The 143,791-nt window shown below is 48.1% G+C and overlaps 2 protein-coding genes and 1 pseudogene across 3 annotated transcripts; 1 reads left to right on the top strand and 2 right to left on the bottom strand.

Annotated features, from left to right (window-relative positions):
• Positions 1 to 7,360: 7,360 nt before the first annotated feature.
• Positions 7,361 to 25,855, top strand: LOC107547785 (C-type lectin domain family 6 member A-like). 2 transcript variants are annotated; one of them, XM_029057532.2, is made up of 7 exons: positions 7,361 to 7,464; positions 9,159 to 9,250; positions 11,404 to 11,490; positions 12,798 to 13,015; positions 13,522 to 13,628; positions 14,471 to 14,675; positions 25,691 to 25,855. In XM_029057532.2, exons 2-6 carry the CDS (start codon positions 9,172 to 9,174, stop codon positions 14,631 to 14,633), a joined length of 654 nt encoding a protein of 217 aa, XP_028913365.1. In that variant the 5' UTR covers positions 7,361 to 7,464; positions 9,159 to 9,171; the 3' UTR covers positions 14,634 to 14,675; positions 25,691 to 25,855. The 2 variants fall into 2 exon arrangements, with proteins under 2 accessions (XP_028913365.1, XP_039771010.1); XM_039915076.1 differs by lacking the exon at positions 25,691 to 25,855 and adding an exon at positions 22,582 to 22,665.
• On the bottom strand, positions 21,434 to 22,979 carry LOC100091578 (annotated as a pseudogene).
• Positions 25,856 to 40,368: 14,513 nt separating the features above from the next.
• On the bottom strand, positions 40,369 to 123,688 carry LOC107546901 (maltase-glucoamylase, intestinal-like). Its single transcript, XM_039914777.1, has 45 exons — positions 123,596 to 123,688; positions 118,118 to 118,232; positions 117,899 to 118,008; positions 116,555 to 116,718; positions 113,259 to 113,430; positions 111,254 to 111,353; positions 108,431 to 108,543; positions 107,331 to 107,456; positions 101,029 to 101,160; positions 100,830 to 100,934; positions 99,947 to 100,060; positions 99,407 to 99,491; positions 97,127 to 97,244; positions 95,592 to 95,763; positions 93,530 to 93,646; positions 91,605 to 91,759; positions 90,935 to 91,019; positions 90,107 to 90,172; positions 87,165 to 87,289; positions 86,462 to 86,570; positions 84,610 to 84,771; positions 78,506 to 78,658; positions 76,584 to 76,781; positions 76,139 to 76,293; positions 69,301 to 69,469; positions 67,583 to 67,679; positions 67,383 to 67,495; positions 67,150 to 67,275; positions 66,260 to 66,388; positions 66,057 to 66,167; positions 65,604 to 65,666; positions 64,961 to 65,095; positions 64,196 to 64,280; positions 60,610 to 60,748; positions 60,195 to 60,328; positions 59,847 to 59,881; positions 59,624 to 59,740; positions 59,168 to 59,316; positions 57,402 to 57,486; positions 57,251 to 57,307; positions 56,293 to 56,417; positions 49,457 to 49,545; positions 47,967 to 48,016; positions 41,452 to 41,625; positions 40,369 to 40,410 (listed from the first exon to the last, which is right to left on the bottom strand). Exons 1-45 carry the CDS (start codon positions 123,686 to 123,688, stop codon positions 40,369 to 40,371), a joined length of 5,268 nt encoding a protein of 1,755 aa, XP_039770711.1.
• Between the last annotated feature and the right edge of the window lie 20,103 nt (positions 123,689 to 143,791).

The raw sequence follows: 143,791 nt of genomic DNA, 5'->3' as shown, positions 1-143,791 counted from the left end.
ACTGTCTGTCATTTACTATGCAGGCCACTGTAGTGAGATTGGTTTCACATTAAGGGCAATAATTGTCTGTTCAACTCCAGGGAGGATTCAGCAATCATTTTTCAGGACTTGGGAAACTACATGTTGGAAGACATGTTCCCTGGCCCCAATGAGCAGAGACAAGACACCCCCTCACTGCTCTTCAAGAGTTTATAATGAGATGTAGGGCAGTGCTCTGCACACAGGAAGCACTCAATGAGTACCACTGATAGATTTGGATGGAGATAAGTGATAAAATTCCTTAGGACTAGCTGGAAGAGGAAGGAGTAAGAACAGAGACAGACCAGGAAGCAGGTTCTTGAGAAATAATAATAATAATAATTATGCACTTACTATGTGCCAGGCACTAAACTAAGCACTGGGGTGAACACAAGCAAATCTGGTTGGATGCCATCCGTGTCCCTCATGGGGCTCATAGTCTCAATCCCCAGTGTACAGATGAGGGAACTGAGGCCCAGAGAAGTGAAGTGACTTGCACAAAATCACACAGCAGACAAGTGGCAGAGCTGGGATTAGAACCCATGAACTTCTGACTCCCAGGTCTGTGCTATAGCCTCTATGGCATGCTGCTTCATGGTCTCTGCCGACACACACTGGATCCTTGCCCACAACCCTGCAGGGATAAGTAGGAGCAGTGAGCTGAGCAGCAGGTGCAGCAGCAGGGGCACAGAGCACTGCACTGAGCTATGTGGAGTGAAGGAGAAGGGAATGACCCAGTCCTCAAACAAGTGGGAGCAAGGACAGTCATACAGACACACAGACACTTGCAGACAAGTGAGCATGCACCAACTCATATACATCCTACGTGTCCCTTGCATCATCTGTAAGGTGTTATCTGTCCCTGCCTCTCAGGACCCTCAACCCCAGGTCCAGTAGTCACCCCCAGACCAAGCCTGGCTTCCCCCTAATCCAAGGCCAGCTGACCCCAAAGTCTTCCCCAACTACTTCTCAACCTGCATATTCCCTCCAGCCTGAGCCAGAACAAGCAAGAGCAGCTCTCAGCCTCCAGCGCCCCCCTCCTCTAGACCCTCCCTCCCCTTCACCAGCTCCAAACCAGCAGCAATATTAGAAAAATGATAACCCTGATTCCCCCTCCCTCATCATCACCAATACAATAAGAATCAACAATCCCAACAACTCCAGAACCATTGTAAAACAAAAGTGGGGTGGAATAGCTGAAGCAATAATAATGTTGATATTTGTTAAGCACTTACTATGTGCCGAGCACTGTTCTAAGCGCTGGGGTAGACATAGGGGAATCAGGTTGTCCCACGTGGGGCTCACAGTCTTAATCCCCATTTTACAGATGAGGGAACTGAGGTGCAGAGAAGTGAAGTGACTTGCCCACAGTCACACAGCCGACAAGTGGCAGAGCTGGGATTCGAACTCATGAGACCTGACTCCAAAGCCCGTGCTCTTTCCACTTAGCCACAATCAGCATCCCCTTCTCACCAAAGCATAGGTGGACCTTACTGCATCTTCTTTCCATGTGTAAAGTGGAGCAAACCCAGCTCAGGAGCCTTATATAGGGCAGAGAAGGGCTCAGGCACCTCTAGGGTCTTAAAGGGGCAGTGCTTCCTTGGCTTCACATAGAGGTACCTGGTTTCACATTAAGGGCAATAATTGTCTGTTCAACTCCAGGGAGGATTCAGCAATCATTTTTCAGGACTTGGGAAACTACATGTTGGAAGACATGTTCCCTGGCCCCAATGAGCAGAGACAAGACACCCCCTCACTGCTCTTCAAGAGTTTATAATGAGATGTAGGGCAGTGCTCTGCACACAGGAAGCACTCAATGAGTACCACTGATAGATTTGGATGGAGATAAGTGATAATCAGTGACTCCCAGGAAGACAAGATTATTGTCAGGTTGGCCTGGGCTATGCTGCCTTGCAACCATGGAAACACCTGATTGCTGCTCTATACACTAGGCAACACTGCTTCCCAAGATGATGGTCATGGTCATGATCATGGTGGTGGTGATAATAATAATAATGTTGGTATTTGTTAAGTGCTTACTATGTGCAGAGCACTGTTCTAAGCGCTGGGGTAGATGGCATTGGTGAGGATGACAGTGGTGATGAGGGTGAGTATGGTGATGGTGGTGTTAAGGGGATTCCAGGTTTCCCCAGCCCCCCTCACTGTGATTACCCAGATCGGTGGGGGCTCAACCTACTGCCCCGATGACTGTAATTCTAGTGTGCTCTCCCAAGCCCTTAGTGCAGTGCTCTGCACACAGCTGGTGCTCAATAAATACCATTAACTGATTGACTGGAGACTGGGAATCTAGAAACCATGTGGGCCTCCATGTCCGGGCCCATGGATGTCCACAAACAGCCAGCAGTCTGTGTGCTTTCTCCCTACGGGGCTGCCTGGGTGGGCTGCTCCCTCCTGAGCCTTAGGGCTCTGGGCCCGGCTGGGTCAGGCCCCATCCTGTTGCCAGCAGTCAGTCCTTCCAACTCTGCTCTCTCCCTGGCCCACCCCAACCCTGGGCAGCCTGCTCTCTCTCAACCCTCAGAATTCCAGGCCCAGGTGGGTCAGGCCCCGCCATGGCCAGCCGTCAGTTTCTCATTCATTCATTCATTCATTCATTCATTCATTCAATAGTATTTATTGAGCGCTTACTATGTGCAGAGCTCTGTACTAAGCACTTGGAAAGTACAATTCAGCAACAGATAGAGATAATCCCTGCCCAATGATGGGCTCACGGTCTAAATGGGGGAGACAGACAGCAAAGCAAAACAGAACAGAACAAAAACAAGACAATATCATCAAGATAAATAGAATGAAGGGGCTGTACACCTCGTTTAGAAAATAAATAGGGTAATAGATATTATGTACAAATGAGCACAGTGCTGAGGGGAGGGGAAGGGAGAAGAGCAGAGGGTGGGGGAGAGAAGAGGGGAGGGGGAGCAGAGGGAAAGGGGGGGCTCAGTCTGGGAAGGCCTCTTGGAGGAGGTGAGCTCTCAGTAGGGCTTTGAAAAGTGGAAGAGTTAGTTTGGCAGACGTGAGGAGGGAGGGCATTCCAGGACAACGGTAGGACATGGGGCAGGGGTCGAAGGCAGGACAGGCGTGAATGGGGGACCGGGAGGAGGTGAGCGGCAGAGGAGCGGAGTGTACAGGGTGGGCAGTAGAAAGAGAGAAGGGAGGAGAGGTAGGAGGGGACAAGATGATGGAGAGCTTTGAAGCCAAGAGTGAGGAGTTTTTGTTTCGTGCGAAGGTTGATAGGCAACCACTGGAGGTTTTTGAGAAGGAGAGTGACGTGCCCAGAGCGTTTCTGTAGAAAGATGATCCGGGCGGCAGAATGAAGAATAGACTGGAATGGGGAGAGACAGGAGGAAGGGAGATCAGAGAGGAGGCTGACATGGTAATCCAGTCGGAATATTATGAGAGCTTATACCAGCATGATAGCAGTATGGGTGGAGAGGAGAGGGCGGATCTTGGCAATATTGTGCAGGTGAGACTGGCAGGTGTTGGTGACAGATAGGATGTGGGGGGTGAATGAAAGAGCTGAGTCAAGGACGACACCAAGGTTGCGGGCCTGTGAGACAGGAAAGATGGTAGTGCAGTCCACAGTGACAGGGAAGTCAGGGAGAGGACAGAGTTTGGGAGGGAAGATAAGGAGGCCAGTTTTAGACATGTTGAGTTTTAGGTGGCGGGCTGACACCCAGGTGGAGGCAGGAGGAGATATGAGCCTGGAGGGAGGAAGAGAGAACAGGGGAGGAGATGTAGATTTGGGTGTCATCTGCGAAGAGATGATAGTTGAAGCAGTGGGAGCGAATGAGTTCAATAAGGGTGTGAATGTAGATGGACAACAGAAGAGGGCCAAGAACTGACCCTTGAGGAACACCTACAGATGGGAGGGGGAGGAGGATCCTGCAAAGGAGACCAAGAATGAACAGCCAAAGAGATAAGAGGAGAACCAGGAGAGGACTGTGTCCTTGAAGCCAAGGTGAGATAAAGTGTGGAGGAGAAGGCGATAGTGGACAGTGTCAAAGGCAGATGAGACATCGAGGAGGATTAGGATAAAGTAGGAGCCGTTGGATTTGGCAAGAAGGAGGTCATGGGTGACTTTTGAGAGAGCAGTCTCGGTGGAGTGGAGGGGACAGAAGCCAGATTGGAGGGGCTCCAGGAGAGAGTTGGAGTTGAGGAATTCAAGGCAGTGAGTGTAGATGACTCATTCTAGAAGTTTGGAAAGGAAGGGTAGGAGGGAGATAGGACGATATTGGGATCTCTTACCAGGGACCTGGTCACATCAATCTGTACTTTTCCCCTGGGGTCATTCACCTGGGACCTGGTAAACCTCAATCTTCACTTTGCCCCTGGGATCACTTATCAGGAACCTGTTAACATTCATTTTCACTTTCCCCTTGGGGCCACTCACCGGTGCATTATGTGAAGCAATGTGACTTGGTGAAAAGAGCCTGAGCTTGTGAGTCAGAGGTCATGGGTTCTAATTCCGGCTCCGCCACTTGTCAGCTGTGTGACCTTGGGCAAATCACTTAATTTCTCTGGGCCTCAGTTACCTCATTTGTTAAATGGGTATGAAGACTGTGTGCCCCTCGTGGGACAACCTAATTCCCTTGTATCTACCCCAGCGCTTAGAACAGTGCTTGCACATAGTAAGCATTTAACATATGCCAACATTATCATTATTATTAGTGTCTCCATTTCCCTGGTACCTCAGTTGTACTTTCCACTGAGAGCCACAGCCTGAGGATAAAAGTGAAAGAGGAAGACTTAGAGGGAGGAAATGGTAAGGGGGAGCTGTGAGGGAGGGCCTGTGGGGGAAAGGAGAGGGATAAAAAGTGGGGGAACTGAAGGGGCTCTGCAGAGCCCTGACAAGCACCCTCATTCTCCTACCTTCACCCCCTCTTTCCTCGCAGGGTGGGGGTGGAGGGTGTTGAGGAGAGCACCTGGCAGGGGATGGGGGGAAGAACTGGAAGTGGGGAAACTGGAGGGTCTTGCTGAGCACTGTCAAACATCTTATTCCACCCTCCCTTCCTCCTTCCTTCCTTTTGATAATCACCCCAGCCCCACAGCTCTTATGTCAATATCTTTATGATGCACTATTTCCCGTATCTGCAATTTGTTTTAGTGTCTATCCCCTCCTGTGGACTGCAAGCTCCTTCTGGGCAGGAATCTTGTCTACCAGCTCTATATTGTGCATTTCCAAGGGCTTAGTCTTGTGTTCTGCACATAGAAATCACTCAAAAAAATCATCGATTGAATGATCAGTTGATTAATTGACAGGGCTTTCTGGGAATGAGCAGTGGTGTCTGATGGGGATGGAGGAAGAGAGGGCTCAGAGTTGGGCATCCCCAGACTCCTTTGTCCTCAATCAGGGATTCCCTGTCCAAAGTCCTCCTTTCCCCTTCTCTCTCTCTCCCTTCTGCATCACCCTGACTTCCTCCCTTCATTCATCCTCCCTCCCAGCCCCACGGTACTTAGGTAAATATCTGTAATTTATTTATTTATGTTAATAAATACCTCTACCCCTTTAGACCGTAAGCTCATTGTAGGCAGGGAATGCATCTGTTTATTCTTATATTGTACTCTCCCAAGTACAGTGCTCTGCACACAGTAAGCACTCAAAAAATACGATTGACTGACACACTGTCCTCTCTTGCCTCTGTCAATACCCAAATCCATCAGCTGGGGCTTCGGGCCCTCGGGGACTGGGGTAGAGATGGGGCAGCCGCCAGCCCCAGTTAGGGGGAGTGTGTGTGTGTGTTTGTGTATCTGTGTCTGTGTGTGTCTGTGTGTTACTACGCTGGAGTTGGAAGGGGGTCAGAGACTCCGGTTCCCCCAGGTGATTAAACAATCATTGGCATTTTTTGAGTACCTACTCTATGCAGAACACTGTACTAACTATTTAGGAGAGTACAATAGAATTAGTAATAATAATGATAATTATCGTATTTCTTAAGTGCTTACTATGTGCCAAGCACTGTTCTAAACATTGGTGTAGATACAAAGTAATCAGGTTGGACACAGACCTTGCCCCATATTGGGCTCACATCTTAATTCCCATTTTACAGATGAGGTAACTGAGGCATAGAGAAGTTAAGTGACTTGCCCAAGGTCTCACAGCAAACAAGTGGTAGAGTGGGGATTAAAACTCACAACCTCTGACTCCCAAGCCCATGCTCTTGCCACTAGGCCATGCTGCTTATGGCCTTCAAGGGGAGAGAATATTAACATAAATTACAGCTAGGGAAACACTAGAGTATAAGGCTATAGACATGTTTAATCACCTATAAAGCATCAATCACCTTGCCCCCTCCTACCTTACCACACTGCTCTCTCACTACAACCCAACCCACCCAGTCAACTCCTCTAATGCCATACTATTCACTGTACCTCGATTTTGCCTATCTCACCGTCGACACTCACCCATATCCTGCCACTGTCCTGGAACGTCCTTCCTGCTCATATCCACCAGACAATTACTCTCCCCACTTTCAAAGCCTTACTGAAGGCACAGCACCTCCAAGAGGGTTGACTAAGTCCTCCTTTCCTCTCCTTCCACTATCTGGACAAGAAGTCGGCTCTGAGATAGATAAGATTGAGGTACAGTGAGTAAGCACTTAACAAATACCACAATTACTATTATTAGGTCATCATTAGAGGAGCAAAGTGAATGTGTTGGGTTGTAATAGGAAATCACCAAGTTATAAATTATTTTATACTAATGTCTGTTTCCCTCACTAGAGTGTAAGCTTGCTGTGGACAGGGAATGTTTCTACCACCTCTGTTATGTTGTATTTTCCCAAGTGCTTAGTACCAAGTTCTGCACACAGTAAAGACTTAATAAATAAGAATGATGGATTGAATGATTGAAGCACTATACTATGCACTGGGGTAGATACCAAATCATTAGATTGGACATAGTCCCTGTCCCACATAGGGACAATCTAAGCCTAAGTAGGATGGAGTTTGATTTAATCCCCATCTACTGTATTCTCTCAAGCACTTAATATAGTGCTTCTCAAACAGTAGGCACTCAATAAATAGTATTAATTGATTGATTGATTCATTCATTAAATGATTCTTTCCTCTGGGATCCCCACCTGTCAGAGCCGTCAATCTCAGACTTCTCACCATTGCACAACAGTGTCCACTCCAAAACCAGCTCAGTGGGAACCCCTGGGGGACCGGAATCCTCCACCCACAGAACAGGAAGTCTCCAAAGTCAGGAGGTCACTTCCTCATGAGAGAAGATGTGACTGGAGTCAGATTTCAGAGCAGGAAGTGTGGAAACTCTAGGTCACAATTGGTCTCATGCACTGCAGAGTAAAGTCACAGGCCCCCAGCCACTGGAAAGGAAAACAAATCACCCCCAGGCTCACTGCTGATTCTACCCCATCCTGCTGGCTGGCCGGGACTGGACACTGTCACGGGCAGCTGGAGGGACCCAGCCAGGTGAGTCCAGCATGAGCGGAAGAGCGGTTAGAGAGGAGTTGGGCTGTGGGGCTGGGGGTTGAGGGTTGGGGAGACAGGATGATGTGAGAGAATAAGAGGTTTGGGAATGTGAGGGATGAAGAGTCAGGTCTGAGCCCCAAAGCTGAGTAATCTGAGAGAGGTCAGAGCAGGGAGTGGCCCAGGGACTCGGGGTGGTTCACTGGTCTGAGGGGCTTGGGTTTGCAAGGTTAATAATAATAATAATAATGATGATTATGGTATTAGTTAAGGGCTTACTATGTACCAAGCACTGTTCTAAGCACTGGGGTAGATACAAGGTAATCAGGTTGCCCTATGTAGGGCTCACAGTCTTAATCCCCATTTTAGATATGAGGTCACCAAGGCGAAGAGAAGTTTAGTGACTTGCCCAAAGTCACACAGCAGACAAGTGGTGGAGCCGGGTTTAGAACCCTCAACCTCTGACTCCCAAGCCTGTGCTCTTTCTGCTAAGCCATGCTGCTTCTCAATAATGGTATTAAGCTCTTACTTTGTTCCAGGCACTGTATTAAATGTTGGGGTGGATACAAGCAAATCTAGTTGGACAGTTCCTGTCCCATATGAGGTTCAAAGTCGCAATCATCATTTTACAGATGAGGTAACTGAGGCACAGAGAAGTGAAGTGACTTGCCCAAGGTCACAGCAGACAAGTGTCAGAGCCAGGATTAGAACCCAAGACCTTCTGACTCCCAGTCCTGTGATCTAGCCACTATGCCAGGGTTCTGAAAGAGTCAGGGACTAAGCACCCAGTCCGGGGGTTGGAGGTTAAGTGCCCATTCTGAGGGTCAGGGCCATGAGTGCCCATTTTGGGGGTTAGGGTCATAACTGCCTTGGTCCAGGGGCTGGGCCACTGACTAGGGCAGGAGGAGTGGCGAGAGCAGGAACAGGGGCAGCTCAGAGATGTCATCAATCAATCAATGAATGATATTTATTGAGCACTATTGTGTGCAGTGTACTCTACTAAGCGCTTAGGAGAGTACAATTTATCAGAGTTGGAAGGCACTTTCCCTGCCCACAAGGAGTTTGCAGCCTAGAGGGGGAGACAGACATTTAAATCAATTATGGATATGTACATGAGGGCTGTGGGGCTGAGGGTGGGGTGAATTAAGGTGCCCCCTCTCTTCTTCCCTCCCTATCAGCCATCTTCAACCATTCACTCCCCAATGGCTTCTTCCCCACTGCTTGCAAGCATGCCTATGTCTTTCCCATCCTAAAAAAAACCCTCCCTTGACCCCATGACTCCTTCTTACCATTCCTCTCCAAACTCCTAAAGTGAGTCATCTATATCTGCTGTCTCAAATTCCTCTCCTCCATTTCTCTCCTGGACCCCCTTCAATCCTGCTTCCATCCCCTGCACTACACTAAAACCGCCCTCCCAAAGGTCATTAATTGATTGATTGATTGAGAGGAGGGAGAAGATGCTGAAGGGGAGGAGCTGGGAGAGGCTGGAGAGGAGGAGTGGGAGAGGAGAGTGTTAGAGAGGAACACTGAGGAGGAGAAGAGCGGGGAGAGGAATGGGGAGAGGACTGGTGGGGAGCCTGGAGGGGAGGAGCAGGGAGAGACTGAAGGGGAGGCATGGGAGAAGGGTAAGCCCTGGGTGGAGAGGAGCTGGGCTTCGTGGATGCAGATCACCATGGTAATCCCCCAAGTTTTCCCAGATCTCTTGGAACCATGAACTTGCTCCTGGTGGGTCACGTTGTGTTGACACTGACCATTAAGCTGCTGGTGTCATCCCTGCTGTTCTCTCACTGTGAGTATGGCCCCTGCCTCGCCTGATCTGCCCTTGGGATGCCGGTCACTGACTCAGGACATTGAGGGCTTGGGGCGGCTCCTCTCCTAAGGCCGCTGGAGCCCAGGATCGGGCCCATGGACCATGGCCTGGGACTGTGACCTCTGACCCCGGAGCTGGGCCCTCACATATGCAGCAATAATTCTGTCTCAGGGTCTTGTCTCCTCCCCCGTTACTTTGGGATCCCAGGGAGAGATTTTTCCCTGAGTTTCAGCTCCTTACTGAAACACTCAGGGTTTGCTACACTTTGGGGTAAATCTCTGGAGCACACTTTCCCCTTTCCAACCCAAACTTCTCCACTACTGGGGGACCTGGACCCCACAGAGACACCACATCTGGCTCCTCGACCAGTTCCCCTGGTGTCGCTGATGGCCCAGGCTCAATGTCAAAAAGCAAGATGAGGTCATGAACGAGGAAGTTCATGAAGATTGTCAGTCACCTAACATCAAAGCTATGATCACCTTAACAGGGCTATGTTGGGCGGGACTCTACTAAGAATGAGGAGAGTGAGAAGCAGCATGATCTAGTGGAATGAGCAAGGGCCTGCGAGTCAGAAGGACCTGGGTTCTAGTCCCGACTCCACCACTTGTCTGCGGTGGGGCCTTAGACAAGTCATTTCACTTCTCTGTGCCTTTGTTCCCTCATCTGTAAAATGAAGATTAAGATTGTGAACCCTACATGGGACAGGGACTATGTCCAACCTAATTAGTTTGTATATATTCCAGTGCTTAGAACAGTGCCTGGAACATAGTAACAACACCATAATAATAATAACTATTATCATTATTATTAACAAGAATTTATTATATTAACTCAATTATTATTATTGTTAATAATAATAATGAGTGATGGCAGGAGACCCAGCAGCTGCAGTCCTATCGCTGCTGAACTGAGCCTGCTGAAATCTCCTGAAGATACTCAATGTCCCTGAAATGGGAATGGGAGGAGCCCTGGACTGATCCTGGACCAGAGCGCATTCCAGCTCCCATTGTCTTCCAAAGAAGATGACTTTCAAACATTCATTCATTCATTCATTCAATAGTATTTATTGAGCGCTTACTATGTGCAGAGCACTGTACTAAGCGCTTGGAATGAACAAGTCGGCAACAGATAGAGACAGTCCCTGCCGTGTGACAGGCTTACAGTCTAACTGGGGGAGACGGACAGACAAGAACAATGGCAATAAATAGGGTCAAGGGGAAGAACATCTCGTAAAAACAATGGCAACTAAATAGAATCAAGACGATGTACATTTCATTCCCAAAATAAATAGGGTGATGAAAATATATACAGTTGAGCTGACGAGTACAGTGCTGAGGGGATGGGAAGGGAGAGAGGGAGGAGCTGAGGAAAATGGGGGAAAAGAGGGTTAAGCTGCGGAGAGGTGAAGGGGGGCGGTAGAGAGAGTAGAGGGAGGAGGGGAGCTCAGTCTGGGAAGGCCTCTTGGAGGAGGTGAGTTTTAAGTAGGGTTTTGAAGAGGGGAAGAGAATCAGTTTGGCGGAGGTGAGGAGGGAGGGCATTCCAGGACCGCGGGAGGACATGGCCCAGGGGTCGACGGCGGGACGGGCGAGACCGAGGGACGGTGAGGAGGTGGGCGGCAGAGGAGCGGAGCGTGCGGGGTGGGCGGTAGAAAGAGAGCAGGGAGGAGAGGTAGGAAGGGGCAAGGTGACGGAGAGCCTTGAAGCCTAGAGTGAGGAGTTTTTGTTTGGAGCAGAGATTGATAGGCAACCACTGGAGGTATTTAAGAAGGGGAGTGACATGCCCAGATCGTTTCTGCAGGAAGATGAGCCGGGCAGCGGAGTGAAGAATAGACCGGAGCGGGGCGAGAGAGGAGGAAGGGAGGTCAGAGAGAAGGCTGACACAGTAGTCTAGCCAGGATATAACGAGAGCCCGTAGCAGTAAGGTAGCCGTTTGGGTGGAGAGGAAAGGGCGGATCTTGGCGATATTGTAAAGGTGAAACCAGCAGGTCTTGGGAACGGATAGGATGTGTGGGGTGAACGAGAGACGAGTCCCTGACTCTCCCCACCAGAGCCTCCCTTTCTCTTGACAGAACTTAAAATTCCCTGAACATCCCAATCCCATAGTGACTTTCTCCTCTCTGTTTTTCCTTGCAGTTCTCTGGAACTCCCAGCCCCCAGCAGATGCCGCGACCCCCACCTTGGCCACCTCTACCCCCTGGACCACACCCCCTACCCCACGAGGTAACTGGGGGATTCTCTAGGGAATTCTCCCTTGGGATCTGGCTTCAGCTGAGAACCCACGAAGTTAAATACTTAAATTAATTAATTATTTATAACTATGTTTTTGTTAAGCACTTATTATGCATGAAGCACTTTTCCAAGGACTGGGTAGATACAAGCTAACCAGATCTCAATCAGTGCCTCGGTTCCTCATGGGGCTCACAGTCTAAATAGCAGGACTGACTACTAGAAAGAGCACGGGTTTTAAAGTCAGAGGATGTGTTCTAATCCCGGCTCTGCCACATGTTTGCTCTGCGACCTTGGGCAGGTTAGTTAACTTCTCTGAACCTCAGTTACCTCATCTGTAAAATGGGGATGAAGACTTTGAGCACCACGTGGGACAAACTGATTACCTTGTATATGCCCCAGAGCTTAGAACAGTGCTTGGCACATAGTAAGCACTTAACAAATACCATTATTATTATTATTAAAATGGGGATTAAGACTGTGAGCCATATGTGGGACAGGGACTGTGTGCAACCGGATTACCTTGTATCTATCTCAGTGCTTAGAACAGTGCCTGGCAGGTAGTAAGCACTTAACAAAGCCCACAGTTATTAAATAGGAGGGATTCTTGCCAACCTGGAAATCTAAGGACCACATATTTTCTCCCTTGGCTTCTTCACCTTCATCCTCTTCTCCCCCATTTCCATGTATCTCCTCCACTCTCCACTGGGTACCCCAAGAAGACAGGGTTGACCAGGACCCCGATTTTGATTTTGGGCAGTATAATTGTGCCTCTGACCCAGTCTCCATCCCCTCCTCCCATGTGAACCTCGATACAGGACAGAGTCCATCCCCATCCCTTTACCTGACCTGGTACCCATCCCCTCCTCTCCTCTAAACTCTGATTTCCCAGGACATAGAGGTCCCAGGGTGGACAGGGTCTGCTCCCACCCCTGACCCACCCCCAACTCCACCCCCATCCTTCCCCGTGAATCCTGATCCCCCAGGACATAGGGGTCCTGGAGTGGACAGAGTCTGCCTCCAGCTCAGCCCATGCCTACCCCACCCTCCCCAAGAGCTGAGGGCCCCAGGATCAAGCTCTCTGCCCAGCAGTCAGTAGGGGCAGTTAACTATCACCATGCAAGCTTTTGTGGGGTGTTTGCATCCCCAAGAATCTCAGCCAGGAACTGGGGCCATCACCTCAGATGGGAAGATGGGAAGGAGTGGTTCTAGGATCACTACTTCCAATGATGGAGCAGAGGCAAAGGGTCCAATGGGTTTATCCCCTTGTTGGGCTTCATTCCTGGTATTCTCTGCCCCAGCCAGGCCCTCATCCTGCGGTGTAGGAAGCTGGGAGGCCTTTGAGGGAAGCTGTTACCTCATCCCAGAGACCTCACAGCGCTGTGTTGGCAAACAACCTGGATGTGAAGAACACTTCAAATGTGACCCGAGGAAATGTTGGACCTGGAACTGCAGCCGATGGGAATGTTCCCACCACCATGGGGCCCACCTTGTGACCATCGACAGCAGATGGGAGCTTGTGAGGCCACGACGGGGGGTCCACGGGACCCCACCCCCAAACCGGGAGCGGGAGAGGGACTGGGACACTCCCTGCCTGCAAGACTCATTGTGATCCCATCTCCATTCCTCTGCCCGGTGTCCAGAGAAATGGGAGCTGGTACTCCATTCTATTCCTGCCCCTTAGAGGGGTTCTGAATCCCAACAGGGATTGCCATGATCTCTCAGCCCCCTGGCAGCCCCTGTACCTGCAGGGAGGGTCCAGGAGTACAGCCCCACCCTGTGATTCTAAGTTACCCAAATCTCTCTGGCTCCTTTCCTGCTCCCTTCCTGATCCCTGGTCCCTCCCTTCTCACACTCCATCCTGTGTCCCAACTCTTTCCCCAGGATTGGATTTTCTAGGAAAGGCAGTGTTTCCTTCCCCATTTCCCCAGTACTAGATCATGTCTGGGGGTGGAGGGGAAAGGAGAGGGGAAGACCCCCCATTGACCTGCTCTCTTCCCTCCCACTGCCCCCTACCCCCCTCAGGAGTTTCTCCAGAAAAGAACCCAATTGGGACCTTATTATTTCATCGGTCTCAGCAGAACTCATGAGCGATGGTCGTGGATCAGTGACAAGCCACTGGATCAGAGCATGTAAGTTCCAAGCGGAATTGAACGGAGCTGAGCCCATGGTCTCCCAGGTGCCGGTCCGGTCCAGGATGGTGGACAAAGGACTGAGTCTCTGGATACGGCCTCTGGTGGGCCTGGATGGGCTTGGGGAGTGGGTGCAATTCTGGCACTTGTCTGAATCCAGCCCCTAGGAACCAATCTAGGTCCTGGTTTTCCTGATTAGTCACCATGCTGCCAGTGGTCTAGGTCAGGGGTCTTAATTAAGTGCTCTGAAGAGAGAATATGCTTAATATATACTATTGATTGAAACCTCGGTGGTATATATTAAGTGCTTTGTCTGTATTAGTCATTCATTTAATCATATTTATTGAGCACTTACTATGTGTGAAGTATTAATCTCCTTCCTCTAAGTCCAGGGCAGGGAGCTTCAGACAGCTCCCAGTTCTCCCCGCCATCTTACTTACCACCCTAGACCTACCTGGGGTCCATGATACAGCAGCATAGCTCTGTGCAGACTGAGAGTCCCAGCTCACATCTGATCAGCTGAAGTTCCCATCTTTACTGCGAGTGGCCACCTAGAGACTTCTATTCCGGTCCAGACTGGTCGGGGGGTGGCGGTTTGGGGGGAATGGATGAACCACCTTGCCCATACTGAATCTCTGTTCTCTGGCCCTGTACTGCATCTCTGGTCTCTGGCACAGCCTAGATCTCTGAAGTCTGTCCCAGCCTGTTTCTCTGATCTCTGGCCCTGTCCTGGATCACTGATCTCTGGCCCAGGCCTGGATCTCTGCTGCAGTCCAACCCAATTTTCCAGCAGGGGCAGGATGAGGTTTGATGTAAAGATGGCCGGTCTTCTGCCTCCACAGAGTGCCGCTGCTCGATAGCGATAGCCTCCAGACTAGCAACAATCACTGTGCCACAATTGGCTACGGCAACGTGTCGACTGCTCCGTGTTGTGGCTTACATTCCTGGATCTGTGAGAAGGGAGCCAGTGGCCCGAGACGCCTGAAGACACAGACTGGACCATAGAGAGCTTGAGCCTGAGGAGCGGGGAAGGAACCAGACACCAAGGTCAGTGGGGTGGTTCCCAGGAGGGAGAAAACTGTGGGGCACTGAAAGATGAGATAAGGGTAGGTGTGAGTGGGTGTATGTAAGTAGGTGCATGAGTAAGGGTGGATATGAGTGTGTATGTGGCCGGTGTCACTCTATGTGAATCGTTCCCTTCCTCATGCTGCTCTCAGAAGACACAGATATGAAAATAAATTACAGCTGGGGGAATCAAATGAGTATAAGGATAAGTACATAAGTGCTAGTACATAAGTTCTGTGGGCATGGGGATGGGTGGAATACCTATTTGACTAAGTGGAGGACCTAAGTGCTCGGGAGAGGCAGTAGGTAGGGAAAATAAGGTGGGGAGGGGATGAGAGCTTACTCCAGGAAGGCTTCCTGGAGGAGACATGATTTCAAAATAGAGTTGAAGATGGGGAGAGTGATGGTCTAACAATGAATAATTGTTGTATTTGTTAAGTGCTTACTATGTGCCAGGCACTGTACTAAGCCCTGGTGGGGAATACAAGCAGGTCGGTTTGGATACAATCCCTGCCCCACATAGGGCTCAAAGTCTTAATCCCCATTTACAGAAGAGGTAACTGAGGCACAGAGGAGTGAAGTGACTTGCCCAGTGTCACACAACAGACAAGTGGCAGAACCGGGATTAGAACCTTCTTACTCCCAGGACTGTGTTCTATCCACTTGACCATGCAGCTCTTCTGGACTATGTAGGCAGAGGGAGTCCCAGGCAAAGGGGAGGGCAACAGCAAGAGGTCAACAGCAGGTGAGGTGAGAAGAACAAGGTAGAGTGCAAAGAGCCAAGGGTATGGGCTTGGTGTAATGGGGGGGGGGGAGATCTGACTGAGTGACTTGAGGAGTTTCTGTTTGATATGGAGATTTATTCATTCAATAGTATTTATTGAGTACTTACTATGTGCAGAGCACTGTACTAAGCGCTTGGAATGTACAAATCGGCAACAGATAGAGACAATCCCTGCCCATTGACGGGCTTACAGTCTAATTGGGGGAGACAGACAGACAAAAACAATAGCAATAAATAGAATCAAAGGGATGAACATCTCATTAAAACAATAGCAATAAACAGAATCAAGGTGATGTACATCTCATTAACAAAATAAATAAGGTAATGAAAATATATGCAATTGAGTGCACCAGCATAGTGCTGAGGGGAGGGGAAAGGAGAGGGGGAGGAGCAGAGGGAAAGCGGGGGAAAGAGGGCTTAGCTGAGGGGAGGTGAAGGCGGGGTTAGAAAGGGAGCAGAGGGAGCAGAGGGAAAAGGGGAAGCTCAGTCTGGGAAGGCCTCTTGGAGAAGGTAAGCTCTAAGTAGGGTTTTGAAGAGGGGAAGAGAATTAGTTTGGCGGAGGTGAGGAGGAAGGAGATGGATGGGGAACTTCACCCAAGTACTTAGTACAGTGCTCTGCACACACTAAGTGCTTAATAAGTACCACTGATTGACTGATCTTGAATATGACGGACAACTAGATATGTTGGGAATTAGTGCTGAGAGAGACAGGTGCTCTGACCTTCTCTGTGACGGAACACTGCAGAGCAGTGGCTTAGATCATTGGCCTTCTCTCTAGACTGAAAGCTCCTTATGGGCAGGAAACATCCTTACCAACTCTGTTGTACTGTACTCCCCCAAGCTCTTAGTACTATGTTCTACACACAGTAAGCACTCCATAAATACCATTGATTGACTGATTGATTAGCTCTTTTCAGGTGGGTTCAATTAGAATTGTTTTGGCAACGCTGAGGGCCAGCAAACAGGTGATAAAAGCAAGGAGGCCACTGTTCAAGACGATGTTGCTGGTGGTAAAATTGACCCATGGATGTGTGAATCGCTGGAAAGGCCAATGCGGGAATCACAGACCAGGCCCCATTATGCTGACAAAAAGGCCATCTTTGTTACGTGTCATGTTTGCTGTTTGCAGCATCACCTGGGCCTGGTTTCTCATTGGTCTCCTTTTCTCTTCTTCTTTATGAAGCTTCGGTTTGAAGAGAGTGGCTCCTTTCTTCATTCAGTCGTATTTGAGTGCTTACAGTATGCAGAGGCGGTGTGTCATACTGGTCTGTCCCCAGCCATTTTGATTCCCAGTGTTCAGGGAGGATGCAACATTGTTTGAGGCAACATTCTTTGTGTAACCATGTCCTTAAAGTGCTTCCTCTGCCATCCTTACTTTCCCAATTTTATCTCCACACAACAGTTGTTTGGGTCTCCTGTTGTCACTCATTCTCCTCAGTGTGCCACCCAGCATAGGGGTTTCAAAGTGAGCACAGCTTCAGTAATCATAATGATAACTGCGGTATTTGTTAAGTGCTCGCTATGTTCCAAGCACTACTAAACTCTGGGGTGGATATAAAATCACTGGGTTCACAATCTAAGTAGGAGGGCTAACAGATATTTAATCCCCACTTTCCAGAGGAGGGTATTGAGTCCCAGAGAAGTTAAGTGACTAGCTTGAGGTCCCACAAGAGGTATATGGCAGAGGGGAATTAGAACCCAGGTCCTCCGAGTCCCAGGACCGGGCTCCTTCCACTAGGCTGAACTGTCTGGCCCTTGAGTGACACTAATAAAACTGCTTAAGAGCCAGTTGTGACATCTGTGGGAAGCTCAGATCAATGGAACTAAAACAGCCAGAAGAGCTATGCTCTAATCATTGTGGTATTTGTGAAAACTTACTATGGGTCACGCACTGTATTAAGCACTGGAGTAGATATAATCAAGGTGGGCACAGCCCCATCCTATATGGGGCTTACAGTCTAAGTAGAAAGGAGAAAAGGATTTCAATCCCCATTTTACAGATGAGAAAACTGAGGCCCACAAAAGTTAAGTGATTTCCCCAAGGTCCCACGGCAGAAATGTGGTAGAACTAGGATCAGAACACAGGTCCAGGCTCTTTCCATTAGGTCACACTGCTGAACAGAAAAGTTCTCCAATTTCCCATTCCTGCTCCTCACTCCCCACCTCCTCGTACCCATTGCCTCCTCCCACCCTCAAGCCCTCTGCCTTGGCTGCCCTGGGGGAAGGGTCGAGGAATCTGTTTCTCCCCTCAGTATTTTTGCTAAGACTCGGTATGAATCTCAGGCCCGACAACACTGATTTTCTCCTGAGCCTCCTGAGACACGGATTGAGAAGGGTATAAGATATTTTCCAACCCTCTCTCTTTTCAGTGACTCCTCTCTGTGAGGCCACACACCCATCCCAGTTGCCCTCCCTTCCCTCAGCAGTCATCTCCAGTGCCACCCCCATGCAATGTCAGATGAGCACTGATCTCAGTGTCCTCCCCTCCTCCTGGGAACATCACTGGCTCCTGTCTGTCCTCTGTCCATCACACTGTCCTTCTAGCCTAGAGCTGACTGCGAGTTCTTTCATGTTGCTCCTGGTTACCCTGAATGGAGCTCCAAATAGCTGTGTTATAGGGCAGAAGGCATTGGGAAGGACCCGTGTGTCCAGTCCTTCAGCTCCTCAGACCCCCACTCCCAGTTGCCTCTTCTGGACTCTAGTCCCATCTCCTTGTCCCTGTGTGCCCCTCCAGTTCTGGATCTGAGCCTGGATCTGGGAGTACAAAAAGGAAGCAGACCAGGCAGAGCAGAGGGGAAGGGACAGCTCGGCTTTCTGGTCGCTCCCCACCCCGACCGCCGGCTCACCAGTGACAGTAGCTGCTTTTGGTCTCCTGGGACATGAGTCCCTGCAGCCAGAGCTGAGCCTTGCAGGTCCCTCCCCACTTGGGATCAGTGAAGCTTGGCTGGCACCTTTGTCTGCAGAAGAATTGTACAGTGTCCATGCTGACCAAGCAGTTTCCTCAGGTTATGGAGGAGGACCTTCTCTGTCTGCTCAAGAAACAAGAAGGTAAAATCAAGCAGAGGAGGGAAACAAGCCAGGGAGGATGAGAGTGAACTGAAGATGGGAAAGAGAGGGGTCCTGAGCTCCACAACAGAGGGGGAAAGGAGCAGCAGTAGTAGTAAGAGTAATAGTAGTAGTAAAAATAATAATAATAATAATGATAATGTTGGTATCTGTCTGATAAGTGCTTACTATGTGCCAAGCACTTTTCTAAGAGCTGGGGTAGATACAAGGTCGTCAGGTGGTCCCACGTAGGGCTCACAGTCTTCATCCCCATTTTACAGATGAGGTAACTGAGGCCCAGAGAGGTGAGGTGACTTGTCCAAGGTCACACAGCTGACAAGCGGCGGAGCTGGAATTAGAACCCATGACTTCTGACTCCCAGGCCCGGGCTCTTTCCACTGAGCAAAGCTGCTTCTTTGTAGTAATAGTAGTAGTGTGGCAGAGAAGCAACATGTTCTAGTGGATAGAACACGGGCCTGGGTGTCAGAGGGACCTGGATTCTATTCCTGGCTCCACTGCTTGTCTGCTGTGTGACCTTGGGCGAGTCACTTAAATTCTCTGATTCTCAGTTCCCTCATCTGTAAAATGGGGATTAAGACCATGAGTCCCATGCAGGACAGGAACTGTGTCCAACCCAATTACCTTGAATGTACCCCAGCGCTTAGTATAGTGCCTGGCACAGAGTAAGCACTTAACAAACACCTCCATCATCATTATAATACTAGTAACAGTAGTTATAGTAGTAATAGTGGTCATGGAAGTAGGAGTAGTAATAACATTAGCGAAAAGAGTAGTAAAAAAGCAGTAATAAGAGTAATAACCATAGTAAAAGTAGTTGTCTCAGTAGTAGAGGTCATCGTAGAACTGATAGTATTAGCAACAGCAGTTGTAGTAGTTGTCAAAGTAGTTATGGTCTTTACTGGTCACCCACTAGGTGCAATGCACTGTACTAAGTGCTTAGAAAATACAAATTAATTTTTGTAGTAACACATTTCCTGCCCCAAATAGCTTGCACTCTGATAGGGGAGACAGATAAAAAATGCTCACACATAAAGTATTCACTGGAAGTCACTGAATGTGCAGTTGAATTTTATATATATATATATATATATATATATATATATATATATATATATAATATTCCCTTTTAGACTGTGAACCCATTGTTGGGCAGGGATTGTCTCTATCTGTTGCTGAATTGAGCATTCCTACCATTTAATACAGTGCTCTGCACATAGTAAGCCCTCAATAAATGTCTCCTCCTCAGTGCATATTATATATATTTTTATTACCCTATTTATTTTGCTAATGAGGTGTACATCCCCTTGATTCTATTTATCGTGATTGTGTTGTCTTGTTTTTGTCCATCTGTCTCCCCTGATTAGACTGTGAACCCGTCACTGGGCAGGGATTGTCTCTATCTGTTGCCAAACTGTACATTCCAAGTGCTTAGTAGTGTCTGCACACAGTAAGCACATAATAAATATTATTGAATGAATGAATGAATGAATGAAAAACCTCCAGTGGTTGCCTATCAACCTTGGCACGAAACAAAAACTCCTCACTCTTGGCTTCAAAGCTCTCCATCACCTTGCTCCCTCCTACCTCACCTCCTTTCTCTCTTTCTACTGCCCACCCCGTGTGCTCCGTTCCTCTGTCGCTCACCTTCTCACTGTCCCCCGTTCACACCTATCCCGCCATCTACCTCCGGCCCACATCCTATTGCTGTCCTAGAATGCCCTCCCTCCTCACGTCCACCAAACTAGCTCTCTTCCCCTCTTCAAAGCCCTACTGAGAGCTCACCTTCTCCAAGACGCCTCCCAGACTGAGCCCCCCTTTCCCTCGGCTCCCCCTTCCCTCCCCCCCACCCTCTGCTCTTCCCTCTTCCCCCTTCCCCTCCCCTCAGCAATGTGCTCATTTGTATATATTATTTATTACCCTATTTATTTTGTTAATGAAGTGTACAGCCCCTTGATTGTATTTATCTTGATGATGTTGCCTTGTTTTTGTTTTGTTCTGTTTTGCTTTGCTGTTGCCCCTGTTTAGACTGTGAGCCCATCATTGGTCAGGGATTGTCTCTATCTGTTGCCAAACTGTACATTCCAAACGCTTAGTACAGTGCTCTGCACATAGTAAGTGCTCAATAAATACTATTGAATGAATGAATATGATTGAATGAATGAATGAATATACATTATTCGATGGTGCTGAGGGTGGGTAGTATAAATAAGTCATAAGTTTCAAAACTGTGGGAGATGGGTGGTGGGTTGGTACAGCCTGAGGTGCTGGGAATGATTGAAGAAGGCTTGCTGAAGTAGGAGGGCTTTTAGGAAAGCTTCCAATTATGGGAAGGAGGGGTCCCAGATTGGGGGAACAACATGAGTGAGGGGTTGGAGGAAGGAGAGACTAGAGCAAGGTATAGCTAGAAGCCTGGCTTGAGAGCAACAAAGATAGTGAACTGGAAAGTAGGGAAGCAGAGAGCAGATATATGTAAGATAGGAAGAATCAGTGAAGAGAACCATTGTGGCATAAGGGAAAGAACACGGGCCTGGGAGTCAAAGGACCTAGGTTCTAATCCTGGCTTGGCCACTGGTCTGTTGTTCATTCATTCATTCAGTAGTATTTATTGAGCACTTACTATGTGCAGAACACTGTACTACGCGCTTGGAATGTACAAATTAGCAACAGAGACAGTCCCTGCCCATTGACGGGCTTACAGTCTAATCCCAACTCTTGTGGGAAGAGTTGGCCTTTTTGAATGCAAAGCCAGAAAGAACCCAGGAAGTGTCCACTTTGAGGTTCCTGGCTGGTTTGACTTTTCTTTAATTTTCCATACTACACGTGTCCAGTGCTTTTAACAAAAGACAGAGGTGAACCAATAATGCCTGCCCAAAGGCCTGCTCAAGTTTTATTAGTCCCTCTCATACCAGCGTCCATACAGAGCTGCTGTCACCAAACAGGAAGACAATCCATTTTTCTTTTATAAAAGAATAATTGTTGTCCCAGCCCAGATGGTCAGGGAATTCCAGGGTCATACCCGAAGGCAGCAATAAAGGAAATACGTAGGAAGAACTGAAATTGCCCCACAGGTGAACATCTATCACATCAGTAGCCTCGGGAATCTCTTGTCCACATGTGTCAAAACTAGGGCCACCACATTTTACCAGTGTACATGCCTGGACATAGTAAGTGTCATGTACTGTGTGCAGACCATCAAAGACCCCTAGAGCATTTGAGTCACCGGAAGACACAGGTCTCTGGTATTTAAATAACAACAGAGGGAGTTGGTACAGACCTGGAGATTGCCTTCATTTCCCCAGAGGGGAACAAAAGTGAAATTGTCATACATCATTTCAGAGATAAATGTGGGTGTATCCTTCCTCCATCTTGGGGCCTCGCTAAAGTGGGCTGTTTATTCCTCCCTCTCACACCATTCACTTTGGGATCTTTCAAAGTTCCCATCAAATTGACCCACTCCTTCCGTCGTATTCGTGTTATTTGCCGTCAGGTCCCGACCTGGGCAATTTGCAGGGATCCAAGCTATCACGAGTTTGCCTTCGGGACTTTCCATATCATGGTACCAGAAAGACTTTAAAGGGGTATAGATGCCGCTACCAGTTATGCCCAGGGAAGGAAGGTGGATATTAGCAGCCAAAACATTGACTTTAAAAGCAATCGCAACAGCTTGTTGAATCTCTATCGCAGTCAAAAGTGGGAGTTGGTTCATCCACGCAGTAGGATACGCAACATGTTTCACATTGTACTCTGTGAGAAGACTCACCATAGGCTCAAAGAAGAGAATATCAAAATAGGTGACAATGCCAAATCTGCCCGCAAAGGGTGTGTCAAATGTAGCATGATCAACTTCAAGAGGGGGGTCAAAACCATACTCATAGTAAAGGTTTTGTTTGCGATAGCTGGCCACCAGCATGCCCTTTTCATCAAACACGACATTGGTATTGAAGTGGTATCTCCCGTCAGGTGGGCATCTATGATCACTTTGCTCACAGGGCTGCTTATTGCCAAGATTAGCCACCAGGAACATCTTGCCCTTTATAGCCATGCAGCTGAGGCGCTGGAGAATCTCTGCATCACTGAACAGATGACGTTCTCGGCATGGATTCCACTGGCCAGACTGAAGAGATGGAATAAAATCCAAGAATTGGATAAATGGACTTCCTGGTGAAGTTGAATCCGTGAATGCCATCTTCAGGGAAAACTATAATCTGCACATCCTCTCTTGCTGTCGTTACCACTTGTTCTTCATATATGTCGAGGTTCTGGTTCATCAGCCGCAGTGCAGACTGCCGATCAGTAAGGGCTTTAGGGTTAAGACTCAGGATAGGTCGCTGCTCGTAGACAGCAGCAACATAATGTCCTTCTTCGGTGTCTGCTGCCAGGGAGACCGTATAATAACAGAAGAGAAGGAGAGCAGGCTTGCATCTGGCTCCAAACATACCGTGGGCCACAAATCTCTCTTAGGTACTTCAGATCTGTTTCCCAACTAGGTTATAGATTATTAGCTTCTTGTGGGGAGGGCGGAGAGGAGTAGAGAAGATGTTGCAGCAAGAGTGTCGGTCCAGTAATGAATAACCAAGTCCCAGAGTTCGTTGTCATCCAGTCAGGGAGTTTAACGATGTTTGGTGCTAAACAAAAATCCTTTCAGGAGCCGATCATGCATTTGTGTGCAGAACACTGTACTAAGCACTTGGAATGTAAAATTCAGCAACAGATAAGGACCCTCCCTGCCCCACAATAGGCTCACTGTACCCTCGGCGATGGAGTTGTGTGACTTTAGGCAAGTTACTTAACTTCTTTAACCGCCACCTAAAACTCAACATGAGCAAGACTGAGCTTCTCATCTTCCCTCCCAAGCCTGGTCCGCTCCCAGACTTCCCTATCACCGTGGATGGCACAACCATCCTTCCTGTCTCTCAGGCCCACAATCTCGGTGTCATCCTTGATTCGTCTCTCTCGTTCACCCCACACATTCTATCCATTACCAAGACCTGCCGGTTTCACCTTTACAATATGGCCAAGATCCGCCCTTTCCTCTCCACCCAAAAGGCTACCTTACTGCTACAGGTTCTCTTTATATCCCGGCTAGACTAATGTGTCAGCCTTCTCTCTTATCTCCCTTCCTCCTCTCTCGCCCCACTCCAGTCTATTCTTCACTCCGCTGCCCGGCTCATCTTCCTGCAGAAACGATCTGGGCATGTCACTCCCCTTCTTAAACACCTCCAGTGGTTGCCTATCAACCTCCGCTCCAAACAAAAGCTCCTCACTCTAGGCTTCAAGGCTCTCCGTCACCTTGCCCCTTCCTACCTCTCCTCCCTTCTCTCTTTCTACCACCCACCCCGCACGCTCCGCTCCTCTGCCGCCCACCTCCTCACCGTCCCTCGGTCTCGCCTATCCCACCGTCGACCCCTGGGCCACGTCCTCCCGCGGTCCTGGAATGCCCTCCCTCCTCACCTCCGCCAAACTGATTCTCTTCCCCTCTTCAAAACCCTACTTAAAACTCACCTCCTCCAAGAGGCCTTCCCAGACTGAGCTCCCCTTCTCCCTCTACTCCCTCTACCACCCCTCCTTCACCTCTCCACAGCTGAACCTTCTTTTCCTCCTATTTCCCTCTGCTCCTCCCCCTCTCCCTTCCCATCCCCTCAGCACTGTACTCGTCTGCTCAACTGTATATATTTTCATTACCCTATTTATTTTGTTAATGAAATGTACATTGCCTTGATTCTATTTAGTTGCCATTGTTTTTATGAGATGTTCTTCCCCTTGACTCTATTTATTGCCATTGTTCTTGTCTGTCTGTCTTCCCCGATTAGACCATAAGCCCGTCAAAGGGCAGGGACTGTCTCTATCTGTTGCCGACTTTTTCATGCCAAGCGCTTAGTACAGTGCTCTGCACATTATAAGCGCTCAATAAATACTATTGAATGAATGAAATTCTCTCTGCCTCAGTTTCCTCATCTGTAAAATGAGGATTAAGACTGTGAGTTCTATGTGAGAAAGAGATTGGGCCCACCCTGAATATCTTATATCTACCCCAGCATTTAGTGCAGTGCTTGGCACATAGTAAACACTTACTGAAAACCATTAAAAAAAAAGAAAGAGGCATAAAGCTAATCATTAGATCAAGGGAGGTTTTTGGGTTTTTTTTTAAGAATAGGGGTTACATGAGTATGTTTGAAAGCAGTGTGGAAAAACCCACTGGAGAATGAACAGTTGAAGATGGCTGTCAGGATGGAGGGTAGGGAAGGGGTAAGAGGTTTGATAATGTGTAAAAGGTTGGGGCCAGAGGCGCAGGTGGAAGATATGGATTTTGAGAGGAGGCAGATCTCCTCTTGTGATACTGCTGGGAAAGATGGCAAAGTCGAAGAAGGGGCAGGAAGAGGGAGGGCTGGAGAAAAGCAGGGAGGTTTTAGGGAGGTCACTTCTGATGATATCAATTTTCTCAATAAAGTTCTTGGCCAGATCATTAGGGGCAAGGGATGGGGGAGACAGGGGGAGGGAAGAGGGTTTGAGAAGGTAGTTAAATGTCTGAAACAAGTGGTGAGGACAGTGGGGATGGGAGTCAATCAGAATGGAGATAATGTTACTGGGTGGAGGAGAGGGCAGAGTTAAAGTAGGCAAAAATGAAGTTAAGATGTGCAAGGTTAGTCTGATATCTGGATTTCCGCTAGCAACTCTCGACAAGTCATGCACAGGAGCGAAGGAAGTGGACTGTGGAGTTGATCCACGGTTAAGGGATAGTGGTACAAGATCAGCAAAGGAATAGGGGACCGAGTGAGCTGAGTTCAGTAGAGAAGGTGGTGGAGAGGGCATCAATTTGTGCATCAAGGAAGGTATGTAGAGGAACTCCCTCACCCTTCAAATGTGCCACACCACACCTCCCCATCCCATCTTCAAAGCCTCCTGAGCATTCCACCTCTTCCAGGAATTCTTCTTGCCACCATCCCAGTAGTGTTAACCCAATGGCCACTCCTAGAACTAAGCAGCACAGCCTAGGAAGAGAGCATGGGCCTGGTAGACAGAGGTCCTGGGTTCTAATGCCGAGTCTGCCAGGTGACGACTGTGTGACTTTGGGCAAGTCATCTAACTTTGTGCCTCAGTGTCCTCATCTGTAAATAGGAATTTAATGCTTATTCTCCCTCCGCTTTAGATTGTGAGATTCAAATGGACAGCAACTGGCTCCAACCGGATTAACTTGTATCTCACCCGGCACTTAGAACAGTTCTTCACACAAAGCAAGTGTTTAACAAGTAATAATAATAATAATCCTTAGCCTCTGTGCATATACTGACTCAGGTGACTCTTTTCTCTTATTCATTCGCCTACATATCTTTCTGTGGTGCAGCCACTATGGAGAAGAAGCGTGGCTTAGTGGCAAGAACAAGGGCTTGGGAGTCAGAGGGTGGGGGTTCTAATCCTGGCTTTGCCACTTGTCTGCTGTGTGACCATAGGCAAGCTGCTTCACTTCTCTGGGCTTCAGTTACCTCATCTGTAAAAATGGGATTACGACTGTGAGCCCCACATGGGACAACTCCATTGCCTTGTATCTATCCCAGCGTTTAGAACAGTGTTTGGCACATAGTAATAACATGGTAATAACAAATACCATTATTATTATTGCAGTTTGTTGCCATATTCTTTCTCCTGGGCTTCTGAATCACAGGACACTTGTGTTCTGCCTCAGATGCCACAGGCCTGGGAGTGTCTGGGAACTGGTGTGATTCCCCTGAACTGGTTATTTGTATCTCCCAGCAGTGCAAACAGAAGTGACCAATTCTTCTTCCCCTACTCTGCATTTTCCATCTTGACCTGTGATTGGCGAAGTTGCTCACCATGGGCTGGGAGTGGGTGGTTGGGTTTCCCTTTTCCCACTCCTGCTGCTGAAGTTTCACCCTGGGCTTGGGACACAGCCTGGAGGGCAGAGTAAAGGGGAAACAGTGAGCCAATGACCCACCAAGCCAGTGACCCACCAAGCCAGAGGCCCACCAAGCCAAGGGTTCACTAGGCCAATGACTCACCAAGCCAGCAATTAGACAAACCAAGAGCTTACCAAACAAAAGTTTCACCAAGCCAACAACTCACCAAGTCAGTGGTTTACCCAACCAACAGTTCACTAAGCCACTGATTCACACAAACCCAGTGGCTCACCAAGCCAACAACTCACCAAGTCAGTAGTCCACCCAACCAATGGCACACCAAGGTAGTGGCTCACCAAGTCAGTAATTTATCCCACCAATGACTCACCAAGCCAGTGGTTCACTCAATCTCTGACTTATCAGGGTGTCCACTGCTGGGGAAGTCTGTTTCCAGCTGGTCTTTGGGGTGGAGGGGGGCTGGAGAAGAGGGGGTTGCCCACACCACACCATGCAGGCCCTGGGTCACCATGGGCAGAGCCTGTGCCCGGTGCCATCCCTGCATTTCCCATTACTCAGATAGCAGAGGCAGGTGGTTGCTGGGGAGGAGATGGCCTGGGGCTGGATTGGGGAGTTGTAGGGATCCCCAACAGGGAAACTGGTTCATTCGTTCAATCATATTTATTGAGCATTTACTAATAATAATAATAATGTTGGTATTTGTTAAGTGCTTACTATGTGCCGAGCACTGTTCTAAGGGCTGGGGTAGACACAGGGGAATCAGGTTGTCCCACGTGGGGCTCACAGTCTTAATCCCCATTTTACAGATGAGGCAACTGAGGCACAGAGAAGGGAAGTGACTTGCCCAAAGTCACATAGCTGACAAGTGGCCGAGCTGGGATTCGAACCCATGACCTCTAACTCCAAAGCCCGGGCTCTTTCCACTGAGCCACGCTGCTTCTCCAGAGCACTGTACTAAGCTCTTAGAATGAACAATTTGACAACAGATAGAGACAATCCCTGCCCAACAACGGGCTCACAGTCCAAAAGATGGAGACAGACAGTAAAACAAAACAAGTAGACAGGCAACCTGTGGCAAGTTCACAGTGACAGAGAAGTAATGCCAGGCACATAGTAGAAACTTAACAAATACCATAAAAAAACAAAGAGTTGGGGAAACATGGTGGGATCATTAGAGCTCTGGACAGCAGCCTGAAGTGGGTGCAAAATTCCCTGACAGAGTTCTGCCCTGCACTGTCCTGCCCCCTGCCCTGACCCCGCCCGTCATCTGGCATCGCTCCTAAGGAGACTTCCTAGGGGAGCTGAGCATGGTGGTTGAGGTCAGAGGTGTGGAAGGGGAGCTGGGGAGGCCATGAGGTCAGAGGGGTGGATGGGGACCTGAAAGGCGGCCTCTGATGCGGGGGGTTGGGGCATATTAAACAATCCCAATTATGCAGATAAGAAAGGGTCCTGAGAGAACACCAGCAGCAACAACAATAACAACAACAATAACAACCAAAACAGCTGGCTTCCTGTGATGTCTTACTCTGGATGACCTTGGTTTAGTGTCTGTGGTAGTGGATTTGATCCTGGATATCATCAAATGTACCTGGAACTTCAGAAAGTTAATCTCGCAATTATACGATGCAAACTAGGCAGCAAGTTCACGATAACAGAGAAGAAATGTTTTATTATCATCAATCATTATATACATTCTCTCCACCTCTTAGTTCAGGTTCTGATTTGAATGCTGTGTGCCAAGCTTTGTGCGAAGTGCAGTGTGCTCCCCATATGGACGGATAGGGGTGACAGTCAATGGAACATAAATCCTGCATACATGCTGCACACAGCATGAGACAACTTCCAGGAAGTGAGGTTCCTGCTTTCTGCATCAGCAGAAACTTCCAAAACAAGAGCGTGGTGGCATGGAATCACAATGCCCAGTGCAGGTCCAGAGCTGGCTTCCTGGGAGACCACTTGCAGAGGGCAATGCAGTGCCCAAGTGTGGGTCAAAGGGCGGGCCAGCTGAGTGGCCAAGGTGATAATGAGGGCGGCTCATGGGGTGGCTCAGGGGCTAGGACCTGCTGCTCGGTGGGGTTAGAACCTGGCCCAGACTCTTTGTTTTGGGAGTGGGCAGTGGCCAGTGTTCTTGGAGTGGCAGGGATGTGGGGTCCAGAGGGGTTGTGGTCTCAGCACCTGCAGGACAAGGGGAAATGCTGATCACAGGCTGGGACAGCTGCAGTGGTGTCCCAAGGTTTGCCACGGAAAAATCACCAAAGTGGTGTTGGGCAGTTCTGGCCCCTGCCTTCAGGAGCCTAGAGGCCTGATGGTGTTGATGGAGGGAGGACCCGGAGAAGACCTGTGAAGGACTCAAGCTAGCAGTGTCCAAAGACACACCAAGCAGACCTTCTCCGCCACTGGTTGCATGGGGGATGGCTACTGGGAAAGGATGGGGGACTGGCCAGAGACTGTTCCAGAGTGAATTGTGGAATAACTCCGGGAATAGGAGGAACGCTGCTTAGACCTTGGGTCTCAATAGTGACTGGAGGCACAAACTCCATCACAAGCAGGGCTGGTTGCAGAGCTATAGGACACCCTGGGATGGAGCGTGAAACACTATGTGGGATTGTGACAGGCAGAAAAGACTCAGCAGGCTCTGCAGGGGCAAAGGTCATCAATCGATTGTATTTGTTCATTGAGCACTTACTAAAAGCAGAGCATTGTAGGTTGACACCTGGGATGTGCCTGGTGCAGTGTTGTGGTAATGAGAGTTCAGGGCAGAGCATTATGGGTAGAGGCGTGTGGCGCCGTCAGCCCCATGAGGTTATGAGGCCCAGGGAAATCAGCTGTGATGAATGCAGCCACTTTGGAAGAACCAATTCTAATGGGGATGCAGGAGGTCAAGCGGGGCCTGGAGTTGTTTCTGGAATGCTGCCAGTGGTCAGAGTACTAGGAGTGTCCACTGAAGTCGTTAGGAAAGTGATTGAGCCTGTTGAAGTGTCCGCTGAAGGTGTAGGTAGAGTAGTTGTATTCATATCCCTGGTAATGGCACCGGCAAGAGGGGCTGTGCTTGTAGTCCTCATGGTAGAAAGGTCTGGAGTACTATCCATTGAAGCTTTGAAAGAATTAGTTGTGCTTTTAGCTATGATAACTGACAGTGTTGTAGTGTTCACTGGAGCATCTAAAAACTTACCTAGGCTTGCAACTTTGGTGGTTAGAGGAAGATCCACTGAATTCATTAGGAAAGCAGTTTTGCTTTTAATCATGGTGGGAGATGTGTCCAATGAAGCTGTTGAAAAAGAGGTTGTGCTTTTGATCTTGGTTGTGGGAAGTGTAGCACTGTTCAATGAAGTTGTGACAAAAGTGGCTGGGTTTGAAGCCTTATCTGTCGAAGGCGTTAAATTGTCCCAGGAAGATGCTGGAAAGACAGTTGTGCATGTAATCATTGTGGTTAAGGGAGTGTCTGTTGAAGCTGTTGAAAAAGAGATCTTGCTTGTGGTCTTGGTAGTTGGAAGTGAGGCAGTGTTCAACAAAGTAGTTAGAAAAGCATCTGTGCTCGTGACCTTATTGGTCGAAAGAGCTGTAGTTTCCCCAGAGGCCGTCAGAGAGACAGCTGTACTTGTATTCATGGTGCTAGAGGGAGTGTCCAGTGAAGCAGTTGAAAATGTGGTCGTGCCTGTGGTCTCGGTGGTAGGAAGTGTGACAGGGTTCAATGAAGTAGTTGTAACAGTTTCTGTCCTTGTAACCTTATTGGTTGAAATTGTGATTTCTCCAGAAGTCATTGGAAAGGCAGTTGTGCGTGGAATCGTTGTGGTAAGGGAAGTGTCCGAGGAAACAGTTGAAAATGTGCTTGGGCTTCTGGTCTTAGTAGTAGAAAGTGTGGCTGTGTTCACTGAAGCTGTTAGAACAGTGTCTGTGCTCGTAGCTTTATTGGTCGAAGGTGTTGTAATTGCCCCTGAAACTGTTGGAGAGGCAGTTGTGCTTGGAATCCTGGTGGTAGAGGGACTGTCCAATGAAGCAGTGGAAAAAGTCGTCATGCTTGTGGTCTTGTAAGGAGGTGTGGTAGTATTCACTGAAGTTGTTCGAAAACTGTCTGTGCTTGTGGCCTTATTGGTTGAAGGTGTGGTAATTGCCACTGATGCTGTTGGAGAGGCAGTTGTAGTAGGTGGAGTGTCCAGTGAAGCAGTTGAAAATGTGGTCATGCTTGCGGTCCTGATAGTAGGAAGTGTGATAGTGTTCACTGACGCTGTTTGAAAAGTGTCCGTGCTGGTAGCTTTGGTGGTCGAAGGTGTTGTAATTTCCCCAGAAGTTGTTGGAAAACCAGTTGTGAGTGTAATTATGCTGGTTGAGAGAGTCAGCGATGAAGCCGTTGAGAAAGAGTCCTTGACTGTGGTCATGCTAGTAGATAGAGCATCAGTGTTCATAGAAGCTGTTAGAAAAGTGTCTGTGCTCGTAGCCTTATTGGTCAAAGGCGTAATTTTTCCAGAAGCCGTTGGAGAGGCGACTGTGCTTGTCATGGTTGTAGAGGGAAAGTCCAATGAAGCAGTCGAAAAAGTGATCGTACTTGTGGTTTTGGTAATAGGAGGTGTGCTGGCATTCACTGAATTTGTTTGAAAACTGTCTGTATTTGTGGTCTCATTGGTTGAAGGTGTAGTAATTGCCCCTGGAGCCGTTGGAGAGACAGTTGTGCTTGTATTCATGGTGGTAGATGGAGTGTCCAATGAAGTAGTTGAAAAAGTGGTCGTGTTTGTGGTCTTGGTAGTGGAAAGTGTGGCAGTGTTCACCGAAGCTGTCAGAAGAGTGTCTGTGCTCATAGCCTCGTTGGTTGAAGGTGTTATAATTTCTCCAGAAGTGGTTGGAAAACCAGTTGTGCTTGTAATCATGCTGGTTGAGAGAGTTTCTGATGAAACAGTAGAGGAAAATGTCTTGCTTGTGGTCATGACAGTAGGAAGTGTGGTAGTGTTCACTGAAGGGGTTTGAAAAGTGTCTGTGCTCGTAGCTTTGTTGGTTGAAGGTGTTGTAATTTCCCCAGAAGTTGTTGGAAAGCCAGCTGTGCGTGTAATCATGCTGGTTGAGGGAGTCACTGATGAAGCTGTTGAGAAAGAGGCCTTGGTTGTGGTCATGCTAGTAGACAGAGCGTCAGTGTTCACAGAAGCTGTTAGAAAAGTGTCTGTGCTTGTAGCCTTATTGGTCAAAGGCGTTGTAATTTCTCCAGAAGCTGTTGGAGAGGCGGTTGTACTTGTCATGGTTGTAGAGGGAGAGTCCAATGAAGCAGTCGAAAAAGTGATCGTAGTTGTGGTCTTGGTAATAGGAAGTGTGGTGGTATTCACTGAATTTGTTTGAAAACTGTTTGTGCTCGTGGTCTCATTGGTTGAAGGTGTGGTAATTGCCCCTGGAGCTGTTGGAGAGGCAGCTGTGCTTGTATTCATGGTGGTAGATAGAGTGTCCAATGAAGTAGTTAAAAAAGTGGGCATGCTTGTGCTCTTGGTAGTGGAAAGTGTGGCAGTGTTCACCGAAGCTGTTAGATCTGTGTCTGTGCTCGTAGCCTTAATGGTCAAAGGTGTTGTAATTGCCCCTGAAGCTGTTGGAGAGGTAGATGTGCTTGTCATGGTGGTAGAGGGAGTGCCCAATGAAGCAGTTATAAAAGTGGTCATGCTTGTGGTCTTGGGAGTAGGAACTGTGGCACTGTTCACCAAAGTCGTTAGAAAAGTGTCCGTGCTTGTGGCCTTATTGGTCAAAGGTGTTGTAGCTTCCCCAGAAGTTGTTGGAAAGGCAGTTGTGCTTGGAATCATGGTGGTAGAGGGAGTGTCCAATGAAACAGTTGAAAAAGTGGCCGCGTTTGTAGTTTTGGTGGTAAGAAGTGTGGCAGTGTTCACCGAAGTTGTTGTAAAAGTTTCGGTGCTTGTAGCCTTAGTGGTTGAAAGTGTAATTTCTTCAGAAGCTGTTGGAGAGGAAGCTGTGCTTGTCACGGTGGTAGAAGGAGTGTCCAGTGAAGAAGTTGAAAAAGTAGTCATGCCTGTGGTCTTGGAAGTAGGAAGTGTGGCAGTGCTCACCATAGTCGTTGGAAAAGTGTCCTTGCTTGTAGCCTCATTGGAAGAAGATGTAATTTCCCGTGAAGCTGTTGGAAATCCAACTGTGCTTGTAATCACTGTGGTGGTGGGAGTGTCCAATGAAGCAGTTGATAAAGTGGTTGTACTTGCGGTCTTGGAAGTAGAAAGCGTGGCAGTGTTCACTGAAGATGTTAGAAAAGTTTCTGTACTTGTAGCCTTACTGGTAGAAGGCTTTGTAATTTCCCCTGAAGTTGGCGGGAAGACAGTTGTGCATATAATCATGGTGGTGGAGGGAGTGTCTAATGAAGAAGTTGGAAAAATAGTTTTACTTGTAATTGTGTTGGTGGAAGGTGTTCTAGTATCTACTGAAGTTGTTAAAGATTTCGTGGAAGTAATTGTGTCAGTGGACATGGTGATAGTGGAGGGCACAGAAATGTCTTCAGGAGTTGTTGTTGGTGGTTCCATGGTACTTGGAGGAGAAGTCACTGTCATATTTTTCCAAGTTATTTCTATTTGTTTTTCGAGGATAGACAAGTTAGTCAGTGGAATTATCAATGTCTGCCAGGAAACAGAGGAAAGAATTCCAGTCAGCTTGTTTCCTGTCAGGAAATTAGAAACTTCCAATCCCCAAAAGGGAGAGCTTTCTAGATCCAGGCTGGAAGAAACCAGATATGTATGTCAACTTTATGTCATACAGATATATATGTCACAGATAGGTATGTAGAGAAGCAGCGTGGCTTAGTGGAAAGAGCACTGCCTTGGGAGTCAGAGGTCGTGGGTTCTAATCCTAGATCTGCCACTTTTCTGCTGTGTGACCTTGGGCAAGCCACTTCATTTATCTGGGCCTCAGTTGCCTCATCTGCAAAATGGGGATTAAGCCTGTGAGCCTCCTGCTTACCTTATATCTACCCCAGTACTTCATTCATTCATTCATTCATTCATTCGTTCATTTGTATTTATTGAGTGCTTACTGTGTGCCGAGCACTGTACTAAGAGCTTGGAAAGTACAATTAGGCAACAGATAGAGACAATCTGTACCCAACAACAGGCTCACAGTCTAGAAGGGGGTGGCAGACAAACAAAACAAAACAAGTAGACAGGCAATAATAGAACTTGGCACATAGTACTTAACAAAACTATAATTACTATTATTATTATTACCCTTTAAAAGTGAGCAGAGTTTTACCTAACACCTCCCATCCTGTTAGACTCTGGGAACTTAATCAGAAAACTGATGATCTGTTCCGACAAAATTTCTGCATTGAAAAATCTGAAAATCGAGAAATGTTAATGAAATCTATTCTTCTGCTTCACAAATTCAGATGTTCTCTTCCATTTCAGCTGAGCAAAATGTATGCCCTGCACACCCTCAACACTCAACACTTCACACCCTAGTAGAGGAACTGTCAATCAACCAATCAAATAGGGATTAAGATTGGGCAGAGAGGAGTTTTATCTACAGTGAAAGGAAAGACTAGTGAGGACAGGGTTTGGGTGGGAAGACGAAGAGTTCAACTTGGGACATGTTTAGTTTAAGGTGTCGGCAGGATATCCAAATAGAGATGTCTTGAAGGCAGGAGGAAATGTAAGATTGCAGGGAAGGAGAGAGGTCCGTTCTGGAGATGTAGTTTGGGAAAACATAATAATAATAATAATAATAATGTTGGTATTTGTTAAGCGCTTACTATGTGCCGAGCACTGTTCTAAGCGCTGGGGTAGACCAGGTTGTCCCACGTGGGGCTCACGGTCTTAATCTCCATTTTACAGATGAGGTGACTGAGGCACAGAGAAGTTAAGTGACTTGCCCAAAGTCACACAGCTGACAAGCAGCTGAGCTGGGATTTGAACCCATGAACTCTGACTCCAAAGCCCGTGCTCATTCCACTGAGCCACGCTGCTTCATCTGCCTAGAGGTGCTAATTGAAGTCCTGGGAGCGATTGAGATCTCCAAAGTAGTGGGTGTAGATGGAGAATAGCAGAGGACCTAGAACTGAGCCTTGAGGGACCCCACTCTCAGAGGGTGGGAGGAAGAGGAGGAACCAGCAAAGGAGAAGGAGCAGTGAGAAAGACAGGAAAAGAACCAAGAGATGACAGTGTCAAGGTAAGGTAAAGTTTCAATAAATAAATAAGTATTTATTATACTTATAGCATAACAAATATTTATAGTATTTGTTAAGAACTTACTGCATGTCCAACAAATCAGGTTGGAACCAGTCCCTGACCCACACTGGGCTCACATTCTCTATCCCCATTTTACAGATGAGGTAACTGAGGCCCAAAGAAGTGAAGTGACTTGCCCAAGGTCACACAGCAGACAAGTGGTAGTTGCAAGTAGAAGGGGGTGGTCTACAGGGTTAAAGGAAGCTGAGAGATCTAGGACACTTCAGACAGAATAGAAGCCATCAGATTTTATTATTATCATTACTATAATATTGGTATTTGTTAAGCACTTACTATGTGCCAATCACTGTTCTTAGTGCTGGGGTAGATACAAAATAATCAGGTTGGCACAGTCCCTGTCCCACAGAGGGCTCACAGTCTTAATCCCCATTTTACAGATGAAGGAAATGAGGCACGAAGAAATTAAGTGACTTGTCCCATGTCACGTAGCAGACAAGTGCCAGAACCGGGATTAGAACCCATGACCTTTTGACTCCCAATCCCAAGCTCTAACCACTAGAGAGGGCTGTTTTGGTGTAGTGAAGAGGGTGGAACCAGATTGGAGGGGATCGATGAGAGAATTGGACGAGAGGAAATGGAGACAGGGTAGACAACTCACTCAAGGAGTTTGGAGAGAAATGGTAGGAGGAAGATGGGCGGATAACTGGAGGGAGCCGTGGGGTCAAGGGAGGATTTTGGGGGGCTAGAGGAAACAAGACGATGTTTGAAAGCAGTGGGAAAGAAGTAATTAGAGAGTAAACAGTTGAAGATGGTGATTATGGAGGGAAGAAGGGAAAGGGCAAGTGCTTTGATAAGGTGCGAAAAGGTGGAGGGGGTGGAGGCTCAGGGGGACCCGTGGATTTTGGGAGAAGGCAGGAGATCTCCTCTCGAGATACTGCTGGGAAAGATGGGAAAATCAAAGAAGGGACAGGAGGAGGGAGAGACTGGAGAGGAGCAGGGGAGATTTTCGGGAGATCATGCTTGATAGATTTAATTTTCTTAATACAGTAGGTGGCCAGATCATTACGGGCAAGGGATGGGGAAGGTAGAGGGATAGGGTCTGAGGAGGGAGCTAAAAGTCTGAAACAACTGGAGAGGGCAATAGGCACAAGAGTGAAGAAAGATGGAGAAATAATGTTGCCGGGTAGAGGAGAGGGCAGAACTAAAGCAGGGAAGGATGGATTTTGAGAGGACAAGGTCAGCCTGGTATGTGGATTTCTGTCAGCAGCTCTCTGAGGCCTGAACACAGGGGTGAAGGAAGCAGACTGGAAATGCAACAAGGATTGTCACCAGGGAGAGAAATTGTCTGTTGGATACAAGGAGGGAGGGTATTCCAGGCCGGACCCAGGATGTGGGCAAGATGTCGGTGGCAAGATAGATGAGATTGAGGAGCAATGAGGTTAGCACCAGAGGGGTAAAGCATGAGGGCTGGGTTGTAGTAGAGAGTAGTGAGGTAGACTGTTACTATTATTATGGTATTTGTTAATTTGTACATTGACTAGAACCCAGGTCCACCGACTAATAATAATAAATAATTGTGGTATTAGTTAAGTACATACTGGGTGCCAGGCACTGTTCTAGTGCTGGGATAGATGCAAGACTGGATACAGTACCTTTCCCACATAGGGCTCACAGTCTCAAACTCTCAATCCCCATTTTACAAGTGAGGTAACTGAGGCACAGTTAAGAGATTTGCCCAAGGTCACAGAGCAGACAAATGGTAGAGATTAGAATAACAATAATATCAATAATAAAAATGATAATAATGGTATTTGTTAAGAGCTTACTAAGTGCCAAGGCTCTGTACTGAGCGCTAGATACAAATCATCATCATACAAGCAAATCGAGTTAGACACAGTCCCTGCGCCACATGGGGCTCACAGTCTCGATCTCCCTTTTACATATAAGGTAATTGAGGCACAGAGAAGTGAAGTGACTTGTTCAAGGCCACACAGCAAAGTGGAAGAGTCAGAATTAGAACCCAGATCTTTATGACTCCCAGACCCGTGCTCTATTCATTAGGCCACACTGCTTCTCACCTCCTTACCTCACTGCTCTTCTATTAACTGCCTGTTGCAACTGCATGTTTCAGAACCTGAAACATGGAACCTTCCCCCATGGATCCTTTCCCCTGGATCCTGCTCCCTGGGCCCTGCCCTCTGGAACCTAGAACCTGGGGCCTGGAACATGGAAACTGCCCCCAGCAACCTGCCCCCGAGATCCTGCTCCCAGCAACCTGCCCCCCGGGTCCTGTCCTCAGCCACCTGCCCCCCCCACAAACTGTCCACTGCAACCTATCCCCCGGAACATGGAACCTGGAGCCTGAACACTCAAGAGCGCTTACTGTGTGCAAAACACTGTACTAAGCGCTTGGTAGACAGCATGGAACTTGCCTGCTTGAATCTGCCCCTTGGATTCTACCCCTAGAAACCTGTCCTTTGCAACCTGCCCCCTGGAGCCTAACTTCTGGAGCCAGGGACCCGGACCCTTGGGCCTGGAGCCTGGGGGCCGGAGCCTGGTCCACACCTTCAAGAAGCCGGAAGCTGGGGGTCCTCGGGCTGCAGAACTACCAGGTCTCCCCTCTTATACAGTGGCACCAGGTCTGTTGGCTAAGACACCGGTGGCTCCAGACCCTGTGGAACTCCCCATCCCCCACTCCTGGGTCTGAGTTGGACTTTGAGCGCCCCGGGACCCTCTGGGAAGTCCTAGAATGACATTTCGTCCCCATAGCATAGCATGGTGGAGACCTGGCCTGGTCTTAGACCCCGGTTCCCACCCCTACCATCAAGCCTGAGAGTGGTGGCAGGAGGGTGAGAGGCCTGGAGAGAGGAAAGGTGGGAGGGGTGGAGAGGGGGAGGGGAGAATGGGAGTCTTCCAAACTCTAGATCACTGACATTCACAGTCAGTCAATCAGTGGTATTTATATTGAGTGCTTAATGTGTGCAGTGCACTGTACTAAGCACTTGGAAAGCAGCGTAACCTAGAGGAAAGAGCACAGGGCTCGGAATAGAAGGACCAGGATTCTAAAGCAGCTACAGAATGCCTTGGCGTCGCCCGCACTGAACAGCCAGCCTGGCTGCTTCCCTGGGAACCTGCCCGGGCTCTCTCCCGCCACACCCTAAGAAGACCAGCCCATCCTGCCTCCCACCGCCCCGGCGGGAAAGGGAAAAGCAGCCACATCCTGAGACCTCCACAAACCAAACCCCTGGAACGCTGGGGCTGTTAGAGCAGCTGCTGCGGCTGCGTGGGTGTCCTGAAGTCTGAGCCCTAAGGAGATGGAAATTCTGCTCCTTTAGCCACAGCTCTCTGCTCATTTTATTTTTCTTGGGTATATTTATCCATGTCAAGCTTTCTTGATCCATAATTCCTGATAAATCTGTCTCCAATCTCTTCTCCCCCTTATACTCTCAGACTGTGGACTGCTGGAGGGACAGGGGAAGCAGCTTGGTCTAGTGGAAAAAGCGCGGGCCTAGGAGTCAGAAGAAATGGGTTCTAATTTCCCATTTGGAACCGGGACTTTTTCCAACTACTTGCTTATAAGCAGTGTAGCCTAGTGGACAAAGCATGGGCTGGGAGTCAGAAAGACCTGGGTTCTAATCCCTGCTCTGCCACTGCAGAGAAGCAGTGTGGTTTAGTGGAAAAAGGCCTGGCTTGGGAGTCAGGGGTCATGGGTTCTAATCCTAGCTCTGCCACTTAGCTGTGTGACTTTGGGCAAGTCACTTAACTTCACTGTGCCTCAGTTACCTCATCTGTAAAATGGAGATTAAGACCGTAATAATAATAATAATGGACTGTTCTAAGCCCTGGGGGGATACAAAGTGATCAGGTTGTCCCACGTGGGGCTCACAGTTTTAATCCCCATTTTACAGATGAGGTAACTGAGGCACAGAGAAGTGAAGTGACTTGCCCAAAGTCACACATCTGGCAAGCGGCTGAGTAGGGATTAGAAGCCATGACCTCTGACTCCCAAGCCCAGGCTCTTTCCACTGAGCCATGCTGCTTCTTTGGGATATGAACTGAGTCCAACCTGACTAGTTTATAGGTTAGTACAGTGCCTGGCACATGGTAAGCACTTGAAAAAAATCAACCACAGCACTTAGTATAGTGCTTGGCAAAGAGTAAACACATAATAAGCAGAGAAGCCACGTGGCTTAGTGGAAAAAGCCCGGGCTTGGGAGTCAGAGGTCACGGGTTCTAATCCCAGCTCCGCCACTTGTCAGATGGGTGACTTTGGGCAAGTCACTTCACTTCTCTGTACCTCAGTTTCCTCATTTGTAAAAAGGGGATGAAGACTGTGAGCCCCAAATAGGGCAACCTAATTACTTTGTGACTACCCCAGTGCTTAGAACAGTGCTTGGCACATAGTAAGGGCTTAACAAATACCAACATTATTATTACTATAAATATCACAATTATTATTAGAGTGCAGTAGATTTAGTAAATGTTCCCTGCTATCAAGGAATCCAGGAGGGGATACAGACACTACAATAAATTATGGGTAAGGTAAGCAAAAGAGTGTAAGGCTACATAAATAAATGCTATGAGAATGGGGCGTGGCATGAGTATCAGTGTTTAGTGAGTCCAGACTCAAGTGTATAGGCAACACAGAAGGGAGGGTGAATAGGATGAGGAAATGGCAGTTTCTTGGAGGAGCTAAGATCTTAGTAGGCTTTTGAAGATGGGTAGAGTGCTGGCCTGTCAGAGATGAAGGGGGAGGGAATTTCAGGCCAGAGGATGTGGGTAGGGGGCTCACAGCAGGAAAGATGTAATAGATGCACAGGGAGCAGGTTGGCATTAGAGGAGCCAAATGGCAAGCTGGGGTGTAGTGGGAGCAGAGCAAAAATAGGCAGGAGGAGGGGAGCTGATTGAGTGCCTTAGACCTGGAGGTGAGGAGCTTCTGTGAGCCCCATGTGGGAATATGGACTGTGTCCAGCTTGATTATTTTGAGAAGCAGAGTGGCTTATTGGAAAGAGCATGGGTCTGGGAGTCAGAGGACGTGGGTTCTAATCCTGCCTCTGCCACTTGTCTGCTGGGTCACCTTGGGCAAATCACTTAACTTCCCTGTGTCTCAGTTACCTCATCTGTAAAGGGAGATTAAGACTTTGGGACAATCTGATTACCTTGTTTCTACCCCTGTGATTAGGACAGTGCTTGGCACATAGTAAGCACTTAATGAATACTGTAATCTTCATTATTATTATTCTACTCGATGCGGAGATGGGTGGATGACCACTGGTGGAGTTGGGAGGGAATCGTGAGCCTGATGTTGAACCGCAAGACTTCCTGTTACTTCTCCCAAGCCCCTTAAGTCAAGCAGAACTCCAGTGGTCTCATATCTGCTGGAATAACGGGGTGAGGCCGTAGTCCCTGGGCTCACTGCCATCCCTCCCACCTGGCAACCTTTTGACATGCACACAGGGTGGGCAGCAGGGATGGAATGGACTGTGCAGATGTGGACAGTTGGGATAATGCACAAAATGTGGACGGTAGGGACAGAATGGACACCGTGAACAGTGTGCACAGAGTCCACACTGTACACACAGTGCAGTCTGAAGGGACAGAATGGACTGTACTGAAGGGAAAAATTTAGGCAGTGCAGACAGTATGGAATACAGGAACAGACTGGCCTGTGCAGATATGAAGAGCATGGAAGGTGCACAAAGAGTAGACTGTAGGGATAGAATGGACTATGCAGATGTAAGAAGTATGGATTGTGCAGGTGGAGGGAATTAAGACAAAATTTACAGCAGAGACAATAAGCACAGTTAGGGCAACAGGAGCAGCATAAACATTAAGGACAGCAAGGACTGTAAGGAGTGTGAACAGAAGAGACAGTTTAAACTTAAGACATATGGACAGTATTGGCTGTATGAACATTGTTGATGGTGGGGTTGGTGTGGACAGTACAAATAGAAAAACAATAAGGACAATACGAACAGTGTGGAGAATGTAGAGAGTATGGACCATAAGGACAGTATGGGCAGTAAGAGTGGTAGGGACAGCATAGACTGTACACTTATGGATAATGTGTGTAGAATGGAAAGTGTGGATGGTATAGACAGTGTGGACAGGAAGGTATCAGGACCATAGGAACAACAGGGACAAATATGGATTTTGCACACATGGACAATATGGACAGTGTGTACAATATGTATGGACAGTGTGGACAGCACCCACATGGACAGTATTCCCAGTAAGGGCATTAGGAGCAATGGGAACTGTGCACACGTGGACAGTATTCCCAGTAAGGACATTAGAGGCAGTAGGGACAGCACGAGATGTGCACACAAAGATTGTATGCACAGTAAGGACGTTAGGGGTAGTAGGGACAGTATGGACTGTGCACAGGTGGAGAGTGTAGACAGAAGACTGTGCAGGCAGCCCTGACAGCACAGAGGGTGCAGAAACCATGGACAGTATGGACGGTACAGACAGTGTGGGCAGCATGGACAATACAGACTGCAGGGACAGTACAGCCAGTGTGGACAGCCTGGACAGCATCGACAGTGTGGACAGTACAGATAGGGTGGATAGCACAGATAGTAGGGACGGTGCAGATGGCATGGATAGGATCGATGGCAAGAACGGTACAGACTACAGGAACAATGCAGACAGTTTGGAGAGGAAGGACAGTATGACCCGTGTGGACAGTACAGGTAGCACAGACAGTACAGACTGCAGGGTCAGAATGGCCAGTATGGACAGTGTGGAAAGCATGGACAGTAAAGACGGTGTGGACAGTACAGACAACTTGAACAATGTGGACAGTAGATCCAAAACATCATTTCACTGGCACAACAGTGTTGTGAAAGTCATGAAAGTCATGGAATGTTATCCAGGTCACCTACCTGATACTCTGGGATAACAGGGACGATTATCTGCTCTTGTGTAATATTATTCACTCTGACAGTGACCTCGGTCATGTTGCCACTGACCAATCCGTAAATACGCACAAAACCCAGGGTCAGGGATGCTGATGAATTGAAGGATTCTTTGTGAGTGGTTTGAATTTTAAGCCAATCCTGTTATGTTAGAGAGAAACAAAAGAGAAAATTCACATCACATTCAGCCTGAAATTACCTGGAATATACTTAGAGATCTTTTCAGTTCCTTCAAAATTATTTCATCAAGTTTTCTAGTGGCTGAAACCCAGGTGCTGGCCACCAGTCCTCCCTGAGAAATGGGGATGCCCCAAACCAGTGAGCAATCAATCAGTGGTATCTACTGAGAACTTATCATGTGCAGAGCTTTGGAAAGAACAATACAACAAGAATCGACAGGTATACTCCCTTCCCACAATGAGCTTACAGTCTTCAGCTGGAGACAGACATTAAATTAGATTATGGATCTGGACGTAAGTGCTGTGGGGTTGAGGGTACGGTGAATATCGAGGGCTTCAAGGGTACAGACCTAACTGCAAGGGTGACGCAGAAGGGAGAGGGAGTAGTCTAAAGAACATTTAATCAGGGAAGGCCTCTGAGGAGATGTGATTTTAATAAGGCTTGGAAGGAGGAGAGAGCTAGTTGTCTGTCATTTGTGGACGGAGAGAAACTTCTGAGGCACAGGAAGAAGAGTTTCAGCTCAAAAGCAGCGTGGCCTAGGGGAAAGAGCACAGGCTGGGAGTAAGAGGACCCGGGTTCCAATCTCGGCTCCATGATGTACTTGCTGTGTGACCTTGGGCAAATCACTTAACGTCTCTGTGCCTCAGTTTCTTCATCTGTAATATGGGGGTTAAATCTTCCTCCCTCCAACTTAGACTGTAAGATGAACATGTGGATCAGGGACTGTGTCTAACCTCATTACCTAGTCCCTACCACAGTGCTTAGGTACAGTGCATGACATAAAGTAAGGAAAGTACCAAAGTACCAAAGTGTGGGCTGGGTTGTAGTAGGAAATGAGTGAGCTCAAGTGTTGGGGAAGGGAAAGAAAATGGTAAGGAGTTTCTGCTTGATGTGGAGGTTGACGAACAGCCACTGGAGGTTCTTAAGGAGTGGAAAGACATGAACTGAATGTATTTCATGTCATAGTGGATAGAGCATGGGCCAGAGAGTCAGAAGCATTCCAAGGAAGGAGTAAGAAGTGCCTGGCGCTTAGTCAGTCAATTGTATTTATTGAAAGCTTACTCTTTCCATCTTAACTCACTCCCTCGGTGAACTCATTTGGTCCCACGGCTTCAACTATCATCTCTGTGCAGATGGCAACCAAATCTCCATCTCCACCCCTGTTCTCTCTCCCTCCCTCCAGGCTTGTATTTCCTCCTGCCTTCAGGACATCTCCACCTTGATGTCTGCCTGCCACCTAAAACTCAACATGTCCAAGACTGAGCTCCTTATCTTCCCTCCCAAACCCTGTCCTCTCCCTGACTCTCCCGTCACTGTGGATGGCACGATCATCCTGACTGACAAGTCCGCAACCTTGGTGTCATCCTTGACTCTGCTCTCTCACCCCACTCATCCAATCCATCACCAAAACCTGCTGGTCTCACCTTTACAACATCGCCAAGATCTGCCCTTCCCTCTCCATCCAAGCTGCTACCTTTCTGGTACAATCTCTCATAATATCCCAATTGGATTATTGCATCAACCTCCTCTATGAACTCCCATCCTCCTGTCTCTCCCCACTTCAATCTATACTTCACTCTGCTGCCCAGATGATCTTTCTACAGAAATGCTCTGGGCATGTCTCTCCCCTCCTCAAAAACCTCCAGTGCTTGCCTATCAAGCTTTGCATGAAGCAAAAACTCCTCACTCTTGGCTTCAAACCTCTCCATCACCTGGCCCCCTCCTACCTCACCTCCCTTCTCTCCTTCTATAGCCCACTCCCTACACTCTGCTCCTCTGCTGCTAACCTCTTCACGGTGCCTCGTTCTCGCCTGTCCCCGTCGACCCCTGGCCCATGCCCTACCACTGACCTGGAATGCCTTCCCTCCTCACATCCACCAAACTAACTCTCTTCCCCTCTTCAAAGCCCTACTGAGAGCTCACCTCCTCCAGGAGGCCTTCCCAGACTGAGCCCTCCCTTTTCTTCTGCCCCTCCTCCCTTCCCCATTCCCCCCACTCCCTCCCTCTGCTCTACCCCTTCCCCTCCCCACAGCACTTGTGTATATGCATATTTATTACTCTATTTCATTAATTATTCTATTTATCTATTTGATGGTATTGATGTCTGTCTCCTTGTTTTGTTGTTTGTCTCCCCCTTCTAGACTGTGAGCCCCTTGTTAGGTAGGGATTGTCTCTATCTGCTGCTGAATTAAACTTTCCAAATGTTAAGTATAGTGCTCTGCACACAATAAACACTCAATAAATATGACTGAATGAATACTGTGTGCAGAGCACTGTACTAATAATAATAATAATGTTGGTATTTGTTAAGCGCTTACTATGTGCAGAACACTGTTCTAAGCGCTGGGGTAAACACAGGGGAATCAGGTTGTCCCACGTGGGGCTCACAGTCTTAATCCCCATTTTACAGATGAGGGAACTGAGGCACAGAGAAGTTAAGTGACTTGCCCACAGTCACACAGCTGACAAGTGGCAGAGCTGGGATTCGAACTCATGAGCCCTGACTCCAAAGCCCATGCTCTTTCCACTGCGCCACGCTGCTTCAAGCGCTACTAAGCACTCGGGAGTGTACAGTACAACAATATAACAGATAATTCCCTGCCCACAATGAGCTTACAGTCTAGAGGGGGAGACAGTAATATAAATTAATAAATTATAGATATGTACATAAGTGCTGTGGGCCTGGGAGAGGAGATGACTAAAGGGAGCAAGACAGAGCGACACAGAAGGGAGTTGAATAAAAGAAAAAAGGGCTTAGGGAACGTCTCTTGGAGGAGATGTGCCTTCAATAAGGCTTTGAAGTGGGGGAGAGAAATTGTCTGGTGGATATGAGGAGGAAGGGAGTTTCAGGCCAAAGGCAGGAAGTGGGCGAAAGGTTGGTGGTGAGGTAGACAAGATCAAGGTACAGAGAAAAGGTTAGCATTAGAAGGGCAAAGGGTGAGGGCTGGGTTGTAGTAGAAGAGCAGCGAGACAAGGTAGGAGGGTGCAAGGTAATTGAGTGATTTAGATAGTTGTGGGCAGGGGGCAATTCGCTGTGGGCAGGGATAGTCTCTCTTTAATGCTGTATTGTACTTTCCCAAGTGCTTAGCCAAGTGATCTGCACACCTTCATTTCATTTTTTCATTCATTTAATCGTATTTATTGAGTGCTAACTGTGTGTAGAGCACTTTACTAAGCGCTTGGAATGTACAATTCAGCAACACAGAGAAGTGAAATGACTTTCCCAAGGAGACTGAGAATGAACGGCTAGAGAGATAAGAGGAGAACCAGGAGAAGACAGAGTCCGTGATTGAATGAATGCCTTAAAGCCAGTGGTGAGGAGTTTCTTTTTGATGTGGAGGTGGATGTGTAATCACTGGAGGTTCTGAAGAAATAATAATTAAAAAAAAAGATCCGGGCAGCAGAGTGAAGCAAGGACTGGAGTGCGGAGAAACAGGAAACAGGGAGGTCAGTGAGGAGGCTGATGCAGTAGTCAAGACAGGAAAAGATCAGTGTTTGGATCAGTGTAGTAGCAGTCTGTCCCATGTGGGTCAGGGACTGTGTCCCACCTGACTACCTTGTATCTACCCCAGTGCTTAGAACAGTGTTTGACGCATAGTAAATGCTTAACAAATACCATCACCATCATCATCATCATCATGGAGTGAAAAAGGGTAGATTCTACAGATGTTGTGAAGGTAGAATTAACAGGACTTCATGAAAGATTATATGAGTGGGTTGAATGAGAGTCAAGGATAATGCCAAGATTACAGGCCTGGGAGACAGGGAGGATAGCAGTGTTGCCTAAAATGTCTATAAGAAAAAGGGGAGGACAGTTGGGAAGATGAGGCACTCTGTACTTGACACATTTTGTTTGAGGTGGGACATGCAAGTAGAGATATCCTGAAGCAGGAGGACAAGTGGGACCTCAATAAAGGAGAGAGGTCAGGGCTGGAGAGGTAGATTTGGGAATCATCCAAGAAGAGATCATCCAAGTAGTTGAAGCCATGGGAACAAGTGAGTTCTGCAAAGATGTAGATGGGGACTAGAAGAAGATCTAGAACTGAGCCTTGAGGGACTCCCACTCCCTCAAGTGATGCTCCCAACCCTCTTCCCAACATATGGTCACTCAGCCAGCCTGTAAGCAGCAGGATAGTTTTCACTGAATCACCAAGAGGACCTTAATTGGATGTGTGTGTGAGAGAGAGAGAGAGAGAGAGCCACAGATGAATGAATGGAGGGAAAGGTGGAATGAGGAAGGGAGAGAAGAAAGGAGATATATATATCTTCCTGTAATTTATTTATTAATAATGCTGGTATTTCATTAAGCACTTACTATGTGCCAAGCACTGTTCTAAGTGCTGCGGTAGATACAAAGTAATCAGGTTGTCCCACGTGGGGCTCACAGCCTTAATCCCTATTTTATGGATGAGGTAACTGAGGCACAGAGAACTTAAGTGACTTGCCCACAGTCACAGAGCTGACAAGTGGTGGAGCTGGGATTAGAACTCATGACCTCTGACTCCCAAGCCCATGCTCTTTCCCTTAACCACGATGCTTCTTTATATTACATTATTTTTATTAATGTCTGCCTGTAAACTCGATGTGGACAGGAAATGGGAACTTATCTCTTTACTGTTATACTGTACTCTCCCAAGCATTTAGGACAATACTCTGCACACAGAAAGAGCTCAGTAAAAACGATTGAAAGAATGATTGAATGAATGAGTAAGGGCCTCCCAAGCCCTTAGATCAATATCTGCCCATCTCTGATTAGTAGGCTCTTAATCAATGCTACTGATGATGATGAGGTGTGTTTGGCATGAGGACAGCCAGAGTATGCCACAGCATGGCCTAGTGGATAATGCAAGGGTCTGGGAGTTAGAAGGACCTGGGTTCTGATTCTGGCTTCACCACTTGTCAGCTGTGTGACCTTGGGCAAGTCACTTCACTTCTCTGTGCCTATCTCATCTGTAAAATGGGGATTAAGGCTTTGAGTCCCATGTGATAAACTTGTATCCAACCCAGCGATTAGTACAGAGCCTGGCACATAGTAAGCACATAACAAATACCACAACTATCATTTTTATTCATTCATTCATTCAATAGTATTTATTGAGCGCTTACTATGTGCAGAGCACTGTACTAAGCACTTGGAATATACAATTCGGCAACAGATAGAGACAATCCCTGCACAATGATGGGCTTACAGTCTAATTGGGGGAGATGGACGGATAAAAACAAATAACATAAACATGATAAATAGAATCAAGGGGATGTACACCTCATTAACAAAATAAATAGGGTAATAAATAATATATACAAATGAGCAGAGTGCTGAGGGAAGGGGAAGGAGCAGAGGAAAAGAGGGTTTAGCTGAGGGGAGGTGAAGGGGGGGAGCAGAGGGCAGAGGGGGAGCAGAGAGGGAGCAGAGGGAAAAGGGGAAGCTCAGTCTGGGAAGGCCTCTTGGAGGAGGTGAGCTCTCAATAGGGCTTTGAAGTGGGGAAGAGGGTTTGGCAGAGGTGAGGAGGGAGGGCATTCCAGGACAGCAGTAAGACGTGGGCCAGAGATAGGAACTCTGCCACCTCATCTCTTCCTGCTCCCATGCATTTTCCTCTAGGGCCTCTGGTGTCTAGGCAATTTAACTGCCAAGATTGGGTCTTGACTCTCGACCTTCCTAGAATAGCCACCTCCAACACCCCAAGTCATATCAACCAAACAGCCATCCTTACTCTTCTATAAAAAAAAGTGTTGAGACTAGGTGTAATACCTATGCATACTCAATTGCACATACTTTATTTCTGCTGACCTTTTCTTGATTTATTTGTGTAACCCTGCTGCACCCTTGCACTGCCTCCTTCACCCACTATTTGTAAATAATTTGTCTGAGGGTCTTCCCCAATAGACTGTAAACCCCCTAAAGGCAGTTCCTGGTCTATGGCCCAAGTGATTACTACAGTGTTGCACACTCAGGAGGGGGTTCTGAAAATTCTATTGGTCAGTCCAGTGCTCTACACACATTAAACACTCAATAAATATCATTGATTGGATCTTGGTGATAATGGTCATTGGAAATGCAGTGGTTTTTTTCCTAGAGAAGCTTTGAGAAGATTATCAATCAAAGAAGTATTTTCTGTCTCAATCAGTCACAGCTTATACACGTATGCATCCTCAAACCTACACTTTAATACATCCGCAACTGCAACCACCCCACCCCACTCCTCCAGATAGACACACACACTCCCATCCCAACCAACCAGCGGTGCTGTCTGTGAATTCCACTCTACCTCAAGATAAAGGAATGTTTGTAAAACTGTACTTACCCAACCAGCATAAAATGTTACCAGGAAATAATTCTCTTTTTCATATGTATCTGCGAGAAAGAAAATACAATCTCTCATGTCCTGATTTTAGCAAAAGAACTCTCCACTCAATCCCTCTGCTGTGAGGATTTCCACTCCACAAATTGGAATGTCCCTCCCACCTTCTATGTGTATCTGGAGGAACATGCTATTTCCTCAGTGCGTGTGCGGCAAGGGTTCAGGTCTGTGTGTTGTAGCACGAGCTTTCCTTAACACTAGACCATCTGGAAAGGACCTCTGTTTCCAGGGGACCTGAGGCCCCTGATGGATGCTGCTCACTGACCTTGAGGTCCAATAGAGGGAAGCACCCTCTATACCAGAGAGTGGACTGTATGCACACAGTAGGCACTCAATAATTACCACTGATTGATTGATTGAGTCTCTTCACAGACAATTACTCTCCCCTCTTCAAAGCTTTACTGAAGGCACATCTCTCCCAAGAGGCCTCCCCAGGCTAAGCCCCACTTTTCCTCAACTCCCACTCCCTTCCTCGTCACCCTGACTCACTTCCTTTGCTCTTCCCCCCTCTCCCAGCCCCACAGCACTTGTGTATATAGCTGTAGTTTCATTTATATTGATGTCCGTTTACTTCTATTGATATCTGTCTCCCCTCGCCTAGACTGTGAGCTCGTTGTGGGCAGGGATTTTTTTCCCTCTACTGCTGTATTGTACTTTTCCAAGTGCTTAGTACAGTGTTCTACACACAGTAAGGGCTCAATAAATATGACTGAATGAATGAAGGCCTCACTCCACTAGTATGTTGGTAGTTTCTGCAAGTTACTGAAGGGCGGCTGATCCGGGAAAATATGGGATGGGTCCAAAATCTCCTATTTACCTACCTTCCTGATCAACTCACTGATCTACTTCAGTGACTCAGAACACTCCCGTGTAAAATGCGAAGAAAGAGGACAGGGCCCCTGCCCTCAAGGAGCTTACCATCAGGTGGGATGACGGGCAGCCTGGCAGATACCCAGGGATCCACATCACCAAGAAGCAGAATGTATGAACATGGAAATAGACACATGTGACCGGCAGACAGGGCTTTAACTCTTCATGGAGGGCAAGAGTGTGCAGGTGAGGGGCACCTACCAGAGAGGAGGGGCACCAGTGGGAGAAAAGAAGACATCTGAAGGGGCTGAGCCTGAGCAGTTTGGATAGAAGGGGGACTTAATAGAGAGGACAGTTTCGTGCTGGAGGAGGAATGGACTCTGGGATAACTTAGAGGTAAGGAGAGGGATGTGCATGGAGAAAGCAGGTGAGTAAAGGGGAAGATGAGGGGGGCTGCTAATGATACCGTGTCCCTCCCACCCTTCCCAATGTCCTCCAACTGGAGGGCGGGTTCCTCTGGCCCAAAAAGAACCAAACTGTGCCCAGAACTGAGCTCATCATGTACTGTGCCGTCTCCTGCCACGGAGGTTAAGGCTCTAGGCCTCAGTGATCCAGCCACTCACCGATGCTCTGCCCGTCGTCCCAGAACAACTGGCCTTCAGCACTTCCCCTGTCATCCAGAGCCACGATGAGTTGCAGAAGTTTCTGTCGACTGTCCAAGAGCAAGAAACATGGTTGTTTTCCTTTGGAATACAGTCCCCATAAAAATTATGGCCACAAGCCTCCACCTTGGGGTTCCCATGAGACTCCATTCTGACATTTCTCCTCCCTCTGCTCTGCCCCCTTCCCCTCCTCACAGCACTTGTGCATATTTGTATATATTATTTATTACTCTATTTATTTTGTTAATGATGTGTATATATCTATGATTCTATTTATCTTGATGGTTTTGACGCCTGACTTCTTGTTTTATTGTCTGTTTCCTCTCTTTAGACTGTGAGCCTGTTGTTAGGCAGGGATTGTCTGCATCTGTTGCCGAATTGCACATTCCAAGCGCTTAGTACAGTACTCTGCACAATAAGCGCTCGATATATATGATTGAATGAATATTTATCGAGTGCTTACTGTGTGCAGAGTACTGTACTAAGCTCTTGGGAGAATACAATATAACAGTAAACAGACACATTCCCTGCCCACAACCAACTCACATTCTAGGAGACACAGATTAATATAAACAAATAATAATGTTGATATTTGTTAAGTGCTTACTACGTGCAGAGCACTGTTTTAAGCTCTGGGGTAGATACAGGGGAATGAGGTTGTCCCACGTGAGGCTCACAGTCTTCATCCCCATTTTACAGATGAGGGAACTGAGGCACAGAGAAGTGAAGTGACTTGCCCACAATCACACAGCTGACAAGGGGCAGAGTTGGGAAATAAATAACATGTATGTACATAAGTGCTGTGGGGCTGGGGGTGGAGATGGAGGAAGGGAGCAAGTCAGGATGACACAGAATGTAGAGTGAGAAAAGGAAAGGAGGGCTTAGTCAGGTAATGCCTCTTGGAGGAAATGGACCTTTTACAAGGATTTGAAGGGGGAAAGAGTAATTGTCTGTCGGATATGAGGAAGGAGGGCATTCCAGCCCAGAGGTAGGGCTTGGTGAGAGGTTGGCAGTGAGATAGACAAGATTCGAAGTACAGTGAGGAGGTTAGCATTAGAGTTCTGATGTATGTGGGCTGGGTTGTAATAAGGAGAGTAGTGAGGTGAGCTAGGAAGAGGTAAATTGATTGAGTGCTTTAAAACCAAAGGTGAGGAAATTTTGCTTAGTGCAGAGGTGGATGGGCAACCACTGGAGTTTCTTGAGGCGTGGGGAAACAAGTCCTGAACATTTTTGTAAAAAAAACAATGTAGTACTAGAGTGAAGTATGGACTGGAGTGGGGAGAGATGGGGGTTGGGAGGTCAGCAAGGATGCTGATACAGTAATCAAGGTGGGATAGGAAAAGTAATGGATTTAATGAGGTAGTAGTTTGGAATCTGGCATCCATGTGAGCCTCCAAATTGGTGTTCCCGCGAGCCCCCACCCCAAAGTCACCATAAGCCCCCAGCCCCATGTTTCCTTGAGCTCTCATCCCGGCCCCCAGAGCTACTAAAAGTAAGTGACAGGGTGACCCTGGAGTTCCATCCAGGGACTTCGGGTCTGCTGGGGACCTTGCAGTTAAGGGTCACTGACCACGCCGTTGTGTCCATGTAGCCAGTTTTTCACCTTGGACAGGGCTATTTCTTCTGATGTTGTCCAGTCTGACTCTTGGTATCCCAGTCTTCAAGCCCCCTGGGCTCGAGTAAAGTAGGCCTTCTCATGACCCCTCTGCCAATGCCTCTCCTCATGGCTGCTTAAAATTTCTGTCTGCCCTCCCTCCACAAGAGTGTAAGCTCTTCGTGGGCAGGGACAGCATCTTCTAGTCTGATAATTTCCCCGGTGCCTGGGAAAGTACTTTGCCCACAGAGAGTGCTCAGTTCAGCGCTCTGCTCTCAGTATATGCTCACTGCCATAAAGCACTATCTAAAGCTATGTTTCCACAGGTTTCTAAAATAATTTTCCTGCCCTCTGGGGTTCCATTTGCACCCATTCTCTTGAAGAAGTCATTCACTCCCATGGCTTTATCGTTTCTACATGGATGATTCCCAAATCTACTCCTGCATCCCTCTCTTTCTTGCAGTTTCATATTTCCTCTTGCATTCTTGGATGTACTGCCGATACCTCAGTTTTAACACATACAAAATGGAACTCCTCAACTTCCCTCCCAAACCCTGTCCTCCCCCTGTTTGGTTTTTGCCAATAATAATGATAATAATAATAAGTCTTGTATTTGCTAAGTTCTTAGTATGTGTCAGGCCCTGTTCTTGTCTGTTCTTGTCTGTCCGTCTCCCCCGATTAGACTGTAAGCCCGTCAAACGGCAGGGACTGTCTCTATCTGTTGCCGACTTGTTCATCCCAAGCGCTTAGTACAGTGCTCTGCACATAGTAAGCGCTCAATAAATACTATTGAATGAATGAATGAATGAATGAATGAATACTTAGTGTTGGGGTGGATACAAGCAAATCGGGTTGTACACAGTCTCTGTCTCACATGGGGCTCACAGTTGCAATCCCCATTTTACTGATAAAGTAACTGAGACCTGAGAAGAGGAGTGACTTGCCCAAGGTCACTCAGCAGACATGTGGCAGAGCTGAGATTAGAGCCCTTGACCTTCTGACTCCCAGGCTTGTGCCCTATCCACTACACCATGTGTAGACAACACTACTATCATCCCTCTAACAGGCCATGTAACTGTGGCATTATCTTTGAATCATCTCTCTTATTCAACCCACAAATTCAGTGTTCTACCTTCATAACAACACTAAATTCCATCCCTCTCTCTCCATCCAAACTGCTGCTACTAGAGAAGCAGCGTGGCTTAGTGGAAAGAGCCCGGGCTTGGGAGGCAGAGGTTGTGGGTTCTAATCCTGCCTCTGCCGCATATCAGCTGTGTGACTTTGGGCAAGTCACTTAACTTCTCTGGGCCTCAGTTATCTCATCTGGAAAATGGGGATTTTAAGACGGTGAGCTCCACGTGGGACTACCTGATTACCTTGTATCAACCCCAGCACTTAGAACAGTGCTTTGTAGATAATAAGCGCTTAACAAATACTATAATTATTATTACTATCATTGTCACTCCAGTGCTTAGAACAGTGCTTGGCACATAGTAAGCACTTAACAAATGCCATTATTATTATTATTACTATGCTGACCCAACTACTATCATATCCTGACGACTATGGCATCAGCCTCCCCACATTCTGCCCCTCCTTACTCCAGTTCTTATTTCTCTCTGATGCCCAGATCATTATTTTAAAAAAATTTGCTCCATATCTCCCTATTCCTCAAGAACCTCTAGTGGTTTCCCATCTTCCTCTCATCGTGGCTCAGTGGAAAGAACCCAAACTAGGAAATCAGATGTCATGAGTACGAATCCAGGCTCTGCCACTTGTCAGCTGTGTGACTGTGGGCAAGTCACCTCACTTCTCTGTGCCTCAGTTACCTCAGCTGTCAGCTGTAAAAGGGGGATTAACTGTGAGCCTTACATGGGACAACCTGATTACCCTGTATATACCCCAGCGCTTAGAACAGTGCTGCGCACATAGTAAGCGCTTAACAAATATCAACATTATTTTTATTATTATCATCAAATAGAAGCTCATTAACATCAGCTTTAAAGTAATAAATCAGCTCACCCCCACCTACCTAACCTCCCTGATTTTCTACTACAGCCCAGCCTGCACACTTCATTCCTCCTACACCTGCTCTCTGTATCTTGGTCTTTTCTGTCTGTCCTCAATCCTTTGTTGATATCCTCCCTCTGGCTTGGAACTCCCTCCACTGGTTGCCCTCCCTCCACTGGTTGTCCATCTACCTCCACAACAAACAGAAACTCCTCACCATTGGCTTTAAAACACTCAATCACCTTGGTCTCTCCTACCTCATCTAGCCATTCTCTTACTACAACCCAGCCTGCACATTTCACTCCTCTAATGCTAACCTTCTCATCTTACATCGATCTTGTTTATATCGCCACTGACTTCTTGCCCACATACTGCCTCTGGTTTGGGATGCCTTCCCTCCTTATATCTAACAGACAATTACTCCCCCACTTCAAAGCCTTACTGAAGGTTCATCTTCTCCAAGAGGCTTTCCCTTGCTTCTTCTCCCACTCCCTTCTGTGTCTACCTAACTTGCCCCCTTTGTTCATTGCCTTTTACAACCCCACAGTACTTATTTACATATCTGTAATGTATTTACATTAATATTTGTCTCTCCCTTTAGACTTTAAGCTCATTGTGGGCAAGGAATGTGTCTGTTTATTGTTACACTGTACTCTCCATGCAATTAGTACAGTGTTCTGCACACAGTATTTGCTCAATAAATATGATTGACTGACTGACTCCCCCTCTATAATCTGACAATCATTCTACTCACTTTCCAAGATGTATTCAAATCCCATCTCCTTCAAGAAACCTCCATTAAGCCCTCATTTCCCTCCCACTCCCTTCTGTATTGCCCTTCCACTTGAATTTGCTCCCTTTATTCACCCCACTATCAGCCCCATAGCACTCATGTCCCTATCAATCAATCAATGATATTCATTGAGTTTTTACTAGAAGGGGAGATAGACATTAATATAAATAAATAAATAATGGATATGTACTTAAGTGCTGTGGGGCTGGGAGTGGGGATGAATAAGCCAGGGCAAGTCACGACAACACAGTGGAAGAAAAGGGAAAGAGGGCTTAGTCAGGGAAGGTCTCTTCGAGGAGATCTCCCTTCAATAAGGCTCTAAATGTGGGGAAGTAATTGTCAGTTATGAGAAGAGAAGGCCAGAGGCAGGAAGTGGGCAGGGGGTTGGGGGTGCGATAGATGAGATCGACGTACAGCAAGTAGGTTGGCATTAAACGAGTGAAGTGTGCAGACTGGGTTGTAGGAGGAGACTAGCAAGGTAAGGTAGGAGGGTGCAGGGTGATTGAGTGCTTTAAAGTCGATGGTGAGGAGTTTCTGTTCGATGTGGAGGTGGATGGACAAACACTGGAGGTTCTTGAGGGGGGACACATGGACTGGATGTTTTTGTATAAAATGATCTGGGCAGCAGTGTGAAATATGGACCCAATGCAGGGAGGTCAACTAGGAGGTTGATACAGTTATCAAGGCAAGATAGGATAAGTGCTTGGATTAATGTGGTAGATGTTCAGATAGAGAGGAAAGGATGGATTTTAGCAGTTCTGTGGAGGCTGAACTGACAAGATTTCGTGATGGATTGAATATGTGGTTGAATGAGAGAGAGAGGAGTCAAGGATAATGTCAAGATTATGGGTTTGTGAAATAGGAAGGATGGTGGTTCTGTCAACAGTGATGGGGAAAGTCAGGGGAAGGGTGGTGTTTGGGTGGGAAGATAATGAGTTCGGTTTAGAACATGTTAGCCTTGAGATGCCAGTGGGACTGCAGAGAGGAAGAGAGATAAGGCAAAGAGCTGGTAGTTGAAGCCATGAGAGTGAATGAGTTCTCCAAGGGAGTGGGTATAGATGGAGAATAGAAGGGGATCCAGAACTGAACCTTGAAGGACCCCCACAGTAAGGGAGTGGGAGGCAGAGGAGGAGTCCACAAAAAAGACTCAGAATGAGCAGCCAGAGAGATGAGGAGAACTGGGAGACGACAGTGTCTGTGAAGCCAAGGTTGGATAATGTTTCCAGGAGAAGGAAGTGGTCTGCAGAGCTGAAGGCAGCTTAGAGGCTGAGGAGGATCAAGATGGAGTAGAGGCCATTGGCCCCTCTCAGGGTCACATCTGGAGAGTTTTCAGTACTCTACCAGTCTCAACTACAGAAGGGAGAGTCAAGCAGAGGCAAACCGATTCCATTCCTAGCTTGGGCAGTGGCTAGTGAGTTGAAGGCAACCTGCTACAAGTCAAAACTCCCCTGTGCTGGGCAGAAGCCACATGGGAAAGACTCGAGGGTGGAGACTCAGGTTTACTGTGCTGAAGGAGAGAGTGGGAGGCCACTTTAGTATTTTTACCCAGAAAACTCTATGGATACACTACCAGAATGATTACAGATGGAAGTGGGGCATTCTGGGAGAGATGTGTCTATGGTGTCGCTATGGGTTGGAGACAACTCGATAGGATAAGGCAAGGCAAGAGGCCATTGGATTGGCAAGGAGATCATTTGTGACTTTTGAGGAGGTGGTTTCTGTGGAATGAAGGGGACAGAAGCCAGATTGGAGGGGGTTTGGGGAAGCAGCGTGGCTCAGTGGAAAGAGCCTGGGCTTGGGAGTCAGAGGTCATGGGTTCGACTCCCAGCTCTGCCACTTGTCAGCTGTGTGACTGTGGACAAGTCACCTAACTTCTCTGTGCCTCAGTTACCTCATCTGTAAAATGGGGATTAACTGTGAGCTTCACGTGGGACAACCTGATTACCCTGTATCTACCCCAGCCCTTAGAACAGTGCTCTGCACATAGTAAGCGCTTAACAAATACCAACATTATTATTAAGGATAGAATTGGAAAGAGGGGAACTGGAGACGGCAGATGTAAGCAACTTGCTCAAGGAGTTTGAAGAGGAACGGTTGGAGGGAGATGGGGTATGTGGCATGAAGGGAGGGTTTTTTTAGGATAGGGAGACATGAATACGTTTGAAAGCAGTGGGGAATAAGTCACTGGACAGCAAGCAGTTGGAGATAGTGGTCAGAGAAAGAAGAAGGACCACCCGCCGGCCCCGCTGCAGAAACATCAAGGTGTTGAATAGCAAACGGTGGCTGGTCGTGGTCAGCAGACCTCTTTCCCAGGTTAGGGAGTGAGGGGGTTAGCAGCTCTGAATTCTGTAGTGGCCCCTCCAACCCCCAGGAAGATGTGACATTGCTGCTAAGGCTCACCTGTAGTGGGTGTTGTTGGCCGGCTCCTGGCCTGGCAGGATGTGGCCCCCCTGGACATGGAGGTTGATGTGGTCCAGAGGTGCTGACAGGTTCCTCCACTGCCCCCTTGCTCCCACCTCAGATCCCTAGGATGGAGAAGTTTGACCCAGTGTCAAGAAAGATAAGGGACAAACAGACAGGGCTGAGGCCAGTCCTGCCTCCAGGCCTCTCATGAGAGAAGAGCAGCCAACAGCTCCATCCATGAGTGTGACATGGCCAGCCTGTGAACCGAGGCAGGTTCAGGGCCTCTAGTGCCCCAGGAAAAGACGGGGTGACAGGTTGGTGCTGCCACTACTTACTGACGGTCAGACTGAAGGAGATGGACTGAGCATCCAGGCCCTTGAGAGGCCAGGGCCGAGGGGGTGGTTGGAATGACTGCTATGGTAGGAGCCTTAGTGCCCAGGGAAGACAACACCTGGAGAAGGAGGCCAACAAGGGAGGAGGAGGCCAATGTTTTGGGGAGATAGTCAAGATCTGGGATAGAAGGGAAGGTCTGGAGGAGGAGAAGGAAGAGGCCAAGGCCTGAGGAAAGAGGCCAAAGCCTTGGGGAGAAATTCAGTATCTGGGGAGGAGACCAGGATCTGAGGGTGGAGGCCAAGTTTGGGAGAGGAGTTTTCTGAAATGAGTGGGGGCAGCGACTACTCGGCCAGGATTAGGATAGGGCAACAGAGGCTGAGCAGTGGAGTCCAGTCCTACCACAGACTCAGTTGCTCCTACTCCCCTCCAATTCACATCCTCTGTTTCAGAGAACCAGAGCTGGGAGAGCCAGGGGTCCCTGCCCTGGCTGATGGGAGCTCTGCCTGTTCTGGAAAGCCAGAGGCCAGGGAGACCACAAAGGCCCAGCAATCCTGGAAGCTTGAAAAGCCGAGTTTTGGGGAGACCCTGAATTCTCAGCCCCAGAAGACTGCCGACTCCTCACCGTGAGCAAATCGAACCAGCGTGCATCGGGAAAGTAGGCATTGACCTCCAAGGTGTCCTAAAATTGAAGAAACATAACATATCTTGAGACTCAGATCCCATTTCAGTTTGGCTCCCGGTCGTTTGTGGGAGGAGGGAGTTTTGTCACTCACTTTCTGCAGGACGGGGCTGACTAAGATAGCCGGCCCCAGCAGGAACTGTGCATCAATAAGCCAGGTGGCGTTGTCCTCAGGGAACCTGCAAGCATGCGGTTATTGGTGCTTGAGCAATTGTAGCTATCCCCATGGGACTTCCAGGGGAGTCATTCAACACACATATTTAGCCAACCACCAAATCCTGTCTGTTCAACCTTCACAATATCGTCCTACCTGTATTCCCTTTTACTTAGAGTGCGAGCTCCATTTGGGATCTGATAAGCTTGTATCTTCCCCAGTGCTTAGTATAGTGTTTGGCATATAGTAAGCCCTTAAATAGTATCACAATTGTTATCCAAACTGCAACCACATCAATACCAGCACGCATTCTATCCCACCTTGATTACTGCGTCAGCCTTCTTGCTGACCTCCCTGTCTCCTATCTCTGCCCACTCCATTCCGTACTTCAGTCCGCTGACCGGATCATTTTTCTACAAAAATGTTCAGTCCCTGATTCCCACTCCTCAATAATAATAAATAATAATAATTATGGTATTTGTTAGGCGCTTACTATACGCCAGGGTACAAAGCTCTGGGGTGGATACAAATAAAATGAATTGTCCTTGTCCCACTTGGGGCTAACAATCTTAATCCTCATTTTACAGATGAGGTAACTGAAGCACAGAGAAGTGAAGTAACTTGCCAAAGGTCACACAGCAGACAAGTGAGAAGCAGCGTGGCTCAGTGGAAAGAGCCCGGGCTTGGGAGTCAGAGGTCATGGGTTCGAATCCTGGCTCTGCCACTTGTCAGCTGTGTGACTATGGGCATGTCACTTCACTTCTCTGAGCCTTAGTTACCTCATCTGTGAAATGGGGATTAACTGTGAGCCTCACGTGGGATAACCTGATTACCCTGTATCTACCCCAGTGCTTAGAACAGTGCTCTGCACATAGTAAGCGCTTAACAAATACCAACATTATTATTATTATTATTATTATTAAGTGGCAGAGCTGGGATTAGAATACTGATCTTCTGACTCGCAGGCCCGTGCTCTAGCCACTAAGTCATGCCACTTCTAGTAGTCCCCTCTCCACTTCTCCATCAGATAGAAACTCCTTACCACCTGCTTAAAAACATTCAGTCACCTTGTCCTCTTCTACCTTACCTCACTGCTTTCCTACTACAACCTGACCCACACATTTTGCTCCTCTAATGGCCACCTACTCACTGTACCTAGATCTCGTCTATCTCAATGCTAATCTCTTGCCTATGTCCTGCCTTTGGACTGGAACACTCTCCCTCTTCATATGTGACAGATGATCAGTCTCCCCACTTTCAAAGTCTTATTACGATCACATCTCCTCCAAGAGGCCTGCCTTGACTAGGCCCTCATTACCTCTTGTCCCATTGCCTTCCTGGTTACCTTTGCACCTGGATCTGCACACTTTATTCAGCCTTCCTCCAGCCTCACAGCACTTAAGTACATATTCATAATTCATTTATTTATTTTAATGTCTGTCTTCTCCTCTAGACTGTAAGCTTGTGGTGGGCAGGGAATGTGTCTACCAACTCTTTAATATTATAATCACCCAAGCAGTTAGTACAGTGTTCTGCACACATTAAGCACTTAATAAATAAAACTGATCGATTGATTGAGTCCTGGACTGTGGTTTGAAGGGGCTAAGACCTGTGGGCAGTCCTGAGGACCACTCGTGGGGAGGGTATGGGAGGAAAGGCAAGGGCACAGGAGAGTGGGCAGGAGCACAGGGGCCTGTGATACACACTCATGGAGCAGCGGGCGGACGACGGTGCTGCCGTTCACGTGGGCATCATGCATAAGCGTGTACAGGTAGGGCAGCAGGGCGTATCTGATGTTGAGCACTTTCCTGGAGAGATCCTCGAAGGTCTTGTTCCAGGCTACCGGGTCTTGTCTCTGAGGGGACAAGGGGAGCACAGGGCTCAGACCATCCTGGATGCAGAGACCTGCCAGGGAAGATGAGGCAGGAAGACCAGTCCCACCCCAAAGAGAAGAGAATGAGACTGAAATGGACCACATCCAGCAGACAATCAGAGGACTGGCCCCGGCTCTGACGCTCCAAACCCAGGGGTCTGTTCTCAGGTGGATGTGAGGAGCAGCATATGACTCCAGGGAGGGGCTTTGTGGGAGGGCAGAAGAGGGGAGGCAGAGCCCAGCTGCGGGTCTGGGAGAGAAAGCTGGTGGGAGGGCGAGAGTGCCCCACCTTGGTCCCGTTGCTGTTGTGGTTGCGGGAGAAGGGGTAGAAGGCCCCTAGCTGCATCCAGCGGGCACACATCTCATAGTCTGCTTCTTTGAAGAACCCGCAGATGTCCGCTCCCGTCTGCAAATGACATGGACAGCAGGAATCAGGGCTGAGTGGGCATTACCGGACCCTGCACTGGGTGCAGGGGGCATAAAACTCTTATGTGAGAAGAGGATGGGCTTACATAGGGGATCCCGAAGAGGCTGAACTCCATCATGCCTGAAATGAGAACACATAGCTAACTCAGACCTTGCTCCTGAGGGTCTTCATCGGCTGGGAAGAGTCATCCACATCTGATGGACAGGGTTGAATACCCAGCCCCAGTTCAGCCCCAACCTGGCCATGGCCCAGCCCCAGCTATTACACTTGGGAATGCCATTGCACTTGGGAACCAGAGGCACATTAACGAGACCCGACGCAGCCACCCTCCCGAGCACGATTCCCTTCTGTGCACTCCCAACACTGAAACGGAGCTGCCTGACCCTGGGCACAGCCACAGCCACTGCCTTCCCTATGGACAGGGCCCACGCACCAATGATGGACTTCCCCAGCTGGTCCCATGCTGCTGTATTTTTCCCCAGCCAGTGACCGCCCCAGCGTCCCGCTGAGGGGAATGTCGAGCGGCTGATGACCAGGGCCCGCTGCCCCGTTGCCTCCTGGATGGCGCTGAACCGGGAGGAGAAACCAGAAAGAACAAGTTAGTCCCACTCGGAGTGGAGAGTTCAGATGGGGATTCCACCTAGAATCAATGAGTGTTGCTGGGACAGGTGGGGGAGAATCTAAGCTGGTGCATGGAGAGGGGGCCCAAAAGGAGCAGGGGCTTTTGGATGGATGAATGGATGGTGGGGGCTCTCCCTGCGGGGCTCAGGACTCCAGAAGGAGGATTCCAACAGGTCATGGGGACTTGGACAAATAGCTGGGTTCCAGTGGGCAATGGAGATACTTACTCATAGGTGGGTTTCATCTGGGACCACCCGTACAGGTTGTGCACATCATAGTGCCGCACTGGGGAGCCGTCGGCCAGGAACTGCTGACTCTCCATGCACAGGGTCTTGCTGCTCAGACCCTGCTCTTGGGAAGCAAGGTCTGGGGGATGGACGGAGATAGTCAGTGACCCCACAAACCCCGGTATGTCCCCAGCTCACGGAGAGTCCATCTGCCCACCGACCAATCAATCAGTCAATGGTATTTATTGAGCATTTACTATGTGCACAGTACTTTACTAAGTGCTGGGGTGGATACAAGCAAGTTGGGTTGGACACAGTCCCTGTCCTATGTGGGGCTCACAGTCTCGATCCCCATTTTACAGATGAAGTAACTGAGGGACATAGAAGTGAAGTGACTTGCCCAAGGTCACACAGCAGACAATGGCGGAGCTGGGATTAGAACCCATGACCTTCTGACTCCCAGGCCCGGGTTCTATCCACTACACCATGGACACATTCTACCTGCCCATAACAAGCTCACATGATCATTCTCCCCACTTTCAAAGTCTTATTAAAAGCACATCTCCTCCAAGAGGCCTTCCTCCACTAGGCCTTCATTACCTCTTGTCCCTACACCATAGACACATTCTACCTGCCCATAACAAGCTCACAGTTTGTTAATAATAAAATCATAAAAATAATAGTATTTGTTAAGCGCTTACTATGTGACAGGGACTGTACTACATGCTGGGGTAGATGCAGTGTAATTGGGTTTGACACAGTCCCTGTCACACATAGGGCTCACAGTCTTAATCCCCATTTTACAGATGAGGTGACTGAGGCACAGAGAAGTTAAATGACTCGCCCGAGGTCACACATCAGATGTGGCAGAGCCAGGATTAGAACCAGGTCCTTCTGACTCCCAGGCTCGCTCTGTATTCACTAGTCCAGACTAGTGGAAGACAGATTTTAGTTTGAATAAATAAGTAATTTGTAATATGTAATTTAAAAATATGTACATAAGGGGCTTGGGGGTAAGGAGAAGGTCAAATGTCCAAAGGTTAAAGATCTAAGTGCACAGATGATGCAGAAAGGAGAGCAAACCAGGGAAAAGAGGGCTTAACTGGGCAAGGCCTGTTGGAGGCCTCTTGTAGTTATGTACATATCGGTAATTTTAATTATTTATATTAATGTCTGTCTCTCCCTCTGAACTGTAAGCTCATTTGGACGGTGAAGGTGAATGTTATATTGTACTCTCCCAAGCACTAAGTACAGTGTTCTGCAAACATTAAGCGCTCTAAAGACAACTGACTGACTGACAGACAGAATATGTGTCCTTCATAACGTTTTGAAGTAGGAGAGAGTGGTGGTCTACTTGGAGGGAAAGGGAGTTCCGGGCTAGGGGAAGGATTTGGGAAAAAGGTTTCATGGTGAGATAGAAGCAGTGTGAACTAGTGGAAAGAACACAGGCCTGAGAGCCAGCTCTTTCAATTGCTTGCTTTGTAACGTTGGGCAAGTCACTTCTTAAATTCTCTGTGCCTCAATTTCCTCAACTGTAAAATGGGGATAGCTGTTCTCCCTCCTATTTTGACTGTGCGGGACAGGGAGTGTGTCCAACCTAATTCATTTGTACCTTCCCCAGTACTAAGAACAGTGTTTGGCCCAAAGAGCTTAACAAATACTATAAGAAATAGACAAGATTGGGGCACAGTGAGTAAGTCGGTGCTAGAAGAGCAAATGTACGGGCTGGGCTGTGGGAACTAGGATGGGGAGAACTGATTGAGCGCTTCAAAGCTGATGGTAAGGGGTTTCTGTTTGATGTGGAGGAGGATGGGGTGCCACTGGAGGTTGTTAAGGAGTAAGGAGACATGAATTGAATGGCACTTTAGAAAAATGATCCAGGCAGCAGAGTGAAATATGGACTGGAGTTGGGAGAAACTGGAGGCCAGGAGGTCAGGGAGGAGGAAGATGTAGTAGTCAAGGCACAACAGGATAAGTGCTTGGATCAGCAGAGTACCAGTTTGGATGAAGAGGAAAGGGTGGATTTTAGTGATGTAATGAAGGCAGAACTGACAGGGTTTGGTGCCAGACTGAATATGTGGGTGGAATGAAAGAAATGAGTTGAGGAAAATGCCAAGGTTAAGGGCTTGTACAATAGCGAGGATGGTGGTAATGTCTACAGTGAAGGGAAAGAAAGAGGTGTGACAGGGTTTGGATGGGTAGAGATGTCCTGAAGGTAGGAAGAAATGGGAGCTTTCAGGGAAGAGAGAGAGGTCAGGGCTGGAGATGTAGATTTGGAAATCATCGGCATTAGAAATGGTAATTGACATGGGAGCAAATGAGTTCTCCAGGAGAGTGGGTGTAGAGGGAGAGTGGAAGGGAACCTAGAATCGAGCCTTGAGGGGCCCCAAGTCTCAAAGGGCTGGAGGCAGAGGAGGAGCCGGCAAATGAGAAGCAGTGGTCAGAGAGATAGAAGGAGAAACAAAAGAGGTCAGGATCAGTGAAACCGAAATGGGGTAAAGTGGCCTGGGTGACTGCCATTCATTCATTCATTTGGTCAGTCATATTTATTAAACACTTACTGTATACAAAACATTGTACTAAGCGCTTGGGAGAGTACAATACAACAACAAACAAATTCCCTGCCCACAGCGAGCCCACAGTTTAGAGGGGGAGACAGACATTAGCAAAAATAAATAAATAAATAAATAAATACATAAATAAATAAATAAATAAATAAATAAATAAATAAATAAATAAATAAATTACAGATTTACACATATGTGCTATTGGGCTGGGAAGGAGGATGAATGAAGGGAGCAAGTCAGGGCAACACTGAAGGGTGTGGCAGAAGAAAAGTGGAGAATTTAGACAGGGAAAACTTCTTGGAGGAGATGTGCCTTCAAAAAGACTTTCAAGTTGGGGAGGGCAATTATCTGCCTGATATGAGGAGGGAAGGCATTCCAGACAGAGGCAGGATGTGGGTGAGAGGTCAGCGGCAAGATAGATGAGATCGAGGGACAGTGAGAAAGTTAGCATTGGGGGAATGAAGTGTGCAGGTTGGGTTGTAGTAGGAGAGTAGTGAGGTGAGAGATAGGAAGGAACAAGGTGATTGAGTGCTTTAAAGCCAATGGCAAGGAGTTTTTCTTTGATTCAGAGGTGGATGGGCAACCACTGGAGTTTCTTGAGGAGTGGGGAAACGTGATCTGAACGTTTTTGAAGGAAAATGATCCGGGTAGCAGAGTGGAGTAGGGACTGGAGTGGGGAGAGACGGGAGGCAGGGATGTCAGCCAGGAAGCTGATACAATAATCCAGGCAGGATAGGATAGAGCTTAATGTATTAATATGGTAGTAGTTTGGATGAAGAGGAAAGGGTGGATTTTAGTGATGTTGTAAAGGTAGAACTGACAGGATTTAGTGATGGCTTGAATATGTGGTTGGGAGGGACCACGCAGGTGAGTGGAGACTTCATCCTCAACCCTGGGGTATAGATACCCTAGCCGGGACTCTTCCTTCCATGGATCGGGAACGGGATCCCCAACCTCTGGGGGCCCCGGGCACTTCAAGCCCCTCAGAGGATCCCCAGGCAGATGAGCCGGATCCTTACGTGGCCTATATGGCGGGTGGTTCAGGTCGTAGTTTGGGCAGCCTCCAACAGCTCCATTGACAAAGTTGGCTGGCTCATTCATGTCCTGGAAATAATAATAATAATAATGTTGGTATTTGTTAAGCGCTTACTATGTGCAGAGCACTGTTCTAAGTGCTGGGGTAAACACAGGGGAATCAGGTTGGCCCACGTGGGGCTCACAGTCTTAATCCCCATTTTACAGATGAGGGAACTGAGGCACAGAGAAGTTAAGTGACTTGCCCACAGTCACACAGCTGACAAGTAGCAGAGCTGGGATTCTAACTCATGAGTCCTGACTCCAAAGCCCATGCTCTTTCCACTGCGCCACGCTGCTTCTCAAGAGAAGTTGGTGCCCTGAGACCTGAGCACCCAGACTCTGACACCAAAGAAGAGAGATCTCTTGACCTCCCCATGGACATGGAAAGAGTAACAGAGGTGTTTAGAGGAATCTGTCCAGGAAGATTTCGAGGAATCCTGGGTAATTAGACCCCAAGGGGAGAAAGATGTTGAGTAATTGCAATCCCTGGTGAGAGAGGCATAATGGGTAATAGTACCCAAGAGCGAGAGACAAGATGGGTAACTACCACTAGGCAGAAGGGACACATTGGGTAACGTTGCCCATGGAAGGAAAGCATGCTGGGAAATTTTCCTCTCTGGAGAAAGCATATTAACTCAAACACACACCAACAACTACGCCCAAAGAGAGGGACCCACAAGCACACACAAATGCACAAGCACACTTACAATCCACAATCCATCAAACTTGAGGCTCTTGTGGGGCTCCCGCGAGTTTGTGTGCAGTTCCAGGATTTCTCTTTTCCACCAGGTGGCTGTTGAGTTGCGGAAAAAGTCCGGGAAGGCCACGTGAGCCCGGTACAGCTGCAAAGAGACATAGGAACGGTCAGAACCGGGGCCCGTTGGGCTCACAAGCAGCTGGGATTCTGCCCCTTCAGCTGGTTCGGAACTGCCGGGCCCCCGAACATAGATCCTTCCAGGAGCACCAGGGAAGGGGGCGGTGATGAAGGTGAATCCACTGAGGGAGCAGTCCTGCCCATGCCCCGTGCCGACTGGCTGGACACATTGAGGGAAGTGACCCAGAGCCCTCAGCTCTCCCATGGCACCAGAGCCCACTGACTGCAGGCCCATCATCCCTGCCCACTGTCCACTACCTGACCTCTGACCCCTGCCCAATGACTCCTGACAGCCAACCTCTCACCCTACCCCAACCCAACAACCACTGCCTGCTGATCCCTCACCCCTGTCCAATGACCCCTGACTCGGCCCCTCACCCCTTCCCAATAACAACTGACACCCCCCACACCCGGCCCCAATAACACTTGTCCAGTGTCTTGGCTACTGACCAGGATATGGTCTCAATCACAGTTACCTCCACTTGGGTCTCCAAGTCAAGGGAATTATTGATCACGATGTTAGGATAAACTGGCCACACCTGGAGTGAGGGGAGAGAGAGGAAACTTTCATGTTGGAATCTAAACCTGCCACTGTTTCCTGAGAAACAGAGCAATCTGCAATCAGGTCCTTAACAGGAAAGATCACTGACTCCTGTTATATCCCCAACCTTCCCTCATGCCATCCCTCTCTCTTTCATCCTTCCATTTGGCCATAGTTTGTGGCACCCCCTCCCACTCCATATATCTCTTTCTCCACATTCACAAGGATCCCAGTTTCCATAGTCAGAACTGGCCTGTTTTGGAGGAGGGAAATTCTACACTCTAGTTTCTGGTCATCGTCATCTAGCCAAGCTGGATTTCCATCTGTCCTCTGGCTGGACATCTTCTCCCAGTCCAGTGGAGTTCCCACCCTCGCTTCTGGCTTGTACCTTTCCCCAGACGATGTCACCGCTGGACGGCCACTGGATGAAGACGTCATCCTGCTTCCCCCGGGTGAACGCGGGATATGGCTTCGTCTCGTTGCCTGAGATAGCGGGATCCTGGGATTGGAGGGGAGGGTCTGAGATCAGGCCCACCCTGGGTGGGGCTCCGGCAAGGCTAGGCCTTGTCTTCCCCAGTCACAGCCACTCACCAGGATAAGGACAACTCTCATTCCTGCCGCTTTCATGCTGTTGATTAAGGCGGGAAAGCCAGCAAAGTCGGGGCTGAGTGTGAAGTCCAGCTGTCGCTCCATGTAATCAATATCTGAGTACTGCACGTCCTGTTCCGGTGGAGGGAGACAGACTCTCATACTTGAGGCCTGACAGCCCAGCCCACCAGACCAGCCCCACACACCAGTCCACTCCCCGACCCTTGATATCCCATCTCCACCCTGGACCCCCGCAGGGGCAGAACCGACCATATTATGATCAGCATCCACTCTTACTCCCCTCAAAGTCCTACTGAGAGCCCACCTCCTCCAGGAGGCCTTCCCAGACTGAGCTCCCTTTTCCTCTGCTCCTCCTCCCCTCCCCATTGTTCCTACTCCCTCTGCTCTACCCCCTTCCCCACCCCACAGCACTTGTGTATATATTACATATTTATTATCCTATTCATTTTATTAATGAAGTGCATATATCTATAATTCTATTTATCTATTTCGATGCTATTGACGCCTACTTTTTTTGTTTTGTTGTCTGTCTCCCCTTTCTAGACTGTGAGCCCATTGTTGGGCAGGGACTGTCTCTATCTGTTGCCGAATTGCACTTTCCAAGTGTTTAGTACAGTGCTCTACACACAGTAAGTGCTCAATAACTACTATTGAATGAATGAAAGAAAGAAAAGCTTGTCATCACTGGATGCAGGTAAGAGCAGTTGAGGACAAAGCAATGTGTGTATGTATGGGTGTATGTGTGTACCTGCATGTATATGTGTATGTGTGCATGTATGCACTGCAGTGTCCTGTCGTGGGACTAACAACCAGGGTACAGAGATAGAAAACCAGCCAGAGAGAGAAAGCACCCGCAGCCCCAGGTCACATACGTAGGGGATCTCTGCCTTCACCATTGCGTCGTAGAGGTCTGCGATCTCCGAGTCATTCTGGTATCCATAGCGACTCAGCTGGAAGCCCAGAGCCCAGTATGGTGGCATCGCTGGCCGTCCAATCAACTAGGAGCAGGAACGGGGAGCATGTTACCCACAAGCTCCTTGGGGAGGACGGTTTCGGGGACTGGATGGCAGCACTGTCAAAATGACAGCGGTGACATGAAACATACCGCGGTGTACTGCTGTGTCACCAGTTCCGGCGTTGGGCCCAGGACCACAAAGAAGTCCAGAATCCCCCCAGTCGTGCGATAGGTCAGCGCCGGCGTCGGCTGGAGTGTGACATCTGGGATTCAGAACAAGATGGAATCAAGTTTGAGCATTTGTGAGAAACAGGCCCTGGCCCGTGTCTGGGAGCAGAGAGCATGCGTACCCATCGCGTTGCTGTTGAGCAGAAGAACGCCGTGGGCCAGACCTCCTTTCTCCAGGCACATGTAGTACGGGTGGAAACCATAGGAATTCAGGTTGTCCTAGAAGGGCAGGAGGGGAAATTCAGTTCCCGCTGGGAAACATTTGCCAATGGCCTGGGCCTCCCCCACGGGTCAGAGGGGGGCCTGACAGCTCGGGGAACAGAATTTGCATGGGCACAGCTCAGTCCAATAACCTCTCCCACTCTGCCTCTGACAGGTTCCGACCACAACCACCTGACTCATCACCTCCCCAGCACCACCGTTCCTTGAACTCAATACTCACCCACTTCAGCAACTTTGAATTCTAGGCCCACTTGGACTATCCCAAGCCAGCTCACCTCTCCTGGCCTCCCTCCCATCTCTCCCATCCCTCAGTGCAAACATATCTCACCCTTCAAATCCAACCACTCCACCATCCTGAGCATACCTTCCTCACATCTCTTGGCCACTCCTGCATCTCCAACCCCAACCCGGTATGTACATATCTGTAATTCTATTTATTTGTATTGATGTTCATCTCCCCAACTCTAGACTGTAAGCTTGTTGTGAGCAGGGAATGTCATTGTTTATTGTTGTACTTTCCCAAGCGCTTAGTACGGTCATCCGCACACAGTAAGTGCTCAATAAATATTATTGAATGAATGATTGAACAGCATCAAGCAAAAGGTTCTTCACCGTCTGACCCCATCCTACCTAGTCCCCTCTCTTCACCTGCACTGTAGTCCCCAACTCACTCTCTTTAGCCTCCTAAACCAACCTTCTGGCTGCATCTCGCCTCCCACCTCTGTTATCTCATGAACCCTATTCCTCCAGGTTGGTACTCCCCTCCCACTTGACATGAGACAGACACCAGCTCTCTCCACATTCAAATCCCCCCTAAAATCCTGCCTCATCCAGTGAGCTTTCATAATGAGCGTCCCAGCACCCTGATCCAAAATCATCCCTTCAGACAACTCTAGAACTCGACCTTATTCACACTCTCCTCTGCACTCACTTAGGTACGGGGGCTTTATTTACTTATTTTTCCCTCTCTAGCTGAAAATGTTTGTCTCCCCAATTCAAGTGTATGCTCTTTGTGGGCAGGGTTTGTATCACCTTAGTCCCAGAATGCTGTGGGACCCCCATTGAGCTTGGCCTGAACATGCTCCAGCCTGGATGTAGGGAACCCTGGCTAAGCTCGAAATGGCCCTGTTCTGGGAAATTTCTGTGCTTTACTAAAATTGTGCAGCTAAAATTGTCAGCTTAACAATTAATTCCCAGCTCTCTCCACTGTTGCCCAAGACAAGGAGCAGAGGCCACTTGTCTGCTGTGCGACCTTGGGCAAGTGACTTAACTTCTCTGGTCCTCAGTTCCCTCATCTGGAAAATAGGGATTAAGACTGTGAGCCCTCTGTGGAACAGGGACTGTGTCCAACCCAATTTCCTTGTATCTATCCCACTGCGTAAAGTGCCTGGCACACAGTAAGAGTTTAACAAACTACAATTATCATTATTATTAATATAATTCTTGTGTGTACACCAAGCCATCACCAGAAGGTCACTGGGATGCCTGAACTGGGAGGACAGTTTCCTGTTTCTCTCCAGCTCAGACCAGACGTCATGGAGGTTGCGTGGGGGTAGGCTGAGGCGTGTCTTGGATTTAACATTCCCAACCCATTGGGTTGGGGGGCGACCAGCCTCACCTGAGGGGGCTGGTCCCTGGCAAACATCCCCCACGTGTTCCAGGTGACATTTCTGACGAAGGTGCTGTGCTCCGACTCTCCGAAACCATAGATGTAGCGGGAGGGGAGGTGGGTGGAGATCTGGATGAACTTATCTTCAAATGTAAAAGTGGGGAGCTGAGAATTCCAGCTGCAACACAAGAGCAGAGCCAGTGTTGAACAGAGCCTGGGGGACCAAGGAATGGCAGGGACATCCGGAGGAAGGGGTTGGTGGGGTCAAGCAGGAGGTAGTGAGAACAGTATTTCAAAAGCCAGGGCTGGACTAGTTCCATCAGGGTACTGACACCTCTACTATCACCATCAGCAGGGCCTCGCTGCTCCCCTGTGACTACCAGTAGGGCCATGACAGTACCCCTTCTACCACCCACAGACCCCTGAAAGCCCCTCTGCTACCCCTGGAAGGGCCCTGGAAGCCCACCTACTATCAGGGGCAGGGCCCTGGTAGCTCTTCTACATTTACCTGCAGAGTCCTGGAAAACAGGAACTAGGATAGTTAGAGTTGTGAGGACCAGAAGCTTAACTCACTTCCAACTTCCAGGATTATTCTCCTAGTGTTGATGCACCATGCTGTTCTCATTTAGGGGACCCTGTTGTCCAGGGGTTGGTTCCAAGGGGTGAAGGGGAAGCTCTCAGGGACAGGAGGGCAATGAGCATGATAAATATGAACATGTGATGACAGAGGTTAATTAATCAATCCATCAATTAATGGTATTTACTTAGTGCTTACCATGTGCAGAGCACTGTACTAAGCACTTGGAAGAGGACAATATAACAGAATTAGTAGACACGTTCCCTGCCTATGATGAGTTTATGGTCTAAATGGGGAGACAGAGTTGTTTTCCCAGTCATTCACCCAACTGTTGCCTGCATGGCATTGATCCTGGCCCATGCTTTAGGACATGGCTTCCTCACCCTGACACAGCAGCTGAGATGACCCTGACCCCAATTTCTGAATGGGCGATGGCTGTAGGCAGATAAATTTGCAGTGTAATGACCGGCAGTCATTATTCTGATTTTCAACACTTACCAGTCAGTCTGTCAGTCAAATTTATGGAGTGCTTACTGTGAGCAGAGCACTATACTAAGTGCTTGGGAGGGTACAATACACCAGTATAACAGACACATTCCCTGTCACAATTTTCTTCCCATTTACTGTACTGTAATGTTCTCTCCCAAGCCCCAGGACAGTGTACAGCACTCAAGAAGTGTTCAATAAATACCATTGATTGACTGATTGATTGACAGTTATACTTTGGGTCCAAAGATAAAACTGCTGACATTTTCAATGAAAGGGGCTGAAAATATTGATCTTTGATTGGCAGTGACTTCCCCATGACTCAGTGCTTTTTCCTGGTCAGGACTCTTTATTGGTTCCCCGAGAACAAAGCATCAAGACAGAGAGAGAAAGACAGCTAAGCGAAGCCTAATTTCCCAAAGGAGCTCACCTCCTCCAAGAGGCCTTCCCAGTCTGAGCGTCCCCTTTTCCCTCTGCTGCCTCTCTATCCCCCCTTCATCTCCCCTCAGCTAAGCCCCCTTCCCCCCCCCCCTTCCCTCTGCTCCTCCCCTTCTCCCTTCCCCTCCCCTCAGCACCGGGCTCGTCAGCTCAATTGTATATATTTTCATTACCCTATTTATTTTGTTAATGAGATGTTCATCCCCTTGATTCTATTTATTACTATTGTTTTAATGAGATGTACGTCCCCTTGATTCTATTTATTGCTATTGCTTTTGTCTGTCTGTCTCCCCTGATTAGACCGTAAGCCCGTCAATGGGCAGGAACTGTCTCTATCTGTTGCCGATTTGTACAATCCAAGCGCTTAGTACAGTGCTCTGCACACAGTAAGTGTTCAATAAATACTATTAAATGAATGAATGAATGAATGAATAAAGTGTAATGATGTCTCAAAATCAAAAAACTGCTTAAAATGATATATGCATACCAAAAAACTGACTGAAGACAATGATTAATATAGCTTAATAATAATAATAATAATGTTGGTATTTGTTAAGCGCTTACTATGTGCTGAGCACTGTTCTAAGTGCTGGGGTAGATACAGGGTAATCAGGTTGTCCCACGTGAGGCTCACAGTCTTAATCCCCATTTTACAGATGAGGTAACTGAGGCACAGAGAAGTTAAGTGACTTGCCCACAGTCACACAGCTGGCATGTGGCAGAGCCGGGATTCGAACCCATCATCTCTGACTCCCAAACCCAGGCTCTTTCCACGGAGCCATGCTGCTTCTCTACTTACAAGTATGCACAAGTACACTGACAAGTATGCACAGCAAAATAAATGTGTTCCAAAAATGAAGAATTTGAATGAGATTCTTTTTGGTGTTCATATGTAAATGCATTTTCAAAGAAGTTCTTACCATCTGCTTTAAGGCACTTAATCAGCTCTTCTCCTCCTACCTTATCATACTGCTCTTCTACTACAACCCAGCCAACACACTTTGCTCCTGTAACGCCATCCTACTCACTGGACTTGAATCTCGTCTGTCTTGCTGCCGACCCCTTGCTCACATCCTCCCTCCACCCTGGAACTTCCTTCCCCTGCATTTATGACAGAACAACCTTATTAAAATCTTATCTCTTCTGAGAGGCCATCCCTAACTATACCCTCATTTTCCTTATTCAGCCTCCCTGTGATGCCTGTATCCCTTAAGTACTTGATAATCAGGGCACCCTCAGCCTCCAGCACATAGGTATACACCCTTATATTTTCCCATTTCTACTATTTGGCATTTATTTTAATGCGTATCTTCCCATCTAGACTGTAAGCTCTTTGTAGGTAGGAATCGTGTCTACCAACCCTATCGTACTGGACTCTCCCAAGCATTTAGTGCAGTGCTCTTTGCACAGTAAACACGTCGTAAATACCACTGATTGTGTGGCTTAGTGGACAGAGCCCAGGCTTGGGAGTCAGAGGTCATGGGTTCTAATCCTGCCTCCTCCACTTGTCAGCTGTGTGACTTTGAGCAAGTCACTTCACTTCTCTGGGCCTCAGTTTCCTCAAATGGAAAATGGGGATTAAGACTGTGAGCCCTATGTCCCAAGGTGACTCTGGGGTACTGACCATCTCAAGGTCAAATGCTATCTCGTGACCTCCTGAGCCAGTAGGCGGAACTTGGAAGTGAGGGTGGGACACTGCCCCCAGAACCGAAACTGCCAGATTGACAGCCCAAAATGGGAATACAGAATACAAACTGGGAATTCAAATTAGGAATGGAGGACGGGGGAGGGCAGAGATTGGATAAACTGAGGTCAGAAATTGGAATGGCCTAAGGGCACAGGTGATAAATACCTGCCGCCTCTAACCTTCTGTGCAGAGGAACTGGACTTGCAGCAGCTGGCTGCAGGTAGCCTCTGTTCAGATCATGAGAAGGCCGCTCTGCCTGCACCAAGTGAGGAGCCGTGGGATGGGTGTGTCCCCCGTCCTGCTGAGTGCTCGTGGGGTTGGAAGCCAGACGCTTCACCATGGGTATGACCATTTAAATGGATTTGATGTCTAAGTGGGTGCCTCCCCAGTGGGATGTGAATATGGTGGGCGCTAGCCGCCTCACCAAGTGCAAGTAGCACATAAGTGGATTTGATGCCTAAGTGGGTGCCTCCCCAGTGGGACGTGAACAGGGTGGGAGCTAGCTGCCTCACCAAGTGCGAGTAACCATAAGTGGGTAACGCATAACTGGGTTTAACGCATAAGTGTATGTAACTCATAAGTGTATGTAACTCAGTGTTTAACGCATAAGTGTATTTAACACAAAGGTGGATTCCTCCTGGGTGGGGCGTGCACATGGTGGGAGCCAGCCGCCTCACCACGTTGTGACTAAATCATAAGTGGGCTCGGGTGTCCGGCCACACGCAAGTAACATACCAGTGTACTCCTCCCGTTAGGGAAGCTTTAACACCATAGTTCTCCCAGAAGGGAAGGCCGATTTGTCGCGTCTAAATAATTAATTCAATTTGCCCTGTGGAATAAATTCTATACAAAACTCAGGTTTCCCATCCCCGGCCTCTCTCTCTGTCTCTCGCCGCACCGATTCCAAAAGAACCTGTCTCTGGGCGACGGGTGACAAGACCCCCATGGGACAACCTAAGAACCTTGTATCTACCCCAGCACTTAGAACAGTGCTCGGCATATAGTACATGCCTAACAAATACCATCATCATCATCATCATCATCACTGATTGATTCAAAAGGTTATTTTTCTTACCTCATGCAGCAAAAAGACACCTTAGGATAATAAAAATTCTATTACGTGTCCTGAATAGGTGTCATATAATTCCCTTTCGGGAATACATAGCTAAATAGAGAATTCTCTTACCTCAGCAGCACGTAGAACAAAGGCTCAATCAATAAACCAATTGATGGGTTTTATGAGTGTTTCCTGTGAGCACTCAATAGAGTTTGTACACATGTTCCCTGTCTACAATGGTGGACAACAAAGAAGAAAACCAAATTAAGAATGCCAGAGCTGACTAAGCTCTTTGTAGGCAGGGACCATGTCTCTCATACTGTACTCTTCCATGCACTTAAACACTCAATAAACATGATTGACTGATTGATGGTAAAAAAAAAAGCCTGAGGCAATGCAGTACTTCATCTGAAAACTGGGAGTCAATTGCCAAGGACAGAGCAGCGAGATACATAGCGCACTGCCATCAAGATCAGAGCAGGTCTTCTGGAGCAAAAGCTTGGAAGGAACAAGAGACAGGAGGAGAACATAGCACCCATTAAGCAAAACAACACAACAAGGGATAGCCTGTGCGGGAGTGTACTATTTTTCCTGGACTGTGGGTCCCCATGATTCTTACAGGGGTTCTCAGCCCTAAAATCAAACAGAAATAGGTTCTGGAATCACTTAAGGAGCACCCTGCCCACTGCTAACTTCTCCTAGATCCAAGGCTCTCCATTTCTTCCCTCCTCATGTCAGACAGGATTTGAGAGTCCTTGTCTAGTGAACCCCAAATCCCTGAAATCTAGATTACTGCCAACACACCTTGCAGTCAAGCCCAGGAGTCTCCCAAAAGGCTAGGTGATCACTGGAATAATTAATTGTGGTATTTGTTAAGCAAGTACTATGTGCCAGGCACTGAACTAGGTGCTGGGGAGCATACACGTAAATCAGGTTGGACACAGTCCCTGTCCCACATAAGGCTCACAGTCTCAAACCCCATTTTACAGATGAGGTAACTATGGCACAGGGAATTGAAGTGGCTTGCCCAAGGTCACACAGCAGACAAGTGGTGGAGCTGGGATTAGAGCCCATGACATAGTGGATGGAGAGTGGGCCTTGGAGTCAGAAGGTCATGGGTTCTAATTCTGGATCCACCACTTGTCTGCTGTGTGACCTTGGGCAGATCAGTTAGCTTCTCTGTGCCTCAGAGACCTCATCTGTAAAATGGTGATTGAGACTGTGAGCCCCTCATGGGACAAGGGACTATGTTCAACCTGATTTGCTTGTATACACTCCAGTGCTAAGTACAACGCCTGGCACATAGTAAGAGCTTAACAAATGCCATTATCATTATTTATTATTATGTCCTTCTGACATCCAGGTCCATACTCTATCCACTACGCCATGCTGCTTCTCTACCAAGCTAGCCTACCAGTCTCCTCCCGGGGCTGGCTATAAGAAACTAGCTAACAGACGACTCTAAACCTTTGCTTCAAAAATCAATCAACTGTACTTATTGAGCACTTACTGTACACTAAGCACTTAGGAGAGTGCAATATAACAGAATTATGGGTGAGGGTCTCCCTTCCCACACTCCCTGAGACCACTACATCCTTCCCAATCCCTCCTTCTAAAGAGGGAATCTCGTGTTTTCCTCTTCCCTCTGGTGCAGGTGTGTACAATGTAGCCAGGTCTGGGGGTCACCCATCAGGCTCGACAACCTCATACACACCCATTCATTAAGGTATTTGTTCGAGCACACACTATGTGCCAAGCACTGTAATAAGTTCTGGGGTGAATATAACATAATCAGGACTGACACAGTCCCTGTTCCACGTGGGTCTTAGAGTCTATGTAGAAGGGAGACCAGGCACTGAATTCCCACTTTACAGATGAGGAAACTGAGGCACAATGAAGCTAAATGACTTGCCCAAGTTCACACAGCAGATAAGTGGTGGATCCGGGATTGGGACCTAAATCCTTGGATTCCCAGGTATGTGAATTTCACTGTTAGTGACTTCTTCCTAGTTTTAGAGGGACAGTTTTCTTTCACTTTACATATTCCAAATGGAAAGGAGCTTTAGTCACTTTATTCATAACAGTCAAATTACTCCAAAAGGAGGGAAAGGGAAATAGTACTGAAGCCAAGATAAACTCTGCAATGTGGCCTAGAAGTGAGAAAGCGCATTGTGCAAAGCCAGCGTACTGATATTAAAATGGAAGTTAGAAGTCATTTCATCAAAGAAAAGGGAAGTAAGTTAGGGTCTCTGAGGGTTAAATGGGAGAGGGGATGCATGGTGGTGACCTGGGTGGACAAGGATTGACAAGGGGGTACAGGGTGGAGTTGTGGTGAATTCAGGGTGTGGTCAAAGAAAGCTTCCTTCTACCCCCTTCTAAACCTTCTGCTCACTCCCCAGAATGGACCCGGTTTGGTCATTACGTCCCCCCTCTAGGCCTCCTGCTAACTGCCCTGGGTGGACGTGGGCCTTCAGCCTCAATGGATCAGATAAAAACCCAGAGATCACCACTGCCCAGGGCACACCAGCAGACGCAGCCCCGCCCATCCAGACGCAAAGGTGAAAACCCCGTTCTTTCATCACTCAGCTCAGAGGGTGCGTACATCACTGTGCCTGTGCTTCTGCGTTTGATGAGGATCCCAAATGGGTTGGTGGTGACAGTGGCGTCGTACAGTCTGTCCTCCATGGATCTGTGCGGGGAACTGGGGAGGTTCAGGGGCACGGGCACTTCATACCGCTTTTTCTGGGGGTCATAGACCTGAGAAGAAACAGGAGGAGGAGGAGGAGCAGGAAGAGAGCAAGTCAGCTTTTGGAGTGGATCAGTAGGAAGAAGGATGTGATTGAGGTCACACTTGTCACCCTCCATGCCCCTACAGGACCAGCTGGATGGGGACAAGAAGGCACGAGCAACATGGCACCAGTCACTGGCGCTAGAATCAACTCCTCCTAGCAGATCCCCGGTCCAGCAGTGTCAGGCTTGATGCTCGTCTGTCATTCCCAACAAGAGATCCACCACCGCCACTGTGCCCAACCATGCCTGAAACGAACCTTAAACTGCAGCAGGCTGCTTGTGTGGTATTTCACTTCCAGCCGCAGAGTGGTGATGGACTCCAGAGACCTGAAGGTGGGACGATCGTTGAGGGTGAGGTCCGCAGTGATCCCCGCTGAATCAATCTGAAGGTTGCTGGTGGTGAATTTCGGGATGGAGTCATAGAAACAGGAAGGAACTCCAGGGCTGGAGCTGCTCTGTTATGAGAACACGAGTTCTCTGTCAGTGGGGGACATATGAGACTGGATCTTGCAGCTAGGCATGAGATCATTAGTGCTGCTGTTTCATGTTTATCAAGCACACATCGTGTGCCAGGTAATCAACCCACAGGTACAAACCTTAATCCTGCTATCAAAGACCATCTTTATAGACACAACCACTCAGTCGAAGTGAGAAGCAAAGTGGCTTAATAATAACAATGACAATAGTAATTATGGTATTTGTTAAGCGCTTACTATGTGCCAAGCACTGTTCTAAGCGCTGCGGTAGATACAAGGGAATCAGGTTGTCCCACACGGGACTCACAGTCTTAATCCCCATCTTACAGATGAGGTAACTGAGGCCTAGAGACATTAAGTGACTTGTGAATTAAGTAAGGTCACAATCACACAAGTGGTAGATCTGAGATTAGAACCCACATCCTCTGACTCTCCCACCCCTGTGAGCCTGTCATTGGGCAGGGATTGTCTCTGTGTGTTGCCGAATTGTACATTCCAAGTGCTTAGTACAGTGTTCTGCACATAGTAAGCGCTCAAGAAATACTATTGAATGAATGAATGAAACTCATGCTCTTGCCACTAGGCCATGCTGCTTCTCTATTAAGAAGACCATACCCCTGGGAGTCAGAGGAGTTGGTTCTAATTCCAGTTTAGCCGTTTGCGGCTGGGTGGCCTTCAGCAGATCACTTAACTTCTTTGGATATCAATTTCCTCATTTGAAAAATGGAATTTTGATACCTGTACTCCCTCCTATTTGGACTATAAGCCCCTAGTTGGAGAAGGGATGTGCCCAACCTGATTATCATTTATGTACCTCAGCACTCAGGACAGTGCTTGGCACATAGTATGTGTAACAAATACCACAATTAATTTGATTAGTTACTCTTGAGGGTGACTTGATAGTCTAATGAAGAGATTCAGAGGTATTTATACATCCTTTAGATGGCTTTAATGAAAAGAGGCCAAGACAGATAATAACAAAAAAAAACCCAAAACAGGAAAAGTCAAGTAGAAAAGCAGGGAAGAGAGAGAGAGAGGATCTGCTTTTTCTTCCTTTGATATTATTTTCTTTCGCGTGAAGAGATAAAGAGAGCTGGAGAGCGTGAATTGTGGAGGAAAATCAGGGAATAAGGAGAGTGGGGAGAGCTGTGGTGGAGTTGAGGGCAAGACTGGAGAAGAAAATGAGAGAGACACTGGACAAAATGGAAAAAAGAGAAAAAACACAGAATCTTTTAGGATCAAGAAATTATTATTCCTATCTGCAGAGATGAGTGGAATACAGAGAAAAAATATAGAAAAAGAGAAGGGAATTTTCATAGGCTTCAAAGCTATCAAGTGCTTCTTCAGCCTCTGCCAGAAATAAAGAACTTAACAGGGGGTTTAGGAGAGGGCCAGGTAGATCCAATTCTGCCCTCGCATCACCAAGGACAGAGAAAACTGCAGCAATGTCATCTTTTCTTCTACATTAAAGGGATTTTATAAAGTTAATCATCAATTAGCAATCATAGAAGAAGACACAGACCCATCTCCAGGTCATTTGTACTCTCCCAAGCATTTAGTACAGTGCTCTACACACAATTAAGTGCTCAATAAACACTGCTGATGCATAGGAGTCAAGTGTCCTTAGTGGAAAGGCCAAGGTTCCTCTCCGTTTTAATCATTTTTCAAATTAGCCAAGTAACCTTTTGTGGTATAATTCATACCTCCCAGATACACTTCTGATCTTCACAGCTATCTTTGGAGACATTTGTTTGTCCAGGTAAACAGTCAAATCTCTCCTCGTTGGTATAAGTGAACTGCCATTTCACAGTGTAACATTCTCCCAGGGAAAGATTGAGCTCTTTGAGGTAAATGACCTGAAAACAGAGAGGAAGTCATAGACCCAACACAAACCCAGACCTTGTTGGAGGTCACATCACCTCACAGGAACACAACCAGGATGGTTTGTCACCCAGAAGCTACTTTAGTTTATGGCTGTGTTCCCGAGGCACAGGACCCTCTACAAAACTTCAGGGTTTGCTTGACAGGGTTAACAAAATGATGATCTTGGACAATAAACTAGATCAAACAGTGGCCTCCACCCTGGTCCAGGAAGTTGTCATATCCCATCTTGACTACTGCATCAGCCTCCTGGCTGACCTCCCTGCCTCCAGCCTCTCCCCTCCCCATTCCACATTCTGCAGATGATTTCTCTAAAACATCATTCTGTGCACGTTTACACACTCCTCAAAAGTCTCCAGTGGTCACCCATCCTTGTCTGCATCTAGTAGAAACTCTCAATCACCTTTCCCCAGCAACCTACTCTAGCCCCTTTCCCACTACAACATAGCCCGCATACTCCACTCCTCTAACAGCAACCTCCTCACTCTTTCTTTCTTGATTACAACTTCTTGTTCACACCCTCTCCTCTGCCTAGAATTCCTTCCCATTTCACATCCAGCAAACCACTCCTCTTTCCACCTTCAAAGCTCTTCCGCAATGATTTCTCCTCCAGAAGGCCTTTCCTGATTACCCTCTAATCTCCTCACCTTAAATTCCTCTAAGATGTCATGTCAGCACTTGAGTATTTAAGACTCTCCACCCTCCACCCCTACGTAGCACTTCTGTACGTATCTTTAGAGTCTGTTAAGAGAAGCAGCATGGCATAGAGGACATAGCAAGAGCCTGGGAGTCAGAGGTCATGGGTCGTAATCTCGGCCCCACCACTTGTCTGCTGTGTGACCTTGGCCAAATCACTTAACTTGTCTGTGCCTCAGTACCTCATCTGGAAAATGGGGATTGAGACTGAGCCCCACGTGGGAAAGGGACTGTGTCCAACCTGATTTACTTGTATCCACTCCAGTGCTTGATTTGTACATTCCTAGAGCTTAGTACAGTGCTCTGCACATAGTAAGTGCTCAATAAATACTATTGAATGAATGAATGGCACATAGCACTAAACAAATATTATTATTATTATTAATCATAATAATTCCTCTTGCCTATAACTGATTTCAGTAGCTGTCTCCCCTTCTAGATTGTGAGCTCCTAGGGGGCAGGAATTGGCTCTACTAAGTTTACTGTACTCTGCCAAATGCTTAGGAAGTACTCTGAATATAGTAGATGCACAGTAAATATTACTGATTGATAGATTTGTCATCTTGTGACTAGACTATTGCTTCAACCGCCTCACTGGTCTCCCTGACTCCAATCTTTCCCACTCCAATATACCTATTACAATCAGCACTTGGATTTGCTCCTTTTTTTCACCACTCCCTTAGCTCCACAGTGCTTATTTACATATCTGTAATTTATTTAATGTATATTAATATCTGTTTCCCCCGCTAGAATGAATGCACACTGTAGGCAGGAATGTGTCTATTAACTCTGTTATACTGTTAGTACACTGTTCTGAACACAGTAAGCACTCAATAAATATGATTGATTGATTGACTCAGCAGGGCGATCATCTCCTTGAAATGTCATGATAGGTGGATGCTCCTCCATTGGCCTCCCATTTTTCTCCACTTCAAGCAAAATCTCTTCACAATTGGCTTCCAGTTTCTCCACCAGCTTTGCCTTTCTTTCAGATATCAGATATTCTCTTTTACTACTCCCCAGCTAGTTCTCTCCAGCCAGTCTTCTAACTGTACTCTCTCTTGCCCTTCCTTATCTTCATTTCCTCACTCATGGTGGTCCCCGAGTCTGGAACACCCTCTTTCTGCATTCTTGACAGACCACAGCTCTCCCCACTTTCAATGTCTTCTTCAAAATTCCACTTCAACCAACAAGGCTTCCCTAATTAATTTCTTAGCATCCCAAGTGGACAAAACCATCAGCAATCCCCAGCAAGTATACAGTTATTTATAAACACCATGAGCATTTTGGTATGTATGCTATTCAATTATACATTTGATTATTTATTTTGTACATTCCTGTATTTTTTGTGTTTGTATTCCCCATTCCAGGTTCAGGGAACCCTATTTATAGGTAAAAAATGTTCCATTTCTTTGGTCTGCATTTCTCAAGTACTTAGTACAGAACACTGCATTAAGTGGGTGCCGAAGACATACTATTACTACTTCTAACATTATTTATTCTGATTACTGTCTTTGTAAATATTTTTACATCTGCACTCCGTTGAGTGTAAGCTCTTTGTGGGTAGGGAAACAACCTTCTTTTATATTTTCCCAAGTACTTAGTACCCAGAAAGTACTCAATAAATGTAATAAATACCATTACTACTATTACTTCTATTTAACTTAGTGGCTAGAGCACGGGCCTGAGAGTCAGAAGGATATGGATTCTAATTCATTCATTCAATCATATGTATTGAGAGCTTACTGTGTGCAGAGCACTGAACTAAGCACTTGGGAAAGTACAATACAGCAATAAACAGTGACAGTCCCTGCCCACAATGAGCTCGCAGTCTAGAGGGAGGGAGGGAGACATCAAAACTAATAAGCAAACAGCAATATAACTAAATTTACAGAGATATACATAAGTATCGTGGGGTTGGGAACGGGGGAAGAGCCAAGGGAGCAAGCAACGGTGACACAGAAGGGAGTGGGAGATGAGGAAAAGTGGGGCTTAGTCTGGCAAGGCCTCTAGGAGGAGATGTGACTTCAGTAAGGTTTTGAAGGGGCCGAGAGTAATTGTTTGGCAGATTTGAGGAGAGAGGGCATTCCAGGCCAGAGGTAGGATGTGGGCCAGCGGTCAGTGGTGAGAGTGGCACAGTGTCAGATTATTCATTCCTTCACTAGTATTTATTGAGCGCTTACTATGTGCAGAGCACTGTACTAAGCACTTGGAATGTACAAATCGATAACAGATACAGTCCCTGCCCTGGGTGAAGTATGCTAGCTGGATTGTAGAAGGAGAGAAGCGAGGTGAGGTAGGAGGGAACAAGGTGATGATGAGGAGTTTTTGTTTCAAATAGAGGTGGATAGGCAACCACTGGAGATTTTTGAGGATAATACTAATAATGATAATAATAATGGTATTTGTTAAGCGCTTACTATGTGCCAAGCACTGTTCTAAAAAGCAGCGTGGCTCAGTGGAAAGAGCATGGGCTTTGGAGTCAGAGGTCATGAGTTCCAATTCCAGCTCTGCCACTTGTCAGCTGTGTGACTGTGGGCATGTCACTTAACTTCTCTGTGCCTCAGTTACCTCATCTGTAAAATGGGGATTAAGATTGTGAGCCCCACGTGGGACAACCTGATTCCCCTGTGTCTACCCCAGCGCTTAGAACAGTGCTCTGCACATAGTAAGTGCTTAACAAATACCAACATTATCATTATTATTATTATTATTACAAGACAACCAGGTTGTTCCATGTGGGGTTCACAGTCTTAATCACCATTTTACAGTTGAGGTAACTGAGGTCCAGAGAAGTTAAGTGATTTGCCCAAGCTTACATAGCAGACAAGTGGCAGAGCTGGGATTAGAACCCACATCCTCTGACTCCCAAGCCCATGCTCTTTCCACTGAGCCACCCTGAGGAGGGGGCTGACATATCCCGAATGTTTCTATAGAAAGATGATCCAGGCAGCGGAGTGAAGTATGGATTAAAGTGGGGAGAGGAAGGAGGTTAGGAGGTCTGTAAGGAGGTTGATGCAGTAATGTAGGCAGGTTAGAATGAGTGATTGAATTAACGTGGTAGCGGTTTGGAAGAAGAGGAAAGGGCAGATCTTGGCGATGTTGTGAAGGTGGGACCGACAGGATTTGGTGATGGATTGAATATGAGGGTTGAATGAGAAAGAGGAGTCAAGGATAACACCAAGGTTCTGGGTTTGTGAAATGGGAAGGATGGTGGTGCCATCTACAGTGATGGGAAAGTCTGGGAGAGGAAAGGGTTTGGGTGGGAAGATAAGGAGCTCTGTTTGGGGCATGTTATGTTTAAGGTGACAAGAGGATATCCAAGTAGAGATGTCTTGAAGGCAGGAGATGTGAGTCTGGAGAGAGGGAAAGAGATGAGGGGAGAAGATAGAGATTCGGGTATCATCTGCATAGAGATGGTAGTTGAAGCTGTGGAGCAAATGAATTCTCCAAGGAATGAGTGTAGATGGAGTATAGAAGGGGATTGGAAACTGAACTTGGAGGGACCCCCACAGAGGGAGAGGAGGAGCCCATGAAGGACACTGAGAATCAATGGCCAGAGAGATAAGAGGAGAACCAGGAGAGCACCAAGTCAGCAAAGCCATGGTTAGATAATGTTTCCAAGAGAAGGGGGTGGTCTGCTGTGTCAAAGGCAGCTGAGAGGTCGAAGAGGATTAGGATGGAAAAGAAGCCATTAGGTTTCACTAGGAGATGAGTGGTAACCTTTGAAAATGGGGATGGATGCCAGATTGGAGGGGGTCCAGGAGAAAATCGAAGAAGGTCCAGGAGAAAACTGGAGGAGAGGAATTTGAGGCAGCGGGTGTAGGCGACTTGCTCAAGGAGTTTGGAGAGGAATGGTAGGAGGGCGATGGGACAGTAATTGTAGGGAGCTGTGGGGTCAAGGGAGGCTTTTTTTAGGATGGGGGAAACATAGGTATAATAATAATAATGTTGGTATTTGTTAAGCGCTTACTATGTGCCGAGCACTGTTCTAAGCGCTGGGGGAGATACGGGGTCATCAGGTTGTCCCACGTGGGGCTCACAGTCTTCATCCCCATTTTACAGATGAGGTAACTGAGGCACTGAGAAGTGAAGTGACTTGCCCACAGTCACACAGCTGGCAAGTGGCCGAGCCGGAATTCGAACCCATGACCTCTGACTCCAAAGCCCGTGCTCTTTCCACTGAGCCACGCTGCTTCTCAATGTTTGAAGGCACTGGGGAAGAAGCCATTGGAAAGTGAACTGTTGAAGTTAGAGAAGCAGCGTGGCTCAGTGGAAAGAGCACGGGCCCTAGAATCAGGGCTCATGAGTTCGAATCCCAACTCTGCCACTTGTCGGCTGTGTGACTGCGGGCAAGTCACTTAACTTCTCTGTGCCTCAGTTCCCTCATCTGTAAAATGGGGATTAAGACTTTGAGCCCCACGTGGGACAACCTGATTCCCCTATGTCTACCCCAGCGCTTAGAACAGTGCTCGGCACATAGTAAGCGCTTAACAAATACCAACATTATTATTATTATTATTAGATTAGGAGACCAAGAAGCAGGTGTGAATTCAACCCCAGATACTGCAAGTAGCCAGACATCAGAATGGCAAAGGCAATCTTTACTGCAGAAAGCCTGGAAGGAAGTATTGGTCCCACAGAGGTCTTTCTAGCTAGACTCGTACAACAGACCAGAAAATCTCAACAATAGCAGATTCAGTTCTCCTGGTTGTACGAGAAGCAGCACGGCTCATTGGAAAGAGCACGGGCTTTGGAGTCAGAGGTCATGAGTTTGAATCCCAGCTCTGCCACGTGTCAGCTGTGTGACTGTGGGCAGGTCACTTAACTTCTCTGTGCCTCAGTTACCTCATCTGTAAAATGGGGATTAAGAATGTGAGCCCCACGTGGGACAACCTGATTGCCCTGTGTCTACCCCAGAGCTTAGAACAGTGCTCTGCACATAGTAAGCGCTTAAAAAATACCAACATTATTATCTCCAGTGAAGCTTGGACTGGGGAAAACGAGGCTGCAGCACACACCCCTTGAATCATGCCATTCACTTGTGCACAACCGTTTCTTGTGCCATCTAATTGTTTCCAATCCAGGCAGATGCACACGGTCAAAAGGAAGTTCCTGAGCCCTAAACAGCATTCTGCCTCAAACACGGGGTGATAGCACCCGTGATGGAAGAACCAGGTAGGAGTCCCTAACACAGAGGTAAGTACCCTGTCTTTAGATGCTCTCTTACCTTTGATTCATCATCATAGGAGATATTGATACCTGACATGTTGACACCATTGATTAGTATGACATCAGGCTTCTTGGTCATTCCAAGAATTCTAATTTCCTCAAATTTTAAATCTGTTGGGCTACTGCTCCAATTTTTCACCACTGTCAAATTTAAGGAGTTCTGAAAATCACACAGAGATAGGACTCAATTAGACCTCCAAGTAATCCTTTTTCCATTTTATCCACCCTGAAAACCTTTGCCAAACAATGATAATGTTCTAGTCCTGGCTCCACCACTTGTCTACTGTGTGACCTTGGGGCAAGTCACTTGACTTCTCTGTGCCTCAGTTACCTCATCTGTAAAATGGGGATTGAGACAGAGACTGTGTCCAACCCGATTTGCTTGTATCCACCTCAGTGCTTAATACAGTGCATGCTTAATACAGTGCCTGGCACATAGTAAGCACTTAAATACCACAGTTATCATTATTCTTATTATAATGTGCAGTGAATAACCTGCTCGGAGTCAATCAATCAATGAGTGGTATTTATTGAGCTCTGACTGTGTGCAGACCACTGTACTTGGCACTAAGGAGATTAGAATACACAGAGGTTGAAGACACATTCCCTGACCACAAGAAGCTTACTGTTTAGTGGCAGAGACAGACACGAAAATAAATTATGGATATGTACATAAGTGCTATGGCATTGAGGGTGGGGTGAACATCTCTCGCCCTTCTCTGTGTCTTTAACACATGGATTTATGTTCCATCTGATTTGAGCTTGTGTAGGAAGACAGCTGGTTGAGCCCCCAAAGTCCTGGCTTTTTCTTTGACACATGATAAATGTGCCCATATTCTGGCCAAGGAGAAAGCAGACCCTGGGTGCTGAGACTGTATGCAACCTAATTAATGTGTATCTGTAAGAGGGCTTAGAACGGTGTTTGACATAAGCTAAGCACTCAACAAATACCAGGAAAATAAATGCATACTTACATCTTTAACTGAGAATGTATAAATATAGTTCTTTGTAAAATCTAAGTGATGGAAAAGAAAAGCACTAGTTAAAATGGGTGACAGAAGAACACAGACTGGATCCTGTACTTGGGATGACTCCTGGCTGGGGTAGGGTGTTCTGACACCACGGTGCAGGTGGGACACCTCCAAAGAATTGGGGTCTGTCATCATTCTTTAGACCTCGTTAATGTCCTGAACAACCTTAAGCAAATAAGTGGCCAGCTGCTGAATGCAGTTCCCTTGGTCACTGGACAGAGTCACAAGGGCTGCCAGGTGCAGGTCCCTTGGCCAGTGGGCAGGGTCACATGGGCTGCTGAGTACAATCTCCTTGGCCGATGGGCAGGGTCATGTAGGGATGGAAAGTCTGCCTTGGGTCAGGACACTATATTGAAGAGGAGGATGAAGAAAGCCTGGACTAGATGGCTCTTCTTCTCCTCTTCATCCTCCTCCTTGTCCTCTTCCTCCTCCTCATCCTCCTCTTCCTCATCTCACCCCTACTTCTCCCCCTTCTCCTTCTCCTCCCCCTCCCTATAATTCCCACTTCCCTTGGCCCTGCCCCACGTTTCCGGGCCCTCCCTTTCCTGTTTAGGGTCCCAGGTGTAATAGGTGAGAGTCCACATAACTCCCCAGCAACCCTACCATCCTGGAACGCCAAAGATGGGGGGCAGAGAGGAAGAGGAGGAGGAGGAGAGCCACAAAGCAGAGAAGGGAAAGCTGTATCAGTGGTATGACAAAACCCCCGATCAGACACCCGGGCATGCCTGGGCCTACATGGGGCTGGACTGTGGGCTGGCATCCCCTGACCAGACAGCTGGGCACCCCTAGACTGGGCCAGGATTGGGCTGAGGTAGCCACATGGGGTGAGCTGAGTGCACCTCGACTTTGTCCATCATCCCAGAACAGCATCCCCTCCGCCTTCTTCTGGTAGTTGAGGGCAACGATGAGACCGAGTGCTCCCAGGCGGCTGGAAGATAGAGTGGTTAGCTCGTAGCATCCTACCAGTGGTGGTGGGCGGCAGCAGCAGAGCAGTCCACTTCCATGTGGCTTCATACCCACAGACATGGCCATTGGGCTTGAGGATATCACTCACAACCCCCGGAGGCTACAGAAATTACTGTACAGGCTGGCACGGCCATACTAGTGACTGGGATCCTGGTTCGGAGAACCCTGGTGGTCTTCGCTTCTCCGCTCCTGGGGCAGGGTTCGGGGTGACAGGGTCAGGGCAGAGGTGGAGGGGGGCATGGGAGTGGGGATGTGGGAGTGTGGGGGTGGGTCAGGGAAGGGGCAGCATGGAGTGGAGGAGGGATGAAGGCCACGGTGCAGGGCCAAAAACTAGCACATGCAGACTTCCCAGCAGTGTTAGGGAGGTGGGTCTCCAAGCCAGAGGGTGCTGTGGCTGCCCCTTCTGCTGCCAGGCCATTAGTCCCCCACAGCTTCCTGCGGTGAGCACAGACTCACCCACCCCCTCCAAGGGACCTGGCAGCCACAGCCACACCCCTGGGTAGCCGCGGCCACAGCCCACAGTGGCTGCACCCATATCTCGCACTGCCCGCGTTACCTGAACACTGTGTTGTTGCTGGGCTGCTGGAAGGGGAAGATGTAGCCCGCTCTTAGGTGCAGCCCAATCTTGTCCTGGGGGAGGGTCAGGTTCACCCACTGTTTCCTCCAAGGGCTGGCAGCCCCCTGGTGCACACAGAGGGAAGCAATGGTTTAAACCGCGGGCACCCACTCTCATTCTGGAGGCCAAAGTCCATGAGTGCTGCGATAGCTGACTGGGGCGGCTGGAGTGTCCAGTGAGTGAGGGGGATCCAGGGCAAGGACCCAAGAGGCATAAGATGTGGACCATTTTAGTCAGGTACCAGTCACCATGACAGGGAAGCCCCGGCTCTGGAGGCTCTTGAGAAGCAGCGTGGCTCAGTGGAAAGAGCACGGGCTTTGGAGTCAGAGGTCATGAGTTCGAATCCCAGCTCTCCCACTTGTCAGCTGTGTGACTGTGGGCAAGTCACTTAACTTCTCTGTGCCTCAGTTACCTCATCTGTAAAATGGGGATTAAGACTGTGAGCCCCACGTGGGACAACCTGATTCCCCTGTGTCTACCCCAGCGCTTAGAACAGTGCTCGGCACATAGTAAGCGCTTAACAAATACCAACATTATTATTATTATTATGTCAGTCAAGAGGGCAGCTTCACTCAACCTGACCTTCCCTCATGGCCAACACTTTCATTCTGCAGAAGGAATTCTGCCATATTCTCCCTGCATCTCCTCATCTAATCCCACTACCTTCATAGCAGTGGCTAACACATATTCCATTGCTCTCCCGAGAGAAAGGATTTATTTATTGCTATCTTGATTCTATTTATTGCTATTGTTCTTGTCTGTCCATCTCCCCCGATTAGACTGTAAGCCCGTCAAAGGCCAGGGACTGTATCTGTTACCGATTTGTACATTCCAAGTGCTTAGTACAGTGCTCTGCACATAGTAAGAGCTCAATAAATACTATTGAATTAATGAATGAATAAAAAGGGAAAGGAGATGGAGGTAAAAGGCGTGTTAATGGGGAGGGTGTTATAAAAACACCCACAGGGACGCTGAGCTAGGCTACTAACTCAGGTCATTGGTCATGGGTTCTAATCCCAGCTCCTTCGCTTGTCAGCTGTGTGACTTTGGGCAAGTCACTTCACTTCTCTGTGCCTCAGTTCCCTCATCTGTAAAATAGGGATGAAGACTGAGAGCCCCACATGAGACAACCTGATCACTTTGTAGCCCTCCCAGCGCTTAGAACAGTGCTTTGCACATAGTAAGTGCTTAACAAATGCCATTATTATTATCATTATTATTATTACTAAAACAATCTGACAGAGATACCAAGCTGTGGGCAGAGACATTTTCGCAGGTATTTTGTCCCACACTGTTCTACACCACTCTCTCCACCACTGAGGCATTACTAAGATCACATCTCCTCCAAGAGGCCTTCCCCATTTAAGCCTCATTTTCCCCGGCTTGCTCTCCCTTCTATGCGTTCTATGCACTTGAATCGACATTTGATATTAGTCTCACCCCCAACCCCACAGTACTTATGTACATATCTTTAAATTATATGTAATAAATTACTTTTTTATTCATAGTAATGTCTGTCTCGACCTCTAGACTGTAAGCTCATTAAAGGCAGGGAACGACTTGGCCAATTCGGCTGTACTGTACTCTCCCAAGTGCTTAGTATAGTACTCTGCACAGTGTACACACTCAATAAATACCATTGATTGACTGAATGATTGATTTTCACTGACACTGATTACAGCCTGTGGCCCAAAGCCTCTTACTGCAGGAAGATTCAGCAAGTTCCAGGTTTCACTAGTGGGTCAGGTTAGTTTAGAAACCGTCTGGGTTCGAGAGAACCTGTTCCATTCATCAACTGCTTTGCAGAATGTGAGAGTGTTGGCTTGTTCTGGTCTCCCACAATGACTATGCTTGCCAGAACACTGAAAACAAATACTGCAACAAAAGAAGTTGTACTGAAGCCACATCTTGTTTTCTGGCCCTGATTGTATCTCACCTTCCAGAGCCCCAGCTATCCAGCTCCCTCATGTCCCCAGCTGTCCAGCCCCCAGGCCCTCAGCCACCCCAGGTCTCCATCCATCTAGCACCCATTTCCTCAGCTGTCTAGCCCCCCTTTCCCCAGCCAGCCAGTATTGAGAGGATTCCATCCAGAACTTTGGGTCCTGGGGCAGTCATAGCTAGAGCTGGTGCAGATAAGGATGTGTCCATATGACCCTGCCCCTCCATCGCCCCCCTGCCCCACATTCCGATTGGCTCAGCAACTAATCATTCAATCAACAGTAAATATTGAGTATTTATATATTGATTATTTTCTGTGAGCAGGGCACTGGGCTAAGTTATTCTGTGGAGACTGCAGAATTCCCAAATGGGGGCTGGAGGCTGAGAATGGCTCTCCTTCCCTAAGCCCAGAATGCCTCAGTGCCCAGGATATTCCCAGAGTCAGCAGGGCTGGGTCAGGGAGATGGCTGTGGGAGGAAAATCCCCATTGCAACTTAATCATCAGGCAGAAGAGCTGCTCTAAGTCTCCCTCAGTCATCCTGGAGGCAGAGGGAGTGGTGACTGGACCCAGAAACTCCAGCCCTGCCTGGGCCTAGGAGCACATGGACCAGAAACCTCAGCCCTGATTGGGGCAAGGGGCAAAAAGACTCAGAAACTGCAGCCCTGCCCAGGGTTGGGGCACAGGGACTCAGCAACCCCAGCCTTGCCTAGGGCTAAGGGCACTGGACCCAGAAAACTAACCGTCCCTGGAGTTAGGGGTACGCAGTCCTGAAGACCCCAGCTTGCCCAGGGCTAGGAGCATTGAACCCAAGCCCCTAATCCTGCCTGGGACTAGGGGCCCAGGTGCTCAGAAAGCCCAAACCTTCCTGCATGGCTGCTAGGCCAGTGAAATACTGAGCCAGCTGCCAGCATGGCACGACTCAGCATTGCTGGTCTCCACTCACCGTCTCCAGGTCATACCAGGTGGCGTCGGGCATGTAGGCTCTGACTTTGTTCCCAGAGGGAAGCAGCTTGGCCTGATGGGAAGAGCACAGGCCTGGAAGTCAGAGGACCTGAGTTCTAATCCCAGCTCCATGACGGAACTGCTGTGCATTTGAGTGAGTCACTTAGCTTCTCCGTGACTCAGTTCCCTCATCTGTAAAATGGGGAGTCACTACTTGTTCTCCCTCCTACTTAGACTTGGAATCCCAGGTGGGACCTGATGATCAAGTATTTATCCCAGTGCTTAGCACAGCCAAGCATATAGTAAGTGCTAACAAGTACAACAGTTATTAACATTATTGTTCCCCTGTGGCAGAGGAAAGGAGGTAGAGACACAGCCCCTGTTATCTGGGATCATGGAGGGGTAGGATCATGGGGGAGGGGGCCTCTGTTTGTTTACAAAGAAACCAAGGGGCCTTGGAAAGCCCAGGACAGCCTGTGGAGCCAGAGCCTCGCAGTGCCCACAGCTGGACTGGGTCATGTCTATGTCACCCCAAGTTTACTGGAAAAACACCCAAACATCACCAGGAAGTTAGAGTGACAACAGTCCGGGGGAGCTACTGGGAAGAGGAGGAGAAGAAAGTGGGAGGCAAACCCATGTAGGGTCAGCAAGGTGATCTCCACTGAGACTCCCTGATTCCCCCCATTCCTTGGGCCCTATGCCCCTGGCCACTCTGCCCAGGGGACCTCAGGCCACCAGCGTGTTCCCCAGGGATCAGACAACACGGAAGGACGGGAGCTCACCTGGCCCCGTCAGGTGGCCGGCAGGGGAAGACCAAGAACAAACATACCGGGTAGAGCACAGGAGTGATGAGGAGTCCAGGGCCCCACAGGAACTGCTCGTGTACGTCCCATGTGGCTTCATCCCAATAGAACCTAAATGGGAGGACGTGAGTGATGGGGAGAGAGCTGGCCCACGACCACCAGGACCGTGGCCAGAATGGCCGATCTGTATCCTCCACAACAGGACCCTGGCTCTAGGAGTCTGATCTCCCCTACAGCTGTAGCCTCGGCCTGGGGAGTCTGATCTCTCCTAGAACTGTGGCCGTGGGCCCAGAGTATGATCTCCCTTACTGTAGCTTCACCCTGGGCAGTCTGATCTCCTCTAGCACTGTAGCCTCGGGCAAAGGGGGTCTGAACTGCCATAGTACTCTAGCTTTGGCCCAGAGAGTCTGAGCTCCCCAAACATTGTAGCCTTTGCCTGGAGAGTCAAGCACTTAGTACAGTGCTCTGCATACAGTAAGCGCTTAATAAATGCGATTCAATGAATGAGTGTGTTCTCTCCTAGAACTGTGGTCTCGGCCCAGGAGTCCGATCTCCCCTACAACTGTAGCTTCAGTCTGGGGATTCTGATCTCCCCTAGCACTGTAGCCTTGGGCCAGGGACTCTGAGCTCCCCAAGAACTGTAGCTTCAGCCACAGAAGTCTTTTGTCCCATGAAGGCGGCCCCCGCTGAACTCACTCGTGCATCAAGGGCCTGGCCACAGTGCCTCCCTCAGTGTGTGCTTGGTAAAACAGGGTGTAAAGGTACGGCAGCAGACTGTAGCGGATGTTCAGGTAGTGCCGTGAGGAGTTGGCCAGGAGAGAGTCGGATCCAGAAGCGGCGGGATCCTGGTCCTGGAAGGCAAAGTGACATATCACAGGGAAATTTCCATAACAGCCTCTTCCTTGGTCTCCCAGCAAGGACAGGTGAGAGCAAGAAGCCAGAGATGGGAGAGTTGTGAATACTGAGGTCACCTTAGGAGGAGCAAAGGATAGAAGCTAGAGTTTAGAGGAAGAAAAGAGCAGTCAGAAAACCTGGTGGGGTGTCTTGCTTCTAACTGTGAGGAATTTCTGATGCAAAAAAAGGAGTACCAATGAAGTGTTTTTAAAGAGGGGAATGGTACCTTCAGAATGGGGTTTTGGAGACAACCCTGGCTCGGGAATTTAACAGACAGGAAGAGGAGGGGCTGCAGTCAGGGAAACCAGAAAGAAGGCTAATGCTGATAAGGGATGAGAGTCTGAACTGGAATGATGGTGCAAGAATTTGTTCTCGGTAGCTACACTTAAAGGTCACCTTATGCAATCTATGACCAAAACTGTTTTTTTTTCTTTTTTTAAAATGGTATTTGCTAAACAGTTACTATGTATCAAACACTGTTTTAAGAAATGAGGATGGAACAGTTAATTACTAGCTCACATGGGGCTTATGGTCTAAGGAGGAGGGAGAAAAGGTATTTAATCCCCATTTTACAGAAGAGGGAACTGAGGCACAGAGAAGCAAAGTGACTTGTCCCAGTTCATGAAGCAAACAATTGGCAGAGTTGGGATTAGAACCCAGGTCTTCTGACTCCCAGGCCCATGCTCTTTCATTCGTATATTCATTCATTCAATCATATTCGCTGAGTGCTTACTGCATGTAGAGCACTGTACTAAGTACTTGGGAGAGTACAATATAAGAATAAATAGACACATTCCCTGCCTACAATGAGCTTAGGCCATACTGCTTCATCCAGATCCTCAGAGCCAGGGACTTCATGGTAAACATGGAAGAGGATAATAATCTCCACAATCAAAGATGTCTGATCCCAAGGTCTCTAGGTCAGGAACTGTGGTCACAAGTAAACATGGTGATGGATAATGATGTCCATTATCATGGATGGATGGTTCCATGGCCCCTGGGCCAGGCACTGTGTCATAGGTAAAATCCCCGCTCCACCACTTGTCAGCTGTGTGACTTTAGGCAAGTCATTTAACTGCTCTGGGCCTCAGTTACCTCATCTGTAAAATGGGGATGAAGACTGTGAGCCCCACATGGGACCACCTGATCACCTTTTATCCCCCCCAGCGCTTAGAACAGTGCTTTGCACATAGTAAGTGCTTACCAAATACCAACATTATTATTATCATTATAATGATCCCTGTCATAATGAATGGACAGTCCCTGCATCCCTGGACCAGGCACCATGTTGACTGGCTCTATCAGAGGAATGGTGGAACTAGGCCTTGTTTCCCATGGAAAGTCCCATGGTCATTAGGTCATTACCCAGCAGCCTGACAGCATCTACACCACTACTCTGAGCCACATCAACTGTCTGGGGGCATCCTACAGAGTAGCTGAAAAATGGCCTCCCCACCTGCTTCACTGGCCCAAACCTTGCCCTCAGGCTATCTTGGCACCCCAGGCCCTCTGTAGGGTCTGGGTGGATGGAGAACTCCAGCCCTACTAGATGGCCAGGTGTGCCAGGAACCTTCCATGGGGGAGTCCCCAAAGACTCTGATACTGTCCTTCCACAGTGGTTGGCAGTTGACTGGAGTCAAATGACTGGGGAAAAGCAGTTCGAGCCAGATTACTGGTGCCTCAAAGGGCCTGGCGTCACTGGCAGAGCCAAATGCTGGGTGACTTACCAAATTCCCTTTCCCATTGTTATTCCTGGAAAATGGATAAAAAGCTCCCAGCTGCATCCAACGTAAGCACAGTTCGTCGGTGGTGTTGTCCCGGAATCCACAGATGTCTGCACCCACCTGGAAAGGCACAGAGAGGGCCAGGGCCCTTCAGGCTTCAGTCTTAGGCTTTGACTCCTCCTCCCCCTTATCTTTCTGCTTTCACCCTCAAAGTCTCCCCACTCCTGGGGATGTTCCCCGGTCCTCTCCTCGTCGGGGCTGGGAAGGTTTCCTGACTACTCAAGGCCTCACTTGACCCGATCGCAGGCCTGGACTTTGGAAGACTGGTCCCAGAGATTCGTGCTGGGGTTGGGGCTGCCAAGACAGTGATGGGGGAGGGTTTCTGAGTCCCCTCACCTGGGCTGGGGTGAGGGCTACCCAAATGGAGGTCAGGGAGGGTCTCTGGGCCCCAAGACCGGGATGGGGGAAAGGTTACCCATGCAGGGAAAGGAAGATGATCTCTGTGCTCCTGTACCAGGGCTGGGGTGAAGGCTGCCTATGTCAGGGTGTGGGAGGGTCTCTGGGCCCTCACTCCAAGGCTCGGGTTGGGGAGGGTCTCAGGGTCCCTGCGTCCAGGCAAGGGGTGAGGGCACACATGTTGGGATGGGGAAGGGTCTGTGGGCCCCTGCACTAAGGCTGGGGTGAGGGAGGGTTTCTGGTCTCTGGGAGTCAAAAGGACCTGGATTCTAATCCTGGCTCTACCATTCATTCATTAATTCAATAGTATTTATTGAGCGCTTACTATGTGCAAAGCACTGTACTAAGCGCTTGGAATGAACAAGTCGGCAACAGATAGAGACAGTCCCTGCCATTTGACGGGCTTACAGTCTAATCGGGGGAGACGGACAGACAAGAACAATGGCAATAAATAGAGTCAAGGGGAAGAACATCTCGTAAAAACAATGGCAACTAAATAGAATCGAGGCGATGTACATTTCATTAACAAAATAAATAGGATAATGAAAATATATACAGTTCAGCAGATGAGTACAGTGCTGAGGGGATGGGAAGGGAGAGGGGGAGGAGCAGAGGGAAATGGGGGGAAAAGAGGGTTAAGCTGTGGAGAGGTGAAGGGGGGGTGGTAGAGGGAGTAGAGGGAGAAGGGGAGCTCAGTCTGGGAAGGCCTCTTGGAGGAGGTGAGTTTTAAGTACGGTTTTGAAGAGGGGAAGAGAATTAGTTTGGCGGAGGTGAGGAGGGAGGGCGTTCCAGGACCGCGAGAGGACATGGCCCAGGGGTCGACGGCAGGATAGGCGAGACCGAGGGACGGTGAGGAGGTGGGCGGCAGAGGAGCGCAGCGTGCAGGGTGAGCAGTAGAAAGAGAGAAGGGAGGAGAGGTAGGAAGGGGCAAGGTGACGTAGAGCCTTGAAGCCTAGAGTGAGGAGTTTTTGTTTGGAGCGGAGGTTGATAGGCAACCACTGGAGGTGTTTAAGAAGGGGAGTGACATGCCCAGATCGTTTCTGCAGGAAGATAATAATAATGTTAATAATGTTGGTATTTGTTAAGCGCTTACTATGTGCCAAGCACTGTTCTAAGCGCTGGGGTAGACAGAGGGGAATCAGGATGTCCCACGTGGGGCTCACAGTCTTAATCCCCATTTTACAGATGAGGTAACTGAGGCACAGAGAAGTTAAGTGACTTGCCCACCAGTCACACAGCTGGCAAGTGGCAGAGCTGGGATTCGAACTCATGACCTCTGACTTCAAAGCCCGTGCAAGATGAGCCGGGCAGCGGAGTGAAGAATAGACTGGAGCGGGGCGAGAGAGGAGGAAGGGAGATCAGAGAGATCTGATCACTCAGACCACTTGTCTGCTGTGTGACCTTGGGTAAATCACTTCACTTCTCCCTGTGCCAGGGCTGGAGTGGGGGAAGATCTTTGGGCCTCTGCTCCAATGTTGGGGTGAGGGCCACTCATGTTGGGGTGGAGGAGGGTCTCTGGGCCACCGTGCCAGGGCTGGGGGCGGGGAGTGTCTCTGGACTTCCACGCTGGATTCTGCTAGTCCCAGTGGAGAGGAGTCAGAGCACTCACCAGGGGGATCCCAAACAGATTGAACTCGAGCATCCCGGGGATGGACCAGCGCAGGTCGTCCCAGGTGGCCGCGTTGTCCCCCAGCCAGTGGGCTGCAAACTTCCCAGAGCCGGCAAAGGTGGACCGTGTCAGGATGAAGCTTCTGTCAGTGGAGTTGATGCCCTGGGCAGCCCTGGCAGGAAAGGCAGCTGAGATGAGGAGCTGGTTGGGATGAGGGGGAGGTCAGGATGAGGGGGAGGTCAGGATGAGGAGGTGACTGGAAAGGGGGGCCTAAGGGACTTGATCTGAGCTGGCTTCTCCACAAAACAACTTTGTCTTCAGAAAATATAACATGGAAAGCCATATATCCCCCAAACCCCTTACACTCTTCCCCACTGCCCACCCTGGCCACTCTGACTGCTGTGGTCACTGATCCATAGCTGCCCGGGAGAGATAGCAGTAGGCCTTGGGTAGCATTAGGCCTTATTTCTCTGGATAACTGTATCCAGAAGCTGATGTTGGTGCCTTTCTCCTTCTGATTGCTCAGGACTAACCACATGGACCATGGACTGAAGGGACCATGTCATGCTCATAAGAAGGCTCAGGCATAACCTGGGCACAGCCTAGCTATTGCCATTGCTTAGTATTCCCAGAAGGCACATCCCTACCCCACCTCATCTCTATCTGATCCAATCAACATTCACTGCTTTCTTGACAGATGGAAGGGATGAGAGGAGGGAGGAGCCATGTGATACCCCATTGCCAAAGCACTGTCCCACAAGGCATGTAGCTATTTACCTGAGTTCTAGGTGAGCTAGCCACTGGACCCCACTGCCCACTTCTGCCTTTGCCCAATGCCTGCCAGCTGCCACCATGTAAAATGTAAACAGCAGGTCAGAGCCCAGCTCATAGTGGTGGCTGGGGATCGGTCTCGATGGAGGGGAAAGACCATGAATTTGCCTTTCTGGTGTCTTCAGACTCTGGGATTTGAGGATCTTTGTAAGTTGGAGCTAGGATTTGAGTTGCTTCAGAGTCAGGATACAGTCTTAATAATAGTAATAATAATAATAATGATAGTATTTGTTAAGCGCTTACTATGTGCCAGGCGCTGTATTAAATACTGGGGAGGGTACAAGCAAAGTGGGTTGGCTCCTGTCTCACATGGAGCTCACAGTCTCAAACCCCATTTTACAGATGAGGTCACTGAGGAGAAGTGAAGTGATTTGCCCAAAGGTCACACAGAAGTCCAGTGGCAGAGCCCAGATTAGAACCCAGGTCCTTCTGACTCCCAGGCCTGTGCTCTTGCCACTACGCCATGCTGCTTCTCACACGTTACTTCTTTATGGAGTGGACCTCAACAGGAAACCAGAACCAAACTTTTACTCCTTGGCGGCAGCCATCACAGCCTGGCTGTTTAGAGTAGGTGCTCAGTAAATCCTATAGAGGGATGGTGGTGGCCCCCATGGCCTCCTGCCAGACCCAGGCCAGGAGCCATGAGCGAGGGGGAGCAGAGGGCGGAGGCCCCTGCTCCGGGAAATGACACTGGACTGACTTACTCCTGAGTGGCAGCCACCATGGTGTGGCCGTACAGCCCGTGGAGGTCGTAGTGGAGGCCGCCATGCTGCACCGCATCCATGCACAATGTTCCGGAGAACAGCAGCCGGTCCACAACTCCTGCCAGAGATACGGCCCATGAGGACTCGGCCACCCTATCCCTTCACTAATGTCTTCTCACTCCGCCCCGTCCCCTAGTTCCAGGAGCAAAAATGGATCTCTCAGAGTGTTGGTCTTCTCCCGGGCCAAGTATTCAGATCCGCACCTCGGCCTACTGCAGGGAACATCTCTCTGGGGTCCTCCAACACCCCACCCCCATCAGAACCGGACTGGACTAGTCAGTGAACAAGGATTCTCCCAGTCTCCTTGCCTTGACTTCATTTGACTGTTAGCCCGTCAATTAGACTGTAAGCCTGTCTATTAGACTGTAAGCCCGTCAAACGGCAGGGACTGTCTCTATCTGTTGCCGACTCGTTCATTCCAAGCGTTTAGTACAGTGCTCTGCATATAGTAAGCGCTCAATAAATACTATTGAATTTGACACATAGATCTGGTTTGTCTGTGTTTTAGGGGGAGCAAATGATGCAGAGACTTAATGACCCAAGTCTTTGCAAGACCATGGGGTAATTCTCTCAGCAAAGGAGACTGAGCCAGCCAGGTAAACCAAGCCAAGACAGACTGTTCCAGGGTATAGGGCGGGGCATGTTCCTAGAGCCTTCACAAAGCAGAAGGCGGCAGACGGTCAGGAGCACACCCTCACCTGCCTTCGGGTCTGGCCAAGTCATGCGTGGGCACTCGCCAAGATATGCCAGTGCCTGGGTTCTGGGAAGCAGCCCTGCCTCGGAGGGCTACCAACATGGGACCTTCTGAGGGGGAGAGTTACAAAGTGGAAGGACCATCGTGTCACTGCCCAACCCTCAGTTCAGTGGGCCGGTGTCCTCCACAAGAGGTATCCCCCGGAGCAGCTCATGCCCCCAGCCCCGCCCAATCCATCAGAAACACATATGATCATGGGCCATCCAGGTTCACTCAGTGCCTCTGGGTCACCCTGACCCACAGAGCTTCTTGTCAGAGTTTTGCCTAAGAAACATAAAGAGCCCACAGCCACTATGTGCTCACTCTGGGCCAACAGGTGCGCTAAGCATTGTGGCAGAGTAGACAGAGGATAACCAGCTCAAGCATGGTCCCTGACACATATTCAGAGGGGAAGAGATCCCCTCATGGACCTGTGGAAAAGCTAAGACATTGGACTACTCTACCCCATCAAACAGATCATAGCTGTCTGGTGAGGATCAATTCTCCACCTGTTCTCTTCACATATTCATGTTTACGGTATGTTATAAAAGCACACTCTTCATTCCATCATATTTCACTACAAAAAAAAAAAAGTAATCCCCCAACAAGCCTCTGAGGCACTTGTATAAAGACACAAACACACACTCCCCTGCCTAAAATAATGATTTGACATAATACATCAAAGACCAAGTTCCTCTTTTAGTTTCATAACTCTCTTCCTACCCCAGAATACACACACACACACACACACACACACACTTCCTTTTTTTCTTCATATTCTGGAAATCAGTGTCTAAATTAGGTGATTGGCAGACAGAGAGTTGGGTCACTGCCCAGTTTTAAAATAGCCTTGCAGGCAAGTGCCTAAAAAGTATCGGCACCTAAAAAGAACCCTTCCCAGAGGTCCGCACATAGTCTAATACATCAAATCCGTATTAATCATAATTGTCTTAGCTGAACTGAATACATGTTGAGGGAGAGGGTCACGTTGATATGAGGGAGTCAGTGAGCCTGACCTGGGAATCATGAGCACATTTTGGACTCGCAACACTTGGTACAGTGGGTTACTCCCTGTGGCCACTCATTTAGTACTATTTCTGCTACTACTGAAATAGCACAGGTTTTATGTGTTTCCATCTGTATATACTGAGAACTTTTCATTCATTCATTCATTCAATAGTATTTTTTGAGCGCTTACTATGTGCAGAGCACTGTACTAAGCGCTTGGAATATACAATTCCACAACAGATAGAGACAATCCCTGCCCAATGACGGGCTCATGGTCTAAACGGGGGAGACATGCAGCAAAGCAAAACAGAACAAAACAAAAACAAGACAACATCATCAAGATAAATAGAATCAAGGAGATATATACCTCATTAACAAAATAAATAGGGTAATAAATTACTTATACAAATGAGCACAGTGCTGAAGGGAGGGGAAGGCGGAAGAGCAGAGGGTGTGGGGGGGCACGAGTAAGGACTTACTAGGATTGAAGGGAGGGTAGTTCATGTTGTTTACAAAGCAACCTTGATCGGAACCATTGACAAAGTTGGATGGAGCATTCATATCCTTAAAAGAGACAAAACACAAGCAGGAAGAGTTTTCTGCTTTAGCCATTTGGTTGTGGGCGATGTTGTGAAGGTGAGACCGGCAGTTTTTGTGACAGATTGGCTGTGTGACGTGAATGAGAGAGCAGAGTCAAGGATGACACCGAGTTGCGGGCTTGTGAGACGGGAAGAATGGTAGTGCCATCCACAGTGACGGGAAAGTCAGGGAGAGGACAGGGTTTGGGAGGGAAGATAAAGAACTCAGTCACGGACGTGTTGAGTTTTAGGTGGCGGGCAGAAATCCAGGTGGAGATGTCCTGAAGGCAGGAGGAGATACAAGCCTGGAGGGAGGGGAGGAAATGTAGATTTGGGTGTCATCAGTGTAGAGATGGGCTCTGACCTAGCAACGGAATTGAGTAAGTGAGCTGAACATTGCCCCCATCCAGGAGAGCATAGGAACATAACACAATGACTCACAATCCAGGTTCCATGAAACCCCAGCTGTTCATGAAATTTCTCAAACTCTTCAGTCCACCAGTTCTTGCACAATGGGTTGCTGTAGTCAGGGAACACGGTTGGTCCTGGCCAAGCCTAGAAGAGATTTTAAAAATTGGAAGCAGTGGGCCAGCTTATTTATCAGTTAGTATCGCTTCCTCCAGTGGTTTATAGAGATTGTTTTTTCTGATGGTCAACCTCAACTTTTCTCACAATCAAGCTCAACCTCACACTCCCCAAATGAGAAAGCCCGTGATAATTTTTAACTGGTATCATTTCCTTTCAACAGAGACCAGCCCCACTAAGCTAAAATGACAGTTACCACTCCAAAATAACAGGAGAAAATTAATGAATCATTATCATTGTATTTGTTAAGTGCTTACTGTGTGCCAGGCACTGTACTAAATGCTGGGGAGGATACAAGCAAATTGGGATGGACAGTCTCTGCCCCATCAGGAGTTCACAGTCACAATCCCCATTTTAAAGCTGAGATAACTGAGGCACAGAGAATTCAAGTGAGTTGCCCAAGGTAACACAGTAGAAAAGTGGCAGAGGCAGGATTAGAACCCTGACCTTCTGATTCCTAGGCCCATGCTCTATCCACTACATCATGCTGCTCCTCACTACACCATGCAGAGTCTGAGATTTATCCTGAGACTTGAGATATCTCAGTTCTGAGTGCTCCTAGAGAAGGGACCAATCCCAGCAAGGATGAAGAATCCCTCCACTGGTTCAAGGATTTCATTCTATATCTCAGGAAGAGATCTCAGTCCTCAGGTCATCAGTGCTCTGATCTCACAGAGCCCCCAGTCACTGCATCCCAACAACATTCCAGGGCTTCATACTGACCTTCTGCCCCACTCACCTTCCCACTGAGGGGGTTTTCGCCGGCTGGTTCTGACACCCAGATGTATTGGCTATCGCCATTTTCGTAAGGACCGTAGGATGAGTTCTTTGAGATGGTGGGATCCTGCCCAACACAGACACACAGTGAAGGTTGGAAAGAGCCGGCCCACCCTGCACAGAGCCCAGAAAATGCTCAAAGCATTTCAAAGCATCCTTACCAGTCTGATGACCAATCTCTGCCCACTTCTGGACAGATTACCAACAAGTTCTGGGAGTTCTGCAAAGGCCATTCTGTCATAAGTGAAGACCTTATTCTCTTCCATATAGTCAGTGTTGAAAAAGTAAGCATCCTGAAAGACAGCAGAAAATATGCCAAAGCAAGGATTCAGAGCTTGGGTCAGAGGGCTCTCTTCTCCTGCCCAAATGCAAAGGTTCAGCAGGAGCAGAGGGCCAGCAATGCCCAGCGAGAGAGCTCCACCCATCAGGAAGCTACATGGAGACTCAGCCCAGCAGGACCTGAAGGTTAAGGTGTCAGTTTGCTGCCTGCACCTCCCAGAGGTCTTTCAGCCCAGAAGAATTCATGCAGCTTCCAAAATACTGAGCTTCCATTTGTTCAGTTGATCAATCACCCAGTCAGTCAGCCAGTGGCATCTTCAAAGCCCTCCTGAAACTCACCTCCTCCAGAGAATCTTCTGTACTTAAGCCTCGACTTCCCAGGTTGCCTCTATCCATCAGCCACTCTCAGCACACACTCATTCATTCAGTCAGTCAATCGTATTTATTGATCGCTTACTGGGTGCAGAGCACTATACTAAGCACTTGGGAAAGTACAATACAACAATAAACAGACAGCTTCCCTGCCCACAACTAGCTTACAGTTTAGACAGGGGAAGAGCACTGTACTAAGCACTTGGGAGATAATTATAATAATTATGACAGTAATGACGGTATTTGTTAAGCACTTACTATATGCCAAGCACTGTTCTAAGTGCTGGGGTAGATACAAAGTAATCAGTTTGTTCCTTGTAGGGCTCACTGTCTCAATCTCCAATTTACAGATGAGGTAACTGAGGTGCAGAGAAGTTAAATGACTTGCCTGAAGTCACACAGCTGACAAGTGGCGGAGTCAGAATTAGAACTCACGACCTCTGATTCCCAGGTCTGTGCTCTTTCCACTAAGCCACGACATTAAAGGACACATTCCTTGGGCACAGTGAACTCACACACACACACTTATCCACCTGCCCTCTGCCCTTAGACAAACTTGAGAAACCATATGGCCTAGTGGAATGAAACCAGCCCTGGGCACAGAGCACCTGGCTTCTAATCCCAGCTCTGACACCTGTCTGCTGTGTGACTTTGAGCCGGGAACTTCGCTGCTCTGTGCCTCAATTAGAGAAGGAGCATGGCCTAATGGATAGGGCACAGGTCTGGGAGTCAGAAGGATCTGGGTTCTAATTCTGATTCTGCCACTTGTCTACTGTGTGACCTTGGGCAAGTCACTTCAATTCTCTGGATCTCAGTTCCCTCAACTGTAAAGTGGGGAGTAAGACTGTGAACCTCATGTGGAACGGGGACTATGTCCAACCCGATTTGCCTGCATCCACCCCAGCACTTAGTACAGTGATTAGCACATAGCAAGCACTTCCCAAATACCACAATTATCATTATTATTTCCTCACCTGTAAAATGGGGATTTAATACCTGTTTTCCTTTTAGGACCATGTGGGGACAGGGACTGTGTCCAACCTAATTGTCTTGCATCTATTCCAGCACTAGGAACAGAGCTTGGCTCATAGTAAGCTAGCTAGAAGCAGCCTTAATAGAGTAAGTGCTTAACAAATACCATTATTATTATTCTAAATTACATATTGAAAATTATTTATTGATGTTTATATTGCCTCCCCCTCTAAACTGTAAGGTTGTTGTGGGTAGGGACCACGTCTACCAACTCTGTTGTATTGTACACTCCCAAGTGTTTAATACAGTGCTCTGAAAATAGAAAGTGCTCAATAGATACCACTGATGATGAGCTCTCAATCTCTCAATTTACCCTGTTTTACACTCACCAATTCCTAAATTTATCTTTCCCCACTTCTGTTTTTAACAGCCAGAGTGTCCGCAAATGATTTGTATCTACCAATCTCCCTATTATATTAGAAGCTGCTGAAGGGCAGAGTCTGTGTCTCTTGCTCCATTATACTCTCTCAAGTTCTCTGTTCATTGTGTTCTGAACACAATAAGTGCCTAGGACACACTATTAATTCATTCATTCATTCAATCGTATTTATTGAGCACTTAATAATAATAATTTTGGTATTTGTTAAGCACTATGTGCAGAGCACTGTTCTAAGCGCTGGGGTAGACACAGGGGAATCAGGTTGTCCCATGTGGGGCTCACAGTCTTAATCCCCATTTTACAGATGAGGTAACTGAGGCACAGAGAAGTTAAATGGTTTGCCCACAGTCACACAGCTGACAAGTGGCAGAGCTGGGATTCAAACTCATGACCTCTGACTCCAAAGCCCATGCTCTGTCCACTGAGCCACGCTGCAAGGTAATTAGGTTGTCCCACGTGGGGCTCGCAGTCTTAATCCAGAGGTCCCGGAGAAGTTAAGTGTTTTGCCCCAAATCACACAGCTGATAAGTGGCAGAGCTGGGATTAGAACCCATGGCCTCTGACTCCCAAGCCCAGGCTCTTTCCACTGAGCCATTCTCAATTATTATGTGCAGAGCACTGAACTAAGCACTTGGGAGAGTACAAGAGAAGTAGCATGGCTCAGTCGAAAGAACACGGGCTTGAGAGTCATAGGTAATGGGTTCTAATCCCAGTTCCATTGCTTGTCAGCTGTGTGACTTCGGGCAAGTCACTTAACTTTTCTGGGCCCCAGTTACCTCATCTGTAAAATGGGGACTAAGACTGTCAGCCCCATGTGGGACAACCTGATCACCTTGTATCCCCCCTAGCACTTAGAACAGTGCTTTGCACATAGTAAGTGCTCAACATGTGCCATCATCATTATTATTATTATTCCTGTGCACAGAGTGCTATACGCAGAGAGTCTACCAAGGGTAAATGGGAGAGTCCCTGCCTTCAGGCTTCCCAGGAACTTGAGAGTCATTTCATCCCCTGAAGTCTCTAAGTCCTTTTGACAGCAGGCCCCAGATCTCTTAGAGCCCATCAGGGAGCCTAGGAGCAACTTCCTAAGGCCAGGGATCAGGCAGGGTGGAAAGCTACAGGGAACGGGAGGATGTTGGGAAGCCCGGCAGAGTCGGTGCACTGCCGCCTACTGTGGGCTCACTGGTGCAGGGGAGGATCGGGCTTCAGAGATGAGGATCTAGAAACTGGCAGACCGAGTTAGGTGGAGTGGGGATTGGTCCTTCCCCTGGGCATCACTTCAAGCCCAAGTCTAAATCGGGTGTGTGCTTTTGGGTGTTTCTGTATGAGTGTGTGTGTGTGGGTGTGTGTGCATGTGCTTGTCTGTGTTTGGACTAAACTTGTACAAAACAGAACTTCTCATTTTCCCACCCAAACCCTATCCTCTCCCATCTTCCCCATCACTGTATACAATGCCACTACTCTCCCTGGCTCACAAACCCATAATTTTGGTTTTGTCCTCGACTCATCTCTCATTCAACCCATATATTAAATCTGTCATCAAAACCCTTCAGTTCTATCTTTACAACACTCTTAAAGTAATAATAATGTTGGTATTTATTAAGCACATACTATGTGCAGAGCACTGTTCTAAGCGCTGGGGTAGATACAGGGTAATCAGGTTGTCCCACATGAGGCTCACAGTTAATCCCCATTTTACAGATGAGGTAACTGAGGCATAGAGAAGTTAAGTGACTTGCCCACAGTCACACAGCTGACAAGGGGCAGAGCCGGGAGTCGAACCCATGACCTCTGACTCCAAAGCCCAGGGTCTTTCCACTGAGCCAAACTGCTTCCCCCAAGTCCATCCATTCCTCTCCATCCAAACAGTTATCCCATACATCAAGTACTATCCCATTCCCATTAGAGCAGCATGGCCTAATGGCAAGAGCACGGGCTTGGGAGCCTGAGGTCATGGGTTCTAATCCCGGCTCCGCCACTTGTCTGCTGTGTGACCTTGGGCAAGTCACTTTACTCCTCTGTGCCTCAGTTACCTCATCTGTAAATTGGGGATTGAGACTGTGAGCTCCACGTGGGACAACCTGATTATCTTGTATTTACCCCAGTGCTTAGAACAGTGCTTGGCACATAGTAAGCACTTAACAAATACCATAATAATAACAAGTCCACGTTGATACTGCATCTACCTCTTTGCTGACCTCTCTGCATCTTGTTTCTCCCCAGTTCAGTCCATATGTCACTCTGCTGCATGGATCATTTTTCTATAAAAATGTCCAGTCCATTTTTTCCCATTCCTCAAGAACCTCCAGTGGTTGTCCATCCACCTCCACGTATTATAGAAACTCCTTACCATCAGTTTTAAACCACTCAATCGACTCGACGCCCCCCCCCCCCCAACATACACACATCTTATCTCCCTGATCTGCTACAGCCCAGTCCAAACATTTTGCTCCTCTAGTACCAGCTTACTCACTGAACCCTGATCTCATCTACTTCACTGCTGACTCATTTCCCATGTCCTTCCCCTAGCCTGGAACTCCCTTCCCCTCCACATATGCCAGACTGCCACTTTTCCCAAGCTTCAAAGCCTTATTAAGGTCTCATCTCCAAGAGGCCTTCCCTGATTTAACCCCTTTTCCCTGGCTCCCTCCCTATGCAATTGGATCTGTGACTTTAGGCATTTGATATTCACCACACCCTCAACACCACAGCACTTATAATAATAATAATAATGAGGCCATTTGTTAAGCGCACAAAACAATGTATGTACAAAACACTGTTCTAAGCGCTGGATGTATATACCTCTAAATTATACATTATTAATGACCACCTCCCATGGTCATGCCACACCCACAGCCACTTTAGCACTAATTTTGAGTTACCCTGTTTATTTTGCCTCCTGAGAGCTCACCAAGAGGCCTTCCCAGACAGCCTCCCCTTTTCCCTCTGTTCCCTCTGCTCCCCTCCACCCTCTGCTCCCTCCCTCTTCCTCCCTTCACCTCCCCTCAGCTAAACCCCTTTTCCCTCTGCTCCTTCCCCTCTCCCCTCCCTTCAGCACTGTTCTCATTTGTATATATTTTTATTACCCTATTTATTTTGTTAATGAGGTATACATCCCCTGGATTCTATTTATCGTGATTATGTCTTGTTTTTGTCTGTCTCCCCCGATTAGACTGTAAGCCCATCATTGGGCAGGGATTGTCTCTATCTGTCGCCCAATTGTATATTCCAAGCGCTTAGTACAATGCTCTGCACATAGTAAGTGCTCAATAAATACTACTGAATGAATGAATGAATTATAAATTATTTATTTATGTTCATGTCTGCCTCTCCCTCTAGACTCTTAGCTCTTTGTAGGCTGGGAACATATCTACTAACTCTGTTGTACTGTACTATTCTAATTTGCAAGCGCTTAGTACAGTGCTCTGCTCACAGTAAGCACTCAATATGTTTGAATGAATGAATGAAGTGTTTAGTACAGAGCTTTGCACAAAGTAAACACTAAATAAATACCATTGGGGGTAATGATTGATGACGTGTGTGCAGGCATGTATCTGTGCTTAAAGGGACATGTCTGTTCATGTTAGTATATGTGCATGGGTACGTGCATGGTCAGAAGGTGCAGTGGTGCATGTGTTCAAGATGCCCTCTTAGGATGAAAGCATTTATTCGTAAGGACTTAAGGCTGTCTCATCCGAGTTGTACTTGGATATTTTTTAGAAGGGTTGATTGTGGGTTGTCAGCTGCACTCAACTTTTCAGTTAGGTTTTTTGCCTGTGAATTTCAAAGCTCTTGGCATAATGGTCTCTTGGAAATCCTCGATTCCACACGTTTTCTAAATACTAATAATTGTTGAAAATATTATGGAATTTGTTAAGTGCTTTCTATGCACAATAATAATAATAATAATAATGACATTTGTTAAGCGCTTACTCTGTGCAAAGCACTGTTCTAAGCGCTGGGGGGGGTTTGATGATCAGGTTGTCAGGATGATCAGTGGCAGAACCAGGATTAGAACCCTTAATCTTCTGACTCCCAGGTCCTTGTTCTATCCACTACACCATGCTGCTTCTCATCCACTAGACTTTGAGTACCATTCCAGGACGGGTTCTACCAGCCATTCTGGGCTGAGTTCTACTGTTGGGGTTCTACCAGCTGCGACCTTTGCCCCTTGAGGACCCTCTTCCTTGGATCCCAAATTCCCAGAGCCAAAAATCCTTCCAGCAGCCTGTTTCAGCAGCTCAGAAGGGAGTCTGCTGATGGTTGCTCCAGTCAGGGCCGGCTGAGCCAAGGACCCATGAACCCGTCCAAGGACACTAACTCAGCGGAGTCCAGAGAGGCTCAGAAGACACCACGGGCAGCCAAGAGCTTATCCATAGTGGACAAAGAGGACACACTCACGCAGGGGATCGAAGCATCCTGGTTTCTCTTCAGTACGTCTTTCAATCTCGCGATTCCTCCAGAGTCTTCCAGGCCCAGGTGGAACCCGAGACTCCAATATGGGGGCAGAAACGGCCGCCCGATGAGCTGAGATGGGAAAGCGAAAGACCACAGCACTCAGGGCTGTCACCCACCACCGTGAAATTCCCATGGAAATCCCACAGGGAGAGAGGTGCCTTCCTGTGGATGAGAACAATCTGTGCTCGGGAGAGAGGGGTCACCTAACGACAGAACCAAAACTGGGAACGGCGGACATGGGTGAGGTCTTGATGAGAAAAGTGACCCTGGAAGGTACACCAAAAGCCATTTCCCAGTGGGGGAGGCTCAGGCAATTTTCATCAAAGACAAGGGGGACCCTGGGCCTTAGGTGCGTGCCAGCCCTGGCTGCACCGGAAAAGGCCGTTCATTCTGGAGACCCATCCATTTGAGTAATTGTCCCCACAAGGGCCCATCCACTCAGGGGCTTGGCCACCCCAGGATCTGTCCACCCAGGGCTTATCCACCCCAGAGCCCACCAACCCCAGGGTCCACACATGCCAGGACTTGTCTACCTCAGGGCCCATCCACCCCAAGGTCCATCCACCCCAGGAATTATTCATCTCAGGACTTGTCCTACTCCAGGGCCCATCCACCCCAGGACTTGTCCACTGCAGGGTCCATTCAGCCCAGGACCCACTCATCCTAGATCTCGTCCATCCCAAGGCCCATCTATCCCAGGACCCTCTCATTCCAGGACTTTCCCACCCCATGACTTCCCCATCCCAGGTCTCATCCGTCCCAGGGGAACAACAAGGCCCAGACAGTGCCTGGAGCAGAATGGGATCTATCTTTTCTAAGAACCAGATTTCTTATTGAGAGACAAGGGATGAATTCTCCCCTCTCATCCTGCTGAGTGAGTGACACAGGCTGGACTTCATTTTGACTCACACGGGTCTAATCAGCTCCGAGTCCCTTCACTGCAGAATCTGCCCTGCCCTACAGCTGCAAAGGATCTGGGCTCTGGCAACCAGAGACCCTGCTGGACTGGCTACCCCATAGAAGCCACACCGACGGCCACTCACCACCAGATACTCCCGGACCACTTCCTCCGGAGAGCTGCCCAGGAAGACATAGAAGTCCAGGATGCCCCCGACCGTCCGATAGGTGACTGCGGGGGCAGGCTGGAGGGCCACCTCTGTGGGAGAAAACAAGGAAACTGTCAAAAGTCACAGAACAAGTTTAGGGAGCACTTTCAGAATTACCCTTGGTTTGGACACTAACAAGATCTACTTTTGACAGTTGACAATAGAACAGCTTCATCATCATTATCCTCATCGTTAGCAGCAGCAGCAGCAGCAACTGGATTAACTGGGTGCTACTATTCATTCAGTCGTATTTACTGAGCACTTGTTGTGTGCAGAGCACTGTACTTAGCGCTTGGAAAGTACAATTCGGCAACAGACAGAAACAAGCCCTGCCCAACAATGCACTCACAGTCTTTTCAACAATACTAACACTGATTCACTCCATCGTATTTCATTCAATCGTATTCACTGAGCGCTGACTGTGTGCAGAGCACTGTACTACTACTACTACTACTACTACTACTAGTACTACTACTACTAATAGTAATGATGGCATTTGTTAAGCGCTTACTATGTACCAAGCACTGTTCTAAGCACTGGAGAAGACACAACGCGATCAGGTTGTCCCACTTGGGGCTCACGGTCTTCATCCCCATTTTACACATTTGGTAAGTGAGGCCCAGAGAAGTGAAGTGACTTGCCCAAAGTGGCACAGCTGACAAGTGGCAGACCCGGGATTTGAACCCATGACCAAGGTAAGTGCTTCGAGAGTACATCTTGGCAACAGATAGAGACAATCTCTACCCAACAACGGGATCACAGTCTAGAAGGGGGGAGATAGATGATAAAACAAAAGGAGACAGGCATTGAAGCCTCAAAATAGATAAATAAAATTATAGATATATGCACATCATGAATAAAATAGAGTAATAAAAATGTACAAATATACCCAAGTACTGTGGGGCGGGGAGTGGGCTAGAGCAGAGTTGGGGGAATGGGGAGGGGAGGAGGAGGAGAGGAAAAGGGGGCTCACTGCGTGCAATGATGTGTCTATATCTACAATTCTATTTATTTATATTGATGCTATCAATGCCTGTCTACTTGTTTTGTTGTCTGTCTCCCCCTTCTAGACTCTGAGCCCATTGTTGGCTAGGAATTGTTTCTATCTGTTGCCGAATTGTAGTTTCCGAGCACTTATGTGGGGGGCATTGCTCTGCCTGCTTTCTATGGACAACGCATCTACTGTGTGCAGAGCACTGTGCTGCCCCCTACAGTGTGCAAAGTACTGCACCATGCACCTAGTGTGAAGAGCACTGTACTGAGACCCTACAGTGGGCAGAGCACTGTCTTGAGTCCCTACTATGTGCAGAGAACTAAGCTGACCCCTGTTCATTCACTCATTCTTTCAATCGTATTCATTAAGCACTTACTAAGTGCAAACCATTGTACTAAGTGCTTGGGAGAGTACAAGATAGCAGTAAACAGGCATATTCCCTGCCCATAAAGAGCTTACAGTCTAGAGGGGAACAGAACATTGTACTGAATCCCTACTGAGGGCAGAGTACTGCCCTCCCTGAATCCCTACTGAGGGCATGACTTTCCTATTGTGTGCAGAGCACTCTACTGAGTCCATGCTGTTCACTCAGTTCAGGTGGTTGAAGCTGAAGTTTCTACAAGAACAGTGGAGGGAGGGGTGGCTTGCAGTTAGTAAAATAACCCAAGTGGAACTTAATCAATCAATCTGTTGTGGTATTTGAGTGCTTGCTGTATGCAGAACATGGCACTTGGTGCTTGGGAGAGTAAAATAAAACTGAGTTGGTAGGCATGCTCCCTGCCCAGACCTTACAGTCTAGAGAGAGAGATGGACATTAATATAAAAATAAATGATGGATAGGTTCATAAGTGCTCTGGGGCTGGGGGTGGGGTGAATACCAAGTGCTTAAAGGGTACAGTTATAAGAGCAAGGGCAATGCAGAAATGAGAGGGAATTGGAAATGACCATTTGGCTCTTTTCTCTGGACATTTTCCTCCTGAAGTTTTCATTCAGTGAAAATGTACCAGGCTTAGGAGAGACCAGGAGCAGAGCAAATCAGAACCATCGGTGCAGAAACTGCTCACGCAGATTGACTGATTGAAGGATTGACATGGGGCTGTAGCACGTTCTATCTGGTGTTCCTTGAAATACCTAGGCCCTCCCTCTGATACACACATAAACACACCCCAACTCTGGGCAGGGGATGAAAATCCAAATCTCAGTCCACTCCCAGCAGAACATTGGCTCAAGGAGGAAAGAATAGAAACCAGGGGGAAGGAGAAAGAAGATGGACAGGAGGACGGAGGAGGGGGGGAAGACGAATGTGGAGGAAGGCAGGGAAGGAGCGGTGAGGAGAAAGGGAGGGAAAGATGGAGGGATACAGGCAGAAAGTGTGTCCCACCTAACTGGTTGCTGTTGAGTATGAAGGAGGTGAGGAAGGTGGCGGGAGCAGAGAGAGAAAGGAGGGATCAGGAGGGGAGAGGAAGGGGAGGGATGGAGAAATGTTGGGCATTCATTCATTCATTCAATCGTATTTATTGAGTGCTTACTGTGTGCAGAGCACTCTACTAGGCACTTGGAAAGTACAATTCGGCAACAAATAGAGACAATCCCAACCCAACAATGGGCACACAGTCTAGGAGGGGGGAGAGAGGTGAGGGGGCATCTCACCTACCTCTCTGTTGTTGAGCAAAGGGACCAGGGGAGGCAGAGAAAGCAGAGAGGAGGCAGAGGGGAGAAGGAGGAGAGATGGAGGCATGTGTGGAGAGGAGGGAAAAACAACTCACCCATAGCATTGCTGTTGAGCAGGAACACCCCAAAGGAATTGCCGGTGTTGTCTTCCAGGCACAGGAAGAATGTGTGAGCCCCGTACAGGTTCTTCACATCCTAGGATCGGAAAGAAAGCCAGTGAGTTTCCAGTGCCTAGGAGCCAGTTCCCCGGCAGATACTGCCTGGGAGACACTGTCTCCCTCCCAAGCCCTGTCCTCTTCCTGACTTTCCTATCACTGTGGATGGTACGACCATCCTTCCCATCTCTCAAGCCCACAACCTTGGTGTCATCCTTGACTCAGGTCTCTCATTTACCCCACACATCCAATCTGTCACCAAGACCTGCCGGTCTCACCTTTATAATATCGCCAAGATCCGCCCTTTCCTCTCCACCCAAAAGGCTATCTTACTGGTACAGGCTTTCATAATATCCCTGCTAGATTACTGTGTCAGCCTTCTCTCTGATCTCCCTTCCTCCTGTCTCTACCCGCTCCAGTCTATTCTTCATTCCGCTGCCCGGCTCATCTTCCTGCAGAAACGCTCCCCTTCTTAAAAACCTCCAGTGGTTGCCTATCAACCTCTGCATGAAACAAAAACTTCTCAATCTAGGTTTCAAGGCTCTCCATCACCTTGCCCCCTCCTACATGTCCTCCCTTCTCTCTTTCTACCGCCCACCCCGTAGGCTCCGCTCCTCTGCCGCTCACCTCCTCACCGCCCTCGTTCTCGCCTATCCCACCGTCGACCCCTCGCCCAAGTCCTTCCACTGTCCTGGAATGCCCTCCCTCCTCACCTCCGCCAAACTAATTCTCTTCCCCTCTTCAAAGCCCTACTGAGAGCTCACCTCCTCCAAGAGGCCTTCCCAGATTGAGCTTCCCCTTTTCCCTCTGCTGCCTCTCTGTCCCTCCTTCACCTCCCCTCAGCTAAGCCCTCTTTTCACCCCCTTTCCTTCTGCTCCTCCTCCTCTCCCTACCCCTCCTCTCAGCACTGTGCTCATCCGCTCATTTGTATACATTATTACCCTATTTATTTTGTTAATGAGATGCACATCCCCTTTGATTCTATTTATTGCTATTGTTTTTGTCTGTCTCCCCCGATTAGACTGTTAGCCTATCAGTGGGCAGGGATTGTCTCTATCTGTTGCCGAATTGTACACTCCAAGCACTTAGTACAGTGCTCTGCACATAGTAAGTGCTCAATAAACACTAATGAATGAATGAATGAATGAATGTTTGGGAGCCACTCTCTGGGAGGCACTGACTGGAAGCCAGTGTCCAGGAGCCAGTGACCGGGAGCCAGAGACCAGGACTGGAAATCAGGAGACCTGGACTCTTGTCCCAGTGCTGCCCCTGCCCAGCTGCGTGACCTTGGAATGGGCACTTAATCACTCTGGGCCTCAGATTCCTCATCTGTAAAATGGCAATGATGCCTGCTCTCCTACCTTTTAAATCATTAATCTCCAGAGAGGCAGAACTGTTTCTGCTCTCATTATCCTGCACTACTCCATGGTCAGGATGCTGCTCAGCATAGAGGGAGCACAAATTCAATGCAATTGTTATAAAACCCATTATTATTGCTGCTATTTTTCTGCTGATGGGTCCTCTGGGTGACTCCGGTGTCCTGAGGCAAAACCCACTCCAGAGAGGTGCTTTCTGTCTCCCTTTCCAGGAAAATTCTCCGAGAAGCAGTCGGGTAGCCTAGTGGGTAAAGCCCAGGCCCGTGCATCAGAAGGATCTGGGTTCTAATCCTGGCTCTGCCACTTGTCTGCTGTATGACTTGGGCAAGTCATTTCACTCCTCTGTACCTCAGTTATCTCATCTGTACAATGGGGATTGAGACTGGGAGCCCCATGGGGGATCTGGACTGTTTCCAACCTGATTAGTTTGTATATGTGCATGGGTACGTGCATGGCACGTAGTAAGTGCTTAGTACAGTGCCTGGCACGTAGTAAGTGCTTAACAAATATCATAAAAAATACAAAAAACAACTCTCGGCCCCCTCCAGCCTCATTCGCACACCCCGTACCCCAGTGGGGAGGGTGTCACGGGGGAAGATGGGCCACGTCTTCCAGTCCAGGTCATGCCGGTACTGTCGGTGCACGTGCTCCCCGAAGCCATACACGTTGATGCTGGGCAGGCGGGTGGACAGTTGCAGGAACTGGTCGGCATACTGCAGTGGCCCAATGCTCGTGTCCAACCTGCACACAAACACACAAAATAATAATAATAATGATGGTATTTGTTAAGCACTTACTATGTGCCAAGCACTGTTCTAAGTGCTGGGGTAGATGCAAGGTTATCAGGTTGCCCCACGTGGGGCTCACAGTCTTTAATTCCCATTTTACAGTTGAGGTAACTGAGGCACAGAGAAGTGAAGTGATTGGCCTAAAGTCACACAGATGACAGGTGGTGGAGATGGGACTAGAACCCACGACCTCTGACTCCCAAGCCCAGGCTCTTTCCACTAAGCCATGCTGCTTCTCAATGTGGGGACCAGCATTTTAGAGCTGCAAGAGAGCTGCAGTGAACAGTGACTTATGGATGCAGGGGAGCGGCAGGGAACAGTGTCTCAAAGCTACATGAGAGCTTCAGGGAGCAGCATTTCAAAGCTGCGGGAAAACTGTGGCAAACAGTCTCTCACAGCTACAGGAGAGCTGTGGGAACAGTGTTCGAAAGCTGGAGGAAAGTTGTGGAGAACAATGGCTCAGAGCTGCAAGAAAGCGGCTGAGGGTGGAGTGAATATGAAGTGCTTAAAAAAGATAGATCCAATTGCAAGGGCAGTGCAGAAGGGAAGGCTTAGTTGGGGAAGGCCTCTTGAAGGAGATGTGAATTTAATAATCCTTTGAAGGTGGGAGAGTGGTGTTGTATATGAAGGGAAAGGAGTTCCAGGCCAGAGTGAAGATGTGAGCAAGGAGTTGAAAGTGAAGTAGGTGGGATGGAGGCACAATGAGTTAGGTTGGCATTAGAGGAGCAAATTGTGCAGGCTGAGTTGTAGGAAATCAGCAAGGTTGGGTAGGAGGGGGTGAGCTGAATGAGTGCTTTAAAACCAATGGAAAGGAGATCCCCTTAGATGCAGAAAATGAATGGGCAACCTTTGGAGGAGTGGAGAGATATGGACATAGTGGTTTTATAGAAAAATGATATCAAAGAAAGGACTGGAGTGGGGAGAGATGGGGAAGGGAGGTCAACATGGAGGCTGATGCAGTCATCAAGGCAAGATACAATAAGATCTTGGATGAACATAATAGTCCTTGAATGGAGAAAAAAGATCAGATTTTAAAGATGCTGTGAAGATAGAACTCACAAGATTTAGTCATGGAATGAATAGGTGGGTTGAATGAGAGAAATAAGTTTAGGATAATGCTAAAATTACAATCCTGGGAGACAGGGAGGATAGTGACGTTGTCTACAGTGATAGGAAAGACAGAGGGAGGGCAGGGTTTGAGTGGGAAGTTGATAAGTTCTGTTTTGGACATGATAAGTTTGAGGTGCTGGTGAGACACCCAAATAGAGATATCCTGAAGGCAGAAGGAAACGTGACACTGTAGAGAAGACAAGAGATCAAGACTGGTGAAGTAGATTTGGGTATTCATCCATTCATGCATTCACTCATATTTATTGAACACTTACGGTGTGCAGAGTATTGTTCCAAGCACTTGGGAGAGTACAATATAATAATAAACAGATACATTCCTTGCCCACAACGAGCTTATCGCCTAGAGACTTCACTCTCCTCTAGACATCTCCATTCTCTTGTGTTCTTCCACATCAAACAAAAATTCCTCACAGTGAGCATGAAGGCTCTGAATCATCTGGCCCCACCTTCCATATTAGCTCTCTTCACACCCTGGTCCCCAGCTCACACTCAATACTTGTCTCAAGCCTCTCTTCTCCTGCCTCTGTGCCTTAGCTCAGACTGTAGCCTGACCTGGTACTCCCTTCCTCCTCACATCACACAGACCACAACTTTCCCCCCATTCCATAATCTCCTTTCCTCCAGCAAGCCTTCTCTGATTAACAGCCAGCAGCCTTGGTCGTTCAAGCTCACCAGCCACCTCTAGTAAGCAAGCACTTCCTATCCCCATCCTGACCACTTTTGCACATTTCCTTGATGATTGCTGCTTGAATGTTTGATTGGTCAATCGATTGATCTGCTATTCATTTGTACATCCAATGACTTCCTTTAACTGTTGAATTGTTAAATTTGATATTTTTGTCCTGTGGCCTGGATCTGAGCTTGTCTGGTTATGTATGTGAGTATGGGCAAATCTCATGATGCAACGGGATTTTCTTCCACAAACGTATACAGTTTGCACTCCTCCAGTCTCTACTTACTGGTTTCTACTATGAACAGGCTAGTTAGAAGCAGAATCTGCTGCAAAAAGGCACACAGAGATTTTCAGCCCCTTGGCCAAAGACCACATCTGGTTTTCTGGGGAAGACCCCAGCTCACAGTCCTGAGGATAACAGTGTTTACCTCAACCAATGTGTTCTCCCCCAATGAGAACCCAGAAGAGTCTTAATGTAAACCATTCCCACTAATAACAAACAAATCAAGCACAAGTCTTGCTGAAGGTAGGATGCTTCATACCTGCCCTAGAAAAAGTCCTCTATGAAAGAGCGAACCAGGATATTGGTCTCATGGTTGAAGTGTCAGCAGCTCCACTTGGCAGCAGCCTGGATGGCCAAGCAGCCGTCCTGAGAAGCGCACTGCTCAACCCAGATGGGGAAGGGGACTAGTAAAGGGGCCCCCCCAAATCATCTGTATCATCCAGACCCAGCCATCAGTAACCCATAATGGGTGAGCTATCTGTGGTGTCAAAACAAACAGAAAAACAACCTGTTCTAAGATGATGAAAACACTGACTGGCCCATAAGGAAGACAGCTCTAATTGCTAATCTGGAGCTGACCAGATACTGAGTCACCATGGCAGCACTGAGTGAGACTGGTCTCCCTGATGAAGGATGGCTCCCCCAAGTAGGCGCTGCATAACCTGCCTTCGTGGAGGTCTTCCCGCTTTGGCGGGATGTTGCCAGGGACTGAATTTGCTCTCAGACAGTCACTAACATCAGCCTTCCAGATCTTCCCTGTGGCCATCTGATGATACCCCCACTGGCCCCTGAAACAAAGGTGCCTTGCTACCACCATAAGCATCTGAGCTCCCACAGTGCCAAAATGCTAGGAAGTTGCCAGAGTGCTTCTCTACTGATGAGGACTCTTCAGCAATAGACTGCCTCACCAGAGCATTGATTGATCAATTGATTGATTGATGGATTTATTGATAGATTAATAAGTAGCTGATAAAGAAATAAAAAGCTTACAGGACTTTGTTATTGCTTGCTCTCTTTAACTTGAGGCCAAACTGTGGCTCATTGGTGATTTCAAAGTAATAGGCTTGACTGGTGGAATTGAAAGAATCTTCTTTAAGAAATCTTTCCACAGCTCTATGTGGGACTTCAAACCTTTTAATGCGAGGATCGGTGATCTGCCAGGATAGAAAGAGGGATGTATCAGATAGAGCTTAGACTGGCCCTTGTCTTCCCTGCTTCAGCTTCTGGCCCCTTGGTCATGCCCTTCACCAGGCATGGGATGGTGCCTCTCTCCAGAATCTGGCTTGACGGTCCAACTTGATGGAAATCATCCCCAAGTTCCCAAAATCCCTGGGGAAAAAATCTACAGTGTCTGTCCAGCTCACCCTGGTCGTCATTTCCACCCACCATATTCTTCTTTCTAACCCTCCATGGTGGCCCCTTCTGCTCCAAATGGTCATCCATTAAACCTATAGGAATGATCCCTCCTGCCCCTCCATAGCCATCCATCAAACTCTCTAGGATCATCCCTTTACTGCCCCCTTTGCCCCCATGGTTATCCACCAAACTCTCCGGGATCATCTCTCCTGTCCACCATGCTCATCCATCAAACCCTCTAGGACCATCCCTTCCACCCCCATGGTCATCCAACAAAACCACCAGGATCATCTCTCCCAGCCCCCAAGTTCACTCATGAATCCCACCAGGATCATCCCTCCCACCCACTGTGGTCATCCATCTAAACCACCGGCATCCTCCCTCCTGTCTCCCGTAGTCCTCCACCAAACCCACCAGGATCATCCCTCCCACCCACTGTGGTCATCCATCTAAACCACCGGCATCCTCCCTCCTGTCTCCCGTAGTCCTCCACCAAACCCACTGGGATCATCCCTACCACCTGCTGTGGTCATCCACCAAAAAGCCGAGATCATCCCTTCTGCCCTCCATGATCATCCATCAAACCCTCTGGGATCATCCCTCCCATCCCCCATGGTCATCCATCAAACCCACTGTGATTATCCCTCCTGCCTCCTGTGGTCATCCATCAAACCCTCTGGGATCATCCCAACCATCCCCTATGATCATCCGTCAAACCCACTGGGATCATCCCAACAGCCCCCAGTGGTCATCCATCAAACCCTCTATGGTCGCCCCTTCTACCCTGCCAGGTCTTTGTCCCAACTCCACTAAGCCTGGGGGTTCTCCAAATCCACCAGTCAGCACCAGTGTTCCCCCCACCCCCACCCCCGGCTGGCCAGAATGCAGCATCAACGAGGGTCTGTGAACCACCCAGCAACAAAGGTAGTTAACCCTGCCCCAGTGCAGGAGGAACTGGGGAAAGGAGAGACCTCAAACCTTGAAATGGAAGCAATTGGAAGTCAAGTTTTTGACTGTGAGGATGACTTCTGGGATGTCATGTCCAAACAACGATGGAGCGGCCACCCTCTTCAGCCTAAGCACAAACTCTGGAGGCAGAGACAGAGGAGAAACTGATTGGTCCTCATTGGAAGGCCCAGACCCAGGCCCACCCTGCCCCATTGACTGCTCTCTGTTGACCTGATAGGTTGTTGTAACTGGCGTTGGTCTGCAGGTCCACAACTCTGTAGCCCGAATTTGTGGGGAAGAAGCATGAGGGCACACGGCTCTGACCCTGGGGACTCCAGCAACATCCACGCCGATTGCACATAGCCTATAAGACAACAAAGAGATCTGTGTGCTGCCCCGCACCCTGGCGAGGACCTCTGATCTTCACAGTCAGGTCACCTGTATGGTGGGAGGGAGATCTCTGGGACACCCCAGCACCTTGACCCAGGGCTCCGATCGTCACTCTCATTGCCAGTACAATGGCAAGGAGATCTGTGTGATCCCCTGGACCCTGGCCCAGGTCTCTGATCCTCACTCTCAGGTCATCCGTGTGATGGCAGGGAGATCTGTGTGATTCCCTGTACTCTGGCCCAGGCCTCTGATACTCATTCACTTGTTGGAAGCCCTTGGAGCTTCCCATTGTTCAAGAAAAAAGCTCTGACCAGTCATTTCCCTGCCATCTGAGTCCACTTGGTAAGAGTTTTGTTCTGTTTTGAGTGCAGAGTGGTGCTGGCCCATGGAGTGGGTGCTTGGTTCCCCTGCAATACAATAGCAACCTCACCATCTTTATCATCACTGACATTAACTGTGCACCTATTGAGTGCAGAACACTGTGCTGAGAATTTGGAAAAAGTGGATGACACAATCTCTACCATCCAGGAGCTAATGGAGAAGACAGACAGATCCCCACAGACAGACAGGTTGGGGGGCCAGAGGAAGAACAAGGCTACAGCAGGAAGGAGCCCAAGCATGTAGGGATGGATGTGCTGACTCAATAAGTGAACTCACAAATAACCAAGGCTACATCTGGGGTTGAGGATGGGACTGGTCAGTGTTTAGTCCTGGTGTTCAGGGGGTTACTGGACCCCAAAGGGCCCAAGACCATTATGGATTCTGCTTTTGGCATCCACTGGGAGAGCCCAGGGCTGTGAGCCTCCTAGTCTCATGTACCCGCCACCCTGCCTCGGCTGATTCTCAATGAACCCTGGCGTTCTGGAAGTCCAGGTGGAGGGTGGGAAGGGGGACCTTGGGATTCTGGCATCACAGCATTGCTAAAATCTGCCCTCTTCTCTCCATTTAAACTGCTACGTTGCTGATCCTTGCACTTATCCCATCTCATTGACTACTCTATCTGTCTTCTTGCTGACATCCTGGCCTCTTGTCTCTTCCCACTTCAGTCTATACTTCACTTTGCTGCCCAGATCATTTATCAACCAAAACAGTCAGTCCATGTCTCCTCACTCCTCAAGAACCTCCAATGGCTGCCCATCCATTTCCCATTAAACAGAAACTTCTTACCATCTGATTTAAGGCACTCAATCATCTCGCCCCATCCTACCTCACCTCACTAATCTCCCACTACAGCCCAGCCTACACACTTCACTCCTCCCCTGACAGCTTACTCATTGTGCCTCATTTTCGTCTATCTGCCATTGACTCCTTTCCAACATCCTCCCCCTAATCTGGAACTCCCACCCTCTATATATGGCAGAACACCACTCTCCCCACTTCTCAAGAATGTCCACTGGTTGCCCGTCCATTTATACATCAAATAGAAACTCCTTATCATCGACTTTAAAGCATTCAGTCACCTTATCCCTTCCCACTTCACCTGATTACCCTCCCTTTTTTTTTAAATAGTATTTGTTAAGTGCTTACTCTGTGCCAGGCACTATTCTAAGCAGCTGGGGTAGATACAGAGTAATCAGGTTGAACAAAGTCCGTGTCCCACAGGGGGCTCACAGCCTTACTCCCCATTTCACAGATGAACTGAGACATAAACAAGTTAAGTGACCTGCCCAAGGTCACCCATCAGACAAATGGAGCCGAGATTCGAAATTGGGTCCTTGTGACTCCCAGGCCCGTATTCTATCCACTAGGCCATGCTGCTTCACCTGCTTCTCCTACTACAACCCAACTCGCTCTCATTGCTCCTCTAATGCCAATCTTCTCAATGTACCTCAACCTCATCCATCTCACTGCCGACTTCTTGCCCACATCCTGCCTATGGACTGGCATGCCCTCCCTCTTCACATCTGACAGACAATTACTCCCCCAACTTCAAAGCCCTATTAAAAGCACATCTCCTCCAAGAGGCCATCCCTAAGCCCTCCTTTCTTCTTCTCCCACTCTTGTATGGCTCTGATGTGTTTTGTTATTCATCCCCCTACCCAGCTCCACAAGACTTATGTAGATATCTGTAATTTTATTCATTTATATTAATGTCTGTTTCTCTTTCTAGATTATAAACTCATCGTGGGTAGGGAATGTGTCTATTACGTTGTTATACTCTCAGGGCGTAGTGGATGGGCCTGGGAGTCAGAAGGTCTTGGGTTCATTCATTCAATCATATTTATTGAGTGCTTACTGTATGCAGAGCACTGTACTAAGCGCTTGGAATGTACAATTCAGCAATAATGAGAGACAATCCCTGCCCACACCGGGCTTACAATCTAGAATAGGGGAGTCGTATATCAAAACAAATAGTGTAAACAAATAGAATTATAGCTATATACACATCAAAAAGAGTAAACAGGCAATAATATAGATGAATAGAATTATAGATATATACATATATACACAAGTGCTGTTGGGAGGGGAGGCGGGGTAGAGGAAAGAGAGCATGTCAGGGTGACGAAGGGGGGGGAGCTGAGGAAAAGGTTCTAATCCTGGCTCTGCCACGTCTCTGCTGTGTGACCTTAGGCAAGTCACTTCACTTATCTGGGCCTCTGTTACCTCATCTGTAAAATGGGGAATAAGACTGTGAGCCTTGTGCGGGACTGGGACTGTGCCCAATCCAATCTGCTTGTATCCACCCCAATGCTTACTACAGTGTCTGGCACATAGTAATCATTTAATACCATAATTACTACTAATAAAAATAATGTTGGTATTTGTTAAGCGCTTACTATGTGCAGAGCACTGTTCTAAGCGCTGGGGGAGATACAGGGTCATCAGGTTGTCCCACGTGAGGCTCACAGTCTGCATCCCCATTTGACAGATGAAGTCACTGAGGCACAGAGAAGTGAAGTGACTCGCCCACAGTCACACAGCTAACAAGTGGCAGAGCTGGGATTCGAACTCACGACCTCTGACTCCCGAGCCCAGGCTCTTTCCACTAAGCCACGCTCCTTCTCTGTAATAATTACAGAAAAATAATTACTATTATCATTACTATTAAAGTAATTATTATTATTCATTATTCCTCTCACAAGTGTTTAGTATAGTTCTCAATCCCAATCCAATTTGCTTGTATCCATCCCGTGGATACAGTGTCTGGCACATAGTAGTCACTTAATACCATAATTATTATTATTCATTATTACTCTCCCAAGTGTTTAGTATAGTACTCTGCACACTGTAAGAGCTCAATAAATACTATTGACTGATTGACTGACTCTGCACATAGTAAGCCCTCAATAAATACCATTCATTGATTGATTGATCAACCCTCTCCAGGCAATTCTGTGGGCGTTTCTGCCAGTGGATATCCTGGGTGGGGGCATGGGGCAGGGATGGAGCCGGGGTGCCAACAGTGGGGAAGGGGCACTATGATCTGTACCAGGGATCTGCACCAGGGAGTGGCGGGGACCACCATCACAGAGATTTGCTTGGGAAGATCAGCCACATGGGGGTGGCTCAATGCACCAATCAATCAAAGGATATCTCCACAGAAATACAACCGATATGGGGAAGAGGAGCTGGAGCAGGGGTGAGGAACAAGGAGGCTTCAGCCACGGACTCCCTGAGCCCGCAAAACCTGGCCTAGATCTGCGCCCCTCCTTCCCCACAAACCCCCAGCTATCCTGCCAGATGTGCCCCTGTGCCTGGTGTAATTGCCGATCAACTGCCACTTTCTCAGAACAAACAGTAAGTCACAAGATGCCGAGTAACTCAGCCCTCCACCAGCCGCAGGCATTCCAACTTTTGCCCCTGAACCCCTGGGGCTGGCAGAAGGGAACAGCTTCTTATCGCACCCCTGCTGGCAAGTGGCCGGGAGATTGGGCCCCAGGAACCCTGAAGGCGCCGAGCCCTGGATCCAGAGGCCCTGAGTTGCAAAGTCAAAATGCCAAGGTCGAGAGGGGGTGGTCATAAACTCCACTTAAAGGCCCCAGAAACCATAGCCCAAGACTCTGACCCCGAGGATGAGATAACTAGGGCCCAGGGATTGATTGCTTTTGTTTGCCCTTCTCAGTGAATATTTCCAAGTATGGTAGCCATGAGTGGCAGCAGCAAACTGTTCCATAGACATATTTTGGGTCTGCGCTTGCTCCAGGTTCTATCATAATGGGGCTTCCAAGAGGGACAGAGGAGAAACCTCTCCCAAACCCCTTCCTCTAGAAAGCTTACCCTGGTTTGTTTTCCCTGGTTCATTTTCTCTGCTTCATTTTCCTTGGTTTATTTTCTGTGGTTCACTTTCCCTGATTCATTTTCCTTCTCCTCAGGTCGTCTCCCATCATGGCCACTTCAGCCTTTTTATACTCACAATTTCCAGTTGTGTTTTTGTACAGATTAATTTCCATCTTCTGTTATTGAAGCACTAAGTACTAATTAATAATTATGGTATTTGGTCTTCCTCCTGTCTGCAAAGTACTGTGTGCCAGTCTCCCTATTAGATGGTAAGCTCCATGTGGGCAGTGAACTCATGTATCCTTTTGGCATCATGCCTAATATTCTTGATTGATTCAATGATCCACTGCCCAAGTTTAAGGAAGCAATACATGAACCAACAACCATCAAGGTTAGCTGCCAAGAAGCCATAAATGCCAGCTATCTGCAGGGATGGATCCCAACTGGAGATGGGGTCTTATGTTGCCCCAGACATCAGGTGGAGAAGGATCAGCAAGTGAACCCCAGATGAATTTCCCATTGGCTAAGCATGTGGTTACATCCCATGAGTCTTAGAATCATGAACTTGTAACCACCAGAGGAGAGATGTTCACCAGCAGAATGTCCCCTCATCCAATGGCAAGTCCACTACGTTGGCTCAGAATGTCCCTTCCTCCACAGAGTGATCTAACATCGATTCTCTTAGATGTCCAGAGACCATCTGGTTCTCACTGTGAGAAGCAGCATAGCCTAGTGAATACAGCCCGAGCCTGGGAGTCATGACTGGGTTATATTACCATCTCCACCACTTGTCTAATGAGTGACCTTGGACAAGTCACTTACCTTTTCTGTGCCTCAGTTACCTCATCTGTAAAATGGGGGCCAAGGACGGTGTCCAACCTGATTAGTTTGTTTCTATCCGAGTGTTTAGTACTATGCTTGGCAAATACTAAGTACTTAACAAATACCTTAGGAAAAAATAATACTGTATCCTGTCATCTTGACCCCATGTGTATTTGGCCATTTGTGTTTATTTGCCTCCCTGATAGAGTGTAAGCTCCTCAAGGGGAGGTACCCTGTCTTTTACTTGTGCTGTATGTTCCCAAGGGACTAACATAGATTTTGGCAGAAAGTAGGAACCTGATCAGTCCAGCTGCTGATGGTGATGACAATGATAGTGATGTTGATGATGACAATGATGATGAAGAAGAGAACTTTAGGAGGATCTGTCATCCCAAGCAGTAATAATAATGTTGGTATTTGTTAAGCGCTTACTGCGCGCAGAGCATTGTTCTAAGCTCTGGGGTAGATACAGGGGAATGAGGTTGTCCCACGTGAGGCTCACAGTCTTCACCCCATCTTACAGATGAGGGAACTGAGGCACAGAGAAGCGAAGTGACTTGCCCACATTCACACAGCTGACAAGGGGCAGACCCAGGATTCGAACCCATGACCTCTGACTCCCAAGCCCGGGCTCTTTCCACTGAGCCACGCTGCTTCTCTAACTTCATTCAGAGTCCAGGGACAACATGAGGTTTATCTTTGGGGACCTGTGCCCTTCTCTGAATGTCATCCTGGGTGGCAGGGGGAAGAGCTGGGACTTGTGAGCTCTCCTTTTGGCTGGGGTTGGGTGCCTTTCCCTCCTCTAAAGGGCAGGATTTGGGAAGAGAAAAAAGCTTTGCTGCCATTCTACAGCTCCCATCTGGGGTCTGGCAGATGTTTTTCAGCAACTGGATGGGGCAGAAGGGAAATGCTTTTTGTCCCAGTGCAGTCAAGGGTGAAGAGGCTTGATCCATTTTCACTCCTTTCCCACCACATCCACCAGCCCACATAATTTGCTCCCCAACACCAACCTACTCAATGTAACTCGATCTCATCTATCTTGCCATCAGTCCATTGCTCACATCCTGTCTCTGGCCTGGAACTCTCCCCCCTTCATATCCAACAGACCATCAATTTCCCCATCTTCAAAGCCTTAATAAAACCACATCTCCTCCAGTAAGTATTCCCTGACTAATCACTTATCTCCTCACCCTATTTTTCCTCCTCATTATGTCACCCACGTATTTAGTGCTATTCACAAAGCACTTAGATATTCACCCTGCCTTCAACTCCCCCACCACTTAGGTTCATAGCTCTATACTCCATTGCTTCTCTTACCTGTAATTTATTTTAATGTCTGTCTCTCCCCTAGACTGTGAACTCCTTGAGGGTAGGAACCATGTCTACTTACTCTATTGTACTCTTCCACGTGTTATTACAATTTGCTGCACACTGAATATGTTCAATTAATACCACTGACTGATTGATTAACCACTCATCTGAAGCAGTGAAAACCTAAGGGTCACAAGGAGGTAATCCCAAAGTAAATATTTAGTGAACCCAGGAGGAAAAGGAAGAAAAGTATTGGTACAATAACAAAGGGGTAAAAACAAAACAAAAAATGGACAATGAAACCAACCAACAAAAAATTGACATCAAAGGCAATTTCCCAAGAGAATAAAGAGTCTATCTGGTTAGGGGCATTTCACTGAACAGTGAACTAAGCATTGGTTGAGCCCCGTCTGTGCCTACTGGATGCGAGTTTATTCTATTTACAAATCAGCAATCAGCACCACTACACAATCAATGATTAGCAAGGCAAGGGCTCAGTTAAATGTAACTCCTCTAGTGAAAGAAAGTTTGTTTCTCAGACCTGCGTGGCCAGCTGGTCGGGGATGCAGTCTATCCTCTCTGACAGGTTGGTGTTCGGACATTCTGGAACAAAAATCTCTAAATAGGAAAACATGAAATGCAAATGGTCAGTGCTGGAGAGAGAAAAGTTTTCTGGGAGAATGGGCTTTGGGCCTTCCTCACAATCTCCTAGAGATTCATCAACCACCCTGAGGGTGTCTGTTCTTAGACGCCAACTTTCCTCTCTTTCATCTCTTTCATGATCAACTGACTTTAGTCACCTCTCTCACTGAGCCTCATCCCCCTGCTCCAGACCAGAAGCTCCAATTATTTCTAGAGAGAAAACCTCTCCATCCTCAGAGCAGAATGCACAATCAACTCCAGAGCAGAATCTCCAATCATTCCCAGAGCAGAATCCTATCCATCCCCAGAGCAGAATCACCAATCATCTTTAAGACAGAATCCTCTCCATCACCAGAGCAAAATCCCCCATCATCTCTAGAACAGAATCCCCTTCATCCTTAGAGCAGAATCCCCATTTATCCCAGACCAGAATCTCCAATCACCTCCAGAGCAGAATCCCCTCCATTTCCACAGCAGTATCCCCAGCCATTCCCGGAGTAGAATCACCAATCATCTCCAGAGCAAAATTCTCTCCATCCCCAGGACCGAATCCCCTCCTTTCTCAGGGCAGAATTCCCTAGCATCCTCACTCAGAGCAGACTGCTTAGCCACCTTGGAACCCTGCCCCTTGCCACCAGCAGGGCACCTTCCCATCACACCTGCCCACCAGGGTCGTGGGCTGAAATCAGGGTCATCATCTCCATTTTACCAAGCAGAAAGGACCAATCCTGCATGATAATGCAGCGTGTCAGTGGTGGAAGTGAGGCACCAACCTGTCCCTCCAGTCTTGACCCTAACTTTCATCCCTAACCCCCAACAGACTTCATAATCCTGCCCCCAGCAAATACCATGCGTAGCTTTTCCACATCTTGACATCATCGTTGGAAAGGTGGGAAGAAGTGGGACCATGGTTTTGGGAAGGGCCATGGTTTTGGAATCCCACAAGAGAAGCAGTTAAGGCTTTCCCTCCAAAGAATCCTCAGCAGCCTCTGGTGTGTCACCTCACCCCAGTAGGTAGAAGCTCCCTGTCCTTGGTTTCGTGGCTGTCATACGCAGGTTAGGGACCTGCTCTCTCCCATGATTCCTGCATCCTGAGCTTCCCAGGTTCACCTGTTTTTCACAAACTACTATATGCATTAGTGAATCCACAGTCCTTTCCTTCCTCCTGATAATTGGACTGCCAGGCTCTTCTGGGATGGACCCAGCCATGATCTGGATGAACATGGCCATGATTAAGAAGGACCCAGCTGTGATTGGGATAGGGTGGGATGTGATGGGCCAATTCCAATCCAGACCTGGGCTTTACTACCCTAGAGGGATCACCAAGAGTGAAGTGTCCCAAAAGAGTCTGTCAGCAAAATCTACATCTTTTTATCAATCAAAGATGTTTATTGAGTGCAGAGCACTGTACTAAGTGCATTCTTGCAAGGGAAGCAGCGTGGCTCAGTGAAAAGAGCACGGGCTTGGGAGTCAGAGGTCATGGGTTTGAATCCCTGCTCTGCCACTTGTCAGCTGTGTGACTGTGGGCAAGTCACTTAACTTCTCTGTGCCTCAGTTACCTCATCTGTAAAATGGGGATTAACTGTAAGCCTCACATGGGACAACCTGATTACCCTGGATCTACCCCAGCGCTTAGAACAGTGCTTTGCACATAGTAAGCGCTTAACAAATACCAATATTATTATTATTAAAGGAAGCCTGAGATGCAACAAAACACGCCCCTGGCTCCGTCCAAGCTGCAGTCACCAGAACCAGCTCAAGGTGGGTATGCAGCTGCAACCAGCCTGGCCCTTCCAGATGACTCTTGGTTTTTCCTGATCTGTGCCATCCCCATCTTCCCAGGCTACCCAGGACTGGCTTCCCCCTACTCCCACCTGTGTTGGTCTCTGCCCGGCCCCAGCCACCACGAGACTACTGCTGCTAGAAGACTGGCTAGCAGGTCCACTGGACCTGAAAACATTTGACCCCAGCTCAGCAGTAGCCTGTGATTACCTGGCATGGCCTAGTCTATCTTCTTCCCCAACTAGTGGAACCACGTTGGAAGGCTTCACCCTGCCATTACCTGTCTGTGGAAAATATTGTAGCAGCAGAATCAGAGTGATGACTGTCAACCCCACGATCAGGAACAGGACAGATAGGGTGATCTCCAGGCCAGTGAGTTTCCTTGCCATCTGACAGAAACAAGCAGAATGATTACAGGGAAGCTTCCTAGATGAGCAAATAATGGCATTGGATTACCAAAAGAGTTTGTGATGAGTAGTATTTAGCTAAGAGGCACTTGTTTGGATGTACCTGAAGACTCTATCTGGCCACTCACACCACCTAGCTGAAGCAGTTTGGTTTAGTGGATAGAGCAGGGGCCTGGGAGTCAGAAGGACCTGGGTTCTAATCCCGGCTCCACCACACGTCTGTTGTGTGACCTTGGGCAAGTCACTTCACTTCTCTGTGCCTCATTTCCCTCAACTGGAAAATGGTGGTTTAAGATTGAGAGTCCTATGTGGGACAGGGACTGTGTCCAACCCTATTACCTTGTATCTACCCCAGTGCTTAGTACAGTGCCTGGCACATAGTAAGCACTTAAATACCGGAATTATTATTATTTTTTTAATTGGGTTGATTTACAGTCTGCTAATGAGTCAATTCCTCTGATTGACTTCTGCCAGTCATATGATGATGATGATGATTATACTATTTATTATGTGCCAAGAACTATACTAAACACTGGGGTAGATACAAAATAATCAGGTTGGATACAATCTCTATCCCACATGGAGGTCACAGATTAAGTATGAGGGAGTAGGATTTAATCCCCATTTTTACAGATGAGGAAAGTGAGGCACAGAGAAGTTAAATAACTTGCCCAAGTTCACACAGCAAACAAGTGGTGGCCTTGGGTTTAGGAAGCAGGTCCTTCGGACTCCCAGGCCCATGCTCTTTCCAATAGGCCACTTTCATTCATTCATTCATTCGTATTTATTAAGCACTTATAGTGCGGAACACTGTACTGAGTGCTTCGGAAAGAACAATACAACAATAAACAGTAATGATTCCTTCTACAACAAACTCACAGTCTAGAGAGAGGGAGACAGACATCAATACAAATAAATAACATTACAAATATATACATAAGTGCTGTGGGGTGAGGGGAGGATGGGAAGACATGATAGGACACAGTCTGACATGGGCAATTTGGCTAGAAAGGACCCAAGCCTTGGAATGCTGGGTCCTGGCTGCTTAGAGTGGTAGAAGCAACGTGGCTCAGGGGAAAGAGCAGGGGCATAGGAGTCAGAGGTCATGGGTTCTAATCCCTGCTCCCCCACCTGTCAGCTGTGTGACTTTGAGCAAGTCACTTGACTTCTCTGTGCCTCAGTTACCTCATCTGTAAAATGGGGATTATGTCTGTGAGCTTCACGTGGGACAACCTGATTACCTTATATCTGCCCCAGCGCTAAGAACAGTGCTAGGCACATAGTAAGCATTTAACAAATACCAAAATTATTATTATTATTAAAAGCTACCCCCAAACACTCACAGCGCTGTGTCCTGCCTCCTCTGGGCTTAGTCATGTCTGGCTCCAAAAAACTCAGCCCCCACAGAACCTGTCCCTCCAAAGGACAATGGGTTTATGTGTGGGGGTGAAATCAAGGTGCTTGCAGAGGAGGAGGAGGACTGGGGATCACAAACGTCTCATCTTCCCTCTTTCCAGGCTTGGCCCCCTTGTCACTAGACCAGAGACTATGCAATTTAATAATAGTAATGATGCCATTTGTTAAGTGCTTACTATGTGCCAAGCACTGTTCTAAGCACTGGGGTAGATGCAAAGTAATCAGCACTGGGGCTCACAGGCTTCATCCCCATTTTACAGATGATGGAACTGAGGTGCAGAGAAGTTATGTGACTTGCCCAAGGTCACATAGCAGACAAGTGGCAGAGCTGGTATTAGAACCCACAACCTCTGACTCCCAAGCCCGGGCTCTTTCCACTGAACCACGCTGCCGCTCAATTTAAACCACCTGCACAACAGGTTAGGTGCAGGAATGAAGCTGGTAATTATTTGCTTATCTTGAAAGGCAGTCTGATAAACAGGCCATTGCTCAAAATACACTAATCCTTCGTGGGACCACCCCCCCACCCCTCCCCCGAAATTCAAATCACTGTCCATCTCCTCTCAATCACAGAATGGAGAGAAAATATAGGGTGGGGTGATGAGAGGATAGCCAGGGAAGGCTTCCTGGAGGAGTTTGTGGTTTTTGTTAGGCTTTGAAGATGGAGAGCTATAATGAGGAAGGAAGTTCCAGGCAGGAGGCAAAACATCTTCTCCTCCCTCATCGACACCAATGCCCGTCACCCCTGCCAATTATTCCGGACCTTTAACTCTCTCCTTAGGCCCCCTGTTCCTCCTCCTCCCCCACCCCTCACCCCCAATGATCTGGCCACCTACTTCATCACGAAAATTAACACAATCAGGTCTGAACTCCCCAGAGTTACCCCTCCCCCTCCTGCCTCCCCCCCACCAACCCTCTCCCCTACTTTCCCATCCTTCCCTGCAGTGTCCTCAGAGGAGATCTCCTCCCTCCTCCAAATGCCACCCCCTCCACCTGTGCCTCGGACCCAATTCCCGCTCACCTTATAAAAACCATCGCCCCTGCCCTCCTCCCCTCCTTAACTTCTATCTTTAAGCACTCACTCTCCAATGGCGTCTTCCCCTCTGCCTTCAAACATGCCCATGTCTCCCCCATCCTAAAAAAAACCCTCTCTCGACCCCACTTCCCCCTATCTCCCTACTACCCTTCCTTTCCAAGCTCCTAGAATGAGTCGTCTACACTCGCTGCTTAGAATTCCTTAACTCCCATTCTCTCCTGGACCCCCTCCAATCTGGCTTCCGTCCCCTCCACTCTACCAAAACTGACCTCTGAAAGGTCACCCATGACCTCCTTCTTGCCAAATCCAATGGCTCCTACTCTATTCTAATCCTCCTTGACCTCTCAGCTGCCTTTGACACTGTCGACCATCCCCTTCTCCTCCACACCTTATCTCACCTTGGCTTCACTCCGTCCCCTCCTGGTTCTCCTCTCATCTCTCTGGCCGGTCATTCTCGGTCTCTTTCGCAGGCTCCTCCTCCCCCTCCCATTCTCAAACTGTTGGGGTTCCCCAACGGTCAGTTCTTGGCCCTCTTCTGTTCTCCATCTACACTCACTCCCTTGGTGCACTCATTCGCTCTCAAGGCTTCAACTATCATCTCTATGCAAATGACACACAGATCTACATCTCTGCCCCTGTGTTCTCCACCTCCCTTCAAGCTCGTATCTCCTCCTGCCTCCAAGACGTCTCTACCTGGATGTCTGCCCGCCACTCAACATGAGCAAAACTGAGCTCCTCATCTTCCCTCCCAAGCCCTGTCCTCTCCCTGACTTCCCTATCACTGTGGATGGTACGACCATCCTTCCCGTCTCTCAGGCCCGCAACCTCGGTGTCATCTTTGACTCGGCTCTCTCCTTCACCCCACACATCCGATCCGTCACCAAAACCTGCCGGTCTCAGCTTTATATCGCCAAGATCCGCCCTTTCCTCTCCACCCAAATGGCTATCTTACTGTTACAGGCTCTCGTAATATTCCAGCTAGATTACTGTGTCAGCCTGCTCTCTGTTCTCCCCTCCTCCTCTCTCTCCCCGCTCCAGTCTATTCTTCACTCCACTGCCGGCTCATCTTCGATGAGAAGTGAGAACCACGGTGAGAAGCAGCGTGGCTCACTGGAAAGAGCACGGGCTTTGGAGTCAGAGGTCATGGGTTCGAACCCCGGCTCTGCCACTTGCCAGCTGTGTGACTTTGGGCAAGTCACTTAACTTCTCGGTGCCTCAGTTCCCTCATCTGTAAAATGGGGATTAAGACTGTGAGCCCCACATGGGACAACCTGATTCCCCTATGTCTACCCCAGCGCTTAGAACAGTGCTCGGCACATAGTAAGCGCTTAATAAATACCAACATTATTATTATTATTCCTGCAGAAATGCTCTGGGCATGTCACTCCCCTTCTTAAAAACCTCCAGTGGTTGCCTATCAAACTCCGCACAAAGCAAAAACTTCTCACTCTAGGCTTCAGGGTTCTACATGACCTTGCCCCTTCTTACCTCTCCTTCCTTCTCTCTTTCTACTGCCCACCCCGCACGCTCCGCTCCTCTGCTGCCCACCTCCTCACTGTTCCTCGGTCTCGCCTATCCCGCCATCGACGCCTGGGCCACACCTTCCCACGGTCCTGGGATGCCCTCCCTCCTCACCTCCGCCAAACTAATTCTCTTCCCCTCTTCAAAACCCTACTTACAGCTCACCTCCTCCAAGAGGCCTTCCCAGACTGAGCTCCCCTTCTCCCTCTACTCCCTCTACCACCCCCCTTCACCTCTCAACAGCTAAACCCTCTTCTCCCCCCTTTCCCTCTGCTCCTCCCCCTCTCCCTTCCCATCCCCTCAGCACTGTATTCATCCGCTCAACTGTATATATTTTCATTACCCCATTTATTTTGTGAAAGAAATGTACATCGCCTTGATTCTATTTATTTGCTATTGTTTTAATGAGATGTTTATCCCCTTGATTCTATTTATTGCCATTGTTCTTGTCTGTCCGTCTCCCCCGATTAGACTGTAACCCCATCAAAGGGCAGGGACTGTCTCTATCTGTGGCCGATTTGTACATTCCAAGTGCTTAGTACAGTGCTCTGCACATAGTAAGTGCTCAATAAATACTATTGAATGAATGAATGAACATGAGCAAAAGGTTGATGGCTAGATAGATGAGATTGAGGTACAGTGGGCAGTTTAGTGTTAGAGGAGAGAAATGTGCGGGCTGGGCTGTATAGGGAGAGCAGTAAGAATAATTAATGTAGAGAGAGCTGTCTGAGAGCCTTTAATCTGATGGTGAGCAGTTTCTTCTGGATTCATAGATGGATGAGTGACTAGTGGAGGGTTTTAAATGATATAATAATAACAGTTGTGATGTTTGTTAAACACTTACTACATGCCAAGTACTGCACTTGCACTGGAATAGATACAAGATAATCAGGTCAGACACAATTCCTGTGTTACATGAGGCTTGCAGTCTAAGTAGAAGGGAGAACAGGTCTGATCTCTCTCCCTCTCTCTCTCTCCCTGTAGTCTTACATTTCCTCCTGCCTTCAAGACATCTCTACTTAAATGTCCTCCCATCACCTCAAGGTTAACATGTCCAAAACAGAACTCCTTATCTTCCCTCCCAAACCCTGTCCTCCCCTTGTCATCACCTAAACAGCACCACTATCCTTCCCATCTCACAAGCCCATTACTTTGGTGTTATCCTTGTCTCCTGTCTCTGGTTCAACCTACATATTCAATCCATTGCTAAATCCTGTTGGTTCCAGCTTCACAGCATTGCTAAAATCCATTCTTTCCTCTCCATCCAAACTGTCACGTTAATTCAATTACGTTTCCTATCCTGCCTAGATTACCGCATCGGCCTCCTTTCTAAACTCTCAACCTCTTGCCTCTCTCCACTTCAGTCCATACTTCAATCTGCTGTCCGGATTATCTTTCTATAGAAACGTTCAGGGTATGCCACCCCCCTCCTCAAATATTGAGCACTCTACTAAGTGCTTGGGAGAATACAATATAACAATATAACAAAGTTGTAGTCCACCGATCCCTGCACCAGTGTAAAAGGACTCTCTTATGTGTTACCCTCACACTTCATTCATTCAATCCTATTTATTGAGCATTTACCATGTGCAGAGAACTGTACTAAATGACTTTGTACTCTCCATCCAACCCTCCCTCAGCCACACAACACTTACATTCATAGCCGTAATTTATTTATGTATATTATTGTTTGTCTCCCCTTCTAGACTGTAAGCTCATTGTCGGCAGGGAACATGTCTTGTAAATCTGTCGTACTGTACTCTCCCAAGCACTTAGTACAGAGTTCTGCACACAGTAAGTGCTCAATAATTGTGATTGATTGATTAATAAAGATGAGCCAGTAGACTACATTGTTGTGAGCCTCTGGTTATGTCGTGGAAGCAGCATGGCTTAGTGGAAAGAGCACGGGCTTGGGAGTCATAGGTTGTGGATTCTAATCCCAGCTCTGCCAGTTATCAGCTGTGTGACTTTGGGCAAGTCACTTAAAATCTATGCACCTCAGTTACCTTAACTGTAAAATGGGGATTAAGACTGGGCGCCCCATGTGGGACAACCTGATTACTTTGTATCTACCCCAGTGCTTGGAACAGTGCTTGGCACATAGTAAGTGCTTAACAAATACCATCAACATCATTCTTGTATTGGCCATTATACCAGAGTAACGGGCAGATTCACTATTTGGGGGCAATTTTCCTAACAAATACCATAATTATTATTATTTTCATTTTAGCAACCCCTCTACATTTCTGATGAAGGCAGTCGTTGGCAACAGGAGGGGAGGAGGGAAGGGAGAGAAGGTAAAAGAGAGGGAAGTGGAAAGGAGGATGGGGTGAGGAGGAAGGGAGTGGAGAGGAGAAGCACTCTAAGCAAACTGCCCTCAGGGAGGTCCCAGGGTGGCTGGGCTCCTGCATCTTGCTATGAACCAGCGACAACACAGGGCAGGCAGCTTGGCATGGGACGGAGGCAGGATCCTAGCCAGGAGCCACCTCAAGGGAGTGGGCCCTGGAGTCCCTCTCTTTGGGAGCTCTCCCTGTCTCCAGAGCACCAAGGTTTATTCATTCAATAGTATTTATTGAGCGCTTACTATGTGCAGAGCACTGTACTAAGCGCTTGGGATGAACAAGTCGGCAACAGATAGAGACAGTCCCTGCTGTTTGACGGGCTTACAGTCTAATCAGGGGAGATGGACAGACAAGAACAATGGCAATAAATAGAGTCAAGGGGAAGAACATCTCGTAAAAACAATGGCAACTAAATAGAATCAAGGTGATGTACAATTCATTAACAAAATAAATAGAGTAACGAAAATATATACAGTTGAGCGGAGGAGTACAGTGCTGTGGGGATGGGAAGGGAGAGGTGGAGGAGCAGAGGGAAAAGGGGAAAATGAGGGTTTAGCTGCGGAGAGGTAAAGGGGGGATGGCAGAGGGAGTAGAGGGAGAAGAGGAGCTCAGTCTGGGAACACCTCTTGGAGGAGGTGAGTTTTAAGTAGGGTTTTGAAGAGGGGAAGAGAATCAGTTTGGCGGAGGTGAGGAGGGAGGGCGTTCCAGGACCGCGGGAGGACGTGACCCAGGGGTCGACGGCGGGATGGGCGAGACCGAGGGACGGTGAGGAGGTGGGCGGCGGAGGAGCGGAGCGTGCGGGGTGGGCGGTAGAAAGAGAGAAGGGAGGAGAGGTAGGAAGGGGCAAGGTGATGGAGAGCCTTGAAGCCTAGAGTGAGGAGTTTTTGTTTGGAGCGGAGGTCGATAGGCAACCACTGGAGTTGTTTAAGAAGGGGAGTGACCTGCCCAGATCGTTTCTGCAGGAAGATGAGCCGGGCAGCGCAGTGAAGAATAGACTGGAGCGGGGCGAGAGAGGAGGAAGGGAGGTCAGAGAGAAGGCTGACACAGTAGTCTAGCCGGGATATAACGAGAGCCCGTAACAGTAAGGAAGCTTTTTGGGTGGAGAGGAAAGGGCGGATCTTGGCGATATTGTAGAGGTGAAACCGGCAGGTCTTGGTAACGGATAGGATGTGTGGGGTGAACGAGAGAGACGAGTCAAGGATGACACCGAGATTGCGGGCCTGAGAGACGAGAAGGATGGTCGTGCCATCGACGGTGATAGAGAAGTCTGGGAGAGGACCGGGTTTGGGAGGGAAGATGAGGAGCTCAGTCTTGCTCATGTTGAGTTTTAGGTGGCGGGCCGACATCCAGGTGGAGACGTCCTGGAGGCAGGAGGAGATGCGAGCCTGAAGGGAGGGGGAGAGGACGGGGCGGAGATGTAGATCTGCGTGTCATCTGCATAGAGATGGTAGTCAAAGCCGTGAGAGCGGATGAGTTCACCGAGGGAGTGAGTGTAAATGGAGAACAGAAGAGGGCCAAGAACTGACCCAAGACTGAAGGTTTATCAGTTCTAGTGTCAGTTAGCCAGTTCTAGTCTCAGCCAATTTTAATCTTAGTGAGCTGGTTCTAGGCTCAGCTGGCTGCTTCTAGGTGAGCTAGGTTCTAGCTTTCCTTGGCCAGTTCTCATCTCCCTTGGCTTGTTCTAGCCTCAGCTGGCTACCTCTAGGCTCACTTGGCCAGTTCTAGGCTCATCTGGCCAGTTCGATTATTATTATTATTATTGGAGAAGTATTTAGTATTTTAGTATTTAATAGTATTTATTGAGCGCTTACTATGTGCAGAGCACTGTACTAAGCGCTTGGGATGAACAAGTCGGCAACAGATAGAGACAGTCCCTGCCGTTTGACGGGCTTACAGTCTAATCGGGGGAGACGGACAGACAAGAACAATGGCACTAAACAGCGTCAAGGGGAAGAACATCTCGTAAAAACAATGGCAACTAAAGTAGCATGGCTTAGTGCAAAGAGCATGGACTTGGGAGTCAGAGGACATGGGTTCTAATCCCGACTCCACCACTTGTCTGCTGTGTGACTCTGGGCAAGCTGCATAACTTCTCTGTGCCTTAGTTACCTCCTCTTTAAATTGGGGATTTAAACTGTGAGCTCCACGTGGGACAATCTGATTATTTTGTATTTATTCCAGCACTTAGAACAGTGCTTGACACATAGTAAGTGCTAAACAAATATCATAATTATTCTTTATTAAATTATTAATAATCATATTTATTGTCTCTAGTCTAATCTAGTCTCACGTGGCCAGTTCTCAAACCTCCCAAATCCTGTCTCTAAAATGAAACCATTTTGCCACCACCACGGGCAAAAGTCCTACATGCAGATGAGTGCAACCCATCACCCACACCCAAGAACATATGCAAACGATTGTAAACAGCTGCCGGGAGCCACAGGCTGGCAGTGGGGCTGAGGAACATGAGGTGATGGATCAGCCTCCATCAGGGAAGTTGCACACACAACTAAAAACTCTTCTTGTCGACAATGGAGCTAAAGGTTGCCACAGAATTCTGCTACCCAAGCAGTTCACAGACAAATGGCTCAACAACAGACCAGGGAGAAGAAAACAGAAACAGGCAGCCCAGTGCGTCTTGTGGAAGACTGTCAGAGGGTGGTCTCAATGTAGTATGACGTTCCAGATCAAACTCAAGGTTTATGGAGCTTTAGCGCTCTCCTACTCCTGCCTCAACCTCCTCTGCCTCCAACCTCTTTCTTGTGCCTTTCACCCTGCCTGGAGCTCCCTCCACTGCCAAATTTGGAGGCCACAGCTCTCCCATTTTCAAAGTCCTTCTGAAATCACATTTCCTCTAGAAAGCCATCCCTGATTAATCATAGTAATAATAATTTTAGTATCTTTTAAGTGCTTACTATGTGCCAGGCAATGTTCTAAGCGCTGGGGTAGATACAGGGTAATCAGGTTGTCCCACGTGGGGCTCACAGTCTTAATCTCCATTTTACAGATGAGGTAACTAAAGTCCAGAGAAGTGAAGTGACTTGCCCAAAGTCACACAGCTGACAAGTGGCAGAGGTGGGATTAGAATCCACGACCTCTGACTCCCAAGCCCGCGCTCTTGCCACTAATAATAATAATGTTAGTATTTGTTAAGCGCTTACTATGTGCAGAGCACTGTTCTAAGCGCTGGGGTACACACAGGCTAAACAGGTTGTCCCACGTGAGGCTCACAGTCTGCATCCCCATTTTACAGATGAGGGAACGGAGGCACAGAGAAGTGAAGTAGCTTGCCCAAAGTCACATAGCTGACAAGTGGCAGAGCTGGGATTCAAACCCATGACCACTGACTCCCAAGCCCGGGCTCCTTCCACTAAGCCACGCTGCTTCTCCTCAGGTCATATCCTCAACTACCACCTCAGGCCTCTGTGCTTAACAACCTTCTTTAGCCCTTATGTACATAATAGATAACCATTAATTTATACGTTTATCTAAATTTTTCCATCTTCCTTCTATCTGTAAATCATATCCCTGTCACTAAAATTATAAACTCATTAAGTTTATAGAGAAGTTTATAGAGAAGCAGCGTGGCTCAGTGGAAAGAGCACGGGCTTTGGAGTCAGAGGACATGGGTTCGAATCCCAGTTCTGCCACTTGTCAGCTGTGTGACTGTGGGCAAGTCACTTCACTTCTCTGTACCTCAGTTACCTCATCTGTAAAATGGGGATTAAGACTGTGAGCCCCATGTGGGACAACCTGATTCCTGTGTCTACCCCAGCGCTTAGAACAGTGCTCTGCACATAGTAAGCGCTTAACAAATGCCAACATTAATTAAGGTCAGGGAGCATGTCTACCAATCTAGACTATAAGCAGCATGGCTCAGTGGAAAGAGCCCAGGCTTGGGAGTCAGAGGTCATGGGTTCGAATCCCAGCTCTGCCACTTGTCAGCTGTGTGACTGTGGGCAAGTCACTTAACTTCTCTGAGCCTCAGTGACCTCATCTGGAAAATGGGGATTAACTGTGAGCCTCATGTGGGACAACGTGATGACCCTGTATCTACTCCAGCACTTAGAACAGTGCTCTGCACATAGTAAGCGCTTAACAAATACCAACATTATGAATATTATTATCCCTCTAGACTGTAAGCTCACTGTGGATAGGAAATGTGTCTGTTATATTGTACTCTCCCAAGAGCTTAGTATAGTGGTCTGCATACAGTAAGCACTCAAACAATAGGATTGACTGATTATTTCACTCTCCCAAAGTCTTAGTACAGTTTTCAGCACACAGTAGGGGCTGAGTGTATATTGCTGATTGATTAACACTCCTCTCCCATCCAACTCCTTGAGCAGTCCCATCAATGGTATTTGCAGGCCAGACTCCATTCATTCAATAGTGTTTATTGAGTGCTGTCTATGTGCAGAGCACTGTACTAGTGCTTGGAATGTACAATTAGGCAACAGATAGAGACAATCTCTGCCCAATGACAGTCACAGTCTAAATGGGGGAGAAAGACAGCAAAGCAAAACAGAACAAAACAAAAACAACATCATCAAGATAAAATATATCAATATCAAATAGCAAGAAAAGATCACAAACAGCAAAGTCCTAGAACAAATGTAAGTCACTTAGGTGGGAAGCTCTGATGACCGCAAACCACCTGTGCTGGGTGGGACAGGTGAGGAGAACAGATGACAGCAGGAGACCCACACCATTGCTCTCTAGACTGTGAGCTCACTGTGGGCAGCGAATATGTCTGCTGTTGTATTGTACTTTCTCAAGTGCTTAATATGGTAAGTGCTCAATAAATACGATTGAATGAATTTCTTAGGAGCTGAAATTGGGAACCTGGAAACTAAGAGCTCAAAGGATACATATTTAGGACACAATGAAACAAAGCCTCAGACAGTGCTATATCCCATCTGAAAACTGAGAGCCAATTGCTGAGGACAGACCAGCAGGGTACACCGCCATCGAGCTGGAAAAAGCTCTCTTTGAGTAAGAGTAATCTCTCTTTGAAATTCATTCAGGTGAAAACGAAAATAGTTACAAGTGCTGCAAGCATTTAACAAGACAACACATGTTGTTGGCAGTCAGAAGGACCTGGGTTCCAATACCAGCTCCACTACGTGTCTGCTGTGCGACTTTGGGCAAGCCACAACACTTCTGGGCCGAGGTTGCCTCATCTCTAAAATGGGGAATGAGACTGTGAGCCCCATGTGGAACAGTGAAGTATGGACTGCAGCAGGGAGAGACAGGAGACTGGGAGGTCAGGAAGAAGACTGATACAGAACCCAAGGTGGAATAGAACATGTGCTTGGATTAACGTGGTAGCAGTTTGGATGGAGAGGAAAGGATGTCCGAGACGTGGCTGGGCCCATGGTCCGTGGCCTGGCAAGGTGCCCTTGTGACACATCGAGGCAGAGGCGACATTTTTACCAATCTCTGAGCCCCAGAGACTGGCAACCGTTCTGGGTGGGTTGGGGAGGCTGGAAGACTTATGGCTCCTAGTGGCAGCCACAGCCTGGTGGGACCTGGCTCGAAGGGAACTTCCAGAGGCAGAATCAATCACTCTATCAGTGGTATTTATTGAGCATTTACAGTGTGCAGGGCACCTTCCTAGGGGTTAGGGAGAGTACAACACAAGAGTGTTGGTAGACACAATCTCTGCCCTCAAGCAGCTCTGCCAGTTGCTTGCTCTGTGACTCGGACAAGTTGCTCAACTTTTCCGTGCCTCAGTTTCCTCAACTGTAATAGGGGGATATTCATTCATTCATTCAATAGTATTTATTGAGCGCTTACTATGGGCAGAGCACCATACTAAGCGCTTGGAATGAACAAGTCGGCAACAGATAGAGACAGTCCCTGCCGTTTGATGGGCTTACAGTCTAATCGGGGGAGACAGGCAGACAAGAACAATGGCAATAAATAGAGTCAAGGGGAAGAACATCTCGTAAAAACAATGGCAACTAAATAGAATCAAGATGTCTGTTATCCCTGCTACTTAGACTGTGAACCACTTGTGGGACAGGGACTGTGTCTGACATAATTTGTACCCACCCCAGCGTTTAGAACAGTGTTTAACACATAATAATAATAATGTTGGTATTTGTTAAGCACTTACTAGGTGCAGAGCACTGTTCTAAGCGGTGGAGTAGATACAGGGTCATCAGGTTGTTCCACGTGAGGCTCACATTCTTCATCCCCATTTTACAGATGAGGGAACTGAGGCACCGAGAAGTGAAGTGACTTGCCCACAGTCACACAGCTGATAGGTGGCAGAGTCGGGATACAAACCCATGACCTCTGCCTCCCAAGCCCGGGCTCTTTCCACTGAGCCACGCTGCTTCTCAAGTGTTTGACAAATACTATAAAAAGGGAGTTTACAGTCTAGTGGAGAAGACAGATATTAAAATGAATTACAGATAGGGGAAGTGGCAGGAGTAAGGATATGTATAAAGTATTTTGGGAATGGGGATGGGAGTGGTGAGGATGGGGGTGGGGATGGGGTGAGTAATAATAATAATAATGTTGGTATTTGTTAAGTGCTTACTATGTGCAGAGCACTGTTCTAAGCGCTGGGGTAGATACAAGGTAATCAGGTTGTCCCACGTGAGGCTCACAGTCTTCATCCCCATTTTACAGATGAGGGAACTGAGGCACAGAGAAGTGAAGTGACTTGCCCACAGTCACACAGCTGACAAATGGCAGAACCAGGACTCGAACCCATGAACTCTGACTCCCAAGCCCGTGCTCTTTCCACTGAGCCACGTTGCTTAATAAGTACTTGAGGGCTACAGACCCCAGTGCATAGGTGACATAACAGGGAAGGAGAATAAGGTGGGGAAAGGAGAGATTCATTCATTCATTCAATCGTATTTATCGAGTGCTTACAGTATGCAGAGCACTGTACTAAGTGCTTGGGAGAGTACAATACAACAATTAAATAGACACATTCTCTGGCCACAAAGAGCTTACAGTCTAGAGTCGGGGAGACAGATATCAATACAAATAAATGAAATTAGCGATATGTATGTAAGTGCTGTGGGGCTGAGGAAGGGAAGAATAAAGGGAGCAAGTCAGAGTGATGCAGAAGAGGGTGGGACAGGAGGAAAGCACTTGTACATTCCAAGCGCTTGTACATTCCAATCACTTAGTACAGTGGTCTGCACATAGTAAGCGCTCAGTAAATACGATTGAATGAATGAAAGGTGGGGCTTAGTCTGGGAAGGACTGTGGGAGATGTCCCTACAATAAAGCTTTGAAGGGGGAGACAATAATTGTGTGTTGGATTTGAGGATGAAGGGCATTCCAAGCCAGAGGCAGAACATGGGCTAGGGGTCGGCGGCGAGATAAGTGAGATCAAGGCACAGCGAGAAGGTTAGCACCAGAGAAGCAAGGTGTGTGAGCTGGGTTGTAGAAGGAGAGAAGTGAGGTGAGGTAGAAGGTGGTAAATTGGTGGTGTGCCATGGGGATTGGGGAGGTTGGGGGGGCTGTGGCGGGGACCAGGGGTCATCACTCTGTCAAGTTGCTGCCTGCTGGGAAGCAGAGGTCCGGCCATGGAGTGGACCTGAGCACGGTCCCTCTCTACTGACAAAGGGAAGTCAATAACAGCATACTGAGTCTCTCACCATTCATTCATTCAATAGTATTTATTGAGTGCTTACTATGTGCAGAGCACTGTACTAAGTGCTTGGAATGAACAAGTCGGCAACAGATAGAGACAGTCCCTGCCGTTTGACGGGCTTACGGTCTAATCAGGGGAGACAGACAGACGAGAACGATGGCAATAAATAGAGTCAAGGGGAAGAACATTTCAAAAAAACAATGGCAACTAAATAGAATCGAGGCAATGTACATTTCATTAACAAAATAAATGGGGTAATGAAAATATATACAGTTGAGCGGACGAGTACAGTGCTGAGGGGATGGGAAGGGAGAGGGGGAGGAGCAGAGGGAAATGGGGGGAAAAGAGGGTTAAGCTGCGGAGAGGTGAAGGGGGGGTGGTAGAGGGAGTAGAGGGAGAAGAGGAGCTCAGTCTGGGAACGCCTCTTGGAGGAGGTGAGTTTTAAGTAGGGTTTTGAAGAGGGGAAGAGAATCAGTTTGGCAGAGGTGAGGAGGGAGGGCATTCCAGGACCGCGGGAGGACATGGCCCAGGGGTCGACGGCGGGATGGGCGAGACCGAGGGACGGTGAGGAGGTGGGCGGCAGAGGAGCGGAGCGTGCGGGGTGGGCGGTAGAAAGAGAGAAGGGAGGAGAGGTAGGAAGGGGTAAGGTGATGTAGAGCCTTGAAGCCTAGAGTAAGGAGTTTTTGTTTGGAGCGGAGGTTGATAGGCAACCACTGGAGTTGTTTAAGAAGGGGAGTGACATGCCCAGATTGTTTCTGCAGGAAGATGAGCCGGGCAGCGGAGTGAAGAATAGACTGGAGCAAAAGACAGAGGGTGAGACATAGAGGGTGAGACAGAGAGGGAGGCAGAGAGAGATGTTGAGAGTAAAAGAAGGGCACAGGACACTTACTGCATAGCCACTGATCCAGCCCCCTCCGCCTCTATGGCTCCTGCTCCTCGTCCTCCTCCTCCGCCTTGGTGGCTTCTTTCAGGCTTGGGCTCAGCAAGCAGCAGTGAGGTGTGGATTGAGTCCCAGCCAGCTGCCTCAAGTGGCCGCTATCAGCTTATTGCTTTGGAAAGCTGTGACCGTTGATTCCTGCACCAGACAGCATGGACGTCTTCAATCCGGAAGAAACCACTTCATCCCCATGCAGGCCCTTTGGGGGAGATAGCACCTGGGATTGGCCAGGCCCTGAGATTGGCTGGGCCCTAAGATTGGTCAGGCCCTAGGATTGGCCAGGCCTTGGGATTGGCCAGGGCCCAGATCCTTAATTTCCCTGGAATCTGGCCAGAAGAAATACACCCAGGAACTGATAACTCATGGCCCCAGCTCAGCCTTTCTTTGGCTCCTTTTTCATTTGCTACTCCAGGTGCCTTCTCCTTCCTATTTTGTGGGAGGTCTTAGGAGAAACAGCTGAATTCAGATTCAGTAGGCAAAGCGAAACATCAATCCGTTCATCAACCAGTAGCATTTATTGAGTACTTACTCTGTGCAGGGAACTGTATTAAGCACTTGGGAGAGTACAATAAAGGAAATAGACACCATCTCTGCACGCAGAGATTTTACAATCTACAGGGGGAGACAGACATCAAACAAATTACAGATAGGGCTGCAGACGGGTATAAGGATAGGTATATGTGTGCTTGTCGGGGTTGAAGGTTAGAGGATGGTGTAAGTGTCTGAACTCAAATGTATAGGTGGTATAAGAGGGAAGAATAATAGGGTGGGGAGTTGAGATGTTAACCAGGAATGGTTTTCCAGAGGAAATGAGATTTTAATGGTGCTTTGAGAATGAGGGGAGAGGTGGCTTGTGGAATATGATGGAGTAGTGCCAGGCAGCAGGGAGGATGCGAGAAAGGGGTCAATGGTGAGGAAAGCAAGAGCAAGACAGAATGAGTAGATTGGTATTAGAGGAGTGAAGTAAGCACACTGAGTGTAGTGGGAAGGGAAGAGGATAGGTTGGAGAGAGCTATTGAGTGTCTTAAGGCCAGGGTTAATAGTTTCTCTTTGATGTGGAGATGGATGGGCAACCATTGGAGGTTTTGAGGAGTGGGGAGACCTCTTCAGAATGGTGCTTTAGAAAGATGGTAGGGACAGCGGAGTGATGTATGCACTGGAGAGAGGAGAGGCCAGAGCCAGGGAAGTCCCTGAAGATCCCGATGCAGTATTCCTGATGGTATGTGACTAGCGTCTGGACCTGTGTGATGCCAGTTTTGATGGAGAGAAAAGGATGTATTCTAGAGATGTTGTGAAAAAGAATGAAGGGGATTTGGCAACTGACTAAATATGTGATTTAAAAGAAAGAGAGGTTTCTGTGGATAGTAAGTCCTTAACAGATACAATAATAATAATAACACAATACTAATAATGGTAATAATGGTGCTTGTTAAGTGCTTAGTATATGCCAAGCACTGTTAATGTTGGTATTTGTT

The sequence above is a fragment of the Ornithorhynchus anatinus genome, chromosome 2, assembly GCF_004115215.2.
Source record: "Ornithorhynchus anatinus isolate Pmale09 chromosome 2, mOrnAna1.pri.v4, whole genome shotgun sequence".
Classification (NCBI taxonomy): Eukaryota; Metazoa; Chordata; class Mammalia; order Monotremata; family Ornithorhynchidae; genus Ornithorhynchus; species Ornithorhynchus anatinus.
Note: the sequence above shows the minus strand (reverse complement) of the source record. Positions and strands in the feature narration are given on the sequence as shown.

Coding starts and splice junctions, on each gene's coding strand:
- LOC107547785 (XM_029057532.2), top strand. CDS start 9,172: ATGAACTTGCTCCTGGTGGGTCACGTTGTGTTGACACTGACCATTAAG. Junction 9,251..11,403: donor ATCCCTGCTGTTCTCTCACT/GTGAGTATGGCC, acceptor TTTTCCTTGCAG/TTCTCTGGAACTCCCAGCCC. Junction 13,629..14,470: donor AAGCCACTGGATCAGAGCAT/GTAAGTTCCAAG, acceptor CTGCCTCCACAG/AGTGCCGCTGCTCGATAGCG.
- LOC107546901 (XM_039914777.1), bottom strand. CDS start 123,688: ATGACAGATCCTCCTAAAGTTCTCTTCTTCATCATCATTGTCATCATC. Junction 111,354..113,258: donor GTGACACCCTCCCCACTGGG/GTACGGGGTGTG, acceptor TTCCGATCCTAG/GATGTGAAGAACCTGTACGG. Junction 76,294..76,583: donor GCAGCCTGCTGCAGTTTAAG/GTTCGTTTCAGG, acceptor GTTTCTTCTCAG/GTCTATGACCCCCAGAAAAA.